General features: G+C 41.3%; 1 protein-coding gene across 1 annotated transcript; it reads right to left on the bottom strand.

Moving 5' to 3' along the window:
- Nucleotides 1-29,196: 29,196 nt before the first annotated feature.
- Nucleotides 29,197-131,594, bottom strand: arid3a (AT-rich interactive domain 3A). The gene is made up of 7 exons (XM_078198092.1): nucleotides 130,676-131,594; nucleotides 82,963-83,035; nucleotides 66,666-66,849; nucleotides 64,502-64,746; nucleotides 53,616-53,897; nucleotides 41,872-41,961; nucleotides 29,197-33,427 (listed from the first exon to the last, which is right to left on the bottom strand). Exons 1-7 carry the CDS (start codon nucleotides 131,399-131,401, stop codon nucleotides 33,273-33,275), a joined length of 1,755 nt encoding a protein of 584 aa, XP_078054218.1. The 5' UTR covers nucleotides 131,402-131,594; the 3' UTR covers nucleotides 29,197-33,272.
- Between the last annotated feature and the right edge of the window lie 12,585 nt (nucleotides 131,595-144,179).

Raw genomic sequence — 144,179 nt, 5'->3', positions numbered from 1 at the left:
CTTACCAAAGATCAGAGGCCGAATGCCCGTGACCACTGAAGTGTTCCCCCACAGGAAGAGAACACTCTTGCCTGGTGATTGTCGAGCGGTGTTCATTCATCCGTTGTCATAGCGTCTGCATGGTCTCCCCAATGTACCATGCCTCGGTACCAACTTCTCACTCGAATCTCCGCACTCTGTGCACTGCAGAGGTCACAATTGTGAATCTCATTAAAGACCCAGGGGGGGCGGGGCCTATTCGCGCCAGAGTCTGACAGTTCTGGAACTCTGCGGATGCGCAGTAGCTCCGATCTGTCAGTCTCCCCGTTTGCTGGTCAGCTCGATCGCTGGCCAGCCCGGGACCCCCACAGTGCTGCCCCTCCAGCACCCCCACGGCCCGATCGCGGCCCCCACAACAATTCCCTGACCCCCCCCCCAGCAGATCAGAAGATTGGCATGTGGAGCATCATTGATGACAAATTTTGTATCTTCTGAATTAGCTAAGGTTGGAAACCTGAGTATGTATTTCTCTAAATTTAATTTCTTTAATGTTTTATTTGTTCTCAGAATTTCAGCTGTAGCATGTTTCATTATTTCTCTCCACTTGCCTGGATGAGTGCAACTCCAAGAAAGATTCAAAAAGCTTGGCACCATCAGGACAAAGCAGCCCGCTTGACAACGACCAGCATTCACTCCCACCACCACCGATGAACTGTAGCAGCTGTGTGTACCATCTCCAAGATGCACTGCAGGAACTCATCAAGGTTCCTTGGAAAGCACCTTCTAAACTCATGACTGCTCCATCTAGCAGGACAGGGCAACACTGGTTAGCACTGCTGCCTCACAGCTCCAGGGTCCAAGGTTCAATTCTGGCCTTGGGTCACTGTCTGTGTGGAATTTGCACATTCTCCCCGTGCCTGCGTGGGTTTCCTCTGGGTACTCCAGTTTCCTCCCACAGTCCAAAGATTTGCGGATTAGGTTGATTGGCCATGCCAAATTAACCCTAGTGTCAGGAGGATTAGCAGGGTAAATGCGTGGGGTTACGGGAATAGGGCCTGAATGGGATTTTGGTCGGTAGAGGTTCAATGGGCTGAGTGGCCTCCTCTGTACTGTAGGATTCTATGATTCTATACCTGGCAACATCACCCCTACCACCTAGAAGTTTTTCTCTAAGTCACTCACCATCCCAACTTGCAAATATATCACCGTTCATTCAATGTTGCTGGGTCAAAATCTTGGAACTCCCTCTCTAACAGCACTGAGGATGTACCTATACCACATGGACTGCAGTGGTTCAAAAAGGCAGCTCCCTACCACCTTCGAGGGCAATTAAGGATCGGTAATAAATGCCAGCCAAGCCAGCGACACCCACATCCCGTAAATAAATTTTGAAAAGTACTCAATTCCAAGACGTCAAAGCGAGCATTAGGTCTCGTCTAAGCGCATAACCAGTTCAAATGTCCAATCAAACTTCTTAATCGGCCTATTTCTTCCCTGGAAGCACGATTCTCTTTTTGTGAGGACCTGGCCTGATTTACTGGGATGTGATTGACATTTTCTGAATAAGACTGTTGATTCAAGGTTAGTCCTGACTTATTCTGCTTAATGCCTAACCTTATATATTTAAAAGCTCCCAAAGATTGAATTCCAATCATAAACTTCTTTCATTTATCTATCACCTGTGGCTCAAATTCTGTAGAACCTTCCCACAGAAAACCAACAATTTCTGTCATCTGTTAGAGCTACCAAAAGGATCTCATCTTCATTTCTTTTATATCTAAACGGTGTCAAAATGCTGCCAACATTGAATCCTCCATCCTTTGTGTTACTGCTTCATGTTCCATTGGTGCCATGAAAATGAATGTTTCCCCCAATTTTTTTTTAAAAGCATCAGACATCTGATCTCTTTCTGAGAATCTAACTCCGGTCAAGACCAGGAGCCAATCCATGTTTGACTCTTTAGAACAAGCTTGGAAGCAAGTACCAAATCAGGGATCTCCAAAGAGAATTTCTGCAATCTGCTAAATAACCTGTCAAAGTCCATGATATATTCTTATCTGGAATAACCATCCATCCTGTGAAATTTATCAAAGTCTGACCATGCATCACACATGTTTAACAGGTAATCTCTCTCATAACTTTCATCCATAAATTTTAAGGGATTATCCAAACCTTCTTCAGTGTCCAAATGATGAGCCTCTAGCTCTGAAAATACTTTGTGCCTAATCCTGCTTCTGGTGGGAAACAAAAATGTTTAGGCCATACCTTGTTTTCCCTTTGATATAGATGTAACCCATGTCCAGTTTAGGCCTATACCCTCTGGAATTTAGAAGAATGAGGGGAGATCAAATTGAGGTATATAAGATGACGAAAGGCATGGATAAAGTAGACGTGGAGTGGATGCTTCCTCTTGTGGGGCATTCTAGGACGAGAGGTTATGGTCTTAGTATAAGGGGTAGCAAATTTAAAACACAATTGAGGAGAAACTACTTCTCCCAAACTACTTCTCCCAAAGGGTTGTGAATCTGTGGAATTCGCTACCCCAAAGTGTGGTGGATGCTGAGACAGTGAGCAAGTTTAAGGAGGAGTTAGACAGATTTTTAATTGGTAATAGGTTGAAGGGTTATAGGGAGAAGGCAGGAAAATGGGAATGAGGAGCATATCGGCCATGATCGAATGGCGAAGCAGATTTGATGGGCCAAATGGCCTAATTCTACTCTTATATCTTAAGAACTTATATATCCACTTCATTTTTATTGGTCATAAAGTTCAGCTTCACAGAGCAATAGTGGAAAATCTAGCCTATTTTAGACTTGGTCTTTCTTCTCCAAATTAACTCCAGTTACAGCCTTCTGTCTGAAAATGAGCCTTAGTTTTCAATCTTCAATCTGGGGCGAATGGGATTAAAGGTTATGGGGAGAAAGCAGGATTAAGCTACTGAGTTGGATGATCAGCCATTATCATAATGAATGGCGGAGCAGGCTCGAAGGGCCAAATGGCCTCCTCCTGCTCCTATCTTCTATGTTTCTACGTAATCTTTATTTTTGGCCAACCATTCTCTACTGCCAAGACATGCAGTTTTTCTTTGCTGAGTGCATTTATTGACTTTGTTCAGTCTCATACCCCTCCTTCCAATGCCTAGTGTCCTAGCTGCCCCCTATTTATGTGATTGAAATATTTAACTAAACAAGGCCCTTCATCTCTGCATTTTAGCAAACCCTGTGCTCCACTGATTAAGCAACATGTTGACATTAAAATTCTGATCTTCGAAGCCCATCACCTTCCCTCACAACCCTGAGTTTTCTGCAGGTGGGCAGCTGCCAAAATCGACAGCCCACCTGTACCATTTTTAAATAAACAATTAATAGTTAATGGAACTTGTTACCAGGCTAATTGTCCTGAATAATATATTGCCAATGCCATAAAATGGTTGGTATGGGCAGGAACGGGCAGGCCGTTATTTTAAGCAAATTAGGGACATCCCCCCAACCAAGGATAATAAATGTTTATTTCTTATTAGTGTCACAAGTAGGCTTACATTAACACTGCAATGAAGTTACTGTGAAAATTCCCTAGTTGCCACACTCAGGTGCCTGTTCGGGTACACTGAGAGAGAATTTAGCATGGCCAATGCACCTAACCAGCACATCTTTCAGACTGTGGGAGGAAACTGGAGCACCCGGAGGAAACCCATGCAGACATGGGGAGAACGTGCAGACTCCACACAGTGACCCAAGCTGGGAATTAAACCCAGGTCGCTGGCGCTGTGAGGCAGCAGTGTTAACCACTGTGCCGCCTATAATACTCCTCCTTTCTCTGCCTCCCCCGTTTTGTCTTCCCTGCCCGTCCCCCAAAACCCATCCCTACCTCCCTGCCACACTTTGTTGGCTCCCTGATCCTTCCCCATCCAAAACCCAGGACTTGTTGTGGTCCGAAGGACATGGCTGTCTTCATTCATGGGTTTGCTTGCAATCCCAGCAGTGCCAAGTACTGAGTTATTGTGCTGCTAGGAATATTAGAATTGCTGATCAGATTGGTAGTATTTTCTCCCACAGAGGGCCAGAAGTCCCACTCTCACCTTGTTCGTGCCACTGCAGCAAGTTATTGCTGCGTAGCAGTCTTGTTTAATGTGGGTCCACTGGCATCTGACATTCCTTCTAGGGAGCGGCAAGCAAAACATCACCCCACCCTCTTAAAATTCAGCCCATGGTGATGAATGTCTTGAGTATTGTTGGAGCTAGACTCATCCCAGCATTTTGTTATGATGAATAACCTGAAAGGAAAGGAATCCCTAAACAATTCTGTCTAAAGGAATTGATGGACAAGATTTCACTTAAAAGTTTTACCATAACAGTCAAACCCAAAATCTACCTAAAATTACACATGTATTAAGAAAAAAATAGTATTCACTCACAGTTGAATTTCACGAGAATTGTCAATACCGCAGATATTCTTCACAAAATTACCAGCATTTGCATCACTCCTCATAAATAACGTGGCAGCACATGTAATCTCGCACTGTTTCCAACGCAGTTTCTGGTATGTAGGATCCCTCACCTTTTCCACTCAAATTCCACCCACTAAACAGCCAGGAGTCCCCAACTGCAAATCTGTCTAATGATCTTGATTTGTAATAATGACACTCACCTGGTAACTAAATTATATCCTAAAGAAAGTTATTTTAAAAAAGTTATTAATTAATAATAACCTTCCTTTTCAGGTCTCGTGTCGGACTCGATTGCCTTTGCACACTTTGGATGCTCCCAAATTGATTCCTTTATAAATCATACTGGTGAATATATCACTATAGATGTCAAACTAAAATACCCAGAATCATGCCTTTATTTTCACAGCAGCTTAACAATGGCATCATTCTCTAGAAAGCTCCTAAGCCAGATTCTATCACACAATGCTACAGTTGAAACTCCTTTGTTTTCTTTTATATTCAGTAGTTAAATTAACCCCTTCTGACCTTTTGACTCAGTAATCTCCCCAGTCTCCTCCTTTAGTTGTAAACATAACCTGCAGCTGACAGCAGGTTTAATGTGTAGTCAATAATCCGTCACCATAATTTACTTTTAGTCGCAATTAAACAATTGTTGGCGATCAGAGCACATTTATATGACACATATAATTAATCTTAATGGCTGTTACGAATTAAATATCTTTTATAAGGAGATGCAGCTCTTATACACTGACCTAGAAATGTACTTAGGAGTAGAATAATATGAAGCCATGATGGAATTCAGTCAGTATTTTTTATGCAAAGGTTTAACTATTACAAAGGGTTCAGTCACTGACAGCAAGGACTGACAATTGTTTAACCATTTCATGGTCCTAAAAAAATACTTCCAATACAATTGCATTGCTGGCTACCAAAGAATTAAAGAAATACTACACCAGTATAATATTTAACAAGCTTGCACTGGCAAAGAATAAAAAGCTGGGCACTGTTTTTGCTCCCTTGATTACACAGGCCTCACCATCACAAACATTTCAATCAATCTGTTTCTGTCAGCAGGACTGTTTCTTGGATTCTCACCTTTCCTGTTTCAAGGGTCATGAGTCAGCCACCTTAACCTTTGGGTATTAATAATATAATGGATTCAGGCCTTTGCATCTGAGGAATGAAGGCAGACTAGTCTTTTAAAAGGACCCACCCCTCTGTAAGCAAGTATTTGTTCAGAGGTAGACAGCAGCTGAATATTCACAGCTATTTCCTATCTGACTGAAGTGTTGTGGGGAAGCTATATGTCACAGGAAAGTGTTTCATATTCTCTAACGCCCTCAATTTTGTGTTGCTAAAGCACAATGCTGTGTTGTGATTTTATTTCCCCATATTAAACCTATTCTTCCTCTGAATTTCAGACCCATTTCTTCAGCTTTTCCTCTACTTCCAGCCTTGTGCCATTCCCAGTGCAAGCATGTACCTGACCTGAACTGATTTAAGTGAAAACTATTTGCCTTACCCCTCCCCCGATGCTGAAGGAAGGCATAAGAGGTTCGCTGTGCAATATTAGAAGGAGCACTATATTTGTTCCCAGAGTTGGGTGGGGAGAGGGGTTGCAGGAGCATATAATGATGCACTTTCAGAGACTTCATTAGTGAACAAAAAGGGATTTATTTAGCGATCTTCAAGAGCTGCATATTTGCAGCTAATTCTCAACTACCTCTGCCGAGGAGAATTCCTCTCCCTAGGGTGATTCCTCACATTGAGTCCCAAGTGGTCACTCAGGCCAGGTGACCCTTACTCTGCTGTGTTGCCCTTAAAGGGCCAATCACCACAAAGAGGAAATCAGACAAAGTTTCGGCTCCATCATTATCCAGTAACACATGCTGTAAAATGCTTAACTGTAGACATAAGGCACTCAGCTGTGTGCTCTGCAGTCAAATAGTCTGCTCTTGCTTCTGATTCCAATGAGCTACCAATTTGCCAAAGTTCCGGAAAGCTTTTGGAACAGTAGTCCTGGAGGAGGCTGAGCTTTCACGAGGACAAAAAATAATTGGTAACATAAATGAATCTGACATATTGAATCATTGGATAGCCATTTCTTAGTGACAGAGGTTTGGGAAAGTGGTTTAGAGGAGTGGAGGAGGAAGAGATATTGCAATGTTTAATGAGTTTTAATTAGATAACGGTAACATTGCTTGAGGATTGAACTGAAAGAGGAACTCAAGCTATTTTCCCTTGTGCTAATGGTCATGCAGAAAGCACCTGTACTTTTTTGTACATGAGAATAAACTTGATCTCTATTTATAGGGAGTTTATTATTATGGTGCAAGATTGCACAAAACAAAGCGCATCTCTGGATGGAGTACTCATGGTTGCAGCACTGAAGAATGTGAATTATCATTTGTTCAAAGCTCCGTTTTAAGCCACTCTTCATGCGTCTGCAAGACAGTCAATTCCGTGAAGGGAAAAAAAACTCTAATTCAACACCCAACTGGTCGACCAGGGATACTTGGCTTGCTTATGTTATTTACAATCAAAGCCTGGAGAACACATGCCCACATAATATCATCCATTTTAACATGACCACCATAATTTACGTTTGAACTCCAAATCTTTGGGAGATAGCAAATGTCCAATCCACTTCCAGCTGCATTAAACAAACTGTAGGTCTAAATTCTCACATTCTATTAATACCCCAAAATTTTTCGTACTTCATATATAAACTTTGGAACAAAAATTCAGTTTTGAAACCTCCCACTGGGTTAATTGCACCTGTAAGTTTATGCATTACATTTCTTCAAACAGTGCACTTAAGTGGGCAGCTGCAAGTACCACAGTTATGGTGAAATAAAGTATAAATGAGCTAATAGATCCATCAAAACTGAATGCCTTATTTTACTGAGTCATGCATGATTCTACCCTTGGACTTTTCTTTGTAATAAATTTAAGCTAATACAAGTATTCTGACCATTTTACATTATTTATAACAATATGTGCATACACCAATGTATATAATCATATTCCCTGACTCCAATGACAAGCTAACTGCCTGCATTTCACTCTGCTAATGATGCTGAGGCCATCACAATTCAATGTCATTGCATCAGCAAGAGGTCATACAACTCCTGGAGTTCACACTTCCTTCCTGTCCTTTCAGCCTTTCCCATGTTACAATGCTCTCTTATCACGACTAGTTTTGTGGGCAGCACAGTGTCAGGGACCCAGTTTGGATGACTGTCTGTGTGGAGTTTGCACATTCTCCCATGTCTGTGGGTTTTGTCCCGGTCCATGTCAGGTGGACTGGCCATGCTAAATTGCCCCTTAGTTTCCAAAGATGTGCAGGTTAGGTAGATTCGCCATGGTAAATGTGTGGGATAATGGGGGTAGGGCGGGAGAGTTGGGCCTGGGTAAGATGCTCTTTCAGAGAGTTGATGCAAACTCAAGGACCCAAATGGCCTCCTTCTGCACTGTAGGAATTCTGTGGTATAGATTCTATGTGGCAAGTGGTTTTCCACCCGGATGCCCTGGGTGAGGGCGGCTGGATGAGGATGAGAATTTCCCTTGTAAGAAGAGCCTTAGCCATCAAAGTATGTCATCTGTAGATGGCTTACTGGGTAACTGCAATGAGGGGTATCAAATTATAAGGGATATAATATTACAAGTTCTTATTGGCAAGAAAATGCTTTACCTAACAACAGCATACAAAGAATTCAGGCATATGTTAACCATGATATTTTAATTAAAAGGTAAGGAAAACATGGGCATGTGCCTACATTTTCGAATCTGTGCTGCTGACCTTTGAGCCCCTCCCCTCCCCAAACCATCCAGCAGCCACTGGCAGCGTGGTTTCAACTACCTTGGCCAGTGAAAGATCAAGCAATGCTGGATGAGGAGGGGTTTGCAGAGTACGGTGCCATGACATGACATTGTAGTGAATCTTTATGGGTGAACCAACTGATTTTTAATACATTCACTATTACAATGGTGACTTATCTGTATGAGTGCCTAGGGTCACCCGTGCCCATGAAGTGCCTATTGTTCCTTACACGTCCTCACCCCCCCCCCCCCCCCCCCCACTATGTCTAGGTGTACCCCCAGGATCCACAACTGAAGTTGAGGTGGCCTGCTGACTTTCTTGCCCTGTGCCTGAGATGACCTTGGTGGCCGTCCCGTCCCTTGGGGGGAACGATCTGGACCTTGAGGGTCCAGACCTACTTTTGGGTTGCACAGGTGTTGCAGTGCTACCCTTCACTGTGTGCAGGACTGGAGGTGTGTCACTCACAGGGAGGTGGAGGGGGGGGGGATGTCATTTGGACCAGACACCTGCCAGGGTTTTGGGTGGAAGGCCCGGGGCTGTGTTGCTGCCTGTCCTCTTCCCTTCGGGTGCCCGCGGGCCCTGAATCCTCAATGGGTTAGAGGGGCAGCTGGAGTAAGATCCAGAAGCCCTGCCATCCTCTGGCCCACCAGTGCCTGCACCATGCAGTTGAAGGCCTGCAGCATGGAGCTCTTGCCCTCAGCCACGGATGTCATGAGCTGATCCATGGAGTGCACATACCCCGGCAGGGAGTGCACATCCCCCGGCAGGGAGTGCACATTCCCCAGCAGGGAGTGCACATCCTGCACCAAGATCTCCTCTGTGGACGCCACTCTCACAGTGTTGGCCTCATTGCACCGGAGTGACGGCACCATTGCCTCGGACAGAAGGCAATGGGACTCCTCCAGTCGGCCTTGCGGTCCGAGGAGGGATGCTGTCATTCCTTCCTGATGCTGTCAACTCTGCCACTGCAGCTCTGGGATGACCGGACCATGGGGCACACCATTGGCCTGAGGATCAGCACAGTCCTGGGCTCCGGCATCCCACCAAGTGCCGAATCCCTGGGTGTTCCTTCCTCCACCTGCTGTGGTTCATCAGGTTGAGGTGTTCACCAGTGAGTGACCCAGAATCCTGTCTCGTTAATCCCACTGAGGTGTAAGTATCTGCGCTGCTGGAGGGTGCGGGATGCTCATTTCCGAGTTGTCTTCCTCGGTGCTGCTCAGGTCTGTGGTCTCCAGAGGCGCGAGGATGGGTCCAGGCTTGTCGACTGATTGACCAGCAGGGAAGCACGATGGCATTAGGGAATCACAAGGACAGAGTAATGGAAGAAAGTTAACCCACATGAGGCTTTCACCATGGCTGCTTGCATTGAGGATTCCCACTTTTGTCTGGTGATCTCTGCACAGGGTGAAGTCCTATTCCTCACAGGCCAGTTCAAGGGCTGTCTCCTCAAAGGACGTTAGGGTTCTCAGCTTGGGTATGACTCCGATAGACTGTGCCCGCACACGCTGGTTGTGCTCGAATTTGTCCTGCAATGAGCCAGATGGGGAGAATGTCAGCAGGTGGCACGGTGGCACAGCGGTTAGCACTGCTGCCTCACAGCGCCAGGGACCTGGGTTCGATTCCCGGCTTGGGTCAGTGCCTGTGCGGAGTTTGCACGTTCTCCTCGTGTCTGCATGGGTTTCTTCCAGTTGCTCTGGTTTCCTCCCACAGTCCGAAGGATGTCTGGTTAGGTGTATTGGCCATGCTAAATTCTCCCTCAGTGCAGCTGAACAGGTGCCGGTGTGTGGCGACTACGGGAATTTCACAGTAACTTCATTGCAGTGTTAATGTAAGCCTTACTTTTGACAAATAAATAAAGGAGTCATGCCAGGTCAAGTGGGATGCAATCTGGCACGCGTGGGAGGTGGATGGGAGCAGGGATATGAGGAGAACAATATCTATTGGGACCATGGAGAGTGGGAGGAGGGGGCAATGACAATTGTTGGGAGGTGACTGGGGGAGAGATCACTGTGGGGGTGTGAGAAGGCGTGCAGCGGGAGACATGAGGAGGCAGACTTACCCTGGCTGCACAAAGAAGGTCTTTCGGCGCCGTAGCCCCATCCTCTCATGGAGCGAGCTGACACTCACTATTGCAGCCACAGCCTGCGAGGCGGGGCTGGTGACCTTGCTCGCTGAACACCCAGCCGATCACAATGCCTCTGCTCAACACCATCCAGACATTTGCTGAGGTCTCCTTCCATGAAACGTGATGCTGTTTTCCTGGCAGGCATCCCCTCAATTGGACTTGGGACAAGTGCTGGGGCGGTGTTCGAAAGGTGTGCCCCACTGATTACAGAGATTATGTTTTCCTGGGACGAGTGAATCAAAGGCAAGCAGCCACAAGCGGGGCATGAATCACGTGGAAAACAATGTGAAAGAGACTGAATATACGGTGAGTTTACCTGCGTTTCTCACCAGGACCGAGGCTGAAAAAATGTGGGAAAATTCTACCCTTTGTCTTTCTCCACGTTTGAAGAACTTGCCTTGGAATTCTCTTCAAACATCGTTCCCACTTCGACAGCTTCAACAAGAACCAGCCTGCGGGGTTTTCGTTTCACCTTCTAAGATTCCTTTTCCCTGGATCTCAGAGTACACTCAAGTTTCATCTTCCAAGCACAATTTCAGATCCTTGGCTGTGCCAAGCAGAACACCGCTGCTCCAAAGGGCCCACAGCAAGGCATCACCAACGTTTAGCTGCCTCTTCAGGATCTTCAGAGCTTCTCTCAAGCCTGTTCCATGCAGCTCTGTCTTTAATTTGGACCTATTTCTCTTCTTTCAACCTTATTTATCAGGACCTTTTTCTGGTCCCTGTCTCTGTCCTTTACCTGTGACCTCTTTCGGGGACCTCTTTGTAATTCCTGCCTTTATCCCTGGTTGGGACCTCTCCCTGCTCCCATCCCCATGTCCTGCTCTCTGAGACACCTTCCTCGATAATGGCACTCCCAGTTTCACACCATTTCACTTCTCTACTTCTGCGCAAGGCCGGTTACCAGCCTAAAGATGATGAAAGACAATTGTGCTTGTGAGGCTAATTTCCAGCCGGTGTATATATGAGTTCCAGAACTACGACTCCCAATTTAAACCGTAACAATGTGCTGTTTGATATGATCTACCAGATGATGGGACATACAGCCTACATACCTGGTGTTGCCCATGAAATATTTTATACAGACACTTCGACCACTTTATTACACTTACTCAAGTGCCTTTATTTTATGAGACAAAGGACAATGATTCAAACTTAGCTTTATGAATACACTCACAGATAAAGAATCCTTTAAAAGTTAACTTTAAAGAAACAATTCTTACACAATAGATTAAGTTAACTTAGGGCAGCACGGTGGCACAGTGGTTAGCACTGTTGCTTCACAGCACCAGGGACCCAGGTTCAATTCCAGCCTTGGGTCACTTTCTGTGTGGAATTTGCATTTTCATCCCGTGTCTGCGCGTGTTCCCTCCGGGTGCTCTGGTTTCCTCCCACAGTCCTAAGATGTGCGAGTTAGGTTGATTGGCCATGCTAAATTGCCCCTTAGTGTCAGGGAGATTAGGAGAGTAATTTTGTGGAGTAACGGGAATAGGGCTTGGGTGGGATTGTGGTCGGTACAGATTCGATGGGCCGAATGACCTCCTTCTGTACTGTAGGGATTCTATGATTCCCCAAACTAGGCTAATTTGCCTGAGAAATAGATATTACCTGATCTGGTGAAATCGATTGGGCTGTTGGATTTAATTCACGGAGCTCACAGCAACAGATGACCTCAGGGTCCCCTTAGCATGATGGTGGATCTCACATGTTGTCTTGCAATTGTCCCAGGTCACAGCAGGTTTGGTTGAGTCTTTGCTGGAGTTCGTCTTCAAAATGGCTGCTTTTATCCCCCTCCTCTTCCTTCTTCAAATATTCACTGGTTTTTGGCCAATGGGGTGACAGGATGGTGGGGGTCACAATACCCAATGAGATTAGGCCAGGTCATCCTAAATACGTATTTGTACATATCTCTTTAAAAGCAGGGAGTCTGGCTGAATACACAATCATAATGTCTTCTGGCTGAGCACCTCCTGCTGGGTTTCTCCCATAATAACTCTTTCTTTATAAAGTTGGAGCCTCTCTATTCAATATGTGAAAGATCTGGTTTCTAGTTTCAGGCAATGATGACTTCCCTATTGTTAAGGTGAAGCACCCCTGTTCAATATGCGAGACAATTCTGATATGTGTCCCTGTTGGCTTTTGACCTGTGGTAACCTCATAGAAGCAGTATTTAGCTGTATTAATTTAAAATGTTTTATGTTGGGCCTAATTTCTCAAACCTTGTCCATTTGACCATAGTCCCTCCTCTTGATCCAATGAGCCTCAGCGAATAGGATCACACAAATCAAATTTCCTTCACAGTGTCAGTCTGCCCATATCCCTAACCCATTTCAGAGATTAAGTTTTCCTGGGGCGAGTGAATTAGAGGCAAGCAGCCACAAGCGGGGCATGAATCACGTGGAAAACAATGTTAAAGAATCTGAATATACAGTGGGTTTACCTGCGTTTCTCACCAGGACCGAGGCTGAAAAAATGTGGGAAAATTCTGCCCTTTGTCTTTCTCCACGTTTGAAGAACTTGCAAACATTCTTGACACAGAAAACCTAAATGTTGCAAGTCAGGACAAAATGGAAACCCAAATCTCAAACATAGTAAAATTAAAAATAAAACGGGTTCACAAACTCGTATAAAACAAATATTTACAAATACGTATAAAAGAGTCTTTAATATGTGTGTAGAGACCGTTAGTTGAGCATCGTCTCCATACTTAGTCTTTGTAGGAGCTCTTTCTTCCATCGGGCAAATTTTACTGTGAAGATGATGAGGTACATTACAGTGACGTTTATTGGGGTGTACCCACAGCAAACCATTCTCACATTCGCCTGCGTTCAGTGGGGCGAACCACATGTACCCATAAATCCTTGTCTTCAGTGACTTGATCCCAGTGATGAATCCATGAGGTAGATCTTTAGAATCTCTTCTAAGTTCATGATTATCCTGAGGGGAAATCAAGGTACAGAATCACTACAGTGCAGAATGAGGCCATTTGGCCCATCAAGCCTGCACCGACAACAATCCCACCCTATCCCCATAACCCCACATATTTACCCTGCTAGGGTCAATTTATCATGGCCAATCAACCTAACCCGCACATCTTTGAGCTGTGGGAGGAAACCGGAGCACCCTGAGGAAACCCACACAGACATGGGGAGAACATGCAAATCCCACACGGCAGTGACCCAACCTGGGAGCATCTGTTATTATCCTTCGATAATATCTGTATGGTTTTAAATACATTCCTATAACTCTCCTCCACTGGTGGAGACCTCTGTTGGCCATATTTTAGTGCTGTCTGCACTTGTCTTGCTGAATTTTCTTCAAAACTACTTTTTAACCTTTGTTTTTGAATTTCCCTTTTTTAGTGTGTCAATTGTGTCAGGCATAAACACTGGCCTGAGGTTTTGAGGAATGATCCCAACATTTAGAACTAAAAGTGTGCTTGTGGCCATGCATCTGCATTTGGTCTGTGGTGCCTCTTAAATAGAAGCATATATTGCTAGGAGTAGGACTACTCTGCCCAGTCCTTCTTTCATTCTGTGTAAATGGAGAGGAGAAAAATGTGTGACTGCTTTCAGTCAGTCATTTTATACTTCAGCATTTAGCAAGCTGAGTGTCTGGGCATGTGAGGGCGTTTTGGAATAGGAGGCCTCCTCATTGAGATGTTTGATTAAACCTTTCCATGGGCCTTGGAGCCATGACAACTCCTCAAAGCTCCGTGAGTGGACCATAGTTTTCCTGGTTTAGTTTCGTGGCAGTAATTGGGGTGGCAAAAGCATTGCCTCCCTGTTCCGTGGGATCTGGATTAGGGACACGGGGATCAGGACTTGGGGCTGGCGTCTCACATCCCCTCTAAGGATTTGTGAAACTGATGGTTGCTTTAGAAGCCGCATGCCTTCATCTGGTTTATGTGGTACCATCCGGTCTTTCCAGATTCCACGAAGATCTTGTACACCGATGGGCTTGCCTCATCCACAACAGAATGGGGTTCAGAGTATTTGGGAGACAGGAATGTGCCTGGTTGGAAAGCCTGGAGCATTACCTTTTGTCCTACCTCATACTGCATCTGGTTTACTCGACTGTTGAAGTAGACCTTGCTTTGTATCCTTTCCTGCCCTGATTTAACAGCGGCTGCCGTCTGTACGTTCTCGAGCAGCAGCTTTACTGCCTGCTCATGGCTGAGGGCTGCGACTTGGTGCTCGGACAAATCTAGTCCTAAAAGTGGTTCAATTCTTTTCCTGGGGCGTCCGGTCATCAGGGTATGGGGGCTGAATCCAGTAGAATGTGCTACCGCATCAGAATAAAGGGTAACACAATGTTCCAAGTGGAATTGTTTTGCTGGACGCTCTCTCTAATCATATCTTTTAGGGTACATCCTTTCCACTATCCCACTTGATTGGGGGTAGTATGCAATGTAGAACATTTGGTTTATTCCAAATAGGGACGTGACTTTTTGCATTACTCGGGCAGTGAAATAGGTCCCCTGATCTGATTCTATGCTATGCGGGAGCCCCCATCTAGTGAATACCTTTAACACTAGAATATCTGCTGTGATTTTGGCTGTGTTGGTACGGGTAGGGAATATCACTACCCATTGTGTCAGTTATGACCAGGATGTACTTATATCCCCTTTGCAAGGTAAAGGGCCGATGTAATCAAACTGCAAGCTCGTCCAAGGACCCTCTACTGGCTAAGTGTGTCTTAACTCTCCCTTATGTGCATTCCTGTCTGGGTTGTTTTGTGCACAGATGATAGAATTTTCGACATAATGTTTTATGTCTACACCCATTTCTGGCCACCAACACAGTCCCTTAATTTTCTCTGTAGTGGATTCTATTTCCTGATAGCCGTGGACATTGTAATATTGATAAATTATCTGATTACGGTCCCGTGTTGGCACAATGTCCCTCCTTAAGGACAAGCCCATCTTTTCACTTGTAATTTGCCCTTCCACCTATTGTAAGAGATGGGGTGTTAGGGGCTGTTACAATGGTTTACTTGTTGTATTTAAAAACTATCGTTCCCCTCAAGTAGCCAAACAAAGTAACAAAGTGGTTTCAAGATGAGCTTTACTATAGCCAGCTACAGGACCCTGAATGCTCATTCTTTTTTTTAATTCATTCATGGGATATGGGCGTCGCTGGCTGGCCAGCATTTATTGCCTAGCCCTAGTTGCCCTTGAGAAGGTGGTGGTGAGCTGCCTTCTTCAATCGCTGCAGTCCATGTTCTGTGGGTTGATCCACAATGCCGTTAGGGATGGAATTCCAGGAGTTTGACCCAGCGACTGTGAAGGAACGGCGATATATTTCCAAGTCAGGACGGTGAGTGGCTTGGAGGGGAACTTGCAGGTGGTGGTGTTCCCATTTATTTGCTGCCCTTGCCCTTCTAGATGGAAGTGGTCGTGGGTTTGAAGGGTCTTCGGTGAATTGTTGCAGTGCATCTTGTAGATAGTACACACTGCTGCTACTGAGTGGTTCAGGGCATGCAGAATATAAAATTCAGAAACACAAAGGCAATTAAAGTTTCAGCTTTGATGAAAAGTAATTTGCATATACCAATAACAGTATAGGAATAATCTCTGTCCAATCATGGTTATGGTTACATCATGCATATATAAAGGTTTAATGTCCAATTAAAACTTGTGCATGTTATATCGTCAAAAAATGATAGCTATATCTCTGACCAATGGTATCTCAACCTTCCTTTCCATTGTTCCTTGTTCTAATGGGCAGACATGAACTGCAGATGCACATCATTCAATTAAATAGTCCTTGAGCCTTATCTAGGTTTACTTTAATCCAAACCTGTCATTTGCACATAGCTTTCCCTGTGTGACTGCGGTTCAGCTTGCAGCTTATGTGATTTTTAAACTTGTGATTTTTATCCCTTTCATGGGTTTGTTCCCTCTAGTATTAGTTTTAATTGCCCATCGATGCTCTGTGCTTCCACAAGATCTTCGATCTTGGCCGGACTGACAGTGTTGGCGTCTACCTGTTCTGGGATGGGGGGTTGCCATGGATCTCCTTCTTGGGCGCCTTGCTTGGCCAATTTGTCTGCCCTTATATTTCCAGCTGGTGAAGCTCTATGGTGGGCCCTAACTTTAACATGCTGTACTCATGGTCATGGGCAGTCTGAAAAATATGTTTTAAGTAGAGATTTTCCATCTGCCGAGACAAATCTTCTCGCTTCCCACAGTGACAGAGAGTCTATCAGGCTGTTACATGTCTGTGGATGGGAGGGGGGAGCTCATTGGGATAACTAACTACATAGGCTACTGCTGCTAACTCAGCAGCCTAGGTGTTCATTTTCCTTAGCAGCTTTAAAGCCAGCTCCACTAGGGGTCTACCTTTTTGGTCTTCTACTTAAATCCTGCACCGTCTTTCTATTTCCCTCTTCTACTGTAGAGGATCCATCTACAAAAATGTTTATTGTTCCTTCTTTGGGTCCTCCCCCCTTTGTTTTGGCACATATGGACCCTTGGGATCATTTGTTGCCACAGTTTGGCAGTCATGGGACTCTCCACCATAATTCAGGTTGCCTGCTAAGAAGGTGGGCAACTTGCTTCATTTTACTTTAATGTCACGGCCCTGAAGCATCAGGGTCCACTGTGCTATGCTGTTCTGGCTAACTGTGCTATCTTTAATTTGTCCGTCCTGTAACAGTTGTACGAGGGTGTGTTCTGTTAATACAGTGAGGGGATTTAGTCCAATGATGTAGGCAAAGTGCTGTACTGCCCAGAAAACTGCCAGGTGTCTCTCGCACATCGAGAAACCCTGTTCCACTGGGGATAGGAGCCGTGAGGCATAGGGCACCGGTCCGAGTCTCCTGTGATGTTCTTGGAGAGTGCTGCGTCCGTGGTGGCAACTTCTAATGCATAGGGGAGTTGTGGGTCTGGCACCTGTAGTGCTGGAGCTTTTGCCAGAGCTTGTTTTAATTCAGAGACAGCTTTTGTGTGCTGCTCTGTCCAATTCCATGGAGCATTCTTTTTTTTTTAAGGAGTTCCGATAGTGGGGAGGCTTTGGTGGCAAAACCGTCAATATGGTTCCTACAATATCCCACCAATCCTAGAAAGGATCGTAGTGAGCTCACACCTTTGGGCAGGGGCAATTGGGCTATTGTCTGTATTCACTTCTTTTCAATCTCGTATTTGCTGTGGGTCACTACAGTCCCAATGTGGCATGGGGCTTCATGATCTGGGCCTTTTTGGGATTGATTTTTAATCAAAGTGTTTTAAGGAGGGTCGGTAACTCATATAGTATTTTTAAATGTTCCTCTTGGGTGTCTGTCTGTCTAATATTGAATCAGGCATTCCGGTTGTGAAAAGCATTCTAGCTCTTTGGCTAACCTTTGGTGAAAAATGGGCGGGGAGTTGTGAAATCCTTGGGGCAAGCAAGTCCATGTGTACTGTTGCCCTTGGAATGTAAAGGCAAGTTTGTATTGGCACTGCTAGCTTAAAGGGATGGACCAAAATCCATTACTGATATCTAGAACGGTGGAATATTTTGTCTGTAGGCTCGCCTTATTTTAGTCGCAGGTCTGGTTTCTACTGTTGGTGCTGGTAGTTTTTTAAAAACAGGCCAAATCGGTGAATTGTTTGTTGAAGCTACCGGGCGTAAAACTCCCTGTTGTAATAGGCTGGTGATTACTTTTGCAACCTCGCTCTCGGCTTGTTTTGGAAAGCTGTACTGTTTATAGAGTTTTGGATTAAGGCCTTCTACGACTACCTCCCGTCACGTGACCACAGTCACGTTTGTGCCCTGCGAATGTAAGTGTGCACTCTGCAATAATCTCGTGCTCCCAAGTCATCAGTCATATCTGTAGAGTTTTATCCATAATTCCCCAACTGTACAAATCTTATCTGTATATCTCCCTGTAACTAGCTCAATCAGTGCTTCATATGTTTGGGGCATCAGCCAGACACAAGAGTTTGTTGGATTAAATTACAAATTACATTTATGCATGAAATCAGAGCAAAGGATATGCTCTGCCTCTGGGTGCAGGTCACTAGTATGGCTGGGTGATAGTGTGTTATCACCTCTGCCCTAAATTCTAATGGGTCCGTCTCAGATCCCTCCTGTAAAGGTCCAGTGAACACACTTAACATGATGATTCTCCTGATGTGCCATGATGCACCTATTTCTGCGGATGTATTCAGGGTGGGTGAGAGCTCCCTGTTGCCCACAGGAATTTAACAGGGTGCCCCCCTGGTCCACAAGGGGGTCTTCCTACACTGTCCCATCTTGCTTTACATACCCAGATCGGTGCTGACTGGCACCATCATGCCCTTTGTTCTGCGTTCAGCTGAGGATACAGGGGCTCTCATTTTCCTCCACCATGACTACCAGGGCTTGTGGCAGCAGTCCTTCTCATGGCATGGTCCAATATCCTTGCTCTGGGTGTTGGTAGGGTGCCCTGCATTCTCAGGCATAATGGCCAGTTAAGCCACAATTGTAGCACCACCTGCACTGTTGCCTTGGGTCCCCCTAGGGCTGCTCTCTGCTTCTCCCTGCACAAGAAGCATATGGGGGTGGGTGATCTCCTCCTCCTCCCCCCCCCCCCCACTCCATTCCTCCATACAATGCAGGAGTTTGGGCCTTTTACTGGGAAGATCTTTCCACTCTTATTTGCCTTAGCCATAGCTATTTCCAGAAACTCTTTCTCCCAAGCTTGGGCTATGCCTCTGTGTGGGTATTATCTGTGGAATCAAAAATTTACCATGCCTTTCTACTTTCTTCAGCAGTATGTGTTACTAAACTCCTGGTCCAATTTGAGAGATTTTGTCCCTCTAATCTTTCTCTGGTCATATCCCCAAAGAATCCAATGAAATGAGTCCACAGGCGATCAGCGAATGCTTTTGGGTGTGCCCCTTTGTTTTACCTGCATTTGTTTAAACCCACCACAGGATCTCCTCTATTGTAGCCGATTGCTGCTAAAATTGCTGCTTCTCCCCCTCACACCCCACCCATGTTCTGGGGATCAGGTAAGGCAGAACAGACAGCAGGGCTTCGGCAAATTTTATTTTCTCAGCACCCAATGCAGTTAGGCCAGGTCATTCTAGTTGTACATATCTCTAATAGCAAAGATTCGTGCTGAACACACAATAACATCTTCTGGCCGAACACATGCTGGGTTTCGGCCCATAATGACCCTTCCAATCTAAAGTTTGAACCCCTCTATTCAGTATATAAAAGGTCTGAGCTCTGGTTTCAGGTCATGATGACGTTCCTATTGTTAAGGTGAAGCACCCCTGTTCAACATGCAAGACAGTTTTAGTATGTGTCCCTGTTGACTTTTGACCTGTGGTAACCTCATAGAAGCAGCATTTAGCTGTATTAATTTAAAATGTCCAGTTTTATGTTGGGCCTAATTTCTCAGGGCTTGCCCTTTTGACCACACTGGCATCACATTAGCATGGACATTCATATGCCACATTGCTCACTTGTGTGGTAAGCAGAACCTCTTTATCTTGACACATTGTGGTTGAGAATGCCACTCACATTGCTACAAAGTTGGAGCAAAATGAAACAGCTGCCTTCAACTAATGCTCAAATTTTTGAGACACCTTAGCCTTCAAGGGTAATACGAGATAGACGGGGCACTTTTCAGATCAGACTTGGTGACATTCGGCCCACTCAGTTTGCTTGATAGACAGCAAGCAAAAGCCAATGTCTCTTTTTTCAGCAATACTGAAATTATAGAAAAAAGTTATAATGGACAACTTTAAATTATCCAAATATAGACCAGGTTGGCAATTATGTAAAGGACAGAGAGCGGAATGAGTTCCTGGAGTGGGTTGAGGAGAATTTATTTTTTTTACAGTAACATGATTCCAGTCCAAGCAAGCTAGGAGGCATTACTGGACATTCTTGGGAACAGCACCTGGTTAAAGTCCAACAGGTTTATTTGGTATCACGAGCCTTCAGAGTGCCGCTCCTTCATGAGGTGACTCACCTGATGAAGGAACAGTGCTCAGAAAACTTGTGATACCAAATAAACCTGTTGGACTTTAACCTGGTAGTGAGAGTCTTCTTACTGTGCCCACCCCAGTCCAACGCTGGCATCTCCACATCATGGCTACCACCAACATTCTTGGGAATGAAATGGGCAAGTAGATCAAATGTCAGCAGGGGAACGTTTAGGGGACCGTGACCATTGTATCATAAGGTTTAGATTATTCATTAACTGGGGGAAAAACAACTTCAATGGGTTGAGATGGATCAGGTCCAGATAATTTGAATTAATTAGCATACAAAACTGTAACTGAACATTGGGCTGTATTTGGAGGATGGGGCATGACTGAAGTATTAAATTAATACTCAACATCCATCTTAACCAAGAAAGATGCTGTCCAGGTCATGGTGAAAGAGGACATAATTCAGACACATGAAGAATTTAAAATTGATGAGGTGGTGGTATTAGATAGACTGTCCGTACTTTGACAAGGCACAAGAATTGTATGAGATGCATCCCAGGATACTGAAGGATGTGAAAGTGGAAATTACAGAAGCATAATTATCCAATCTACGGACTCTGGGGTGGTGCCAGAGGACTGGGTAATTGCAAATGTTACACCCTGGTTCAAAAAGGTATGAAGATTAGGCCAGCAACTACAGGCCAGTAAGTTTAACACAGGTGGTGGGGAAGACTTTAGAATCAAGAATTTGGGTCAAAATGAATAGTCACTTGGGAAAATGAAGGTTAATTAAGGAAAGCCAGCATCGGCCTGTTAGGCAATTGTGTTTAATTAACCTGCTGAGGTAACAGGGTTGATGAGGGTGATACTGTATACATGGATTTTGAAAAGGCATTTGACAAAATGCTAAATACTGACTTCTGAGCGAAGTTAGAGCTCATGAATAAAAGGGACAGTGGTAACATGGATGCAAAATTGGCTGAGTGATCGGAAACAGTCATAGCTGTTTTTGGGACTGGGTGGGTGGGGGCAGGGGGCTGAAGAGGTATATCGTGGGACTCCTCTAGGGATGTTAGGATACCCCTCTTCCTCATATATTAATGACCTAGACCTTAGTGTACAGGCAGTGCCGGATTTAGGCATAAGCTAAACAAGCTACAGCTTAGGGCCTCACAATCCGCAGGGGCCTCACAAAATTTCAGAAGGTTTACAATGAAGAGAACACTTAAGAGCAGATACCAGAAAAGAAAAAGAAAGCACCAGCTTGAAAAGCAACTCAAAAAATTACCAAAATCTATGAGATCAAGCCAGCCAAATGATAAATATGTAATCAGTAAATGCATTCATTTGAAAATAAGTTGTATTTTTCACTTTAAATACCTTGCTATTAAATAATTAAAAGGCATAATTATGTTTTCAATTTTTTTGTGGCGACCCAAGGTCCTGTTTTGGTACGCACCTTTGAGAGACCTTTTGGTGTAACTTTTTAACAAGGGGCCTCCAAGCTTTATATAGCTTAGGGCCTCACCAAGTCTAAATCCGGCACTGTGTACAGGGCATAATTTCAAAATTTGTGCATGATACAAAACTTGGAAGTTTCTGTGAACCATGAAAAGAATAGTGTAGATCTTCAAAGGGACCTGTATAAGTTGTGGAATAGGCAGAGAAGTGGCAGATTAAATTTAATGCAGAGAAGGGAGATTCATTTTTGTAGAAAGAACATGGAAAGGCAATATAAAATAAAGGTTTCAATTCTAAATGGGTTGCAGGAGTAGCAGGACCTGGGGTGTATATATGCATTAAATTATTGAAGGTGGCAGGACAAGTTGAGAGCGTGGGTCACAAAGCATACAGCATCCTAGGCTTTATCAATAGTGGCATGGAGTGCAAAAGCAAGGAAATTATGGTAAAACATTAATTTTGCCTCAATTGCAGTAATGCATTCAGTTTTGGGCACGACACTTCAAGAAAAATGAAAGGTATTAGAGAGGGTTCCACCAGTTGCATAGAAATAATGGAAAAGTTGAGACTGTTCTCCTTGAAGAGAAGGTTGGGAGATTTTATAGAGGTATACAAAATCATGAGAGGTATGGATAAATAGAAACTGGTCCCACTGATGGAAGACTCAAAAAACAGAGCACAGATTTAAGGTAAATGGCAAAAGATGCATGGTGAGTGGTTGGAATGCAGAGTGAGTAGTAGTGCAGGCAGGGTCAACTGAAGCTTTCAAAAAGGAACTCAGTCATAATTTGAAAAGGAAAAACATTGCATGGCTACAAAGAAAAGGCAGGAGAGTGGACTAGATAAATTGTTTCTCCAGAAGGCTAGCACATGATGAGCTGAATGACCTCCTGTGCTCTTAACCATTCTGTGATTCTAGAACGAAACCTGTAAATGAGAAAAGGGAAATAAATATTTCACTTCATTTTTAGGTGCTGGTGTGCATCTGTTAAAGTATTTTTGCCCATGTTTAATCAGGAGGTTTCACTGGAGAAAAGCAATAGTAAGATACACACATGATGGTTATCACATGACTTTGATGAATTCACCATCATAAAAACAAAAAAAGTAGCTGTGGTAAAATTCAAATGGGTGTATGGTCTCGAACACATTTAGTTACCATTAACAATTTAATGCTGAGACCAGCTACTTCAGATTGTCAATATTTCTGACTATATTTCACTATGCTACACCAGAACACATTTGCACAAGTAGTCAAAAGGTGAAATCAAGAAAAGTCAGAACTTTTAGTTTATTATCAATATTGTCAAATCTTACGTTCTCATTTTTATTCTTTTAAATGTACAGAGGGTTAAATACAAGTTGTTATAAAATGTAAACCACTAGTGATCAGTCACATACACCGGTACAATTGAGAAAAGTGAACGCAAAACAAGGCGGTGAAGGTAACATATAAATCACATTTTTATAATTGAAGCTTTGCATAAGTTGAAGAGGCTTTCCTGAGTTGAGACATAGATTTCCTGTTCTAACCCGTTAGAATAAGTGACATTTTAAAACAGATACATGATAGTATATCAACATTTAAAATAGAAGCCAAAGAAACTATCCCAGAACGAAGAAAACCTGAAAGCTATATTTGTGGGAGCTTATTAATTTCTTTCTTTACGTCTTCATCACAGAGAATAAAAGATCTACATTAATATGTCCCCTTTATTGTACTGTTATTTTTCATCATTCCTTAGTTTGTAAGATGGTACAGACCCTTTTACGAATTATCTATCAAGTCTGGCAGCATCTGTGGAAAGAGCAACAGTGTTCCTGGTTGATGACCTTTCATCAGAGCTTGCACACTTGTATCACATCAACTGGAGATGTTTACTCCAATTCTTTTCCATACCAGTTTAAAGGCTGTCAGTCAATTTAACTATTGAATTTCTCATTTTCCTAGACAACTATTCACATAAAACTCCCACAAATAGGGCACAACATGAAACAAAAACAGGAAAAAAGAGCACGAGGTAAGATAGGTCTTCACAATAGTTACAAGTTAGAGTAAATATTTGATTTCTACAATCACTGGAAGATATACAGCAGTTAATGTTTTCAAAACCCCTGAGAATCACAATCTAGTCTCTAATAGACAGTACTAGATTGTAAACAGCACATCAAGACAAAGTACATATTTATTAGTCATTCATTCTAATTCTATCAGCAAAGCATAATTATTAGCCTGTACACAGAAGTACAAGTTGACAATATCAAAGCAGTACGTTCCATAGTGCTTTTGCTTTCTTTAAAGTGTGTTTTCATTTACGTCTTTGGTATACAGCAATCCTTATCCTTAAAGAAATTCATAGCAGATGATGAAAATACTACAAATGGAGAAATTATGGAAATCAAAAGCTACAATTTCAAAACTTGAATCTAATGATTAAAACAATAAAAACTTCTAAGAAACCATTAAAATCGGAGTAATGACATTCCTACACGGAGTGCAAGAAGCCATTCAAACAACTGACTTGTTTTGATTGCAATTAAAATAATTCACTCATGATTCAACTACACTATAGTTCAGAGATGTAAAACTGCGTAATACAGTACAGGTAAATATTTCAAGCATAGTTTGATGGCAGTCCCACCAGAGCAGGTTTAGGTGTATACAGATCCACAAAAAGCCTATAAGAACCAACTCTGGGGATTGGCTAAAGGGAACCTTTATGCATTTCTGGACAAATGGGCTTTTTTATTAATTTTAGGATTGAATATAGTAACTGTATATGGACTCATATCAAATTATACACAGCCCTCACTGTACATTGAAGGCTTACATATCCAACCTAGCTAAATGGTCGGAAAGAGAATCACTGACGGATAGCATATACTGAACACATTAGCCTCTTTTTGATAGACCTTTGTATTTGATGGATTAATTTCAGATTCATAGCACTTGCAGTTTTGTTTGCATCTTTCTAATTCTTATTAATGGGTAGTAGCTAATGCCAAAGGGTTTAAAATTAAAAGCATTTCCAAAAAAGTTAAAACTTGGATTTTAAACATGTGTTTAAAGTCACTTATAAGAATGGATACTATTACTCTAAATTAGTTTACAATACTAATTTTGCTTCAGATTAATTTGAAGTCAAAAGTTTGATGCAGCAAATGTACTTGTAACTACATCTTCTATAATTAATTCCTGTCTTTAGGTACTTTCTAACGCCAACTGAAACCGCTGCTGTCCATTTAATACCTCTACTAAAACCCCTAAGTTTTCCACAACTCATTGCCAATATCTCAAGTCCTGGGAATCACCACTATATTCCCAATAAGTGAATCTGAAGAATTTGTAAGCAAAGATGTTATAGCCATTCACATAAAAGACAAGTATATAAAGGAAAGTAACTGCAACTGTTTGGCAAGACCATGTTGATCACTACATCAGTGAGGTATGTTAAACAGTACCTGTAACTCAATATTAAAATACATTTCATACAAAAACAGATTAGGATTCATATATATTCAGAGTTTTGTAACAACATTCAATAAAGCATCATAAATAAAGCAAGAAAAAAAAGTTAGGCTACCTGGCCCAGTGAATTGGACTTTAAGAGGCCCCAACATATTTTGCAATTCTCCATGTGTACTGCCTGTGTAATTCAGGCTACAATTAGCCTAAATGACAACATATTTTATTGGTACCTGCTTCACACCACTACAGTAGTCATGCATTACACAGTTATAAAGCAATCTGCCTTCAGATTGTAGGTACCAAATTTATTTATATAAACAAATTGACTACCAATCTGAATCTTTTGATCCATAGCTGATCAGTTGATTATAGACGACCAATTTTCGAGAAACAAATGTTACGGTCAGAGCATAATTTCACTATCAAATGCTCGTAAAAGACTGGAAGTGCAAATTCATGTTTAAGTTGTCCCAGTCAAACATTCCTTTAAAAGCCAAAATAGATACCCAGGATCATCCCCTTTAAGGTTGTAATGATCTGCAAATAAAATAAACTTTTAATTCACCCATTATTGTGCAAAGTTCAAATGGAAAAAAATCAATAGCAAATTTAAATCTGTAAGGCTGATATTCATATTTCCATTCACATAATTGTGGATTACAAAACTGCTGTGTCATTAAAAATGTCAATTTTAAAACTGCTTATGTCCATAGAATATAATGTGCTAATGGTAAAAGGAACTCTGATACATTAATCTCTATTACTTTCTGTGTTCAACAGTTAATGTTCCATTGCCACTGAAGTCAAGAATGTGCAAGATTCAGGATTTCAACTGGGCTTTAAGGTCACTTAAATAAAAATACATAAATAAATAAGCTGTTCCTGTTGCCAACTTCTGGGAGTAGAGTTTACCAACTACTGGTGCACAAATGTGCACAGATAATTGTCTTGTAAAACCATATACAAGACAATTACACACTTAAACCCTGAGCACTTTTTTAAAATTGTAAATTACTTGCCATATGGTCTTGAGAATTTGCTGAGACTGGTGGCTTTGCCCAATTTTATCAATTATAAAAAGGAACTTAATTTTATGGTTTATAAATCAAAAAAGTTAACAAATATATGGTACATATTTTGAAAGCAGAAAAGGACGTGTAATAAAAGCTCATTCAGTAAAAATGTTCAAATATATTATGCAAGCTGTACTTAATTAGATTATGATTCCTCCTGTGCCAAAATGCCTTTGAACTCCAAAAGAGTAAACTAAAAACGTGGTTGGAGAAGCCTGAAATCAATCACTTGAAAGTATGGAATGCAGGTCATCTGTAATATTTATTAGTTTACTGAAATGACCAATGCTCATTCCTTCTGACAGATCTTTACATAAGCAATTTTATGCTTAGGTGTATTTCAATAAGGAATGGCTTGTGAATCATAGGGTTTATAAGATGCATAATAGAGGTAAATCATCATCATGCCTAAAGCAATGTTAACAAATAAAAATACAAAAATATGAAAACATGCAATAGTTTAAAAAAAATCTTCTTCCCACCCTCTCTGAGATATGTCTCTCTCGCAGGCATGCCAACCCTTTAACGAATGTAAAAATATATGCCTTTCCAAAGGAAATCAAGCACATCAGAAGCAGAAATCTGCCATTGTTTTCTTCTCTACCTATACTCATGTAATACCCCCACTCTGAACCAACTGAGATCAGGCAACTTAACACAAACATGGACCTACTGGTCTTTATGGCCTAGTGCAACATCTAGGTGGTGCCCTTAACTACTTGATTAATTCCTCAAAAGGCATTTCTAACAATATCTCAAAAAATCTAAGATATTTACTGAAACCTTTCTGGTCTGAACTTCCCTGGTAAATACCATTTACATTACTCAACTAAACTGACCAAGTTACCTGAAGTTCAGATTTGAATACTATATATATTTTAACTGGGTAGCTCTAGAACTGGTAGGATTTTGCTTACAGGAAATGCTTCTATTTCTAAAGTCTAAAAGGATTTTAATTTCTAAGGTTTATGTTGATTACTGGGTCCATACAACAGAGTAATTTAAGTGGTACAGCAATTAACAATTTCCTTTAGTTTATTCGAGAGAGTATATATGCTAAGAGTTTCTAAAAATCATTTCCCTCCCTCGTGCCCATTTCAGCAGTAACATTTTCTGAGTTTCTCCCATCCCCGGTCCAGGGGTTGCAAGACCAAATAGTCATGCCCCAAATGTCATCTTGGCAGAACTAACCTCCTGGTGTCTATAGCTTGGTACCACAACACATGCTACATATCCTCATCAAGGAATCTGAGTAACATAGTTCTAATACCATATTATATTCCTGAATGTTTCAACACAATATAGATTCTGTCCTGTGAACATGCAGTGCAGGGCACATTTGAACAAAGAGAAATATCAAAAACAAAAGGGTACAGGTGAAAGTGCTTATAGTATGCTGTTTGTTGTTATTAAAATGGTTGTAATCTTTTGTAGTTACTACATTTTCACCAAAAGGGCCAATTTGAAATCTAGGCTTTTATTATTCAAAAGTTAATGCTTCATTTTTTTTGGCAGTATATGTATTTCCATTGTTATTGAGCTCAATTTGCCTAACTTGCACATTTGTTACTTTCTTTGTATTACTTAAACACAGCTTTCACAATACAGCTTACTATTTAATCCACTGTAATGTTTAAAGCTCTTGACGAAATAACAGCTTTTGGTTTTGGGTTTGAGACTGACAGCTGTCAGCTGCAACCATATTTAAAGGCTAATTTTGAACCTATCATCAAATCCAAAATCTGAAGCCTACTGCTGTTTATTAGTATCTCAATACTTAAATGGTAATATTCTTGTAGAAGAAGCGGAGGTATATTTTGTGTAAGGCACAGAGTCCCTTATTTCTCTCTCATTCTTTTTAGTTATCAATTACACGGTATTCAAACAGCGAGTTTCTGATAGCAAAGGAAAGATTTTGTCTAATCACTGTCAACAGTATAAACAGAAGTAAAATTCTTTCTAACTACTTTTTCTAGCAAAATCAAATGAGAAACTTAATTAGACATAGCAATCAGAAAATTTTCATTACATTTACATTGTCACACAGGAACCACACCAAATCTTCGAGATATGCAGTTGAAGATTTTTTTAAAATTCTAGCATTGGAAGAAATAAACATCCCAAAGAGATCAGAAAGGTTGTCTTATTAAAACAAGGTTGGGGCGAAAATTGGCCACCAACAAGCAAGCAGACATTGAATCAAGTTCTGTTCCTTGAAATGGCAGAACTAAACCAGCATAAATCTATTAAAGCCAAAAGCAGAATCATGTCTAAAAATGTTAAAACTACAGCTCACTACTGAAACTAACTAGGGAAAGGTAGAGATGCAATTTGTGCTGTATATTCTTTTAATTCTATGTAATTTATTAAACCCAGTAGAGAATCGGGCCCAAAAATGTCAAAAGTGCAGCTCACTACAAACATCAACTAGGCAAAGATTGAGATACGATTCAGTTACTAATTTATCGCTATTTCTGAGTGCTGTACAAGCAATAGATTACAAAAAGAAATCAATCTAGCACAGCTTGTCGCCACACAAAAGCAAGAACCACATTTGCCAGCAACAACTGAGTATCCATCCCATCCCCAAAAGGCTTAGGTCACTGGGTCAACTACAACAACATATCGATTTTTTAAAAAAGCCAATATAACCTCCCTGCACTATTATCTCTGAACATAAATTATCATTCATCACAGCAATAAAAGCCGAGTGTAGCAAAGCTTTATTATGTGGGACAGGAAATTGCATATTTAATAGATTATTTCCTACTGCTATCTTGTTGCAATGTAAAAAGGTCAAGATCCCAAGGGCAAATAGATTCTGGTCTCATTGCAATACCTTCCTTGCCCCTCACCCTCCCCTCTTACCCTCCCACCTCCCTCACCCCAATAAACCCAAAGCAGCTCCACTGGGGCAAAACAATTGCTCAGGCCCATCCTTCCTGGCAAGCTGATAATGCGTTCAGTGAATTCTTCTTACTCCCAAATAGAACCTGATAATCATAGAAGGATGATGAGGTAGTTATCTACAACTGTTAGTGCCAGAGTAAAAAGACAGAATTTGTGAAGATACATATCTTTACATCTCAGAATCAACAGTATTTTTAATAAATTTAACTGCATTATTAGTTTAATTATGTAAACCTGAAAAAAATTACATGAAATAAAATATTCTAATACTTTTAATGCATATTCACTGCTTTAAGTGTGCATACAGAATGCTGAAAACATATGATAAATGAAAATTTTACAACTACCTTAAGAACACCAACTTAACCACTGTGCCCAGTGATCAAAATCTCCTTTCATAAACATCTGATATTCAGCTGCAAAACTAGTACCTAGAAACAAGCAAGTTTTAACTAAAATACTGAATAGTTGAACAACTAGAAGGATATGGTTCAAACCCTATTTTAGTACTTGATCAAACAATTTAACTGACATTTCTGTGCAGTTCCGAAGAGGTGCTGCATTGTTGGAGATTGTTATCGGCCCTGTCCACTTGTTCAAAAGAGGATTTAAAAAAGTGTAGCATTATTGTAACAGAGTTCTCCCAGTGTCCCAGCCAACATTCTTTAACTAACACCACTAAAAAGAGATTAACTCATCATTCATCGCAAGGGTACGGTAGCATAGTTATTCAATTAGTGGTCTAATAATCTAGAGACCAGTACACTGATCCCCAAATGTGGAATTTAAATAGTTAATTAAATAAATCTATGGAAAAATGCTGATATCATTAATAATTACTATAAAACTACTGGATTGTTGTAAAAACACATCTGATTCAATAATCGCTGAAAACCTTCGACCTCATCCATGGCTGGGATTCTCTGGTGCCGCTGCAATGAATGGAGTTCTGGCTGAATGCCAAATTCTACATTCTCACTGGCATCGGGGTGGCCACAGATGAAATCAGAGAGTCCTGCCCAATGTGCTTAAGGGAAGGAAATCTGTTCTCATAAATCAGTCTGGCGTGTATGTGACTCCAGACCCATGACAATGTGGTTGACTCTTAACTGCTCTCCTAAATAGCCTAGCAATCCACTCAGTTGTTGTCAAGGTGGTAGCTTTCCATTCATCACCAAAGGTAATTAGGGCTGGGCAATAAATGCTGGCCTCATGCCGTTTTTCTGTTCACAAGAAATTAGCTGTTACATTAGTTATGGTTCCATAGTTACTTAAAAAAAATGACAATCAAGTGCTCTGGACAACCTTAGGAGGTGAAATGTGCTATATAAATGCACAATCTTTCTTTACTTAGCAGGTCCCAGTCCTGCAGACAAAAATATTCCAAAGTAAAAATCCAAGGAAATCTGTTACAATCTGCTCAATTACAAATGGCTTTGATGCTCTCAGTTAGGGTTGACCACTGATTACTAGCTAACAACTCCTGGAAGCCCAAGTGCACAGATTGATTGGGTCAGGTTTCATTATGATGCTCACTACAGTCAAACAGCCTGCCAACACTGACTATATATTGGTTACCTATTGAATCATATCCAACAAGAGAGAAGGCCTTTAGAAGGGGAAGAGAAAAATTGGCAGAAAGGGAGAAATTTGGCAGAAGGTAACATAAAAAAAACACTCCATGTGTAAGGTTAGTTATACTTGTAGCTTAAAAATGCCTCAGGTAATGTGACTTGTCTAAGTATTTCTACATTATGCAGCAACATCAGACTTATTGAAAAGCCATTGTACATTATTTTTCACTAATCTTTTAAATTGATTTAAACCCAATTGATTTAAAGTATTTGCACAATATAACCATCACCAATGACTGCAAAAAAATCTCACTTCTATCATACTTTAGAAAAGTAAATTATATTTGACTTCTAATAATCAGAGATAGGACAACATAATGAAATACTACCTCTAATACTACCTGTAGGAAACCAGATGAGTAAAGAAAGCACATTTTACTACAGTATGCTATCAGCATTGCAATATGTTAAAACTAATTATTCTTCTATTTTAATGGGAATAGTTTCTTCAAGAAGCTGATACCAGCTTTCAATAATTCCAGATTATGAATTCACCCCATCACTCCCAACCTACTGAGTACATCCAGTAAAACCCAGTAACATGTATCAGAAGTAAACATTTGTCTCCAGCAACATTTGCTTTACATTAACTTCAATGCAATGGTACGAAATTAATTTCAGCATGTTGCCATGCTATGTTTAGCACAGTAAAGATGAAGGCAGTACATCATCACATTTGGCTACTGATAGGAATAAACCGTAGTGTAAGTGTAAATAAATGGAAAAGGAAAATTTGTTGTTCAACAAACAATTGCTTTGACAGCGCGGGATAAAAGCACTTGGTTGAAAATCTACAAATAAAATACTGGACTTGTTAACTGCATCCTCTCAAAGAACATAACACTTGCATAAGGCAGGTTTTCACTCATCGCAACAATAACTTCAGAATCCTAGGACAGATGTAGATATATATCTATAGATATATATTTTATACAACTTCAGACAGAATAGTTTTTCCATACAATATCTGCTTCAATCGTGATGTACTGGCTTACACTCTAAAAATGTGTATTTTCACAGTATGAACACAAAGCTGATTTCTGTATAAAATGTTTTACTTCAAATGCCACATTAAATACTATAGTAAATGCAGTGGAGCTCACTAAAGATCAATGACTAGCAAATCCAATACCATTCATGAACACTTAAGATCCAACTTTTAAAATCAATGTCTGCACAAAGCTTTTGTGACTACAAGTCTGTGTACGTTTCTAATGTTGTTTATTGCTCTGCTAATGCTTTAGCTGAGGTATGTTTTGCAATCAATAGTGATTTAATAACTAGCAGTACCTTTTGTTAGATGTCCTTAGCATATTTTGAAAATAGTCTACTCTACAACATTGCATTTACAAAATAAAATCACATATATATTTAGTGGTAGACAGTAAATCTGAATTAGTTTTTCCCTTCATTGTCATAGCAAAACTTTAGGGAAATTAGCTAGCAGAATTCCATTCTGCCTTCATCAAAATGCAATTTTAAAAACTGACACTAATATCCCTGAAGGATGACAAGCCAAAATTTAGATCAGTTGTCATTTCAAGAAAATGTAATGAATGACGCTCCAGCTCATAGCACATAACCTGAATCAATTTGCAGTTCCAGCACTGCTAAATTAACACTCAAAATGGTGCATTCAAGAGAGAAATGTAAGCACATTGGAGATTTGTGCAAACATATACCATCAGAACTAAAGGAGACACCACGAGAGCAGCACTGTTTAAAATTTACCATCCCCCATCAATTGCTATTTACAATGGTCCAGACTTTGATTAGAATGGAATGCTCCTTTAAGATCTTAATTATATTTGCCAGAAAAAATGACCTCAAGATTGCTCCACTGTATTAGAGTCCTGTGATGTGAAATTAAGTAAAATATATTAAAAAGTACTGTATATAATAAATATGCTGAACAGCTGTAAAAGTCTGTGTATTGCTACATGTATAAGAATGATCTATATAAATGGATAAACATTGAAACAGCTTATCCCTTTTTTGTTCGGCAGTAACTGAACATACCAAAAGTAATAAGAATATCGTAGATGTAAGTGAAATTTTCTTTTCCTTCAAAAAAATATCAATATTCACTTATAAATTTCAATTAAAATAGCATCATGGAAATACATATATATTCTTTAAATGCTGAATTTGGCCAAAAAGTAAAATGTAACCAATGTAAAATCTTGATTAAAGATTAAGTAGATATTTGAGGTATTAGTAGTACATTAGCTGCTCCTGGATCTCATTCAGTAACCCAAGAAAGTTTATAAGCAGAGTTGGATTATGCTTAACTGCTGGCCCTCAGTTTTGGCCGTTCTATTGAAACCTCTTGTTATCAAAAAAGTTATTTTCCTTGAGAATTAAAAGCCTGAGAACTCCTTTTAAAGTGTTTGGCGGTGATGCACTGTGCTCAAGAAGTTGGCATTGTTACAGCTGCAGTCTCACGGTGAAGAGTTATTCGAAGTATGTGATGATGAGGAGGTAGGTGTACGAGGTACAGACAGACCGGGTGTGCCTTGGGAACTGTTACTTTTGCTGCAATTTCCTTTGGTGCTGGATACACCAGATACGCCAGGTCCTTGACCAAACAGAACACCTATTTAAAAATGGTAAAATACACGTTTAATTTAAAATCCTGGAAACTGTCATCAATTTGTAACTCGATTGCAATGAACATTTCAGTCAGGTAGAATAATTATGCCAGAGAAATAATGATCACCAGAACAGCCGTTATACATTCTAGTGGAGTCCCAACACCATGGAAGAAAAACTGGAGACATTAACTTGTTTGGTAGCACTTAATTCTAGTGCAATAAGTTCAAGAAAACATTTTGGGAAACAAAGCTGCAGCTACAGATAACTTTATAGAAAATTTTGCTTAAAAAACATGTTTGGAACATAAAAAATCAAGTGGCAAATATGTAATTTATTTGGCAGTTATGGAACAAATATCTAGAAGAAATTGTAGAGAAGGATGTAATATAAACAAACGTTCAAAAAGCCTTTGATGAGGCATACCCGTGACAATGGTCAGGGGACTATGTGGAATCATCAAGAGACATCAATAGAAAAATGGATTGCTGACTGGCTAATAAACAGAAAAAAGTAGAGGTTAAAAGGTAGATACTTATAGAACATAGAACATAGAAAGCCACAGCACAAACAGGCCCTTCGGCCCACAAGTTGCGCCGATCACATCCCCACCTCTAGGCCTATCTATAGCCCTCAATCCCATTAAATCCCATGTACTCATCCAGAAGTCTCTTAAAAGACCCCAACGAGTTTGGTAAAAGGTGCAAAGTAGTACTCCACAGGGATCGATGCTGAGACCACTATTGTTCATCATTAACATAAATGATTTGGACTATGTAATCCAGGACATAATATTAGCATTTCTGGATAACCCCAAATTGGGGTAAATGAAACTTGACAAAATACAAGACAACTTGAACAAACTTGCAGAAGTGACATGTAAATAGCAAATTAATTTCCATATAGACAAACGTGAGGCAGTGAATTTTGGTAAGAAGCATAAGGAGGCTATCTATTTCATGGAAAATGGATTGCCAATGGGATAGAAACTCAAAGGGATCTGGGGTACAGATGCACAAATCATTAAAAGTAGCAGTGCTGGCTAAACAAAGCTATACAATTTGCAAACAAAACACTGGATTTATGATAAACTTGTATAGAACCATGGTTAGACAATACTTATGTACAGAGTTCCGGTCTTATAAGAAGGATATACAAGAACTGGACAATGAACGAAAATAATAAAAAGCAAAATATTGCGGATGCTGGAATTTGAAACCAAAAAAGAGAAAATGCTGGAAAATCTCAACAAGTCTGGCAGCATTCGCAAGGATAGAAAAGAGCTGACGTTTCGAGACCAGATGACTCTTTGTCAAAGCTAAAAGGCATAAAAAGTGGCAGATATTTATACTGTAGGGTGAGGGAATGAACAAAGAACAAAACAGCACAGGAACAGGCCCTTCGGCCCTCCAAGCCCATGACGCTCCCCGGTCCAGGATTGAATCCTGAATCCAGGATCCCCGCCCAATTTTCCAGCCTATCTACATCCTAATATCCTATCCACCGAGCTGTCCCTCACAGCTACGATGCTTTGTTCATCACAACCTATTAACTCACCCCCACCCCCCCATTCCAGACCATGTGATCTCCAGGGAGAGGCGAAAACCCAGAGTGAAAACCCCAGGGCCAATATGGGGAAAAAAAAATCTGGGAAATTCCTCTCCGACCCCCTGAGGCGATCGAAACGAGTCCAGGAGATCACACTGGCCCTGATCAGAAAATGCTTCCCAACCCTATTCATTTCCACTTCTGCTTTACGAACACCATCTGAATTCCCTGCCCCCGAGACAGGTTCCCAACTATCCGCAGTCTCGCTCTGTACTGGCACCAGCAAGATGATCATAGAATGAAGCCTGCTACGCTCCTTGCAATGAAGTATAAGCACTCCAGACCTCCAGGCCCAGTGAGGTCGTCCTCCCCCAGAGTGCTCTTCTTCTTTGCCAGCCTTGTCCCAGCCCCAAGCTCGTCCCCAGCCTCCACACTTGTAGACCTAATATTTTGATCCCCACCCCCCTGCCATACTAGTTTAAACCCCCCCGAACTGCACTAGCAAAGCTCCCAGCCAGGATATTTGTGCCCTTCCAACTTAGTTGTGACCCCTCCCTCTTGTACAGGTGCCATCCTCTCCTGAAAACTTCCCATTGATCTATAAAAATGAAGCCCTCCCTCCTGGACCAGTCCTTTAGCCAGGCATTCATTTGTACCAACTCCCTATTCTTAGCCTCACTGGCACGAGGCATTGGGAGCAGCCCAGAGATGGCCACCCTAGTGACCCTACTTTTTAACCTATTTCCCAACTCCCTGAATTGCTCTCTTAGGATCCCCCTACTCTTCCTATCTACGTCATTTCCACCAATGTGTATAATGACATCCGTTTCTTTATCTTCCCCTTTTAATATGCCTCCTATCCGCTCGGAGACATCCGTGACCCCAGCACCAGGTAGGCAGACTACCATCCTGGAGTCCCGTTCGCACCCACAGAATCGCCTGTCTGTGCCTCTAACTGATGCATCCCCCACCACTATCGCTCTCCTAACCCCCCTCTTCCCTTTCCGGGCCACAGAGCCTGACTGTGTGCCAGTGACCTGGTCACTGTGTCTTACCACTGGAGAGGCACACTCCTCCACACTATCCAAAACAATATACCTGTTTTGGAGTGGGACAACCACAGGTGACCCCTCTTCTAACTGTTCACTCCCCTCCCCCCTCACACCTGTCACCAAGCCCTTCCTATTTTGAGAGACCGCCACTGGAGTACTCCCTGGTACTTTACCCTTCTGCCCTTTACTCCTCCTAACTGTGACCCACGTGTCTTCCTCCCGATGCCCCGGTGTAACTAGTTGCCTATAACTCCTGTCAATTTTTCTCCCATTTTCCCTGACTAGACTAAGGTCAGCGATCTGCAACTCCAGTTCCATGACACGGTCCCTCAAGAGCTGCAGTTCCACGCACCTGGCACATATGTGAACCTCTGGGAAGCTAGGTGTTTGCAGGAACTCCCACATCGGAAGCACTGAACTGGCCGATCACTCATACCTGCCCTTATCCTTTATAGGGTTGGATAAAAAATAACTAGCCTTGCCTCGCCCTTTCAGCCTAAGCCCTGTGAGCCAAAGCCCTTATAGTTCACACTCTGCTTCCCACTCAAGCCCTGTGAGCCAAAGCCCTTATAGTTCACACTCTGCTTCCCACTCAAGCCCTGTGAGCCAAAGCCCTTATAGTTCACACTCTGCTACCCACTCACTCCACTGCCCGCTCCCGACGCTGCCCGCTGTATAGTGCAGCCGGCTTTTTATGCTCCCGGCGAACGCCCCAGGTAACTGCCTTTTCCTTTTATACTAAGACTCAACCTCCCAGATTCCCCTTCAGCTGACCTCACTTCCTCAATTCATGAAAGATGAGTCATAGCCACAGAAACAAGGGGAAAGGCTGCTAATGGCAGTCCATAGAGAGAATAAAAGGTGTGAATGGCCAAACGGCAGAGAAGCTGAAATCAGAGGGTAAACTGTGACAGATGAAGATATGGGGGGGGGGGGGGGGGGGGGGGGGAGCGAGCGGAGATGGGGGGAGCGGAGATGGGTGGGAGAGGTAAAATTGAGAAGGGAAGAAAAGGAAAGAGGGATAAAATAGGGGGAAGAGTGGGAGGGGGGGGAAGAAAAATAAAAGACAATAAAGGAAATAAAAGGTAGAGAACAGTTAAAAATTAAATAAAATGAAAACAAAGGGGTTGAGGTGGGGTCGAGCTGATCATCTGAAGTTGTTGAATTTGATGTTAAAACCGGAGAGCTGTAATGTGCCTGGCCAGAAGATGAGATGCTGTTCCTCCAGTTTGTGTTGAGCTTCACAAAAACATTGCAGCATGCCAAGTACAGACATGTGGCCATGGGAGCAGGATTGTGTGTTAAAATGGCAGGCAACGGGAAGGTCAGGGTACTGATTGGGCAGACTGAAGATGCTCAGCAAAGCGATTACCCAGTCTGCGTTTGGTCTCTCCGAGAGGGGAGACCACATTGGGAGCAGCAAATGCAATTCACACCTTTTATTCTCTCTGTGGACAGCCATTAGCAGTCTTTCCCCTTGTTTCTGTGGCTATGACTCATCTTTCATTCCCCCACCCTACAGTACAAAAATGCTAGAACGAAGAAGTTAATGATCAAGAGGAGAGGCTGAATAGGTTGGCACTCTTTTTCTCCAGAAAAAAGATGGAGAGGAGATTGTTAAGAGGTCTTTAAAATTATCAAGGGGTTTGATGGAGTAGATGCAGAGATGAAGGTGTCCAAACCTAGGACACATAAATACAAGAAAGTAATATAAATTCAATGAGAAATTTTGAAGAAACTTTACTCAGCACCTAGAATGTGGAACTAGAATATGCAGTGATTCTGACGTGAACGACATAAATGCATTTAGAGGAAGCCTCAGAAGTACATGAGAGGAAATAGAATAACATGCCCAACAATGTGATGAAGTAAATAGAGTAGTATGTGCCTCATGTGGGGCACAAACACTGCCATAGATGGTGGGTCAAATGCTGCACTATGAACTCAATATAATTTGATATCACAGCCTTCACAATAAAGAGCAGAGCAACTTATCTTGAGCAGATGAAATTGCAGCATTTTTTTGACCTTCAATAGCTAACATTAATTCCTATGCTATGAACTGTTCGTGAACTCAATACTTTGAGCCAGGAGACAAAACTCTTCCAAATAATACAAGAATGTTCAGTATCAAAAAAAAATCAGAGGAATTATTTTGACAACTGATAATTGCAAAAATTACGTATCACACTAGGACACATGGTAGTTCTGAGGGGAATTGCAGCATTCCCTGTTATCAGGCCCCAGAACTCTGCCCTCGAGTGTCAGGAAATGTGCAGGAAACTGGTTGACTTGGATTTTCAATCTTCATTCCCTGAGATGATACTTTGCATCAAGGTTATGGAGAACGAAAAGGAGGTGGAGGAAGAAATATGCGAATAACTTAGGAATAAAGTAAAAAAAAGCACAGAATAATGGAGTATTTTAACTACCGGTACCTTGATATTAATTGTAAAGTTGGTTAAGGGGATAAGGGAATGGAGCTGATACAATGTGTACAGAATGCCTTTCTAACCCATTGTGAAAAATCCAACTGAGGGAAAGCCTATGACTAGGTCTAGTAATGGGGAATGAACCAGAGCAGATAGAGAAGTAAAGGTAGGGCAACATTCTGGCAATAGTGACCAGTGAGACCCAATGGATGAAATCAGGCAACAGTTGAGAGTTCGTAAAGAGGCACACAGATTCAGCAGAGGAGTGCAGGATAAGACAGAATGCAAAGGGATTAGGAGAGAAGACAAAAGAAAGTAAGGCAAGGAGGAAGTATGAAATTAAATCATTATGTAATATAAAACAAATTAGCAAAACATTTTACGGGCACAGCAATGAAAAAAGGCTGGAGTTCAAATATGACCATTAAGGGCCAGACAGGATAATACCACAAGGTTACGATAGAGAGATGGCAGAAATGTTAAATTGAGATAAAACATATGGACATAACATTGAATGTTCAGATAAGTAGTGCGAAGTACATTAAAATTTTAAAAAGGATGTATTGAACAAACTCAAAAGTGGACAAAGCTCCTGGTTCAGATGGATTGTATCCAGATATTTTTAAATAATCTAGGGGAGATAGTAGAGGCATTACTACTCATATTTAATAATATGTTAGAAAAAGATGTTGTGTCAGAAGACTGGCAGATAACCAATGTAATTGCTACATTTAAAAAGAGTTGGCAGAACACGTCAAGGAAATTGTAGGCCAGTCAGCTTAACATAAGTGATAGAAAAAAAGAATGAAATCGCTATTAAAAAGGAGAGAATAGAAAAATATCCAGAAGTGAGAAATACAATAATGAATAGTCAGCATAGATTTCTAAAGGGACAATCTTGCTTGACCAACATTATTGATTTTTTTTTTGTGGTGGTAGCAGAGAGAGTAGACAATGGGAATGCAGTAGGTGGAAGACTGGGGGTCATCTGACTTCTTTTGTGGATTGAAACCATTTGTCTCCAGAGAGAAAAGGAACTTTCAAGACTGATGTGAATCAATACTCTTTCCTGAAACCAATCCAAAAGAATACTGTCAAAGTGAATGGGTTGGAAACAAAGATACTGACTGCCCCAAATCCTCAAGGTTTAAACCATGGCATAGGATATTGGAATCAACATGAACACCATTCTTATGTGGAAAATGACTTGGAACTGCAAACGTCACATGATAAGATGGCCATGTTTTCAGTCTGCATTTTAAAAAAAAATCAGCAAAAGCTGTTTGCAGACAGTTCCACCACAAATGAAACTAGCTACAAGTAATTGAAGTAGCCAAGGTACTAAACAGCAATACCTTGTAAGGGAGAGATCCAAACAGAGGGAACAGTCCCCAACCTGTTTCAACTTCATCTGAGAATCAACTGTGTAGAAATTCAACTACAAAAGAGACCTCTCAGCCTGTTCAGAATACTTTGCTTCACAAGAACCATGTTTCAACTTTAAAGCATCAAAACTATCCAAGAAATTACAGGCCTGCCACATGGGAAGATCGATTGGAAATCAGAAACTAGGATTATAAACTGTAACAGTACATTACCATAATAGTGAGTGCGTGCGTGAATGAGAGCGTGAGCGTGCGTGCCCTAGTGAGTGCATGCACATGTATGTGAGAGTGGGAGCGTGAACAAGCATGTGTGTGAGCGACACATGAGTGTGAGCGAGTGTATGTGTGAGCAACTATCCAAGAAATTACAGGGCTGCCACATGGGAAGAGATTGGAAACTAGAGACTAGGATTATAAACTGTAACAGTACATTAACACAAGAGCGTGCCTGCGGCACATGCGAGCGAGCGTGACAGTATATCTAATTCAGAGTTAGTGAGAGAGAATAAATAACCTTCTTCTTTTCACAAAAGCTTGCTACTGAAATTACTGAACTGAGACCCACACTCCTAGGCTAAGAGAACACTTCTTTCATCACAAAATACTCTGATCCTGGACATTAAGAGAACACAAACAAACATTCTGTCCGTGGCAATTGGAAGATGCTAGTCTAGGCGGAGGTAGAGGAACAGTGGGACCTCAGAATACAAACACAATCACAAATTAGCAAGGCTATTAAAAAAAGACAAACTATATGTTTTATTTCTAGAGGGACAGAATTAGGTGAAGACGTTTTTAAAGTTAAAGTTTATTTATGAGTCACAAGTAGGCTTATATTAACACTGCATTGAAGTCACTGAGAAATCCCCTAGTCGCTACACTCCGGCACCTGTTCAGGTACACTGAGGGAGAATTTAGCATGGTCAATGCACCTAACCAACACATCTTTCGGACTGTGGGAGGAAACCGGAGCACCCAGAGGAAACACACGCAAACACAGAGAGAATATGCAGACTCCGCAAAGACAGTGACCCAAAATGGGTCCCTGGTGCTGTGAGGCAGCAGTGTTAACTACTGTGTTGCCCTGATGCTACACTTGTAATAGACCTTGATTAGAAGACTGTTAGAGTGCAGTTCTTGTTTATTTATTTTTTATTCATTCATGGGACATGGGTATTGCTGGCTGGCCAGCATTTATTGCCCATCCCAAGTTGCTCTTGAAAAGGTTCTTGAATTGTTGCAGTCCATGTGCTGTGGGCTGACCTACAATGCCATTAGGGAAGGAATTCCAGGGTTTTGACCCAGCGACTGCAAAGGAACGGTGATATATTTCCAAGTCAGGATAGTGAATGGCTTGGAGGGGAACTTGCAGGTGGTGGTGCTCCCATGTATCTGCTGCCCTTGTCCTTTTAGATGGAAGTGGTCATGGGTTTGGAAGGTGCTGTCTGAGGATCTTGGGTGGATTGCTGCAGTGCACCTTGTAGATGGTACACACTGCTGCTACTGAGCTTTGATATTATATACTATAAATAGAACATAGAAGCACTGGAGAGGATGCAGAGATGTACAAGAATGCCTATGAAGAAAGGATTGACATGCTAGGTTTCTTAGGAATGTTGAGTGGACATCTAATAGAAATCTTTAAAATTATGAAAGATTTTGATAGTGTGGACACAGAGAAAGTTCCCTCTTTTGGGGAAGAGCACAACTAGAGGGCATCAATATAAGATAGCAAGAAATCAAATAGGGAATTCAAAAGAAACTTCTTCAGCCATAGCTAGAATCTGGAACTTGCTACAATAGGGAGTGAAGTGAAGTTAATAGACGATAGATTAATGCTTATGGAAGTAGGGAAGAAAAGATTACGATATGGGAAAAGATGGGAGGAGACTTAAGTGGTACATAAACACCATCATGGACTGGTCGAAATAGAAAAGAAATCCAGCATCACATTTAACAGTGACAGATCAAAAAGGTGGTTTTTCTACACAATTTTCACAAATTGTGTTTGACATGAAACTTCAAATTCACCTGTGTAAACAACCCCATTGATCTCCACGGACATACTGATACTGCTCATGCCATTTGTTGTAAGGTTCAATGCTGATTCCTGGCGGTCTGCTGGAAAATAAACAGAGTAATGTTAATTCACGATGAATAATGGATACAGAAAAATAACCTGAAATTTCTGAAGACGGTCCTGGATCAAAATACATTCATGCCCCACCCAAAATCTAAGTGAACACTTTCAGTGCGGTACAAGGAGTTAGTTTTATATCAATCAATTGGGTGGTTAACTGTATTCTAGTGATGCGTTTTATTGGACACTCACCTTTGCTCTTAAATATAGGAAAACGTTGAGTGGGATCATTGGTTGAAGCTGCATGCATCCCTGTAAAGAAAAGCTTTAAGTGTATAAAGACCAGTTTTGTCCTTCACTGCCTGGCTATCTGAGTTGTGACACGAGTGCTAGATTGTTAGACATGCTGTCATCCAGATTAAACATTAAACAGAAAATGCTGGAAAACCTCAGCAGGTCTGACAGCATCTGTGGAGAGAGAATTCTATTCTCACTATTCTCTCTCCGCAGATGCTGTCAGACCTGCTGAGTTTTTCCAGCATTTTCTGTTTTTGTTTCAGATTCCAGCATCTGCAGTATTTTGCCTTTATAAACATTAAACAGAACGTCTACTTGTTCAAGTGAATGTAAAAGAGAAGAAAAATCACCTCTGCACAGTTTACCTCAATAAATCATCATTATCCAAGCATATTTCCAACCGAAAATCTTCAGGTCTGTCCCAATGCAAGCTCACATTCAAGACACTTGGCTAAAGCAGAAGATGATCAGTCATATGCAGACCACACGGGTTGGAAGAGGTTCTATGATGCTGAAATCTGTCTACAGGCCCAGTTCATTAGTTCATCAACTCTGCTCAGAGAAAATTCTAGAAAGATGGACAGAGAACTACATCCTCAATTGGCCTTCATCCATCAATTAAGAAGCAATAAACAGGTTGCCATTAACTGCTTTCTTGAAGAGCTTCCAAAACTATTAGAAACAAGAAATACAATTAAACTTCTGTCCAGTAGCATAATTCCAGGAGCTGATGCTATCCCTGTGGAGGTCTACAAGGTTAAAAGTCAATATTTGGTTACTGAAACATGAGAGCGCAAGGAATCATCCTACAAGAATATAAAGATGCCTTCACTGTACATCTGTACAAGCAGAAGGGAGCTCGCCAATCTTGCAACAATCAGAGTAATCTCACTCCTCTCCTTCCGGCGGCACGGTAGCACAGTGGTTAGCACTGCTGCTTCACAGCTCGAGGGACCTCAGTTCGATTCCCGGCTTGGGTCACTGTCTGTGTGGAGTTTGCACATTCTCCTCGTGTCTGCGTGGGTTTCCTCCGGGTGCTCCGGTTTCCTCCCACAGTCCAAAGATGTGCGGGTTAGGTTGATTGGCCATGCTAAAAATTGCCCCTTAGAGTCCTGAGATGCGTAGGTTAGAGGGATTAGTGTGTAAATATGTAGGGAAACTGGGGTAGGGCCTGGGTGGGATTGTGGTCGGTGCAGACTCGATGGGCCGAATGGCCTCCTTCTGCACTGTAGGGTTTCTATGATTCTATGATTTCTATGATTTCACCAGTGAAATCCTCAACAGAATCCTTCTGAACTGCCTATTGCAACTGAGACCAGGATCTGTTACCAGAAAATCAGTGCAGTTTCAGAGAAGGTCAAGGAATCACTGATATGCTGTTTGAGGTTGAGGCAACTTAAGAGAAATGCCAACAGAACAAAACATGGATCTCTTCACCAAGGTTTGTTGACCTAACCAAGGCCTTTAGAAGGTAATGGAGAAACTCAGTTGCCTTAAGAAACTCATCACAATGGTTCAACAACTCCATGACAGCGTGTTTGATGTGTCCTGGATGATGGCGAGTCCTTTCACCCATCCATAGTTAATAGTGGAGTTAAACAAGGCGATATATTAGTGTTAACCCTCTTCAGCATGTTTTTCCCTGCCATGCCTCCTTGTTGCCTCTGATCCAGGCATCAAAATCGCATATTGCATGGATGAGAAGCTGCTCAATTGGAAAAGACTCCAAGAAAGACCAAGGTTTCCAGTGACATACTTTCCAATTTCCTGTTTGCCAATGACTTTGCACTAGCTACTGGTTCAGAGCTGGACATGCGATGTAGCATGAACTTGTTGCATGAATTGGAGAACAACTTTGATCTTGCAATCAGCATGAAGAAAACTGAAGTAAAGTACCACTCTTCCCCAGGAAAGCTCAAGCCCAGAGTTTCAGTTCATGACCTGAATCGGTTAGTAGTGGATAAATTCATTTCTCTCAGCAGCACATTTCCTCTTGAGCTGTCCACATTGATGATGAGACACATGCAAGAGCTGCCAAAGCAAGTGTAACCTTCGGCAGACTTCGAATATAATCTTGGAAAGAAGAGCAAGTCTGCCTATCAAACAAAGTCTATAGAACAATAGTTCTGCTCAAGCATATGTAACTTAGACTGTGTACCATAGCCATGCCACTTTCCCTCGAGTTGCCTTCAGAAACTTCTGATCACATGGCAGGGCAAAATGCCAGACACTGAGGTGGTTACCCAAGCTGGCATGCCAAGCATCTACACCATAGTTAGACAGCATCCAGAGAAACCCCACGCAGACATGGGAAGAACGTGCAAACTCCACAGTCACCTAAGGCTGGAATTGAGTCTGGGTCCCTGCTGCTGTGAGACAGTAGTGCTAACCACTGTGCTGCCCTAGGAATTCCAATCAACTTTTAACAATAAGGCCGACTGCAGTGATTTCTCACAGTCTCATCCAGACAAATCTTTTGGTGTCCTTGAATCACTGGAGAGTTCCTTCTCTTTGGCCAGTGGACAAGCTTCCCTAGAATTCAGTCTAGTAGCTAACAAAAGAAACAGCCTGTTCTCTCTGCAGAATGAAGCATATGCTGTTCATGTCTTGGTGATTGCATGTCCAGGGTTTTTTTTCAATCCAACTGCCTGAAATCTGTACGTCAACACAAGGCGAAACTGCTGCCTCTGCGTGTTCAAGTGTGAAATATGGATTCAGTAAGTCTTAACCTGGGCCTCCTATCCCAGTGGTAACCACTGTCTGATGCCAGGTAAAAACCAATACAATGTCAACTCCCTTTTCCAAGGCACTCTGTTTTTCTTCAAATTGAGAGATAATTTAAACATAACCATTTAATAACGTCACAACTGCAACACCAACTCTCAATAGACAAAAAAAATTGCTTTAATAGTTTTTCTACAACACTATCAAAATATAACATTGTAAATATTAACAAACTTACTACATAGAGTATACGTTTCGCCATTAAACAATCCATCTTGGCAGAGATAAGGTTCAACTCACCACATCCAATCTCATGTGACAATTACAATTTCAGATTTCTGATGGTCCCTCGAGCTCTCTGGTACCAGCAGGTGTGAATCATAAATTCAGAGGAAATGTCACAATGTTTCTTACCCGTTGGATTCAATAATTCCTTCGGTGCTTCTTAAAAGTAGACACTACACTCATCAGGGTACTGACCCTTTAATAGTTTTTGAACTACTGTCTTCAGGTTTTAACTCTGGATCTACATTCTCCTTCATGGCTGCAGAGATTTTAATATTTAAGTCTATAAAGGACACACCAAACCACACAGTTGAATTGTCCTCTTCCTGAATAAATGCAGGATTACTTTTAACTTTAAGCTCATCATAATGATTTAAACTTGCAGTATTTTTACTTAAAGAGATGCAGGTTTAACACTGCAGCCGTAGTATTTTAAGAACTTCAAGATTTTGTCAACGATCAGCTAAACAAAATTGACATTACTTTTCACAAATTCTTTTAAATTCTTTTCTCGCAAGAGTGACCTCCTCGCTTGAAGTTTTAATTTACTTTCAAGAACACAAGTCCTTCCTGTTATTAGCTACAGAACAGTTACTTGGTTTTAAAGGAATGCTTTCCTTTATTCCGTAAGAAGTCTCACAACACCAGGTTAAAGTCCAACAGGTTTATTTGGTAGCAAATACCATATTCCACCTTTATTCCACCATCAGCTTTCAGTGCACCTGCTGTTCGACAATTCTTGCTTTGGGTCTGCTTGTAGATTTAATTCAGAAAGCATTCATTTCCATAGAACAGAACATAGAACAGTACAGCACAGTACAGGCCCTTCGGCCCTCAATATTGTGTCGAGCTTTGTCTGAAACCAAGATCAAGCTATCCCACTCCCTATCATTCTGGTGTGCTCCATGTGCCTATCCAATAACCGCTTGAAAGTTCCTAACGTGTCCAACTCCACTATCACAGCAGGCAGTCCATTCCACACCCCAACCACTCTGAGTAAAGAACCTACCTCGGACATCCCTCCTATATAAACGCTAACACACTATAGGCCTTCTTCACGGCTCTATCCACTTGAGTGGCAACCTTCAGAGATCTGTGGATATGAACCCCAAGATCTCTCTGTTCCTCCACATTCCTCAGAACCCTGCCGTTGACCCTGTAATCCGCATTCAAATTTGTCCTACCAAAATGAATCACCTCGCACTTATCAGGGTTAAACTCCATTTGCCATTTTTCAGCCCAGCTTTGCATCCTATCAATGTCTCTTTGCAGCCTACAACAGCCCTCCACCTCATCCACTACTCCACCAATCTTGGTGTTATCAGCAAATTTACTGACCCACCCTTCGGCCCCCTCCTCCAAGTCATTGATAAAAATCACAAACAGCAGAGGACCCGGCACTGATCCCTATGGTACACCGCTGGTAACTGATCTCCAGTCTGAAAATTTTCCATCCACCACCACCCTGTCTTCTATGAGATAGCCAGTTACTTATCCAATTGGCCAAATTTCCCTCTATCCCACACCTCCTTACTTCTTTCAAAAATTTCCAACTGCTATTAATTCTATCAATTTGATGCTCTGACGTTCCTTTAACCTCCATAGTCTGAGCTTTTGATTTTTTGTACACACCTTTAGTTGAAACAGCAGTTTTCACAGCAGGCTAAGAGATTCATGGATTTGTGTACGTCAGTGGCCTCTAAAACATTGATGCAGTCAACAGGTCTATCCTGGAGTCTCAAAAAGTCAATTGTCATTTGAACCTCTGTCAAAAATGCACGTGGCGGGACTCAGGCTTCTCATGATGAGCGAAACAGCTCACTGGCTGTCAAACCACTGCCAAAAATGTATGGGACTCTGGTTTCTTTTGATGAGGAGTAAATCAGTTCATTGACCGTGAAACTGTGCATAACTCGGTCTTCTCGTGAAGATGAGTGAATTAACTCATTGACTGCCAAAACGCAGGCACCAAAATGTGGACTAAGCTGGGTGAGGACAAAATTATGAGTTAGGAGCCAGCGACCTTTAAGGTGGCAAAGGCCTACCATTTCCACCAGGAATGGAAAAATGAATTTCTTCTTACGAATGTCAAAGACAACACCATTTGTCAATAAGAGTGTAGCCTTGAGTAAAAGAGGTAATCTGGAATGGCATCACAGGACAATGCATGCAAAATTTCAAGAAAATTTTCCTTTAGACAATGCAATTTGGACAAAGAAAGTTGGGGACTTAAAGGGAAGTTGCAAACTCAACAGTCAAACTTTTCAAAACCTGTTGCTAAAGGCAAGGCTAGCAAAAAGACATCTTTTCACATTAGCCATCAGCTCGCAAAACATAAGGAACTGTTCACCAAGTTATCAAAGAGGCTGTGATGGCTACAGCCTACACCTTCATTAAAGACTTGAAACAAAAATGAAATTATATCAGCCATCAAGAGTATGCCATTTGGTGCTTTAACAGTAACCAGAAATGTGGAATTTTTGTCTGAGGATGTCTCTCAGCAAATCCACCAAGACTTATCAGGCTGTGAATGTTTCTCACTGCAGTTTGATAAGTGAGTAGACATGATGGATACAGCCTAGCTGATTATTTTCGCTCGCATGATATTAAACAGAGAAGGACTTCCTCATTCTTTTGCCACTGGAAGAAATGACATGAGGTGAGGACGTCTACGATGAATTTGATAGGCATGTGAATGAGAAAAATATTACAATCAAGAAACTGGTTTCAATCACAACTGATGTTGTGCCGTCAATCTTGGGTGGCAATGCAGGCTTTGTTACACTTTGCAGAAATGATCCCGAATTCCCTTCCTTTGTCTATTACCAGTGTGTTATCCACCAACAAGCACTAGTAAGAAAGGTTATTGAGTTTTTTATGTAATGACAGTTGTTGTCACGAGCGTCAACTCAATTTGTGCCAGGGCTCTGCAACATTGCTTGTTCCAATCGCTACTCGATTAGCTTGATGCCACCTACGGTGAGCTAATCCTTCATGCAAATGTCAGATGCTTAAGTCAAGGAAAGGTCGTCCAGAGATTTTTAGATCTGCTCATTGAAGTGATCACCTTTCTTAAATCAAGAAATGAGGCGAACAGCGAGCTGTCAGATAACGCATAGATTTCACATTTCTCATGGACACAAGCGCAAAATTTAATGAGCTGAACCATGAACTGCAGACTTGCCACACATGGTCAATGCAGTGAATGTGGTCAAGTTGAAACTGGGCCTGTGGTCCACCCAATTAAAGAATAAAATTACTAACCTCTTTTTAGGGCAAACCAAATAAACAAACTCAGATTAAGTCAGGACAAAGCAAAAGTGACAGCTCCGCAAAAGGAGGGGGGAAACAGCCCGAACAAAAATCAAAGTACAAAGGAAACTTAAAAACATCAAATTAAAATGTGATTGTCAGGGTCAATAACGCACCCCAACCCCTGCGGTGCCCAACGGGCGCGGAAGGCGTCAACCGTGCCCGTGGACAGCGCATGCCACATCACAAATCTGGAGAAAACCCAACAACAGGTCAAACAGAAAGAGTTCCACCCAAACAAATTGGAAAAGGAATGTAACAAACTATTTCAGGAGTTAGACAAGGTGGAACAAATCATTATGTTTGTCTCAAATCCTTTTATTCAAGTGCACATTGGAGAACTGACAGCAAAATTTCAGCAGGTGTTCAAACAAAGCGATGGAAATAATCATTATGCAAAATGACAGAGAACAGAAAGAAACAGAAAGAAGTACCCACTTCTGACATCATGTGCACTCAAGGTGAAGGCCTACTTTGGTTCCACATACTTCTGTGGGGTGTTTTTTTCCCCCAGATGAAAATCAAGTTCAAGTATCACACTCTTCTCTCAGATGTCTATCTGATGGGATGTATGAGACTGGCCATTCAAACTATGATCCACACTTCACAGCAGCACTCAGAGATAGTATGACATCTGTGCTTGCACACTAAGAATAGGTGAGTGTTATGCACAAACACATTTTGGTGGATTATAAGTCAAATTTTTAAGAAACATCTCGTGTTGCATTTTGATGCTAAAAGTGATTTTGTGTTGAAAAAAGGTTGGAGACAACTGTTGTATATCATTTGATTATCTTATATATTTTCAATTTCAGTGGCTTCACTGGACTTTTCTAACATCATTGGAGATGGCAGGACTTTATCTCCAGTGAGGTAATTTGATATAAAATTTACACCATTAATAGACAACTTGTATATAATCTTACAGCTAACATACTGGAAATTAAACCACACTTTAAATTAACTTTATGCAACAGAATGGTTAAACAACTTCCATTAATATCCTTAATGAATACATTTTTAAATTGTGTACCTCAGAGAGAGCTTCCCCTCACCTATGACCATGATCAATTGAGATGGTCATGGTGGCCAGTGGTTAACACCGCTGCCTCAGTGTCAGGGAACTGGGTTCAATTCAGGCCTTGGATGACTGTGTGGAGTTTGCATGTTCTCCCTGTGCCTGCATGAGTTTTCCCCGGGTGTTCTGGTTTCCTTCCACAGTCTAAAGATGTGCAGACTAGGTGCATTAGCCATGGCAAATGTGTGGGGTTATGGGGATAAGGCAGAGGGAATGGCCTGGGTGGGATGCTCTTTAGGAGAATTGGTGCACACTCAATGGGTCAAATGGCCTCTTTCTGCAGTGTAGGGATTCTATGACTCTGTATCTCTAAAAACATTATTTGTCTGCTTTACAGGATAAAAATTTATTATTGGAAAAGACAAGAACATAAAGGATAATAAAGAATTGTGTGTTCAAGGTTGCAGACTTTACAAATGACACAAAATACAATTTGAACTCCTTCCTCTCTGAATTTAGGCATCAGGTAACATTTCTTGCCAAGTCAAAACCCGGAGTTAAATCTGATTTGTGAAGTTTGCCAGGAATTTAAACATTTCTTTCGGGATCAAATTTCCTCGTTTTCTTTCTCTCTGGAAGTCAAGGTTTTCCCTTTCTCGTGCTCATTACAATTCTAACTCAAATTTTTATATTTCTTCTTCAATTCGCAGATAGATCCTCCTTTTCTAGAGATGCTTGAGCAACAGATGCATCTCACTAGAGATAAAGTGCTGCCATCTCCAATGATGATGTGGAGATGCCGGCGTTGGACTGGGGTAAACACAGTAAGAGTTTTAACAACACCAGGTTAAAGTCCAACAGGCTTATTTGGTAGCAAATGCCATTAGCTTTCGGAGCGCTGACCCTTTGTCAGATGGAGTGGATATCTGCTCTCAAACAGGGCATACAGAGACACAAAATCAAGTTACAGAATACTGATTCCTCAGAAGACAAACACAGGACACGGTGGACAGAGTACCCTTCGTCGTCCAGTACTTCCCCGGAGCGGAGAAGCTACGGCATCTCCTCCAGAGCCTTCAACATGTCATTGATGAAGACGAACATCTCGCCAAAGCCATCCCCACACCCCCACTTCTTGCCTTCAAACAACCGCACAACCTCGAACAGACCATTGTCCGCAGCAAACTACCCAGCCTTCAGGAGAACAGTGACCACGACACCACACAACCCTGCCACAGCAACCTCTGCAAGATGTGCCGGATCGACACGGATGCCATCATCTCACGTGAGAACACCATCTACCAGGTAAATGGTACCTACTCCTGCAACTCGGCCAACGTTGTCTACCTGATATGCTGCAGGAAAGGATGTCCCGAGGCATGGTACATTGGGGAAACCATGCAGACGCTATGACAACGGATGAATGAACACCATTCGACAATCGCCAGGCAAGACTGTTCTCTTCCTGTGGGGGAGCACTTCAGCGGTCACGGGCATTTGGCCTCTGATCTTTGGGTAAGCGTTCTCCAAGGTGGCCTTCACGACACACGACAGCGCAGAGTCGCTGAGCAGAAACTGATAGCCAAGTTCCGCACACGAGGACGGCCTAAACCGGGATGTTGGCTTTATGTCACACTATCAGTAACCCCCACAGCTTGCCTCCTGGACTTGCAGAATCTCACTGGCTGTCCTATCTGGAGACAATACACTACACATCTCTTTAACCTGTGCTTAATGCTCCCTCCACTCACATTGTCTGTATCTTTAAGACCTGGTTGGCTGTAGAAATTCGCATTCTAATCAGTATTCTGTAACTTGACCCTGCATCTGTATGCCCTGTTTGAGAGCAGACATCCACCCCACCCGATGAAGGGGCAGCGCCCCGAAAGCCAACGGCATCCACCACCAAACAAACATGTTGGACCCCAACCTGGCGCCGTCAAAACTCCCACTGTATCTCCATTGATGTCAGAAAAGTCCAGAGTAGCCATGTTAACTGTTCAATGAATACAGTAAAAAGAACTGAAATCTTGTTCATTTAAACTTTGGCGAATTCAATCTACTCAATCCCAGGCTCTAGATTCATATCCCATAAGAGCCGCTAATTTGTTACAATCCCCTTGGAGACCCATTACTATTAGAAAGAAATTTGAATTCCCAGTGACCAATGTAAAGGAATCACATGACAAGATTTCAAGTTTAAAGATTTTTACTGTAACAAACTAAAATGGACATTAAATACAAGTAGGCTTGCATTAACACAGCAACAAAGTCACCGAGAAAATCCCTCCGTCGCCACTATCCGGTGCCTGCTCGGGCACACCGAGGGAAAATCCAGCGCGGCCAATGCGCCTAACCAGCACGTCTCTCGGACTGTGGGAGGAAATCTCTGGAGCACCCAGAGGAAAGCCACACAGACACAGGAAGAACATGCAGACTCCGCACAGGCAGCGACCCAAGCCGGGAACTTGCACCCAAGTCCCTGGCGCTGTGAGGCATCAATACTAACCACCGTGTCAGCCAAAGAAACTAGGGGGGAAAACACTCCACGATCAGAGTACTCTTATTTCATTGCCTACTGAGTAGGCAACTAAACTACAGAAAAGATAATGCTTAATAATGTCTTAATGCAACCCATAACCCCATGCCACATGTATACTTTTTAGTATGCTCGCCACAGAATTGCAGTCTATTTAGGAAATGGCTAAAGTTACTCTCAACTTCCAATGGATTCACGCCCATTTCGCAGAGTCATAATGTTGAACAACTGAAAGTTCTCTTCCTCAACCCTCTAAGAGTTCACAACCAACAAAAGTAAAATCTACTCTGGTATTTTTCCCCCCACCCTTGTCAGTCAAAATTTTCAGTGCTTTTAAATCGCTGTGGATCCCTTCTCTTCGGACAGTGGACAAGTTTTCCCCAGGATTCTGTCTGGTAGCTAACAGAAAACACAGCCCTTTTCCTCTTTGCAGTCTGTTCCTGCCTTGCTTGCTCTATGTCCAGGGCATTTTCAATCAGACTGCCTGAGAGAAGTCAATAAAAGGCAAGGCAGCTGCCTCTCTCTGTGTTCAGTTGTGAAATAATGCATGCTGGTTCAATAAGTATTAACCTGGGCTCTCTGTCCCTATGATAACCGTTTTTAGTCCAGAAAAGTTTAATACAAGTTCACACCATCTCCACTTTCCAGGGCATTCTGTTTGCCTTTAAATTAAACAAAGAAACAAATTAAATATACCCATCTTATAACCTTGCATTCGTAACACGTGCAACTGAAGGATTGGAGTTTAACAAAATACAACACCTCTGACAATTGACCATTCTTTCTGTGCCCATATTCTCGAATGAAGTTTGGATCCCACTCTTTTGACTCAGATGAGAGTGTGATCAGTGTTACAAAAAAGCATTAAAACTTATACTTTTTCAGATAACAAAGGCAAGTTATGACAAAAATAATAACTGCTGTCACCATCACACACACAAAAAAAATCACAATCTTCTCATTTATTAGAGAAAGAAAGTCTAAATGAAATTAGTAGTTGTTCAAGGCAATCCACTGTTGGAGAAAAAAAATTTGCTTACAAGAATTTTGAAAACGTCCAAATTCTGAGTTTTGAGAAATATACCAGTCAAGTCTCTACCCCACTAGGCTTCTCAGCAACTGGCATGGTGGCACACAGCACCAGGGACTCGGGTTCGATTCCCAACTTGGGTCACTGTCTGTGCGGAGTCTGCACGTTCTCCCAGTGTCTATGGGGGTTTCCTCCGGGTGCTCTGGTTTCCTCCCACAGTCCGAGAGACATGCTGGTTAAGTGCACTGGCATGCTAAATTCTCCCTTAGTGTACCCGAACAGGCGCCAGAGTGTAGCGACTAGGGGCTTTTCTCAATAACTTTGTCGCAGTGTTAATGCAAGCCTACTTATGACAATAATAAATAAACTTAAACTTTCCCTTGAAGCTTAGCTCTACACTTGAGTTTTCCAATGATTGAAACAGATAGCATCTTTAATACTGTGCATTCTCTGACTTGGCAATAAGAATACCTCATGCAACTCAATATACCTTGACTGTTGATTCTGATGTTCATTGGTATCTGGGCTGTCATGGCAAGTAGATTCTGCTGAATAGCACGCTGCATCAGCCGCTGCTGCTCATCCATCCCAATTACCATCTTCTTCTCTGGAGGCTCTCCAGACTCCAGTTTCTCTCTCAGCTGATCTAATGCTGTAACTTGTGCAGCTACTGCAGCCTGAGCTGCAGCAGCCTGTGCTGCCACTACCTGGTGACCAGTTAGTGAGATCGGAAGCCTACCTCCCAAAGGTAGTGGAATAACCGAATCCTCCTCTGCAAAACAAAATGAGACCACAGCATTTACAAATGTTGATAAAACTGAAAATCTTAAAATGCAAGAAGAACTAGAACATAAGAACTATGAGCAGGATGCGGCCATTTGGCCCCTCAAGTCTGCTCCGCCATTCAATAAGATCATGGCTGAACTTTTTGCGGACTCAGCTCCACTTACCTGCCCGCTCACCATAACCCTTAATTCCTTTACTGTTCAACAATCTACCTTTGCCTTAAAAACATTCAATGAGGTAGCCTCAACTGCTTCACTGGACAGGGAATTCCATAGATTCACAACCCTTTGGGTGAAGAAGTTCCTCCTCAACTCAGTCCTAAATCTGCTCCCCCATTTTTTGAGGCTATGCCCCTAGTTCTGGTTTAACCCGCCAGTGGAAACAACCTGCCTGCTTCTATTTTATAGAAACATATAAAATAATGAAGGGAGTAGAAAAGATCCCCGCTCATTCTTCTACACCCCAGTGAGTACAATCCCAGTCTACCCAGTCTCTCATGAGCCAACCCTCTCAACTCCGGAATCAACCTAATGAATCTCCTCTGCAACCCCTCCAGTGCCAGTATATCCTTACTTAAGGAGACCAAAACTGTACACAGTACTCCAGGTGTGGCCTCACCAGCACCTTATATAACTGCAACATAACCTCCTTGTTTTTCAACTCCATCCCTCCAGCAATGAAGGACAAAATTCCATTTGCCTTCTTAATCACCTGCTGCACCTGTAAACCAACATTTGTGATTCATGCACAAGGACACCCAGGTCCCTCTGCACAGCAGCATGCTGCAATTTTTTGCCATTTAAATAAGAGTCCATTTTGCTGTTATTCCTATCAAAATGGATGACCTCACATTTACTAAAATTGTACTCCATCTGCCAGACCCTTGCCTACTCAAACTATCTATATCCCTTATAAAAGCAAATTACTGCGGATGCTGGAATCTGAAACCAAAGGAGAAAATGCTGGAAAATCTCAGCAGGTCTGGCAGCATCTGTAAGGAATCTGTTGTTTGGTTTTAATCTCAGTTGTTTGGGTTTAATCTCAGTTGTTTGGGTTTAATCTCAGTTGTTTGGGTTTAATCTCAGTTGTTTGGGTTTAATCTCAGTTGTTTGGGTTTAATCTCAGTTGTTTGGGTTTAATCTCAGTTGTTTGGGTTTAATCTCAGTTGTTTGGGTTTAATCTCAGTTGTTTGGGTTTAATCTCAGTTGTTTGGGTTTAATCTCAGTTGTTTGGGTTTAATCTCAGTTGTTTGGGTTTAATCTCAGTTGTTTGGGTTTAATCTCAGTTGTTTGGGTTTAATCTCAGTTGTTTGGGTTTAATCTCAGTTGTTTGGGTTTAATCTCAGTTGTTTGGGTTTAATCTCAGTTGTTTGGGTTTAATCTCAGTTGTTTGGGTTTAATCTCAGTTGTTTGGGTTTAATCTCAGTTGTTTGGGTTTAATCTCAGTTGTTTGGGTTTAATCTCAGTTGTTTGGGTTTAATCTCAGTTGTTTGGGTTTAATCTCAGTTGTTTGGATTTAATCTCAGTTGTTTGGATTTAATCTCAGTTGTTTGGGTTTAATATCAGTTGTTTGGGTTTAATCTCAGTTGTTTGGGTTTAATATCAGTTGTTTAGGTTTAATCTCAGTTGTTTTGGGTTTAATCTCAGTTGTTTGGGTTTAATCTCAGTTGTTCTGGGTTTAATCTCAGTTGTTTGGGTTTAATATCAGTTGTTTGGGTTTAATCCCAGTTGTTTGGGTTTAATCTCAGTTGTTTGGGTTTAATATCAGTTGTTAATATCAGGGATTTGTTCCCAGGAGCAGGCTGAGGGTAAGAGAGTGGGTTTTCTGACTTTAATTATTTATTTATTTTTTCAGTTAATTTTGGGTTTAAAATCGGAGGTTTTTTTCAAAACCGGAAGTCGGGCCAGGAGAGGCCTGGGGAAGTTTTTGGAGGGTTTAAAAGCGCACCAAAGTATACAGCGGGCAGCATCGTAGCGGGCAGCAGAGTGAGTGGGAAGTTGAGTGAGCTGTCAGGGCTTTGGCTCACAGGGCTTGGACGAGCAGGGGTGAGTTTTTGTTTCCTTACACTCTTATTAACTTTTCACTGTCTTACTTGACATAAAGTGTCCAGTATGAGTGTGAAACCAGTGTGTTGTTCCCAGTGTAGGATGTGGGAGGTCCTGGAGGCATCTGGCCTCCCGGACATCCACATCTGTGAGGGGTGTGTCGAGCTGCGGTTCCTGAGGGACCGTGTTAGGGAGCTGGAACTGCAGCTCGAGGATCTTAGGCTGATGAGGGAGAATGAGGAGGTGATAGACAAGAGCTATCATCAGGTGGTCACACCAGGGCAACGGGAGGAGGCCAAGTGGGTGATGGCCAGGAAGGGTAAGGCTAGGGTGGTTGAGAGCACCCCAGTGGATTTGCCCCTGCACAACAAGTACTCCTGCTTGAGTACTGCTGGGGGGGACAGCCCGCCTGGGGGAAGCAGCAGTGGCCGTGTCTCCGCAGTGGAGTCCAGCCCTGTAACTCAGAGGGCTAAGGAAAAGAGGAGGAAGGCGGTATTAATCGGGGACTCGATGGTGAAGGGGACAGACAGGCGTTTCTGCGGAGGTAGGCGGGATTCTCGCATGGTGGTCTGCCTCCCTGGGGCCGGGATCCAGGATGTCGCTAGTCGCGTCCCGGAAATCCTGAGGTGGGAGGGAGAGGAGCCTGAGGTAGCGGTACATATTGGTACCGCTGATGTGGGTAGGAAGGGAGAAGGGGTCATGAAAAGCGAGTACAGGGAATTAGGGAGACAGCTGAGAAAGAGGAAAGCAAAGGTAGTAATCTCAGGATTACTGCCTGTGCCACGGGAAGGTGAGGGCAGGAATGGAGTGAGGTGGAAGATGAATGTGTGGCTGAGGGACTGGTGCAGGGGGCAGGGATTCAGGTTCCTGGACCATTGGGACCTCTTTAGGGGCAGGGGTGATCTGTATACAAAAAACAGGTGGAACTTGAATCACACGGGGACCAATATCCTGGCCGGTAGGTTGGCTAAGGTTACTGGGGAGAATTTAAACTAGATAGGTTGGGGGGAGGGGAGCTAGAAGAGTTGACTAGGATCAAGGAACTAATTGATGGGGTGGAGGATGCAGGGGTAAGGGGAATTACAAAATTAATGGTAGAGGAGAGGGTGCAAGTGAATGAAGGCGGTAATTTAGATAAGGGAGTAGAGGGAGAGGGTGTTCGCGACTCATCAAAGCGGGTCCAGATAAAAGCTGGAATAAGGACACTTTGCCTGAATGCACGAAGCATTCGGAACAAGGTAAATGAGTTGATGGTGCAAATCAGCACGAGTGGGTACGATCTAGTGGCCATTACAGAAACGTGGCTGAAAGGTGACCAGGACTGGGAGATGAATATCCAGGGGTATCAGGCGTTTAGGAAGAATAGACAGGAAGGAAAAGGTGGTGGGGTCGCGCTATTAAGAAGAGATAATATCAGGGATGACATAGGCTCTGAGGAACAAAACGTGGAATCATTATGGGTAGAGATGAGGAATAGTAGAGGGAGAAAGACACTAGTAGGTGTGGTATATAGGCCCCCAAATAATAATGTTGAGGTAGGGAGGGCTATAAACAAGCAGATAAGGGATGCGTGTAAAAACGGAACGGCAATAATCATGGGGGACTTCAACATGCACATTGACTGGCAGACTCAAGTCGGTAAGGGTGGAATGGAGGAAGAGTTCTTAGAATGCTGTCGGGATAGTTTCCTTGAACAGCATGTTACGGAACCGACGAGGGAACGAGCTATTTTGGATCTGGTATTGTGTAACGAGGTAGGTAGAATTAAGGATCTTATTGTGAAGGACCCTCTTGGGTCTAGTGACCACAATATGGTCGAATTTCTGATTCAGATGGAAGAGGAGAAAGTTTGGTCCCAAACCAGTGTCCTCTGTTTGAACAGAGGGAAATATGATAGGATGAGGGATGAATTGGCTAAGGTAGACTGGGAGAGCAGGCTGGCAGGTAGGATAGCTGAGGAACAGTGGAGGATTTTTAAGGAGATCCTTTTCAGTTCTCAGCAAAAATATATTCCAGCAAAAAACAAGGATTGTAAGAAAAGGGAGAACCAGCCGTGGATAACGAAGGAAATAAAGGAGAGTATTAAAATAAAAACAGCTGCGTACAGAGTGGCCAAAAATAGTGGAGAAACAAGTGATTGGGAAAAATTTAAGAAACAACAAAGAGAGACTAAGAAAGCGATAAAGAAAGGAAGGATAGACTATGAAGCTCGGCTAGCAATTAATATAAAAAATGATAGTAAAAGTTTTTATAAATATATAAAAAGGAATAGAGTGGCTAGAGTGAATGTTGGACCCTTGGAGGACGAGAGGGGGGAGTTAATAGTGGGAAATGAGGATATGGCTGAGTCTTTAAATAAGTTTTTTGTGTCGGTCTTCACGGTGGAGGACACAAATAGTTTGCCAAATATTAACGATAGAGGGTTGGCAGCAGGAGAAATACTTAATACAATTAATGTTACCAGAGAGGCAGTGCTGGGTAGACTAATGGGACTGAAGGTGGATAAGTCCCCGGGTCCGGATGGAATGCATCCCAGGGTATTGAAAGAAATGTCAGAGGTAATAGTGGATGCGTTAGTGATTATTTATCAAAACTCGTTGCATTCTGGGGTAGTGCCGGTTGATTGGAAAACGGCTAATGTTACGCCGCTGTTTAAAAAAGGAAGGAGACAAAAGGCGGGTAACTATAGGCCGGTCAGCTTAACGTCTGTAGTAGGGAAAATGCTGGAATCCATTATTAAAGAGGAGATAGCAGGGCATCTGGATAGAAATGGTTCGATCAATCAGACGCAGCATGGATTCATGAGGGGAAAGTCGTGCTTGACGAACATGTTGGATTTTTATGAAGATGTGACTAGGGCGGTTGATGGAGGAGAACCGGTGGATGCGGTGTTTTTGGATTTCCAAAAGGCGTTTGATAAGGTGCCCCATAAAAGGCTGCTGAAGAAGATTAGGGCACACGGAGTTGGGGGTAGTGTGTTAAAGTGGATTGGGGACTGGCTATCCGACAGGAAGCAAAGAGTCGGAATAAATGGGTGTTTTTCCGGTTGGAGGAAGGTAACTAGTGGCGTGCCGCAGGGATCGGTACTCGGGCCGCAACTATTTACCATTTATATAGATGATCTGGAGGAGGGGACGGAGTGTAGGGTAACGAAGTTTGCAGACGACACAAAGATAAGTGGAAAAGTGAATCGTGTGGAGGACGGAGAAGATCTGCAGAGAGATTTGGACAGGCTGAGTGAGTGGGCGAGGATATGGCAAATGGAGTATAACGTTGAGAAATGCGAGGTTATACACTTTGGAGGAAATAATAACAAATGGGATTACTATCTCAATGGAAACAAATTAAAACATGCTACCGTGCAAAGGGACCTGGGGGTCCTTGTGCATGAGACGCAAAAGCCCAGTCTGCAGGTACAACAGGTGATCAAGAAGGCAAATGGGATGTTGGCCTATATTGCGAAGGGGATAGAATATAAAAGCAGGGATGTCTTGATGCACCTGTACAGGGCATTGGTGAGGCCGCAGCTGGAATACTGTGTGCAGTATTGGTCCCCTTATATGAGGAAGGATATATTGGCATTGGAGGGAGTGCAGAGAAGGTTCACCAGGTTGATACCGGAGATGAGGGGTTTGGATTATGAGGAGAGGCTGAGGAGATTGGGTTTGTACTCGTTGGAGTTTAGAAGGATGAGGGGGGATCTTATGGAGACTTATAAGATAATGCGGGGGCTGGATAGGGTGGAGGCGGAGAGATTCTTTCCACTTAGTAAGGAAGTTAAAACTAGAGGACACAGCCTCAAAATAAAGGGGGGTCGGTTTAAGACAGAGTTGAGGAGGAACTTCTTCTCCCAGAGGGTGGTGAATCTCTGGAATTCTCTGCCCACTGAGGTGGTGGAGGCTACCTCGCTGAATATGTTTAAAGCGCGGATGGATGGATTCCTGATCTGTAAGGGAATTAAGGGTTATGGGGATCAGGCGGGTAAGTGGTACTGATCCACGTCAGATCAGCCATGATCTTATTGAATGGCGGGACAGGCTCGAGGGGCTAGATGGCCTACTCCTGCTCCTATTTCTTATGTTCTTATGAATCTCTCCTCACAGATGCTGCTAGACCTGCTGAGATTTTCCAGCGTCTTCTCTTTTAGTTATCTCTATCCCTTTGCAGACGTTCAGTGTCCTCAGCACATTTTGCTCTTCCACTCATCTTAGGGCCATCTGTGAATTTTGACACACTATACTTGGCCCCCAACTCCAAATCATCTATGTAAATTGTAAACAATTGCAGTCCCAACACCGATCCCTGAGGCACATCACCAGTCAGTGATCGCCAACCAGAAAAACACCCATTTATCACCACTCTTTGCTTTGTTAGTTAACCAATCCTCTATCTATGCTAATACATTACGTAACGCCATGCACCTTTATCTTATGCAGCAGCCTTTGGTGCGGCACCTTGTTGAATGCCTTCTGGAAATCCAGATACACCACATCCACCGGTTCCCCATTGTCCATGTGCTCGTAATGTCCTCAAAGAATTCCACTAAGTTAGTTAAACATGGCCTGCCTTTCATAAACCCATGCTGTATCTCCCCAATGGGACAATTTCTCTCCAGATGTCTTACTATTTCTTCCTTGATGATAGATTCAAGCATTTTCCCCACTAAAGAAGTTAAGCTAACCGGCCTATAGTTACCCCTCTTTGTCTACCTGCTTTTTAAAATCTGTTTTCCAATCTGCTGGAACCTTCCCAGAGTCCAGCGAATTTTGGTAAATTACTACTAGCGCATTTGCTATTTCCCCCCGCCATCTCTTTTAATACCCTGGGATGCTTTCCATCAGACTTGTCTACTTTTAGCCCCATTAGCTTAACTAACACTGCTTCTTTAGTGATAATGATCGTTTTTAGGTCCTCACCTGCCATAATCTTCTTGTCAACAAATTTTGGCATGTTTATTGTGTTTTCCACTGTGAAGACCGACACAAAATACCTGCTGAATGCCTTGGCCATTTCCTTATTTCCCATTACTAAATCCCCCTTCTCATTCCCTAAAGGACCAATGTTTATCTTTTGTTTTATATATCTCTAGAAACTTTTGCTATCTTTATATTGAGTTAGTTTATTTTCATAATCTATCTTACTTTTCTTTACAGCTTTTTTCGTGGCTTTCTGTTGACCTTTTGAGATTTCCCAACCCTCTAGTTTCCCATTAATCTTTGCCACTTTGTATGCATTTTCTTTCAATTGATACCTTCCTTTATTTCCTTAGATATCCATGGCTGATTATCCCTTTTTCTACAGTCCTTCCTTTTCACTGGTATATAAGTTTGCTGAGCACTATGAAAAATCGTTCTGAAAGTCCTCCACTGTTCCTCAATTGTCCCACCATAAAGTTTTTGTTCCCTGTCTACCTTGGCCAACTCCTCCTTCATCCCATTGTAGTCTCCTTTGTGTAAGTACTAGACACTCGTATTGGATATTACCTTCTCACCCTCCATCTGTATTTTAAATTCAACCATACTGTGATTGCTCCTTCCGAGAGGATCCCTAACTGAGATCATTAATTATTCCGGTCTCATTACACAGGATCAGATCTAGGATAGCTTGCTCCCTCGTAGGTGCCATTACATACTGTTCAAGGAAACTATTGTAAATACATTCTATGAACTCATTCTCAAGGCTGCCTTTACCGACCTGGTTTGATCAATCGACATGTCCCCCATGATAACTGCCATACCATTTTACATGCATCAATTATTTCCTTGTTTATTGCTTGCCCCACCGTGATGTTATTATTTTGTGGCCTATAGACTATCAGTGAATTTTTCTCCTTACTATTTCTGATTTCCACCCAAATTTTCTCCACAGAACCTACACCATCTCTCACGATTGCCCTGATGCCATCCTTAAATATCAGAACCACACCACCTCCCTTACCTTCCTGTCTGTCCTTCCGAATAGTCTGATATCCCTGGATATTTAACTCCCAGTTGTGACCATCCTGTAACCATGTCTCTGTAATGGCCACTAAATCATACTCATTCGCGATGACTTGTGCTGTCAACTCATTTACCTTGTTTCGAATGCTATGAGCGTTTTGGTAAAGTACCGTTATGCTAGTTTTTATACCTTCTTTTTGAATTCTAACGCCTCCATTAACAACATCTGAGTTTTAACTTCTTGTAATTTTCCATATAGTTGAAACTTTCTCCTCACATGCTAACCTGCTGCATTGCTTCCTATTAACCATTAGACTTCCCGTAGTTTTACCCTTCCCTTCCTCCCAACTTGCTAGTTTAAAGTCCTTGTGACCACCCTATTTATCCTTTCTGCTGGAACACTGGTCCCAGATTGGTTCATGAGAAGACTGTCCCAATGGTACAGATCCCTCCAGTTCCAATACTGATGCCAATACCCCATGAAATGGAACCCCTCTTTCAGCCACATGTTCACTTCCTCAATTTTCTCATTTCTACGCCAATTCGCACGTGGTTCGGGTAGTAATTCAGAGATTATAACCCTTGAGGACCTATTCTTTAAATTTAGCACCTAATGCCTGATAATCCCTAAACAGGTCCTCTTTCATAGTCTTGCTTATGTTGTTTATCCCAGCGTGGACCACAACAACTGGACCCTCCCCTTCTAATATCCTTTCAAGCTGGTCAAAGACGTCCCTCACCCTGGCACTGGGCAGGCAACATACCATGCGGGACTCACGATCCGGCTTACAAAGGATGCTATCAATTCCCCTAATTATAGAGACCCCTATAACTACCACTTGTCTTTTTGCTCTCCCCTCTTGAATGGCCTCCTATACCACGGTGCAGTTGTTGGCTAGCTCATCCTCCCTACAGCCCTCTTCCTCATCCACACAGGTAGCAAGTACATCATACCAGTATTAGAAGTGTTTAATGGGCTTTTATCAGAAGAAAAAGCAATTTCAAATAATGCCTTTTTGCTGTATCTTTTTTTTTGCAGTGCTAATACCCCACCATTTTTACCACTGTGCAAATTTTGTACAATTTGGAAAAGAAACAATAAAAATCCAATGTTCAATGATCAAAAGTTACATTGTTTCATCAAGGATTGGAATTTGACTAAACTGTGGGCTTATGAGTCCTCAAGCTTTTAGTTGTGTATCCCTATTCAGATCCACCAACTTTTATGTACCCGACAGGCAAGACTGTTTCTTCTTTAACTGCCCCTTTAATTAAATTGAAAATTAAGTGTATGGGATTGGGGGTAGTATATTGAGATGGATAGAAAACTGGTTGGCAGCCAGGAAACAAAGAGTAGGAATAAACATGCCTTTTTCCAAGTGGCAAGCAGTGACTAGTGGGGTACTGAAGGGATCAGTGCTAGGACCCCAATTATTCACAATGTATATTAATGATTTAGATGAGGGAACCAAATGCAATATCTCTAAATTTGCTCATTATACAAAGCTGGGTGGGAGGGTGAGCAATGAGGAGGATGCAGAGATGCTTCAGTGTGATCTGGACAAGTTGAGTGTGTGGGCAGATGCAGTATAATGCGGACAATTGTGAGGTTATCCACTTTGGTAGCAAAAACAGGAAGGCAGATTATCTGAATGGATATAGGTTGGGAGGGGAGAATGTTGGCCTTCATAGTGAGAGGATTTGAGACTTGCTGCAGTTATACAGGGGCTTGGTGAGACCACACATGGAATAGTGTGCAGAGTTTTGGTCTCCTTATCTGAGGAAGGTATTCTTGCTATGGAGGGAGTGCAGTGAACGTTTACCAGACTGATTCCTGGGATGGCAAACTGATGTTGGAGGAGAGATTGAGTCAGTTAGAACTTTATTCACTGGAGTTTAACAGATGAGGGGGGGAATCTCAGAGAAACCTATAAAATTCTAACATGACTATGCAGGGTAGATGCAAGGAGGATGTTCCCGACAGCACTGGAGTCCAGAACCAGGGGTCACAGTCTAAGAATACGGGGTAAACTGTTTAGGACTGAAGAAAAATTTCTCCTCCAGAGAGTGGTGAGCCTTTGTAATTCTCTACCTCAGAAAGCAGTTGAGGCCAAAACATTGTAGGCAGGATCTTCCCCGGCAAGATTCACATTACGGCCTCTGTATTGCAGAGTGCCATGAATTATCATGACTTACCTCGCTGAACAAATGGGCAAGAAAACTTCCTGTTTTCTCACCCGTTTCATACCCAATTAAGGACCCCACAGTTGAGGAGCTAAGGAATAACTATGAAAAGTGGCAGTAAGTGGAAGAAAAATGCAATTAAACTGCATATATTGAAAGGAAACTATAAATTCAATTTATGACTGAAGGGTGGAACATTTCCCATTTGTCAAACCAGAGTTTACTGAGCATAAACTTGTGGTAGCAGAGACATTGTCCCAACAGATCTGTACCATTCAGTATAATTCTCTGTTTGCAATAATTAAGCTGCAGTGCATCAGAACAACCGTATCTTTCAAAAACTAATTTAAAGACAGATTTGCAATGGTCCCAGTCTTACAAGTGCTAATTCTTGTAAAACAAGCATAAATGTAATTAAATACCTTTCTTTATTTTTACCAGCTGGCTTATAGGACTGCCATTAGTTGTTGCTAGACTTAGTGTAGGCACTTGCAATTTGGGAGGGGATAGCACTGAAGACGTCCCACTAGAAGAGTAGCTATAAAGAGTTGATCCAAAGCCATGTCTTCGGCCCTCTCGTCGATTGCTATCAATAGCAACCTGCAGTTCATTAGGAGAGCTGAGACCTCTCTTCTCACATTCATATGGGTAGAGGTATTTCATATATCTGCAAAAACAGACACACTAGTTATGTTATATCTGAACATTACATTCAAAATTCTAGGATGGTTAACAATACGAGTACAGTTGTCAACATTAGGTAAATCTTCGAAGTAACAATTCTAATCAGCAGCAGCTATACCAATTACAAACATATTTAAGCATGGAACTAGGCCTATTTTCATAAAGTGATTGACATTAAAACAGTTTATTGTAGATTGAACCAAAATTCTCACATGGGCAACTTCGGGAAAATTTTACATATTTTAAATTTTCATCCATTGCATCTGCATTCTGGAAAATGTTAAAACAAATGATCATGAGAATAAAGCTGTGTGAAAGTAACCAGCTTTACAGTATATTTAAATTTTAAAATGTGACTTGTCACTCCAAATGAGGGGTATTTGGCTTGCCTGGTTGAGAGAAGGAAAGGACTAAATGACTGAATATTTTGACTGAATACAAAAGCATGCATAAAATGCTCAATATCCCATTCATACTGGACTATCAAGTTCATTTTTACCAATGCAACAGGCAGCTATAATTATATCACCTATGGATGTCATTTTGCCTGAGGAAATCCAGAGAGATGTCCTCAAATGCATGTACAGTAGAAATGTGATCTCTGGAGTCATAGAAAATCTAGCAAGTATGTATGGTTTCCCTGAGTCGAACAGTTTCATAATCAGCTCTTGTACCAGTATATACAAGATGAATTGGCTTTCGACAGCATGGAACTTAGTTGCAAACAGTGCTTATTTGGGCATCATAAACATAACTAGGAGGAACAAAAATATTTTTGCTTTATTGAGTTTCGGAGCCAGGAGGTCATGTTGCAACTGTACAAAACTCTGGTGCTCCGCACTTGGAGTATTGCGTACAGTTCTGGTCGCCGCATTATAGGAAGGATGTGGAAGTGTTGGAAAGGGTGCAGAGGAGATTTACCAGGATGTTGCCTGGTATGGTGGGAAAATCGTGAGGTGTTTGAGGTTGTTTTCGTTAGAGAGAAGGTTAAGAGGTGACTTAATAGAGGCATACAAGATGATAAGAGGATTAGATAGGGTGGATAGTGAGAGCCATTTTTCTTGGATGGTGATGGCTAACACGAGGGGACACAGCTTTAAATTGAGGGGTGAGAGATATAGCACAGATGTTAGAGGTAGGTTCTTTACTCAGAGAGTAATAAGGGCGTGGAATGCCCTGCCTACAGTGGTAGTGGACTCGTCAACATTAAGAGCATTCAAATGGTTATTGGATAAGCATATGGATGATATTGGAATAGTGTAGGTTAGATGGGCTTTAGATTGGTTCCACTGGTCGGCGCAACATCGAGGGCCGAAGGGCCTGTACTGCGCTGTAATGTTCTATGTTCTATTCTAGTTCATCATAATAGTATCCATGAATTTGAAACAAGATCAAATAAGTACAACAATATTAACAGACAAAATATTGGGTTAGATGTTTTAAAAATACAAATTTATAAAGAACAAACTTGCTTTTATATAATGCCTTTCACAACTTGAGAACAATCCCAAGTAATTCATAGCAAATTAAGTCGCTTTTTAAAAAGTATGGTCACTTTTGTAATATAGAGAAATGTTGTAGTCAAGCTGTGCACAGAAAGGTCCCACAAACAGCAATGAGAACAACAACCAGGGTAATCCCTGTTCTTCAAATAACCTAATAGAATTTTTACATTTTCCCTGTCAGCTCAACAGATTATGCAGAAGGCAGTGGAACACTGCAGCCAAGTTTGCCGCTGTCACTGGAGAGCTGGTCATTGGTAAAGATGATTCATTATTTGAGAACACTGATGAAACAATACATGCCATTTGTATTTTCAAATGGACATTAACCAATAGTATGCCAAGTTTTAAAACTACACTAAATGTTCCAGCAAATTTTAAGCCATCATTTTTAACTCACTGAGTTCTGAGTGTAAAGGCAGCACTTGTGATAGAGGTGGGTAGGTTGAGGCCTTTAGTAATTTCTCTCCAAAGCTTCTTATTAATGACCTCCACTAGGCCCCCTTTCTCAGTGACCAACGCATACAGCATATAGAGGTCCAGAACCTGCTTAGCCATTATGGGAATCCGATTGACCGGAGTACCTAAAAATAAGAAGCAGATTTAATAAAAGCTCAATGCAATAAAAATCACATGATCCAGTGTTATCTTCCTAATTTATCAAGTATATTTATTTTACATTATTAAACTGTGCCATCCCAACTTGTATACATCAGGTATTCTAATCTGAATGTGTTATTACCAATCTACTACTGATTGGATTACCATAATATGCATTTTGCCCTATTATCTCAAATGTTAATAATGAAGTGAATTGCATTTTCAGTTTATTTTTCACTCACATTAATTCTAATTTGCTGCCCAACTTTCAATGCCTTTTTAAAAGTTAACTCAAGAAATCAGTGTCGTTGGCAAAGCCAGCATCTGTTTCCTATTCTTAACTGCCCTTGAGAAGGTGAAGAGAAGCTACCTTCTTGAACCATTACACTTCATTTGGTGTAGGTACATTTACAGTATCGTTAAGGATGGGAGTTCCAGGTTTGTAACCCAACAACATGGAAGGTATGGAAAAATAGTCAAGATATTGTGCGACTTGGAGAGGAACCTCTAGGTGGTTGCTGTCTCCATGTGCCTGCTGCCCTCTGTCATGATGGTGGAGGTCACAGGTTCAGCAAGTTCTGCAGTGCATCTTTTTACAACTGTGCACTGGTGCTGCAGGAAGTGAATGTTTCAGGTGATGGCAGAAATATGAATCAAGCGGGCTACTTTGTCCTGGTTGGTTTCCAGCTTGAATGTTATAGAATCATAGAAACACTACAGTGCAGAAGGAGGGAGGCCATTTGGCCCATCGAGCCGGCACTCAGAAATCTTTGACAGAAAGAAGCCGCCAGAGGCAGCCAAGTGGAGTGAAGCCCTCAACATGGCAATTTGGTCAGTGAGCGAGTTCTCAACCCAGCGATGTCGAAGGCATTGTAGATGATGACTGCCAATATGGTTAAGGTTACAGGCGACAAACTCTGTCGACTCTCTGACAGAGCATCTTATCCAGGTCCTATCCCTGTAACCACATGTATTTACCCCACTAATATTTCTAACTTACCCATCTTTGGACAGCAAGGGGCAATTTAGCATGGCTAATCCACCTAGTCTGTACATCTTTGGACACAGACACGGGAAGTATGTGCAAACTTCACAAAGACGGTCACCCAAAGCTGGAGTTGAACCTGGGTCCCTGGCCCTGTGAGGCCAGTGCTAACCACTGTGCCACCCCGGAGCAGCACTCATCCAGGAGGGTATTCCACCACACTCCTGACTTATGCCTTGCAGATGGTGGAAAAACCTTTGGTGGGGGAGAGAGTTACAATCAAGAGGTGGGTCATCACTGCAGAATTCCCAGCACCTGACCTGCTCTTATAATCAGTATTTATGTGGCTGGTCCAGTTATGATTCTGGTTAATGGTGACACCCAGGATGTTGATGGTGAAGGATTCAACAATGATAATGTATTTTAGTGTTAAGGAGAGATAGATAGATGCTCTCTCATGAAAGATGACAATTGCCCAGCTGTTGCGTAGCACACATGTTACTTGCCACTTATTAGCCCAAGCCCGAATGCTGTCTTGGTCTTGTCTGAATGTTGTCCAGATCTTGCTGCATGCAAAAAAGGGCAGCTTCAATATGAGGAGTGACGAATGGGACTGATCATGGTAAACATTGGCAAACTTCCCTACTTCTGACCTTATGATGAAAGAAAGGTCATTGTTGAAGAGCTGTAAATGTTTGGGCTTGGGTTATTAAGCTGAGGAACTCCTGCAGCAATGTCCAGGGGCTGAGATTGTAGGCCTCCAACAGCCACTATTATCTTCCTTTGTGCTAGGTATGACTCCACCCAGCGGAGTGTTTCCCCCTCATTACTGTCCAGGCTACACGTCTCAATACAGATGTGTGTCAAAATAATTTAAAATATCAACAAGGGAAGTTATATGAATTTAAAAATCCATTTCGAGAGGTGATGTGATGTGAATGTGGGAAGAGCTGTGTTTCTGTGAGCTGTGAGCTCTGGCACTATTCATCTTTTAATCTTTTCCTTTATCCTGATGAATAGCCCTAGTTACATACCTAATCTCAGAATGAAGAGTCCATACTATTTCCCAGGAAGATTTCTGGTTCAGTTTTGGGTCAAAGTAAAGTCATGAAAATCCATGACAGAAAGAAGCAGTCAGAAGCAGCTGGGTGGAGTGGAGCCCTCAACATGGCGATTTGGTCAGTGAGCAGGTTCTCTACCCAGCAACGTCTAAGGCACTGTAGATGACGACTGCCAATATGATGAAGGTTATAGGCAACAAACTCTGTTTTGGCACTGAATTTCAGCATTCATTTTGCTGAAATGCAGAGTACCGATAAGAATCTTGACAAAGTGGAGAAAATAATCCTCATCAAGAATGCAGTTTCCTCAGTTGATGCCCACTTTCAATCCTTGAAAAAAATCAACTAAACGGTACGTCAGATATCCTGATCAATCTGTGGAGCCAGGGCCAGAGGAGGAGTGTCCATGTGACCGGATTTTCAGAACGAGACAAAGACGAGCTCCTAACCAAAACAATTGAGAACTGGCTACCACATTTTCTTAATCTCGACGTGGAAGCTGTGCGTATTTAATCTTGAAGGGGCAAGTGGATCCTGCTTTAGAGGCCTGACCACTGGCTGGTAATCATGTGTATTCATAGCTTTGGTCGCAGAGGTTTTGATGAGGCTGGAAAGTGTCTGAAAACTATCGGAATGCAGTTTGCCCTGCTTTATCCTTCTATCCGGAGTGTGGCATCTGATGGATGCTTAAGGCTGTTCGACAAACCTACTAAGGTTTTGGTGCCTCTAAACTCTGCAGGTGGCAATAATTTGGAGTCATAATCTGCAATTCATTACTAACCATGGACTTTACCCCTTGTCATTACACTTTTTTTCATTTTGTGATATTATATATCATGTTGACAGGTGTGATCTAGTATATCAAAACCGAGGCAAATTTTGCCTTTTATCCTTTGAAAACCAAAGACATCCACTTCTTTATAATGAAATGTATCCCTCAGCGTGTTCCTTTAATTATTTCAATCTTAAAGGCCCAGATTTGATCCAACTACATCATTGTTATACCAGGGTTGCGCGATGGCAAGGTTGAAATTGAATAGAGGCGTATGGGCTAATGGGTATGGGCTAACCCAAGGTTCAAATACTTGCATTGCTTCCGGTTCAGTGTCAAAATTGAATCCTAGTGGATTAATGAGGGGGTTGGGGAGCACAGGGTGGTCATGACCAGGAGTTAAATATCCAGAGGTATCAGACTATTCGGAAGGACAGACAGGAAGGTAAGGGAGGTGGGGTAGCTCAATATTTAAGGATGACATCAAGGCAGTAGTGAGATGACAAAGGCTCTAAGAAAAAAGAAGTCGAATCCATTTGGGTAGAAATTAGAACTAGCAAGGAGAAAAAGGTCACTGATAGGTGTAGTCTATAGCCCACCAAATAATATCATGGTAGGGTAGGCAATAAACAAGGAATTAACTGATGCACGTACAAATGGTACAGCAATTATCATAGGGGATTTTAACCTACATGTCGATTGGTCAAACCAGGTCAGTAAAGGCAGTCCTGAGGAGGAGTTCATAGAATGTATCCACAATAGTTTCCACGAACGGTATGTAATGGAACCTACGAGGGAGCAAGCTATCCTAGATCTGGTCCTGTGTAATGAGACAGGAATAATTAATGATCTCACAGTTAGGGATCCTCTCGGAAGGAGCGATCACAGTATGGTTGAATTTAAAATACAGATGGAGGGCGAGAAGGTAATATATCTCATACCAGTGTCTAGTGCTCAAACAAAGGAGACTACAATGGGATGAGGGAGGAGTTGACCAAGGTTGACTGGGAGCAATGACTTTATGGTGGGACAATTGAGGAACAATGGAGGACTTTCAAAGCAATTTTTCACAGTGCTCAGCAAAAGTATATACCAGTGAAAAGGACGGACTGTAGAAAGAGGCATAATCAGCCCTGGAAATCTAAGGAAATAAGAGAGTGGCAAAGACTGGTGGGAAATTAGAGAATTGGTAAATCTTTAAAGGTCAACACGAAAAAAGCTATAAAGGAAAGATTGATTATGCTGCACAAGATAAAGGTGCATGGCCTTACAGGTAATGCATTAGCATGGATAGAGGATTGGTTAACTAATAGAAAGCAAAGAGTGGGGATAAATGGGTGTTTTTCTGGTTGGCGATCAGTGAGTAGTGGTGTACCTCAGGGATCAATGTTGGGACCACAATTGTTTACAATTTACAGAGATGATTTGGAGTTGGGGACCAAGTGTAGTGTGTCAAAGTTCACAGATGACACTAAGATGAGCGGCAGAGCAAAATCTGCAGAGGACACAAAGTCTGCAGAGGGATGTAGATAATTTGAGTGGGAAAGGGTCTAGCAGATGAAGTACAATGTTGGTAAATGTGAGGTTATCCATTTTTGATAGGAACAACAGCAAAATGGACTATTATTTAAATGGTAAAATGTTGCAGCATGCTGCTGTGCAGAGGGTGTCCTTGTGCACGATGCAAAAAAAGTTAGTTTGCAGGTAATTATAGAGTCATAGAGGTTTGCAGAATGGAAACAGACCCTTTGGCCAACTTGTCCATGCCTCCCAGTTTTTACCATTAAGCTAGTCCCAATTGCCTGCGTGTGGCCCATATCCCTCTATTCCCAGCTTACCCATGTAACTGCCTAAATGCTTTTTAAAAGACAAAATTGTACCCGCCTCTATCATCTTTGGCAGCTCATTCCAAATATTCACTGTGAAAAAATTGCCCCTCTAGACACTTTTGTATCTCTGCCTTCTCACCTTAAACCTATGCCCTCTAGTTTTAGACTCCCCTATCTTTGGGAAAAGATGTTGACTATCTGCCTATCTATGTCCCTCATTATTTTATAGACCTCTATAAGATCACCCCCTCAGCCTCCTACGCCCTGGGGAAAAAAATCCAAGTCAATCTAGCCTCCCCTGTAACTCAAACCATCAAGTCCCTGTAGCATCCTAGTAAATCTTTCCTGCGCCCTTTCTAGTTTAATATATCCTTTCTATAATAGGATGGCCAGAACTATACACAATATTCCAAGTCCCAACAAGACATCCCAACTCCTGTATTCAATGTTCTGACCAATGAAACCAAGCATGCTGAATGCCTTCTTCACCAACCTGTCCACCTGTGACTCCACTTTCAAGGAGCTATGAGCCTGTACCCCAGATCGCTTAGGGTCATAGAGGTTTACAGCATGGAAACAGGCCCTTCGGCCCAACTTGTCCATATCGCCCTTTTTTTAAAAAAAACCTAAGCTCGTCCCAATTGCCTGCATTTGGCCCACATCCCTCTATACCCATGTAACTGTGAATGCTTTTTAAAAGACAAAATTGTACCCGCCTCTACTACTACCTCTGGCAGCTTGTTCCGGACACTCACCACCCTCTGTGAAAAAATTGCTCCTCTGGACACTATTGTATCTTTCCCCCTCACCTTAAACCTATGCCCTCTAGTTTTAGACTCCCCTATCTTTGGGAAAAGATGTTGACTATCTAGCTGATCTATGCCCCTCATTATTTTATAGACCTTTATAAGATCACCCCTCAGCCTCCGACGCTCCAGAGAAAAAAGTCCCAGTTTATCCAACCGCTCCTTATAACTCAAACCATCAAATACCGGTAGCAGCCTAGTAAATCTTTTCTGCACTCTTTCTAGTTTAATAATATCCTTTCTATAATAGAATACTGCGTGCAGTTCTGGTCACCCCAAGTGTGGCCTTACCAATGTCTTGTACAACTTCAACAAGATGTCTCAACTCCTGTATTCAATGTTCTGACCAATGAAACCAAGCATGCTGAATGCCTTTTTCACCACTCTGTCCACCTGTGACTCCACTTTCAAGGAGCTATGAACCTGTACCCCGAGATCTCTTTGCTCTGTAACTCTCCCCAATGCCTGATCATTAACTGATTAAGTCCTGCCCTGGTTCGATCTACCAAATGCATCACCTCGCATTTATCTAAATTAAACTCCATCTGCCATTCGTCAGCCCACTGACCCAATCCGAGATAACCTTCTTCACTGTCCACTATGCCACCAATCTTGGTGTCATCTGCAAACTTAATGTCTCCTGTATTCTCATCCAAATCATTAATAGAATGACAAATAACCGTGGGCCCAGCACTGATCTCCGAGGCACACCGCTAGCCATAGGTCTCCAGTTTGAAAAACAACCATCTACAACCTTCCTCTGTCTGCTGTCATCAAGATGTGGAGATGCTGGCGTTGGACTGGGGTAAACACAGTAAGAAGTCTCACAACACCAGGTTAAAGTCCAACAGGTTTATTTGGTAGCAAAATTCACTAGCTTTTGGAGTGCTTGCTGCTCCTTTGTCAGGTGAGTGGGAGTTCTATTCACAAACAGGGCATATAAAGACACAAACTCAATTTACAAAATAATGGTTGGAATGCGAGTCTTAACAGGTAACCAAGTCTCAAAGGTACAGACAATGTGAGTGGAGAGAGCGTTAAGCACAGGTTAAAAGAGATGTGTATTGTCTCCAGACAGGACAGCTAGTGAGATTTTGCAAGCCCAGACCAGTCATGGGGGTTACAGATAGTGTGACATGAACCCAAGATCCCGGTTGAGGCCATCCTCATGTGTGCGAAACTTGCCTATCAGTCTCTGCTCTGCGACTCTGCGTTGTCGTGTGTCGTGAAGACCGCCTTGGAGAACGCTTACCTGAAGAAGATCAGAGGCCGAATGCCCGTGACCGCTGAAGTGTTCCCCAACAGGAAGAGAACACTCTTGCCTGGTGATTGTCGAGCAGTGTTCATTCATCTGCTGTCGTAGCATCTGCATGGTCTCCCAAATGTACCATGCCTCAGGACATCCTTTCCTGCAGCATATCAGCTAGACAACGTTGGCCGAGTTGCAAGAGTATGTACCGTGTACCTGGTGGATGGTGTTCTCATGTGAGACGATGGCATCTGTGTCGATGATCCGGCACGTCTTGCAGAGGTTGCTGTGGCAGGGTTGTGGGTGTCGTGGTCACTGTTCTCCTGAAGGCTGGGTAGTTTGCTGCGGACAATAGGACAATAGTCTGTTTGAGGTTGTGCAGTTGTTTGATGGCAAGAAGTGGGGGTATGGGGATGGCCTTGGCGAGATGTTCGTCCTCATCAATGACATGTTGAAGGCTCCAGAGAAGATGTCGTAGCTTCTCCGCTCTAGGGTAGTACTGGACGGCGAAGCATACTCTGGCCGCCGTCTCCTGTGTTTGTCTTCCGAGGAGGTCGGTGCGGTTTTTCGCTGTGGCGTGTCGGAACTATCGATTGATGAGTCGAGCGCCATATCCTGTTCTTATGAGGGCATCTTTCAGCGTCTGGAGGTGTCTGTTTCGATCCTCCTCACCTGAGCAGATCCTGTGTATACGGAGGGTTTGTCCGGAGGGGATGGCTTCTTTAACGTGCTTAGGGTGGAAGCTGGAGAAGTGGAGCATTGTGAGGTTATCCATGGGCTTGCGGTACAGTGAAGTGCTGAGGTGACCGTCCTTGATGGAGATGCGTGTCCAAGAATGCAACCGATTCTGGAGAGTAGCCCATGGTGAGTCTGGTGGTGGGATGGAACTTGTGGATGTCATCATATAGTTGTTTCAATGATAGTTCACCATGAGTCCAAAGGAAGAAAATGTCATCGATGTATCTAGTGTATAGCATCGGTTGAAGGTCCTGTGTGATGAAGAGGTCTTGTTCGAATCTGTGCATGAAGATGTTGGCATATTGAGGTGCGAAATTGGTCCCCATGGCTGTTCCGTGTGTCTGGATGAAGAACTGGTTGTTGAAGGTGAAGACATTGTGGTCCAGGATGAAGCGGATGAGTTGTAAAATTGCATCTGGAGACTGGCAGTTGTCGGCGTTGAGTACTGAGGCAGTTGCAGCAATGCCATCGTCGTGGGGGATGCTGGTGTAGAGTGCCGAGACATCCATTGTGACCAGGAGTGCTCCTGGTTCAACTGCTCCATGTGTGCTGAGTTTCTATAAGATGTCCGTAGTGTCGTGACAAAAGCTGGGGGTTCTTTGTACAATGAGTTTCAGGATGCCTTTGACGTAGCCGGAGAGGTTCTCGCACAGGGTCCCATTGTCCGATATACGATGCGACAGCCGGGTGTGTTTGCCCTGTCTCTTCAGGAGGCAGTAGAGATCTCCAACACAGGGAGTACGTGGGATGAGAGCACGGAGGGTGCTCTGAAGGTCCGGATCAAAGGTCTTGATCAGTCTGTTGAGTTGATGGGTGTGTTCTTTGGTCGGATCGGCGGGTAATTGTCTGCAGTGTTCCTTGTTGTTCAGTTGTTGGTACGCTTCTTTGCAGTAATCTGTTCTGTTTAGTATGACGATGGCCCCTCCTTTGTCTGCTGGTTTGATGACAGTGTTGCGGTTGGTCTTGAGAACGCGGATGGCGTTGCGTTGTGATTGGGTGATGTTCGGGGCTGTCTTGAGTGCAGTTGATGAATCTGGTGTTGACGCACCAATGAGACAGCCAATGAACCGGAACAGCCAACAGAGAGATCCGCAGTGCAGCAACCGAAGAGGAGAGTTGAATTGGACTCCTCCGGAAGGCCGCTGCCCTCGACTTGACATGTATGCCCAAGCCGTCAGCAGGTGCGTCAACACCAGATTCATCAACCACACTCAAGACAGCCCCAAACATCACCCAATCACAACGCAACGCCATCCACGCTCTCAAGACCAACCGCAACACTGTCATCAAACCAGCAGACAAAGGAGGGGCCATCGTCATACTAAACAGAATGGATTACTGCAAAGAAGCGTACCGACAACTGAACAACAAGGAACACTACAGACAATTACCCACATCTCCGACCAAAGAACACACCCGTCAACTCAACAGACTGATCAAGACCTTTGATCCGGAACTTCAGAGCACCCTCCGTGCTCTCATCCCACGTACTCCCCGTGTTGGAGATCTCCACTGCCTCCTGAAGAGACACAAGACAAACACACCTGGTCGTCCCATCATATCGGACAATGGGACCCTGTGCAAGAACCTCTCCGGCTACGTCGAGGGCATCCTGAAACCCATTGTACAAAGAACCCCCAGCTTTTGTCGCGACACTACGGACTTCCTACAGAAACTCAGCACACATGGAGCAGTTGAACCAGGAGCACTCCTGGTCACAATGGATGTCTCGGCACTCTACACCAGCATCCCCCACGACGATGGCATTGCTGCAACTACCTCAGTACTCAACGCCGACGACTGCCAGTCTCCAGATGCAATTTTACAACTCATCCGCTTCATCCTGGACCACAATGTCTTCACCTTCAACAACCAGTTCTTCATCCAGACACACGGAACAGCCATGGGGACCAATTTCGCACCTCAATATGCCAACATCTTCATGCAGATTTGAACAAGACATCTTCATCGCACAGGACCATCAACCGATGCTATACACTAGATACGTCGATGACATTTTCTTCCTTTGGACTCATGGTGAACTATCATTGAAACAACTATATGATGATATCAACAAGTTCCATCCCACCATCAGACTCACCATGGACTACTCTCTGGAATCGGTTGCATTCTTGGACACACGCATCTCCATCAAGGACGGTCACCTCAGCACTTCACTGTACCGCAAGCCCACGGATAACCTCACAATGCTCCACTTCTCCAGCTTCCACCCTAAACACGTTAAAGAAGCCATCCCCTACAGACAAGCCCTCCGTATACACAGAATCTGCTCAGAGGAGGAGGATCGCAACAGACACCTCCAGACGCTGAAAGATGCCCTCATAAGAACAGGATATGGCGCTCGACTCATCGATCGACAGTTCCGATGCGCCACAGCAAAAAACCACACTGACCTCCTCAGAAGACAAACACGGGAGACGGCGGACAGAGTATCCTTCGCCATCCAGTACTTCCCCGGAGCGGAGAAGCTCCGACATCTTCTCCGGAGCCTTCAACATGTCATTGATGAGGACGAACATCTCGCCAAGGCCACCCCCACACCCCACTTCTTGCCATCAAACAACTGCACAACCTCAAACAGACTATTGTCTGCAAACTACGCAGCCTTCAGGAGAATAGTGACCATGACACCATACAACCCTGCCACAGCAACTTCTGCAAGTCGCGCCGGATCATCGACACGGATGCCATCATCTCACATGAGAACACCATCCACCAGGTACACGGTACATACTCTTGCAACTCGACCAACGTTGTCTACCTGATACGCTGCAGGAAAGGATGTCCCGAGGCATGGTACATTGGGGAGACCATGCAGACGCTACGACAGCGGATGAATGAACACCGCTCGACAATCACCAGTTCTTTTCCTGTTGGGAACACTTCAGCGGTCACGGGCATTCGGCCTCTGATCTTCAGGTAAGCGTTCTCCAAGGCGGCCTTCACGACACACGACAGCACAGAGTCGCAGAGCAGAGACTGATAGCCAAGTTCCGCACACACGAGGACGGCCTCAACCGGGATCTTGGGTTCATGTCACACTATCTGTAACCCCCATGGCCTGCCTGGGCTTGTAAAATCTCACTAGTTGTCCTGTCTGGAGACAATACACATCTCTTCAACCTGTGCTTAACGCTCTCTCCACTCACATTGTCTGTACCTTTGAGACTTGATTACCTGTAAAAACTCACATTCCAACTATAATTTTGTAAATTGAGTTTGTGTCTTTATATGCCCTGTTTGTGAGTAGAACTCCCACTCACCTGACGAAGGAGCAGCGCTCCGAAAGCTAGTGGCTTTTGCTACCAAATAAACCTGTTGGACTTTAACCTGGTGTTGTGAGACTTCTTACTGCTGTCATCAAGCCAATTTTGTATCCAACTGGCTACCTCACCCTGGAATTTTGTCCTTCACCGCTAGAGGGATGGAGTTGAAAAACAGGGAGGTTATGTTGCAGCTGTATAAGGTGCTGGCGAGGCCACACCTGGAGTAGTGTGTACAGTTTTGGTTTACTTACTTGAGAAAGGATGTACTGGCACTGGAGGGGGTGCAGAGGAGATTCACTAGGCTGGCTTATGAGGAGAGACTGAGTAGGCTGGGACTATGCTCACTGGAATTTAGAAGAACGAGGGGGGGGATTTTATAGAAACATAAAATTATGAAGGGAATAAATAAGATAGAAGCAACAAAGTTGTTTCTACTGGCAGGTGAATCTAGGACTAGGGGCATAACCTCAAAATAAGGGGGAGCAGATTTAAGACTGAGTTGAGGAACTTCTTCACCCAAAGGATTGTGAATCTGTGGAATTCCCTGCCCAGTGAAGCAGTTGAAGCTACATCATTGAATGTTTTTAAGGCAAAGATAGATTTTTGAACAGTAAAGGAATTAAGGGTTATGGTGAGTGGGCAGATATGTGGAGCTGAGTCCACGAAAAGTTCAGTCCGGATCTTATTAAATGATGGATCAGGCTTGAGGGGCCAGATGGCCTACTCCTGCTCCTAGTTCTTATGTCCTTACACTGGATAGCTCGTATGGCACTGGACTGTGTGGTATTTATCCATTTTCTCTTCTTATGACCCTTGTATTTATAATGGTGGTATATGTTAGTTGGTATCCTTTACTTGTCATAACTAGTAATGTCACTGCAAGGAGATAGGTGGATGGTTTAGTTTAGAGGTTGCAAGTATGGTCCAACAAGTCCTCACAGTTGGTGAGGAAAACTCCCTTAGAACTATTGGTGTTGTGTAGTTTGTTTCTGTATTTTTGTTATATTGGGGTCAAAGAATCTCTGACGGATTCCTGTAAAGGTGTAAATAGAGCACATATCCTGGAAAAGGACATTATGAATGGCACCTCTGATATAGCGGGAGATGGAGAAACTATGATTTGCCCAAGTGTGGTGTGAGAATCTTTGGCTGATCAGCATTTTCTATACCTATAATCAATATTCTATATTCTCCTTGGCTGGATATGCAATGGCAGTAGCTACTTTGAAAATCTTGGAATGTAAGTTATGAATATCCTGTAAGCAAGGATGCGCACTGTTATGCCATGTACACATGGCTTCAGCTTTTTATCCTGTTTTCCTTCAATCTCTGAAATATCTTTTCATTGTTTGCATCTGTGGAGACACGGTTTGTAATGAATAATCCGAATCAACTGCTCCCTTGAGACTTGCTGTACGTGTAAAAATGATTATGCTGTACTGTATCAATTCTTGTTTGTACAAATGTGAACAATCTTCACTAAAAGGATTTATAAAAATGTTTTGAAAAATCCACTTATCTAAATGTTAACAAAGCAGATAAGAGATGATCATCCACTTTTCCTCCTTTTCTATTCTGAAAATGTTAAATCTTGCTGGACTGTGGGTACAGTCATACCTGTCCTGCCTCAACCAAGAGAACATTTTCATGCTTAAGCCTAGAAAATTAGTGTTGACATGCTATTTGAACATCCAAAATAAATCCCCTATCAGACAAAGGCTCACTAATTCATAATTCCAAAAAGGGCACTGATCAAGAGTAGATACTTTTGCAAATGTTAAATAGCCATGGATTATAATAAATGGCAATCTGCATATTATGCTGCACCTTATTGAAAAAAAAAGATTCTTCATTAACATTTCAGTCTTCAGCTTCAATGGAACGCACATACCCAAAGCATCAGAAATTGTCATCAATACATTTTCAGGTACGTTTCAGATTTTAAAAATTTTTTTCCTATCATTGGTGTGTCGGGTGGGGGTTAGTTTATAATTGATGTATTAAAAACTTAAAATGTGGGAAACAATAAAATCCAGAAAGTAATTACCAAGGACACCAACAATCACTATGGTTTGACTCTATCCACACATCAAAAAAATTAAAACTATAAGGCAACTATGGGTCATTATGGCTAAAAAGGTTCAATTCATTTGCAGGCCGAATACAAGTTATTAAGCTTTAAACATGCTAGTTCCATTAGTTCAGGTAAGTTCCACTGCTCATTTTGGGATTAACAATTAGAGACTGTTAACCAGATTTTCTAATGGCTGTAGGCTGGTGTAGACTATACAAATGGTAATTTTAAACTGAGGAAAACAAGATTAGATATTTTACAAATAAGATGCTAACAAAGAAGTTCGGACAACATTAATTACTGTAAAAACAAATTGTCACAAATCAGAATGTTATAAATACTACAAATTCACTACTGGCACAAAATCTTAATATCAATTAAATTTTGATTGGGAATTTTCCCATCAGAGACATTTCTGTAACCAAAACAGGAAGATTTCTAATCTCCAGAGTACATGGCAATAAATGTGCTAGGTCAAGTCCCGAATCTGGAAGCATGGTGCATTGGGTAACATGACAACAGTAGAAAGATTCAATTTGCTAGGCTCTTACAACAGAAATTTGAAATTGCAGCGTTTTGTCTTTTTAATATTTTGCCAGACTTGGTCTGACTTTTTTTTAAAAATACAACAGATTCTAACTACTATGTTATTCTTCTAACTTGAATTCCAAGATTTCAATGTCTGTGAATTTTGTTGGTATCTATGTTACTTAATCTGCTGCTGTGTACAACTTCATGCAAACACTCAAGTAAAACTGAGTTTAATGAATTTATCGCCAGACTATAAAAAGCAGATTTAATAGGTGTACCAGGAATTGGCACAGATATACTAGGGCTCTCTAAATCCAAATTAAAAGATGAAAAACAGCTCTTCCCAAGATGCTGAGTCCTGAAAAGGACAGAGTGCAAGCACAACGTGACTTTATCAAAAGATGGTTTTTGGCACTTTCATAACAACCCAAGTATGGATTTATTTTTCAAAAAAAATGTTCTAGTACAATTATGTTATGTAATACAAATTATCTGCAATAAAGATAGTTATTACAACCACCAGTATCACCTCAAATATCTTGTTGGGGACGGCATGGTGGTACAGTGGTTAGCACTGCTGCCTTACAGCACCAGGGACCCAAGTTCGATTCCCAGTTTGGCTCACTGTCTGTGCGGAATCTGCACGTTCTCCCCATGTCTGCGTGGGTTTCCTCCGAGTGCTCCAGTTTCCTCCCACAGTCCGAAAGACGTGCTGGTTAGGTGCATTGGCCATGCTAAATTCTCCCTCAGTGTACCCAAACAGGCGCTGGAGTGTGGTGATTAGGAGATTTTCACAGTGACTTCATTGCAATGTTAATATAAGCCTACTCGTGACACCAATAAATACACTTTAAACTTTATTTACAAAGAAAAAATGTTGATAAGAAAACAGTAATATTTTGGAATTTTAATCATTTAAGATTTGATTTGTCACAGGTATTAGTATACAGTGAAAAGTATTGTTTCTTGCTCGCTATACAGACAAAGCATACCATTTAGAGAGAAGGAAACAAGGGAGTGCAGAATGTAGTGTAATAGTCACAGCTAGGGTGTAGAGAAAGATCAACTTAATGCGAGGTAGGTCCATTCAAAGGTCTGATGGCAGCAGGGAAGATGATGTTCTTGAGTCGGTTGGTACGTGACCTCAGACTTTTGTATATTTTTCCCGATGGAAGAAAGTGGAAGAGAGAATGTCCGGGGCGCGTGGGGTCCTTAATTATGCTGGCTGCTTTGCCGAGGCAGTGGGAAGTGTAGACAGAGTCAATGGATGGGAGGCTGGTTTGCAAGCTGGATTGGGCTACATTCACAACCTTTTGTAGTTTCTTGCAGTCGCGGGCAGAGCATGAGCCATACCAAGCTGTGATACAACCAGAAAGAATGCTTTCTATTGTGCACCTGTAAAAGTTGGAGAGAGTCGTAGCTGACATGCCAAGTTTCCTTAATCTTCTGAGAACGTAGAGACGTTGGCGGGCTTTCTTAACTATAATGTTGGCATGGGGGGGGGGGGGGGGGGGAAGACCAGGACAGGTTGTTGGTGATCTGGACACTTAAAAACTTGAAGCTCTCGACCATTTCCACTTCATCCCCGTTGATGTAGACAGTCCTGAAGTCGCTGACTATCTCCTTTGTTTTGTTGCCATTGAGGGAGAGATTATTGTCGTCGCACCAGTTCACCAGATTTTCTATCTCATTCCTGTACTCTGTCTCGTCATTGTTTGAGATCCGACCCACTATGGTGGTGTCGTCAAACAAATCGAGTTGGAGGAGATTTTAGCCACCCAGTCATAGGTGTATGAACAGTATAGGAGGAGGCTGAGAAGACAGCCTTGTGGGGCGCTGGTGTTGAGGATGATAGTGGAAGAGATGTTGTTGCCTATCCTTACTGATTGTGGTCTGTGGGTTAGGAAGTTCAGGATCCAGACGGAGATGGAGGAGCCGAGGCCCAGGTTACAGAGTTTGGAGATGAGTTTCGTAGGACTAATGGTGTTGAAGAATACACAATGAGGCATTTTATGCAGTTGAAGTTAAATATTTCAGATATCAATAGCTTTCAAGATGTCAACTAACTATAATCAGAAAACTGCTCAAAATTGACACCTTGGTTCAATCCCTAGTTTGGGTGTGATTCAATTTTAGCTACAACCATTGCAGTGACAGCTACAGTTGGCCAGAGCTTCGATAAGGATAATAAAGACAAAGAAAATTAATCATTCTTCCTGGATGCAGAGGTTCATGTTGAAATGTCATCAGTGTATATCACTGAGGACACAATCTGTGTAACTGCCAGCCCCCAACTTGTGGGGAAGCAGTGGCATAGTGGTAGTCACTGGACAAGCCCTGGAGACTGTGGCACTGTGAAATTTAAATTCAATAAAAATCTGGAATTTAAAAAAGTCTAATGATGGCCACACATTTGTTAAATGTCATAAAACTCCATCTGGTTCACTAATGTCTTACAGGGAAGGAAATCTGCCAGCCTTATCTGGTCTGGTCTACAGGTGACCCCTGAACCACAGCAATGTGAGTGACGCTTAAACACCCTCTGAAATGGTCTAGCAAGAGCAATTAGAGGTGGGCAATAAATGTTCGTTCAGCCAGCATCGCCCTCATAAATGAATAAAAAATACAGTTGAATAGCCTGCCAGCCAGTACTTACTGGATTGGCTCTCACATGAAGTAATAATACAGCTTATTAGCAGGTTACCAACCAGGAGGAGTTAGAGGGAGAGGGAGAGAGAAAACAGGGAAAAAATGAACATCTTTACCTCTCTTCTGCATGAAACTGAAAAGGTCGTCCAAAAATTCTTTCCTTCTTGGATCACTGTCTAGCTCATAGAGCTGTAAAAGAGCACAACATAATTCTTGAAATTGGCAAACAGACAAGTTACCACATGCAAATGATCCAAATCCAAGTGGGTTGAATAAAGATAGTCTCTAGTACGCATTTGGATACTTAACACAAATACATTAATTGTTCTCTAGCCATCTCTTAAAAGGACTTGTCATTAAGCAAATAGAAAGTAATATGCACATACACTGAATAAATAAATAACGGAATTATTTCACATATACCATGGAAATTGATCTTTAAGTGCAATCATTTCCACTTGCTGTGGTCAGCAAAATAGAATCTGACATTTACAAGTCAGAAGGGTGTTTCACCACTGTACCTTGTACAGGTTTTTAGCACAACTACAATTATTTAATCTAATCTTTTGCTCACATTTATTCTTCCTTTTCAAACGCTTATCCAATTTTATTTTAAATGTTATAGTGCCTTTACCCATAGCCACTGAATAAAGTATTGAGTATCCATGTAACTCTTTGAAGACAATTTATTCTAATCTCTTATTTCACTTTTCTACTGGTTATCCTGAATCTATGGCCACCATGCTCTCTCTCTTCCCACCCCCCCAACCATGCTTTTCCCAACCCCTCCCCACCATACCCACCTGGACCGGCAAGGGCTCAGTTAGGGGCTAAAATACCATCACCAACACGCCAATTTTCAATTGTCACAATCTTAAATGGAGGTAGTCTAGCCATCAGGAATTCTCCTGCTAAAAAGTGGGAACTACAAAAGTCAAGGTCTCTAGGCAAAAGTTGTAGTTTGATGACATCAGTGATGTCACAACATAATGTTCATTTGAAGACAATGGAAATTCTTGTACTCTCAGATGTGCTGACTGGCCAAAAGGCCAAGCTAAATATACAAGAATGAATCCTCTTAGAGCACCTTGTGGGCTTGAAGAAGCAGATATGTCCTCCCCCGTAGGCCTTACAAGCAGTCAGAGCTTCACCATTCACCCTAATCCACAGTCCTGGCGTTCCACTGGTCGCATGGGAACACAACCCTGCACTGCAATTGCCCTGTAACTCCATCTTCTTCTTTATTGGTTGGTTCCAGCTGCGGATCCCCACTGCCAAATTCCACCTCTGTTCCTCCCACTCGGGTACTGAACCGGAACCCCAAGAAGCAAGACTAGACCCCAACAAATTTATTATTTGGCTTCGCTCTACGAGTAATTGCACTGACAAATTAGAGATTTTTAATAGCAAAACAAAAGCAGCTTAACTATTAACAGTTAAACAATATTTTAAAATGAAAGGAAACAGCTTTAATTTAACTTACCACTGAAATAAGCAACACTCTTCTTAGTCTTATAATGCCACTTTAAATATAATTATCGCCTAGAAATATACTTGCTATAATGAGCACAGACAGTTTAGAAATTTTCAGAGAAATGAGTTTCAGAGCAGCTTGTAGTACTGTCTTCAAACAAACCTAGCCAGAACTGAAAAGCTGTTTCTCTGCTATAGACCTACCTCCTTCCATTAACCACAATCATGTGACCCTGCCTACCTAAACCCACATTTCATTCCCTTAATCAAAAATCCCAGGGAATCTTTTTTGTGAACAAAAGTTCATTTGCTCCATCCTAATTAACATAACATGTAAAATGAGTAATTATGAGTAGAGTAATTAATGGTACATTCTTTCACAAAATGTGTCACCTCACATTTCTCCATGTTGTGCAATTTACTAACCCGCGTCTTCTCTTTAAATCACTCAGTCCTCTTCATGGTTAACCAAATCTCCATTTTGGAGTCATCTATAAATTTTAATATCACGCCTCCTAGACCCAATATGTAATTTGCCCACAGTCCGGGAGAAGCAGGCCCAGAAGAAGAATGGAGTTGCAATTAAAAATAAAGATGGAAAATGGAAGGACAAAAATGTAGGTATTATATCAAAAGTCAAAAAAAGCAGAATAATTGGTCCCAAAAATTAAGTTTCAGCAGCTATTCATAGATGTTGATACTAAAACTGAAACTGCTGACAGACGGACAGAGGAGTTCCCATTCACTGAATGGAGGTTGGAATCATGACAATCCACATAAAGTACGTTGACGGCATTCTGACAACGGGAAGTTAGGCTTCTTAAACCAAAAGTGTACAAAATTTATACTTAATCAAAAAAAAGAGAGTTATGGACACCTCTGTTTGCATACCACTTGTCTTGAAAATATCCATCAACTGCTAGCTACTTTGATCCTGTCGTATATATATTTATCAGATTCCCGATCACCATCCGTCTAAAGTTTAATCAGAAACTTCCTACAAGCCCCCAGCAAATATGTTTTTGAAAATCCATACCTTAAAATATCTACAACATTTCTTTATTAATAAACTCCATTATTTTCTCAGAGTTCTGTTGTGTCAAGTATGACTTGCCTTTTAACATCTGTGCTGGTAGTTCATAATTAATACATTTGTTTCATCAGTCAGATGCAGAGAGAATGGAAGGGTACATCACAAATCTAATTTTGCCAACTGTGTTGTTTCTTTCCAGGGATGCGGAGAAAAGAGCCACAATCACCTTGGATTTTGTGGTCAGCATCAAAGCAAGTGCACACACCATTGATCTCAATGAAAGCTGTGCTGAGAGATCTAGCAAGATCTGTGGCAAGAACTTTATCATTCTCAATTTTTTTATTCTTTTGCGGAATGTGGGCATTGCTGGTCCAGCCACCATTAGTTGCCCATTCCTAACTGCCTCTGAGAAGTTGGTGGTGAGCCACCTTCTTAAACCGCTGCAGTCCATGTGGTGAAAGTACATCCACAGTGCTTTTGGGAAACAGGTTCCAGCATCATGATCTGACAACAATGAAGCAATGGCGACATAGTTCCAATTCAGGATAGTGTGGGGGTTTAGGTTTGGGGGGGGGGGGGGTTGGAGACCTTATGGTTGTAGTGTTCCCATGCATCTGCTGTTCTTGTCCTTCCAGGTGGTAGGTAGGGTCTGCAGTTTTGAAGGTGCTGGTGAAGGAGGCTTATTGAGTTGCTGCAGTGGATGGTACACACTGCTTTCACTGCACACGCGGTGGAGAGAGTAAACGCTTAAAGTGATGGATGGGGTGTCAAAGGGGCTGCTTTGACCTGGACGTGTCAAGCTTCTTGAGTATTGGGACTACACTCATCCAGGCAAGTGAAGGGCATTTCATCATTCTCCTGACTGGAGCCTTGAAGATGGTGAACAGGCAACTAATTATAGCTTAGTGAATGTGCATCACCAGCATCAACCTTGTTGTACCTGTTAATTCTCAGATACTTTCGACAAGTTTACTTACTACAAGGTTTTACCCCGGTGCCCTTATTTGCAAGATGGACAAAGGACAAACACAAGTAAAGGTTCAACAAGTTTATTAATAACACTATTAACCCTTAAATTACCCACATAAAACAAGAGGATACCCCATATTCAAGTATACTACCCGCAAGATGGTTTGGTTAAACTGCAGGCTTGATTCTCTGAGTCCCTCTGGTCCGTCGTCACGAAGGTGAGTCTCGATGGCAGCTTCTTCTTTCCTTCCTTCTCTGGTCAGTCTTCCGAATAGTCGAGGCTGCCTCCCTCGCCAAGTCTTCGCTGCTCGTCTGTCTGAAAAATGTGTCCCTTTATCCCCCTGCCTGCTTGCCTTTCCAGAAACTTCTCTGGCTTCCGGCCAATGAGGTCCCAGGAGGGGGTTCCAATACCCAGTGGGTTTCTTGATGTCTGCCTGACAGGACACCAGGGTCCGCCCCCAGGTGTCCCATCTCCATGCTGTTGCTTACATGTAACTGCAGGAACTCTCGGTGACAGAAAGTCTGGCCCGATCTGGGCTTCTAACAATAGGCCGGTGCATTTCAATGAGGTGCAATGGTCTCCTGAGAGTGCAACGACCTTTGATGGGTGGTTGATGGGTCAGGCCCAGACATGTTGGTATATTTGTACAATTGACCTGCCTGAGGTTTGACTCTGTTTGATTTTAATATGCCCAATTCTTTAATTTAGGATATCCAATTTTATCGGCCTTAAAACTAGGCCCTGTTTATATCACCACAACCTGGAGCAATGTTATTATATTGTCCAATCAGCCAATCACATTAAAGAATTCCCACAGACAGCTGTCCAGAAAATGAGAAGCACTAATAATTGGTTCAGTTTTGTAAAACTTTGCACAGAATGAAATTAAGACTGAGACATATATGTGCAATTAAGATAGAAGCTAGAATATTATGAAGATTAACTTAAAATTATTTCAAAGATCTTTTTAAAAAGAATCTAGTAATTACTCATGAAAGAGACATTTAACAACAGTCCACAAATATAACATTTCAGGGTTAAATCGGATGTTCAGGAAGCAGCATCATTTCTCGTATTGCCATTAAAAGCTCATTTTACAGCTCACCGAGCAAGGCTTAACTTTGTAAAATTGAGCTTCTACAAGTGCGAAAAAGGGCAAGTTCTTGCCAGACAATTGTATTTCATGTTTTTTGGAGAGCCCACAGCGCAGCAATGAATGGCAGACTGCAACTTCAGTGTTTCCACATCAAATCAATGCTTCCTGGAAATCCTGCAGTTGGTAGTCAGAATCAGAGGGGTACGGTCAATGTTTGCCATTAAAGTACCACAAATTCAGGGCCAGTCGAATTCATAGTTGACATGGATATTTCAAATAACAATTTTGCAAAATGTACTTGATGCGACATGGTTACAGAAGCTTTGAAAATAGTACTGATTGTTACTTTTCAAAGTACCCAAGTGACAAAACTCTGCTAACTGGAAATCAATTTTTGGATTAAAAATCTATTTTTTAAATGCTCACCCCTTTTTATTTGTAGTAGATTATTCAAAGTTCTAGCAATCATGTTGCATTTGCTGTAGATAAAGTCTTGTGGAATGCTATATTGCATGAGCAATTTATTACATTCAGTGCATGCATGCTGCTGTCTTCACTGGTAAGAAACCATCAGGTTTCAGGGCCCAGAGGCTTAAAAGAGCATGAGAAGAAACGAGACAGAACGGCCTGGTGGTGCTTATGGTGGGGCTCAGTCTGTGGACTGCCTGCATTCGTAAAAATCAACTGTAACATCACAGGGAACCAGGTAAGTGACTAATTGGTGAGTATTTTGCTGGTTTATCTTTTAAGAACTGGTACAAATTATTGGCAACTGTGAGGTTGTATTAGTCGTGAAGTTTTATACTAGTGGTGGTAAAGCTTATTGGGAGTAATAGGGTTTATTAATTAATTGAAGTAATAAACTAACATAATAAAAATGGCAGGACAGGTGACGTGCTGTGACTTTAGAATGAGTGTATTCCTGGACACCAGTGTGATCCAGAATAAACCCGTCTGCAGCAAGTGTCAACAGTCTGAGGAGCTTTGTTCAAGAGTTATGAGCTGGAGGTTGAGCTAGACACTGATGTGATGCACCAGGGAGGAGGAAAGTTAACGAGACACTTGGTACCAGGAAGCAGTCACACCCCTTAGACTGCGCAGCTCTTTAGATTTGCTCACTAGTCAGGGACCGCAGAGTGTGATAGCAAGTCAGGTAGGTAAGGGGATTCAGCAGGTAGTGTTAGAGATGGGGAGGTGGAGGATCTGTTTGTCATGGTCCACCTGGGAACCAATGACATAGGTAGAATTAGGAATGATGTTCTGCTGAGAGAATTTGAGGAGCTTGGGTCCAAAATGAAACGCAAAACTTCAAAGGTAATAACTTCTGGATTGTTACCCGAGCAGCATGCTAATTGGCATAGGGTCAAGCAGATTAGAGAGATAAACATGTGATTCAATGAATAATGTGGGAAGGAGGTGTTTTGATTCATGGGGCTCTGGCATCAGTACTGAGGGAAGAGTGAGCTATTCCATTGGGATGGGCTACACCTGAACTGGACTGGGACCAATGTCCTGTCCAATCATTTAACTAGGTTTGTGGACAGAGCCTTAAGCTAACAAAGGTGGGGGTTAGTAATCCAAAGTGTCGAGGTATTGGTGAAGTCCAGCAATATGGGTAAAGACAAGTAGAATGGGAAAGAACAGGGAGTCGAACAAAAATGGTACATCAACAAAATAGATCATTGCAGAGAATAGAAGTAAAAAAATAATGAACATACAAAATAGGAGCAAGTAGGCCACTCGGTCTTTTAAGCCTGCATCACTTGTCAATAAGATCATGGCTGATCAGTTTGTGATTTGAATTCCACATTCCCATCTACCCCCCCCCCCACCAATACCCTGTGATTCCCTTGCCTAAAAATAATATATCTGCCTCTGTCTTAAAATATTCAGTGATGATCCTCGAGACCTAGGGCCAATGAACGTCCATAGCCTATTGTCATACACTTCCATAGCTTCGGGGATTGCCAGAAAATTTGAGGCTTTCAGGTGTGGTGGGAGTCGACTATGATAGGGCCAAAGTCTCATTATTCTAGGACTGGTCGGTAGCAGTGCAGCAAAATGCAAAGGCTTTGTTGTGGTCAGAAAGCATTTGAAGACTTTTGCAATTCAGTATGCCCTGCACTATCCTGCTGTCCTGAATGTCACCCATGAAGGTAATCAGTTTGGAAATTCAACAATCCGGTTAAGGCTTCAGTTTTTTTAGAATCCGTGAAAGGTAATGATTTAGATTCGCTTCCTGCAGTTCCTCGTTAATCCTGGACTAAACCCAGTGTAATTATTTCCTCATGTTTATCGTGCACTGTGCTTTTTCATATTGGCGGGGACAATCCTGTTACTGAGCCATGAGGCAAATTTCGCTGATTATCCTGTTTAGAATTATATGCTGCATTTTGTTGTTATTAATCCTTGAATGTATCCCCTGGAATTGTAACTCTTAATTGAGCCTGTGCCGCGAGCTATCACATCCATTGAGGTAATCCTGAGAGATGCTGAGGCAAATTTTGCTGACCATCTTGTTTAGTCATATTTTGCAGTTCTTTGTTAATCCTCGTCAATCATTGAATATGTCCCCTGTAATTCCATCGCTTAATTGATCCTGTTACACGATATGACATTGATCAAGGCAATCCTGCGAGCGTACATGATAGTGAATTTTCACTTGTTATCCTGATATACTCAGGATCATTCATTTATCCTTAATAGAGCTGTGCAATTTTTAAATCCGTATTCTCATCTTATAATCCTGATATTGATGGTTTATATAGCTCTGGACCTTTTCACCAGATACCCTTTATTACAATTACGATTAAAATGAGTAGTGCCATTTTGGGAGGTGGGCAAGTGGTTTAATATGCAGTGGGTAGGGCCCAACAAGCTCTCACAGCAGGTGAGGAAAACCCCTATAGAATTTATGAACTCTCATATTTTTTGTATTTCAGTTGTTTTGGGGTGATATTTTAACACCTATTATGGTACAGACAGGCTATATATCCTGAGAAGAGACTTTTTAAAAAATTGTATCATTGGCTTCTGACTATGGCCAGGGATGAGAGAAGATTCCTTTGGTGTGCGCCCAAATGTGATGCGAAAATAATGCATCACTGAACCAATTGTGGCTGTAATCTGTTATCCTGATAAACCCCCCACCCTTCAACGTATCCTTTTGTTACATGCATGATGGGAGGCACTGGATACAATGAATAATCCAAACCAAGTGTGATCAAAAATGTTCTCTCTCTCTCTTCCTCCTTTGAAAATGATCCTGCTGTACAGTACCAACCATTAAGAATTTGTTGCATCTTTTGTATAAAACCTTCAATAAAATATACCAGTGGAGCCCCGTTGTAACGCGGTGGTTGGAGTCCATAAAATGTTATCGCAAATGTTATCGGGGTCAGGCTAAATCACTAAACCGGAAGGAGCAAAAAAAAAGTCCAATGATTCACCGCGTCATATCCGATTTCGCGCTAAATCGGGGCGTGTTACAACGGGGCTCGAAGAACTTCAGCTCAATGTCACTGAGCTGGAGGCTAAGCCTTGGACTTCGTGACACATCAGGGAGGGCAAGTTACTTGGATGCTTTGTTAGAGGAGACAGTCATGCCACTTAGGGTAGGATTTTCTAAATTAGTCAGTGGTCAGGGACAGGAGGATGTGACTGCGATTGAGATAAGGGGAACCAGAGGGTAGGAGTGTCAGCCTCTACAATTGTCCAATAGTTTTTGTGTTCTCAACTTGTTTGGATGAGCAAACTGACTAAGGCACTGTGGTACAGGGAGCCATTCAAATGGGGGGGGGGGGGGAACAAAACTTGTAGGAATAGGGAACAGTATAAGAAGGGGATTGACACTACTCCCTGTAGCAAAGAGAGTCCAGACTGCGTTGCCTGCCAGGTGCCAGGTTTGGAACATCTGCTAAGGGCTGGAGCAGAACTTGCAGTTGGAGAGGTAGGATCCAGTTGTAGTTCTACATGAGTATGAGGAGCTAGGCAACAAATTAAATTAAAAAGCAGAACCACAAAGGTAATTTCTGGATTATTACCTGAGCCACATGCAAATTGACCGAGGTACATATGATTAAAGATGAATGTGTGTCTCGACTAATGTGGGAGTAGTAGGTTCTGATTTGTGGGGCACTGGCACCAATTCAGGGAAAGTGGAGGCTGTATCATTGGGCGGATCGGCACCTGAATCATGCAGAGACCAGTGTTCTTACGAGCCATATAACTAATGAAGTAGAGGGGTTTTAAATTAAGTGGGGCAAGGGATCAAATATGGAAAGATGTGCAATATTAAAGAGAGACAAGATGGGAGAGAAAAATATTAATGTGGGAAATGAGGGTCAGAGAATGGCAGGGACAGAGGAGGAAAAAAACCTATCTGCGCGTAGCATTCATTCAAATAGACAAGTAGATAGCACACATTGAAGTAAATGATTATGACCTGAAGGCCATTACAGAAACTTAGCTGACAATGATTGGGTCCTGAATATTGATGGATATATGACATTCAAGAAGAATATGAAACAAAATAAAGGCAGTGAGGTACCACAGTTAATCATGAATGGTATTTGTGCCGTGGTTAGAGAATGCCCTTGGTTTAGAAGATCAGGATGTGAAATCGGTTTAGGTGGAGATCAGGAATCATAGGGGAAAGAAACCACTCCTTGGAGTGGTCTTCAGGCCCCCCAGCAGTAACCACGATGTAGGACAAAGTATACAAGAAGAAATATTGGGTGCTTGTGATGAAGGGATGGCATTAATCATGAGTGAATTTAATCTACATAGAAAGATTGACAGTAGTAGCCCGAATGGGAAGTACATAGGATGCTTTTGAGACACTTTCTTAGGGTCACACATTTTCTTGCACGCCATACAGACAAAACCGTTGTCTGTATGGCGTTGACATCCATTCATAGAGTACATAGGGCAGAAGGAAAGGAGAGGGTGCAGAATATAGTGTTGTAGTTACAGATAGGGTGAAGAGAAAGAACAGCTTTATGCATGATAAGTCCATTCAAAAGTCTGATGGCAGCAGGGAAGAAGCTGTTCTTGATTCGGTTGGTACATGTTCTCAGACTTGTTGCATTTTTTTTTTCAATGGAAGAAAGTATGTCTGCGTTGCATGGGTCCATGATCATGCTGGTTGCTTTTTTGAGGCAGCAGTAAGTGTAGCCAGAATCAATGGATGGGAGGCTGGTTTGCATGATGGACTGGGCTACGTTCACAACCCTTTGTAGTTTCTTGAGGTCTTGGTCAGAGCAGGAGCCATTCCAAGCTGTGATATATCCAGAAAGGGTACTTTCCACAGTGCATCTGTAAAGGTTGATGAGAGTTGTAGACATACCAAATTTCCTTAGCCTTCTGAGGCGTTGGTGGGCTTTCTTAACTATAGCGCCAGCGTGGAGAGACCAGGACAGATTATTGATGTTCTGAGCACTTACAAACTTGAAGTTCGACGGTTTCTACTTCTTCACCTTTGATGGAGATAGGGGCATGTCTTCCACTGTGTTTCCTGAAGTCGATCACTAGCTTCTTTGTTTTACTGACTTGGAGGGAGAGATTGTCATCGCATAATTTCATCAGATTGTCTATCTCTTTTCTGTCCTCCATCTCGTCATTGTTTGAGATGTGACCCACTACCGTGGTGTCATCAGCAAATTTGAAAGTGTAGTTAGAGCAGAATTTGGCCCCACAGTCATTAGTGTACAAGGAGTATAGTAAGGGGCTGAGGACACAGCCTTGCAGGGCACCAGTGTTGAGGATAATCATGGAGGTGGTGTTGTTGCCTATCCTTACTGATTGCAATCTTAGGCAGTCAAGGATCCAGTCACGAGGGAGAAGCCGAGCCTTAGGTCACAAAAGTTTGGAGATGAGTTTTGTTGGGACAATGGTGTTGAAGGTTCAGCTATAGTCAATAAATAGGAATCCGACATGTTTCCTTGTTATTCATGTGTTCCAGGGTTGAGTGTAGAGCCAAGGAGATGGCATCTGCTGTGGATCCAGGCAATCTGGGAGACCAGAGTTGATGCCTGCCATGGCTAACCATTCAAAGCACTTCATAATGATGCTTGCCCTGGATCACAATGGCATCCAGGAGCTCTGCATGCTTCAACTTTGTCACATCATCTGTCATGCCATCCTTAATGTGTTTTGATTAATTACCTAATTATATTATTCACTTATGTAGCTTTTCTTTTTTATTTTATTAACTTTACCATCAATTTGTACATTATTTTAAACCATAGAAAAAGAAGAGACCGTAGCCATGTACCAAATACTCAGAGCAAGCTCTTTTCCCTGTAGTAGAGCAAGAACAATTCCTACATGGTGAGAAAGGCGGAAAAAGCAAAAAGGAAACAAACACTTAGAACACAGAACATTGAACAGTACAGCACAGAACAGGCCCTTCGGCCCACGATGTTGTGCCGAGCTTTATCTGAAACCAAGATCAAGCTATCCCACTCCCTATCATCCTGGTGCGCTCCATGTGCCTATCCAATAACCGCTTAAGTGTTCCTAAAGTGTCTGACTCCACTATCACTGCAGGCAGTCCATTCCACACCCCAACCACTCTCTGCGTAAAGAACCTACCTCTGATATCCTTCCTATATCTCCCACCACAAACCCTATAGTTATGCCCCCTTGAAATAGCTCCATCCACCCGAGGAAATAGTCTTTGAACGTTCACTCTATCTATCCCCTTCATCCCCTTCCGTCTGTTTGTAATATATATATGATTTGGAGGAAAATATAACTGGTTTGATTAGTAAGTTTGCGGATGACACAAAGGTTGGAGGATTTGCGGACAGTGATGAGAACCATCAGAGGATACAGATCGGTTGGAGACTTGGGCGGAGATATGGCAGATGGAGTTTAATCTGGACAAATGTGAGGTAATGCATTTTGGAAGTTCTAATACAAATAGGAAATATACAGTAAATGGCAGAATCCTTAAGAGTATTGATAGACAAAGGGATCTGGGTGTACATGTATACAGGTCACTGAAAGTGGCAATGCAGGTAGAGAAGGTAGTCAAGGCGGCATACGGCATGCTTGCCTTCTTCGGCTGGGGCATTGAGTTTAAAAATTGGCAAGTCATGTTGCAGCTTTATAGAACCTTAGTTATGCCGCACTTGGAATATAGTGTTCAATTCTGGTCGCAACACTACCAGAAGAATGTGGAGACTTTGGAGAGGGTACAGAAAAGATATACTAGGATGTTGCCTGGTATGGAGGGCATTAGCTAAGAGGAGAGGTTGGAGAAACTTGGTTTGTTGTCACTGAACAGACCGTGGTTGAGGGGTGACCTGATAGAAGTCTACAAGATTATGAGGGGCATGGACAGAATAGATAGTCAGAAACATTTTCCCAGAGTAGAAGAGTCAATTACTAGGGGGCACAGGTTTAAGGTGCGAGGGGCAAGATTTAAAGGAGATGTACGAGGCAGATTTTTTTTTTTTACACAGAGGGTGGTGGTGCCTGGAACTCGTTGCCGGGGGAGGTAGTGGAAGCGGATACGGTAGTGACTTTTAAGGGGTGTCTGGACAAATACATGCATAGAATGGGAATAGAGGGATATGGTTCCCGGAAGGGTAGAGGGTTTTAGTTAAGTCGGGCAGCATGGTCGGTGCAGGCTTGGAGGGCTGAAGGGCCTGTTCCTGTGCTGTAATTTTCTTTGTTCTTTGTCTCCGTCCCCCCACTCATGAAAGTATGCACTCAGTTTCCTCACTGCACCTTTTTGCCGAAAGGAAATTAAAAATTCTTTACCCGAATGCATGAAGCATCACTAATGATGGATGAACTAATGATACAAAGGAGGTAAATGATTTAGATCTAATCATGGTTACAAAGGTGATCAACGTTGGGAAATAAGTATGCCAGGATACATAACATTTCAGAAAAAAAACAAAATTTGATCTTTGTGTCGTCATTGTCTATAGGAGCAGTGCCAGAAGACTGAAGGATAGCAAATGTTGTCCCCTTGTTCAAGAAGGGGAGTAGAGACAACCCTGGTAATTATAAACCGGTGAGCCTTACTTCTGTTGTGGGCAAAGTATTGGAAAGGATTATAAGAGATAGGATTTATAATCACCTAGAAAGGAATAATTTGATTAGGGATAGTCAGCACGGTTTTGTGAAGGGTAGGTCGTGCCTCACAAACCTTATTGAGTTCTTTGAGAAGGTGACCAAAGAGGTGGATGAGGGTAAAGCGGTTGATGTGGTGTATATGGATTTCAGCAAAGCGTTTGATAAGGTTCCCCATGGTAAGCTTTTGCAGAAAATACGGACACATGGGATTGAGGGTGATTTAGTGGTTTGGATCAGGAATTGGCTAGCTGTAAGAAAACAAAGGGTAGTGGTTGATGGGAAATACTCATCCTGGAGTTCAGTTGCTAGTGGTGTACCGCAAGGATCTGTTTTGGGGCCACTGCTGTTTGTCATTTTTATTAATGACTTGGATGAGGGCGTGGAAGGATGGATTAGTAAATTTGCGGATGACACTAAAGTTGGTGGAGTTGTAGACAGTGCGGAGGAAGTGGCAGGTTACAGAAGGACATAGATAAGCTGCAGAGCTGGGCTGAGAGGTGGCAAATGGAGTTTAATGCGGAAAAGTGAGAGGTGATTCACTTTGGAAGGAGTAACAGGAATACAGAGTACTGGGCTAATGGTAAGATACTTGGTGGTGTGGATGAACAGAGGGATCTGGGTGTCCATGTGCATAGATCCCTGAAAGTTGGCACCCAGGTTGATAGGGTTGTTAAGAAGGCGTACGGTGTGTTAGCTTTTATTGGTAGAGGGATTGAGTTTCGGAGCCAGGAGGTCATACTGCAACTGTACAAAAAACTCTGGTGCGGCCGCATTTGGAGTATTGCGTACAGTTCTGGTCGCCGCATTATAGGAAAGATGTGGAAGTGTTGGAAAGGGTGCAGAGGAGATTTACCAGGATGTTGCCTGGTATGGTGGGAAAATCGTATGAGGAAAGGCTGAGGGGCTTGAGGTTGTTTTCGTTAGAGAGAAGAAGGTTAGTAAGGGCGTGGAATGCCCTGCCTGCAGCAGTGGTGGACTCGTCAACGTTGAGAGCGTTCAAGTGGTTATTGGATAAACATATGGATGATATTGGAATAGTGTAGATTAGAGGGGCTTTAGATTGGTACCACTGGTCGGCGCAACATTGAGGGCCGAAGGGCCTGTACTGCGCTGTAATGTTCTGTGTTCTATGTTCTAAAATGACAAAGGAAGAGGGATAGCCCAGGTAGCAAAGGATGGCTTAAGGACTTTAGAGAGAAGGGATCTGGCCTCAGAAGATCATTAAGAGTCAGTATGGGTCAGAAACTAGAAATAGCAAGAGTCAGGAAGCACAAGCGGGAATAGTTTATAGGTCTCCTAACAGTAGTTAATAAACTACTGTTAGGGGACAGTAGTATAAACAGTAACCGCTGAACAGAGCATTAAACAAGAAATCTTTGGCGCTTTTAACAAAGGTAATGTAATAATTGTGGGGACTTATTCATCTCATAGATTGGGCTAAATCAAGTCAACAGTGTGGTCCAGAATATGAGTTTGTAGAATATTTTTGTGACAGTTTCTTGGACCAATATGTTTTGGAACCAACTAGGGATGAAGCTGTCTTCGATTAAGTATTGTGCAATGAAGCAGGGATAATTAATGTTGTTATAAAAGATCCACTGGGAAATAGTGATCACAATATCATTGAATTCCAGCTTAAATTTGAAAGTGACATACTTCAATCATAAACAAAGCCAATTACATAGTTTTGAGGGGAGAACTGACCAAGATAAATTGGGTAAATAGACAAAAGGGTAGGATTGTAAATGAACAGAGAAGCATTTAAAGAAACAATTCAAAATGTCCAATAAAAATGCATTTTATGAGAAACAAAAACTCAGCAAGAAAGGGCTATCTAGGGCTTACTCAGCAAGTTGGGAATAGTATTAGATCAAAAGAGGCATTACATTACAAAAAGATTACAAAAAGCAGTAACAAATCTTGTAGAAGCCAGCAAAGGCAACCAAAAATTTGATAAAGGGAAAAAAATGTAGAATGAGAGTAAACTTGCCATGAACTGAGAGAGAAATACAAATAGCAACATGGGACCATATACATCAGGCATTTTATTCAAAGATTAAAGTTATGCTTTACAAAAGAATTAAAACATCTTCCTATAAAATCTGATTTTTTATTTATACTGATTGTGGAAGAAGGCTCATTAATTACATTCAACTTTTAGAAGTTAATTACATCCAGAGACAAGCATAAAAGCTGAAAACAAAATCACAAATTACTCAGTTCACACTCCAGTGACTATCTTCAGTATGATACTCAGTTTGTAAAAAACAAATAATCTTAAAATCAGTATTTTCTGCTATTTATGTATTGCCTAAAACCCCCTGACCAGATAATAGGATCACAACGCAAAAGATGAAAATTTTAGTTCTAAAAATACCCAACAGATGTCGCCTGCTAATAGTATTTACACCAAAAATGAAATGATTAGCATATAAATTCTAATAGACACAAAACTAAAGAACTCAAATTGATCTCTTGTTTTCTCTCATAAGGCATGATTTTTCCCTTTACCTATAATACTACATGAGTGTGCAATGTGCAGCCTACTCTGTGTCTCCACTAATAATTCTCTAATTAGCATCACTAAAGGTATTCATGAACAGCTGGAGTAACCTCATTTTATTTAAGATAAAAGCAAAATATGCAGATGTTGGAATCCAAAACAAAAACAGAAAAACAGCACCTGTCAGACCTGCTGAGATTTTCCAGCATTTTCGGTTTTTGATTCATTTTATTTAATTTAGTATTTTTTCACTGTCTCAGTTGCTGAGCATAAGGGGAAAAAATTGCAGGACTGCCAGCCATGGTAAAACTCCACGAGAACTATTGCATTTTCTCTTATTCACCTCAGCTGTGCAACATAACAGGGCATATTAATTACAGTAGAATTGGTCATGCTTGCAAAATGCTGTAGAAACACTTAATTCTGTAGGTAAGAATTTCAAAGTAGTAAACATGCATTTCTATGTGCTAACAATACTGTTCCTATTGTAATAAAATTTTACATTTGATTGAAGCAACCTTTTATCTCTATATGTAACACAGTAAAACCATTTTTGGTTGCTTCATCAATAACCGTCCCTTCATAAAGTCAGAAGTGGGGACATTCACTGATGATTGCAAGTGTTCATTGTTATGACCACAGCAGATGTTAATCGCTGAGCAAACCAAATCCTAGAGGGAAACTTGGCTTATGAAATACCCTTTATTTTCATACTTTGAAAATGAGAAAAGTACTGGTCACAGCAGAAAGAAGCCCAGTAACATTTTTGGGATTTTAAAAGTTAAAAAGGTTTATTAACGTGAAAAGAAAACTTTAGCACACAAGATTAGAGTTTTACAAAACATTCTTCCAAAAGACTCCCTACTTGATCAAACTCACTTTCCCCTTCCAGGCAACATTCCCTCATAGATGTGCAACTATAAAAATCCAGTAATATTACTCAAGGCAAAGCTGCTGTTGCTTTATTAAGGTATATCACATGACCTCAAACTCTCTTTCACTCTGTGGAAGTCCAATAAATCTTCAGAAACAGTCCAAGACCTTTCTGGCTTGACTGGATGGATGATTCAAACTGCACCTTCTCCCAGCCCAGAGCTTTTTATGGAATATTAATTCATGGGATGTAAGCATTGCTGGCTTTGCCAGCATTTATTGCACGTCCCTAGCTGCCCTTCAGGTGAGCTGCCTTCTTGAACTGCTGCAGTCCCCGAGGTGTAGATACACAGTAAGAAGTCTCACAACACCAGTCCAAAAGTGCTGCTAGGGAGGAAATTCCAGGATTTTAACCCAATGATAGTAAAGGAATGGTGGTATATTTCCAAGTCAGGATGTTGAGTGACTTCAAGGGGAACCTCCAGATTATGGTGTCCCCAAATATCTGCTGTTCTTGTCCTTCAAGATGGTAGTGGTCATGGATTCGAAGGTGCGGTCTAAGGAATCTTGGCAAGTTCCTGCAGTGCATCTTCTGGATGGTACACACAGCTGCCACTGTTCGTCAGTGGTGGAGGAGTTGAATGCACGAGGTAGGGGTAGTAATCATAGAATTATAGAAACCCTACAGTACAGAAAGAGGCCATTCGGCCCATCGAGTCTGCACTGACCACAATCCCACCCAGGCCCTACCCCCATATCCCTACATATTTACCCACTAATCCCCCTACCCTACACATCTCAGGACACTAAGGGCAATTTTTTTTTTAGCATGGCCAATCAACCTAACCCGCACATCTTTGGACTGTGGGAGGAAATCAGAGCACCCGGAGGAAACCCACGCAGACACGAGGAGAATGTGCAAACTCCACACAGACAGTGACCCAAGCCGGGAATCGAACCCAGGTCCCTGGAGCTGTGAAGCAGCAGTGCTAACCACTGTGCTACCTTTGTCCTGGATGGTGTCAAGCTTCTCGAGTGTTGTTGGAGCTGCAACACATGAGTCAGGAATGTGATGGAATATTTTCACTAGCCTTGATGAGTGTAGTTCCAACAATATACAAGAAGCCTGACACTAGTCAGGACAAACCAGTTTGATCAGCACCCTGAACATGACCTTAAACGTTCACTCCCTCCATCAGCAGTATAATAGGTCTGCCGAGTGTACTGTCTATAAAGTATACTGCAACAACCTGCCAAGACTTCTTTGACAGCATTGCCAAATTCATGACCTCTGATCACCTAGAAGGGCAAACACAGTAGGCACATTGGACTGCCATCACCTCCAAGTTGCCCTCCAAATTACAAATCATAATGACCTAGAACCATATCGCCATTCCTGGCTCAAAATCCTCAAACTCCCTCCCTAACAGCACTGTGGGTATAATTACACCACACAGACTGCAGTGGTTCAAGAAGGCAGCTCACAACCACCTCAAGGGCAATTAGAGATGGGCAATAAATGCTGGCCTAGTCGGCAATGCCCACATCCTGATGATAGAATAAAAACTCAACCTTACTTGGAAATATATTACCATTCCTTCATAGCCATTGGTTCAAAATCCTGAAACCCTCTGCCTAACAGAACTATAAGAGCACCGTCAAAAAGTCTGCAGTAATTCATGGACAAATGCTAGCTTTGGCAGCAATGCCTGCATCCTGTGAATGTGAGGCAAATAAACAAAGTGGAAAAAATGTATTGATGATCGTATGTTGGGATAGTTTCACCACATATTGCCTTTATCTACAGCTCAGCTAATAGTGTTAACAAGCAATTCTCCAATTAGGCAACACAGCGTGTCTAAACCTCTCATATAAATGTATGTGCAAAAGACCATCAGATCTATCAAGTACATTCCATCCAGGCACATTTTTAGCCTCAGAAACTATGAGCACCTTTGTCTTAGTAATGCAATACAACTGGGATTGGCAAAAAGGTTTGCATAAAATGATATTACAATTTCCAGCCAGAATGGTATGGTTGGTTAATTCCCCTATTGATCACAATTAGTGATTGCACTGCTGTAAATGTCTTGGAGTAATTTTACACATAATTTGTATATAACCAACCTCCACTTGCTCTATTTTGCAGGAAAAATAACCTTGCTTTTGAAGAGACTTCACTGCAGTTTGTCATATGATTTGCATGCTGTATTTTGTGAAGACCCTTTTTAGATAGGCTGTGTAGGCAGTTTGTTGCAGTATGCTGTTTAAATAGTCTTTGTTTGCTGAGTAAATAGACTTTGTTTGCTATAAACTAGACTGTTGTTATGAATCTTCTTGTCATGAGTCCCACCCTCCAACTTTTTGGCTAATATAGTGCAACTCACTGGTTGGCTAACAGTAGTGTCAATAGACACTGCAAAAAAGAGAGAAAGCACACACTAGCCAATAAGAAAACCCTGGGAAAATTCCTCTATGATCGCGAAAAGCAAATTAAGAAGCTTCAGGAAGTGTAATAACCCCATAAATGACTTTTTAATAAATCATACTTCTGTCAGGAACTTTAAGGATTGCTGAGAACCTGCAAGCTACGTTAAATTTAGAGGACAATGTCCTTGTGAAAAGAAAGATCTCCTTTATATGTAACCCAACTCTGCTTATAAATTTAGTTACGTTTTGAATATCAGGGCATTACTACTCACTATTTTTGTTGGAATCATCTTCACTGGTCTACTCGGTAGTTCTAGTCAAAGGTTTTCTTTGACCCTTCCATCAAACAGACCATAGAAAGACCCAAACCAGTCATTTCCTAGAATAATTTGTCTCCCCTGCCTCCCTGGAAACGATCACGTCATTTTTCAAAAATGTGTCTATCACCTTCTTGAAACATCATAAAACTAAAGGGGGAAGCCAGTTAGGATAGAGGTGAAGAGAAATCTTTTTACTCAGAGGTTTGTGAATCTTTAGAATTCTCTATCCTAGAGGGCTGTGGAAGCTGAGTCATTGAACACCAATGATGTAAAGGGATATGGGAGTATGTGGGGGAAAAGATATTAGATGATCATATTGAATGGCAGAGCAGCTTAATCCTGCTCCTATGTTCCTAAAGATTCAGTCCTCATTACCAGCTCCTAAATCCTGTTACATTCACAGTTGTAACATATACACCTATGACTGTGTGGCCAAATTCCCCTCCAACTCAATTTTCAAGTTTGCTGACGACACCATCGTAGTGAGTCGGGTCTCAAACAATGACGAAACAGAGAATGAGATAGAGAATCTGGTGAACTGGTGCGGCAACAACAATCTCTCCCTCAATGTCAACAAAACAAACGAGATTGTCATCGACTTCAGGAAGTGTAGAGGAGAACATGCCCTTGTCTACATCAACGGGGACGAAGTAGAAAAGGTCGAGAGCTTCAGGTTTTTAGGTGTCCAGATCACCAACAACCTGTCCTGGGTCCCCCCCAAACTGACACTAGTTAAGAAAGCTCACCAACGCCTCTACTTTCTCAGAAGACTAAAGAAATTTGGCATGTCAGCTACGACCCTCACCAACTTTTACAGATGCACCACAGAAAACATTATTTCTGGTTGTATCACAGCTTGGTATGGTTCCTGCTCTGCCCAAGACTGCAAGAAACTACAAAAGGTCATGAATGTAGCCCAATCCATCATGCAAACCAGCCTCCCATCCATTGACTCTGTCTACACTTCCCACTGCCTCGGCAAAGCAGTCAGCATAATTAAGGACCCCACACATTCCAGACATTCTCTCTTCCACCTTCTTCCGTTAGGAGAAAGTCGGAGTTCACGTACCAACTGACTCAACAGCTTTTTCCCTGCTGCCACCAGACTTTTGAATGGACCCATCTTGCATTAAATTGAACTTTCTCTACACCATAGCTATGACTGTAACACTACATTTTGCACTCTCGTTTCTTTGTTTATGAACGGAATGCTCTGTCTCTATAGCGCACAAGAAACAATACTTTTCACTGTATGCTAATACGTGACAATAATAAATCAAATCAAGCAGTTTAACCCAAGTAAAATTTCTTAACACAGCCCTATTCCTTGCTTTCTCAGTTTAAATGGTTGACCCCAGTCCCATCACCTTAAAACATTCTATTTACATATTATCGATGCCTTCAAAAATGCTTAAATTGCTATTCAATTAACCATTACACTAATTAGCGTAAAATCAACCTACAACCTCTTCTGATCTATATTCCCAATTCATGCATATTTTTGCATTATTTGCAAACTTGTGAATGGTTTCATTAATCCACTTTAATTATTTTTCATAAATAGAGCAATGGTGTTGAAATGAAGCCTTGCAAGACTATTTATAATTTTTTCCATGGAGATCTATTCCTATTAATGCCAACCTTCTCTGCCCATCAGATAGTGAACAATTGCCAACCCAGGATACCATAATTTTCCAAATATAATAGTCTTTCAGGGACGAAAAGTCAAAATTGCCTTATAGCCATGTCTAATATGTAATATTGCAATGTTCTGGTTAAAGTAACCTTTATTGACAAAAGCAAACGAGCAAACGTGACTATGGAACGGATCTCAAATTAGCCCAGAATGCATTTGCGTCAATATAGAAACAATTTAAAAAATGTAAAATGCTGTGTAATTATTAAAGTTGTCCTCCCGTCTGCCTTTTGCTTTCTTTATTTGCTTTTTTAAAATTCCTGGCAGAATGTGCTTCATCGTAAAAGCCAATCCATGCCCATGTCTATACCAGAAACGAGTACATTAAAGTTTTTTCATGTGCACGCTCTGCAATCAAATACAGCGAAAAGGGAATATAAATTATTCTAAATTGAAATATGACTACGCAATATGTAGAATTACAGCCATAACAGAAGGGTCCATTCCACTCTGGTTTACTGAGCAGCTGGTTCCCAGTTGCTTATCGATAGGGCTGGATTCTTCGTACTAACCTTTAATATGTAGAGAAAAGAGCAAGTTACACTATGGCCTTTAAACTTTAGTGGTAAACTTTGTTGAGAATCATGTTGACAGAGCAGAGCAGTGGCATATGAAATCAATGTTAAGATTTTCACGAAAGTCAAAAGGCAAGGTTAAGACCCAAGACAAACAAACTAAAGTCTCGCAACACAATCAAAGGTTCAACAACCAGAAGCTTTGGATGTCAAGAATATCTTCGAAGCATCTTCAAAATGGCAATTCCTCTTGACATACATGTCGGTGCACTTCATTCACACTACACATGATTTTGACGGCAAGCTGCGAGTACACCAGCTATCAGAAGGCTGCAAAAGCAATACCACCCAGAGCAGGCCAGACCACATTCGGCATTCCATTCAGTTAAACTTTGGCTATTAAAGAACAAAGACTGATCACCTAAAGATCAATGAGCAAAAAATGTTTTACCATCATGTTCAGACCATATGGATATGGGCTAAAGATGCTGCTGTATATTATCTTCAAACTTAAAACCTCTCCCAAAGAATATCATATGACTAAAAGTTGTGATCGCCCATGAAAATGAAAAGGGTTGGATGGATGAAGGTTTAACCAAAAACTGGAAGCACAGCATATGGTGCAAAAGGCCCTCTTGGATTTGGCATATGCTGATCTTGACACTTTTTGGTCAAATGAAATGTCATACATCAAGAAAATATTTGATGATAATCGCACAGATCATTATTCCCAAGGAATATGACAAGCCAGTTGCAAGTGACAGGTATCAGCTGCAACCATTCAAACAGATGTAGAAAAAGTGAAATGAATGCCTCCCCTCTGGATCACAAAAGGAAACCAGACCTTTTGCTCATTGCCCAATGGATCAAAGAAGCCTAGGATTCAAGTGGTCCAACTCTGATTCAGCATGGCGCCAAGTGTTGTTTCACAAAAGCCACGGCTGGTTCAGAAGTTGACATACTCCGGAATGATGACACTGCTGAGGTGGGTAGTGAAGATGTATAGTAAAACCTTTCTGGAAATCTAGGTGCTAGACATCTACAGGCAGTTGCCTCCCCACTAATTTAGGTACTTCTTTAAAGAATTCAATCAGATTGGTAAAGCAAGGTCTCCAGTTTCTACGCCAAGCCCCTCCAGAGGACTATAAATCTAATACCTTAAAATGTCTCAGAGTATCTTCCTTAAGTCAACATTAAACTAACAGGCCTATAATTCTCCACTTCCCCTTTTCTTAAATCGTTCACTCACTTGAACTTCCCTTCAGTCTACTGGAACTAATCCAGACCTCAAAGAGCCATTAAACATTTGAGCCTTATGACTTGTACAATACAGCTCCCACTTCCTTCAATTCAAGGGAAATTGCATAATGTTTAACAGACTCAATAAAGATTAGAGTCCCATAATCCTAGCTAAAATAATTTATTTTGATAGAATCAATTTGAGTACTTAAGAATCATCTTTAAATTTGAAAACAGATAGCAAATCAGCCATACTATGGCCCTCAAAACTAATCCTCTCTTAAATCTCTCAAAAGGCCTACTCCAGTCCTTAATCTATTTCTGGCTTTTAGTCCATTTCTGGCTTTCTGAATATTATTGGAAAAAAGATGTGGCATTAAATCACTGATGTTGCAATAATTTTTCCAGCCTTCATATAATTTCTAACAGTGAAGTTAGGCATCCTAAGTGCACCTTATATTGTCACAAGTCTCTATAGTTATTTTGTAATACCTGATGAAATGTTTCTCAACTTCACTTCTAACATCCCTCTTAAGTCACTTCAATTTACCATGCAACTTCCTTTTCTTTGGTGGAATACAAACAATTTCTATGCATACATATTAAAATATTCTCTATTTCATTCCCCTTGTACTCCAATACATTCACCTAACACCACATCCCAAAATACCTTCCCCAAATCTTCCCTTACATTTGAAAAGTTGAGTCTTCCTGAAATCTGGTACTAACATTCTTCAGTACTAATTTAACTAACCAACTGAATTCTGACGGCACAATGATCACTGATGCCCAGATCAGAAGCCAATCATCTCAGGGTTACAAAGAACTAAGAAAAAACTAAATCCAATAATACGTTTTCTGGTATTTTCCCCAGCATGTTTAGTCAGAAAGCAATCCTTGACAGTTCCAAATATTTTTATCTCACCTCTTTATGACTTGGTCATACATTTAAGTGTGGACATGGTGGTTTGGTTCTTTCCTTCTTAACCCTGGGACACAGAACTATTGCAGGAGCCCAAATGCTGCACTGAGGTTAGTTAACTGAGTGTAGATTGAGAATCGAATCAGAAAGCTTCTGGGCTGTAAGGTTCAATATCATTCTACATCAACTTAAATTAATTGAAGTTAAAACAGACCAATGAAAAGATGAAAACAGGCTAATACATGGAAGAACTCAATCACAGGCTTCACTTAAAATCAAAAACAACTGCATTAAACTGAGCAAATACAACTGAACTGTTTAAAAAAAGGTGAAAAGTATTACACACAGGAGAAAGATAGTTCAAACTGCCCTAATTTCCTCTTATCATCTGTTCATAAGCAAAAGGTGTTTTGAGTTAGTTTTAAAAGAATAGGCAGTGTTGTTTTCCCAATCCCTCATTTTTTGTGATCCAACTTTACTAATAATCTGCAGCAAAGTCAAATTAGGATTAATTCAGGTTAGTTTATTTTATACATTCAAAAAGCCCAGAAAAAAAAGGAGTGTCACCATTTCCCACTACACACAGAGTACTTAGTAGGCATTAATCAGAAACTTTTAGAATCAAGCAAGCTCTCTGGAGTTGAGACTGCTTATCTAGTCTGGATGAAACCTTTCTCACATTCTGAGTAAATTATGCAATGGCTTCAATAATGTAGCTAAGTTAGAAACAAATTTGCCATAATAATTTACTAATCTTAGAAAGGACCTCAATTGCATCACATTCGTCTGACGTGGTGTTTCTAAAATAGCATCCATCTTTTTAGATGCTTTCTATCGGCCTTTACTATCAATAACATGAACCAAATACTGGACCGACATCTGGAAAAAGTCACACTTTTCTTTCTTGATAAGCAGATCATGTGCTTGAAGACATTCCAATATTGCTTCAAAATTATTCAAGTGTTATATCATCCAGGTAACAATGCACACGAGAGACTGCTTAAAATCTGATCCATCAACCTTTGGAATACGGCTGATGCAGATGCTGTTCCAAAAGGCAATCTTTTATAATGAAAATGACCTTTATGAGTGATAACGGCAAGGAATAATTGAGATTCAGCAGCTACATTCATCTGTAAATATGCTAATGAAAGATCAATCTTGCTGAATTTCTGCCCACTGGTAACAGCAAAAAATCTTCAACTGAAGGAAACATATCGAACAGCACGCAACACTGGATTTATGGTCGTTTCAAAAATCACCACAAGTATAAATCGAATCATCTGGTTTCATGAGAGGTATGATGGCGGTAGTCAAGTCACTGATTGTAACCAGTTCCAACACACCAGTGTTAACAAGTTGTAATAATTCTTCTTCAGCCTAGGAATGAATTTCACATGGCACCACTCTTGCTTTGAGACTTCTATGTCGACTATTAGGCTTTATTTTGAGTTTCGCTTGAACTCTCTTCATTGAGCAAGTGTCTCTTTGAATACACTCTTGTATTTATCCAGAAAGTGTGCAGATGTGTTTTGACATCAACCAATCTGTTGACAACACTCCAGTCAAGTTTTATCTTCTCCAATATGATCTCCCCAATAGAGTTAGAAAACTACCATGGGCTACATGGGGAAGCAACTCCGTTGTCTGTCCATTCAACTCTACGTTAACCATGATGTAACTGTTCAAGAGCACAACCTCTTCAATGGTTTTAAAAGATGATGCTTCAGCTTTTGTTGGTATAGGAATTAAAGAAACAGCAGCATCATTATCAACTGCCATCCTAATACGTTGTTCACTTAACTTCAGAATCACCCAGAATCTACGTGATCTACCCTGTGTGGATAAGATCAGTCTGAGATCATCATATTTCTGGACATTCTCTTCTTCAGTTGTAATTCTTTTTTCCAATGTTGCAAATTACTTTTGTCGAGTGCAACTTGGTCTTCCTGAAGTATCCAGATTCTTCTCAATATTCTTCTCAGAGGAAGTTGATCTAGCCAAACAAACTTTTGCAATGTGACCCATTCTGCCACTTCTTGCATTGACTATCTTGCTCCAGCATTGATTTGCTGCATGGCCCACTTTGGCACATCTGTGACATGCATGTTGCTGTTTTGACTTCAAATAATTTGGATGAGGGAATAAAATGTAACATCTCAAAGTTTGCAAATGATACCAAGTTAGGTGGGAGGCTGAACTGTGACGAGGATGCAGAGGTCTTTCAGCATGATCTGGACAGGTTGGGCGAGTGGGCAAATCAATGGCAGATGCAGTATAATTTGGATAAATGTGAGGTTATTCATTTTGGAAGCAAAATGAAGGAGGCAGATAACTACCTGATTGGCTGTAAATTGAGAGAGGGGAGTGTGCAGCAGAACCTGGGTGTCGCTGAAGGTAAGCATGCGGGTGCAGCAGGCGGTAAAGGCAGCAAATGATATGTTGGCCTTCATAGCAAAAAGGTTTTGAGTACAGGAGCAGGGATGTGTTGTTGCAATTAGACAGGGTCTTGGTGAGGCCACATCTAGAATAGTGCGCGCAGTTTTGGTCTCCTTTTCTGAGGAAGGATGTTCTTTCTCTCAAGGGAGTGCAGTGAAGATTTACCAGGCTGATTTCAGGGATGGCGGGACTGATGTATGAGGAAAGATTGACTAGGTTAGGATTGTTTTCGCAGCAGTTCAGACGAATGAGGGGGGACAAGACTTGACAGGATAGATGCAGGGAGGATGTTCCCGATGGTGGGGGAGTCCAGAACCAGGGGTCACAGTCTGAGGATTTGGGTAGACCATTTAGGAGAGAGATGAGGAGACACTTCTTTACCCAAAGAGTGGTGAGCCTGTGGAATTCATTACCACAGGAAGTAGTTGATGCCAAAACATTGAAATGTATTCAAGAGGCGGCTAGATATAGCACTTGCGGTGAATGGGATCAAAGATAATGGAGAGAAAACAGGATTAGGCTATTGAGTTGATCATGATGAATGGCGGAGCAGGCTCGAAGGCCCAAATAGCCTCTTCCTGCTCCTATCTTCTATGTTTCTAGGTTATGTTTCTAAATGGGAAGTTTCCAACATGCAGATGTTCATTCCTGTACCCAATTGTGAAACCTGTTTAGCAGCCAGTTACATCGACACTGAGATTTCTACTGCTGTCAAAGCATGTTCAGTAAGCAATGTTCTTTGGATAGTCTCATTTTGGAGACCACAAACTTTTGTCTCAAAGAGTATTGCCTAATGACCCAAACTCTTAATGTTATGCCAGCCTTTTTAAGGTTGTCACAAACTGAGCAAAGCTTTCATCTTCTATTTGATGCCTTTGGTAGAACCAGAACTGTTCCACGATTATCAATGGCTTTAGAGACCAATGCTCTGCAAGGACCTTCGTCAAGTCATCACAAGTTTGGGTTTCTGGCTTTGCTAGATGAACCAAGCTCGGAGCAAACTGAAGGTTTCACTTCCTATTGTACTGAGAAACGCTGGTACAAGCAACTTCTTTGCAATTTTATTCACTTGTGCAAAATAGTGAAAATGCTCTGCATTGGAATTTTCTTAATTGAAAGATCCCATGGATCCTAATTGACCCATAATTTCTCTTGCAAGCACTAGTGATTAAAGACTGCTCAGTATATATATATATTTTAAACTTTACTGTCTTGTCAGTACTCCCCTTCTTACCCTGGAGATTGTTGAATTGATATATTCTCTTTTATCCCAAATGGCTTCAGCCGTACTGCAGATCATCCCTCTTTTCAAAAATGCCAGATACTGCCTAGAATCACACCTTTCTCAGATTGGAAAAAAACTCATCTTTTAAAATCACACAGAGAGCTTTTTTCTTACTTGGTCTTCACTTTAATCCTGTTGTTGACTTTCCCCCCAGCTTTCTAATTATGAGGACCCACAATTTTTCTTTCTAACTTAGAATCTTTTCTCAGTGAAACAAAATCTTGATTCATTGCCAATTTTCTTTTTGTAAAGTCGTAAATATGTTAGGAGTTGTGGGTTTTAAATAAAAAGAAAAGAATGTGGTTTGCTCACATAGACCCTAACGACAACAAGGTTTATTGTGAGGGCTGTTGCCTATACAGACGACAAACTGAAAATAAAACAAGAGCCTGTGCAAAATCCTAATGACATCAACACCAAATCACATGATCAGCTCTTAAAGTAACCTGCAATCATAGGGAAAAGATGACTGATTAGAGAGCAAACATAGATTTGTATCAGGTAGATCATGTTTAACAAACTTCATTGAATTTGAGGAAGTAACTAAAGTAAAAGACACGGGAATAGCTATGGATATAGTTTATATCCACATGGATCCCATGGATCTTTGATAAGGTTCTAAATAAAAGACAGTTAAAATTAAAGTTCATGAAATTGAAGGCAAATCAGTGACTTGGGTTTGGTGCGAGAAGGCAAGATAGAGATAATAGGTATGCACTGAAATTGGAACGAAGCCGCTAATAGTGTCACACATGCACCTGTGATGGGGCCTCAACTATTAACTAAATGTATTAATGGCTTAATTAACACAACAGGAAGTAATTTATCCAAGTTTACCAATGGCACAAAGATTGGTGTTGTAGTGTGGCAAGGTTAGATGTTGAAGTAGTGTAGATGGGAGCATAAAATTACTAAGGGACATTGATAAGATTAAATGAGTAGGCAAAACTATAGCAGATGGATTTCAACTCCGGTACCATAAGGTAATCTATTTTCTTCTGTACTGTACAGATTCTACAATTCTATTTCTTCAGCGTTGGGTGATAGAAGTATGAAACTAAAAAAACAGCAGACGTTAGCTGAATTAATTTTAAATTAGAGATAGATCGATTTTGCTAGACAAGGATGTAAAAATTACATGGAGCAAAGTTGAGTGGATGGAGTTCAGATGAGTGGATAGTTAAGATACATAGCAGCAATAGTCTCACTGAATGGAGAAGGAAAAGGGTTTAAAAAAAGACATTTTAAAAAATGAAATAAGAAAACAATGATCATATAACAAAACTCACCAAAATTACACCCTCTTGGAAGTAAAGCACTCTGAGCAGTGAGCAGCCACAGATAATTTTTACTCAGACATCATTCAGTCCTCCCAAGGGGAGGATTCATGAGATGAAAACATAATTAGAAAGTATACCAAAACAAAAAAAAAATGACATCATTACTTCCTGATATACTCGCAAAGGGATTCGAGGCCTAAATCACAAAGAAGAAATCAGACACCAACAAATTATAATATCAGTCTTCCTAGATTAGATTTTTCTTTAAAAATTCGGAAGCTGTTCAATATCACATTTCAGTTTCGATAAAATTAATCTAAATCCAAAAACAGAATCTTCGCTTTTACAAGATACCAGTACCCAATTAAAACCACCTGCAGGGAGGTTCATTTTGTCCTGATCTAGTCGCACCACTTCATCAAGTTTCAGTTTGAAAGGCTGGAAGCCATTTATAGGGTTTACCAACTCGTCAGTTAAGGACACAGCTGCATTTCAGAACCTATATTCTACACCTGCCCTCCCCCCCCACCAAAGAAATCCCATTCCTTTGATACCTTTAGAATTTTAAATGTGTAGAAGATGCATTTAGCACGCAAGTAACCTCAACCTGATAGCATTTTGAATACAAAACAATGAGTAGCAATTTAATGGCTATTCTCTTCAGTTTTATGAAACAATAAGTGTATAGTACAGTTGGGGAAAATCTTATACAACAATTTAAAAAGTTGTACAAGATTAAAACATGGCTGCCCTCGAAAGTCATTATACACAGTATGATTTAAATGTTCTAAGACTAGAACTATACTCTCAACACATGAAATTCGAGTCAACTCCAAACAATTCTACATGCAATTATGTGCTTACATAAGGCAATGTTTGCCCTACTTATTTCTAATTGATTGCCTTCAATAGTGATTGATATTAAGCTTACTTAAGCAGTGTTAATGTTTATAGGGAAAGTGATGGTTACACAAACAAGGGTTAAATGGAATATTTACTTTTGTGATTTTCCATGTTAGATGAATTTCAACTTACATTTTGTATTACATTAGAATTTAAAGGTATTATTTGAAACTATATTTGGCATTGTATATTGAAGCATCAATTACAGTTCAGGTAATCAGAAGATAATTTGTCTCTAATTGCCCTCATGTATATCCTAGAAACTAGCTGTGAAAATTACCGACAGAAAACTCCCAGTTGATGTGTGGTCTGCCAAAGCTACAGCAATGGTCAACATTTTAATATATTCTACTTACTGGTCAGTTGTTTGGGGGTAAATCTTACCGGTGGAAATGCAAGGCAGTCAAACTTAAACCAAAGAATTTTTTTTTTTCTGTATTATAAACACAACTTCAACATCTATGCTGCAATGATGATGCTAATGCACTTTACAAGAGAAAAATCAATGGAAGAATTAATTTGCATTTAATCTATCCTGACCCACAATTGTCCTCTATCAGCTGCCCTCCCTTTACTATCAACAAGATTGCGAAGGAACTAAAATACAAAAATAGGTAATAGAGCCCATAGTAGGAGCCCAATAGCCAATCTACAAGTTAATGCTTACGCACAACTGTACTCGTCACAAGGTGCGTTGCTTTTCTTCATTGGTTTAAACACATTTATTCTTATAGCAGAGGGCACTCTCAAATATCATGCAGTTTAGGATGATTTACCTCATTCCTTAGAGAAAACCAGGATTATTAGATTTACCCACATATGAAAAATTTCATTTTAACTTTAAATTTTATTGCTTATGCAGTTACTATTAAAAGACAAACAGTGAAATTTTGCTTCAAGTGAGAGAGTTTATAGTGAAATAAAAGGTCCAGCCTATATGATTTCAGTTGCATACCAAACCATACATGGTTTACTCCTAATCCCCCATAAACAGTCTAACAAACTATTGTCATATTAAGCAACTATAAAAAAAATCAAAAATGTTTTGCAAGGGAAGAGCATCAGTATCACCATAAAAATGTAATTAGTAACAAACATGGATCTAATTGTTTTATTTTAGTGAATTCATTAGGTGACTAGAATTAGCTTTAAACACACCGTGTAAGAGTAATTTTCAAAACAGCTTGCTGGACCTTCAAACTCTTGCTACCTCCTTCAATGCAAAACTCATTTCAGTGTAATATGATCTGACTAATCTGAATAACCCTCAACTCAACATAATAATACTTGTTCTGCTACGTCAATTCCCTACTGTGTTTCTCAATAACTGCAAGATTATTGACATTAACCTGACCAGGCCCTTTAAGCTACCAATTCCCTATCTTCCTATGTATACGCCTGCAGCATGAAAAAAACATAAGACCATAAGACTTAGGAGCAAAATTAGCCATCGGCCCATCAAGTCTGCTCCACCATTCAATCATGGCTGATGTTTTCCTCATCCCCATTCTCCTGCCTTTTCCCCATAACCCCGATCCCCTTATTAATCAAAAACCTATCTGTCTTAAAGACACTCAATGATCTGATCTCCACAGCCTTCTGCCGCAAAGAGTTCCACAGATTCACTACTCTGGCTGAAGAAATTCCTCCTCATCTCCGTTTTAAAGGATCATCCTTTCAGCCTGAGGTTGTGTCCCCCTACTAATGGAAACATCCTCTCCACATCCACTCTATCCAGGCCTCGCAGTATCCTATAAGTTTCAATAAGATTCCCCCCTCATCCTTCTAAGCTCCAACGAGTACAGACCCAGAGTCCGCAACCGTTCTTCATATGACAAGCTCTTCATTCCAGGGATCATTCTTGTGAACCTCCTCTGGACTCTTTCCAAGGTCAGCGCATTCTTCCTTAGATATGGGGCCCAAAACTGCTCACAATACTCCAAATGGAGTCTGACCAGAGCCTTAAACAGCCTCAGAAGTACAGCCCTGATGTTGTATTCTAGCCCTTTCGACATGAATGCTAACATTGCATTTGCCTTCCTAATTGCAGACTGAACCTGCACGTTAAGAAATATTTCCATTCAGTATATTAGAGATTTGCATAAATTAGCCAGCCACGTATCTAATGTAGTATCTCTAATTTTGCAATTTCCATGCAACATTCTCTGCTATGCTTGTTCCTTTTTTCAAATTGATCATCTGAAATACTAATGGAGGCAGGGAAGCAAACTAATCTATATCACATGATCTTTACTGTAATATTATGAACTAAATACTTCTTACTAATAAGTGGCTAACAATAATACCGCTATTGTTCAAATAACTCCCTATGAGCCCTGGAAAAGTTTTAAAATTAAAGAGATTTTATTGTATACTAGCCAACAGTCAATTTCCACTCAATTAATTTTGCTCAATATAAGGAAGTCCATCATTCTTCACAGCTAACCCATCATTACAAGTCTTTGAAGAGAGGAACTTAATCATATTCGCACATTGATAGAGAACAAAGGCAGATTTTCTCCAAATGTCTCACAAACAAGTACTGTGAACTCTGGAAATATAATCCCCTTGCTTTAACATGCTTCTAAATGCACTAAATTATACATGTCAACTTTTTCTGCTGGCTTCCACCGTAGATGGTACCAGCTGTTTTCTTGCTCAACCATTCCAATCATAAAAATAGACACTCACAGCTTGCAGCATTTTCTCAAGCGTCCCAATCATAATATTTATTAGGTCACAAATATAAAAGTTTGAATGAAGGTTGATCGCTATCCATACTGTTGGTATGAAAATGAAGGGGAAAAACAACTGCTTGTCTTCATTTTAATCACAAAACCAGAATCTCTCAATACACAAAGCCCACGTTCCCGTCAATCTTTTATTGATCAGGATTGTCACCAGGCTCATTCACGACTACCAGCCGAATAGAAAACAAAACTTAAACCAAGTATTTTGGCATTTTGCCAATATATTTGTAAAACCACTTTAGGAACTGTTTTAGCTCTGAAAATGGAAGAAACACATCTATGGGCCTTTATGCTGGCAAGTCCTTATCCTATCAGTGGACTTTTACATCCATGATCGTTTGGACAGATGTGTAGATGCTGCCTCGTTTAAATCATTTAACATCTCCAATAGGGTTAAGTAGGTCTGTGTTCTTGCACCAAGTATTTCAGTAGTAATAAATGTTGTTACAATAGATCAGAATGTGAAGGTTCCCATCGGATTTGGTACATCTGGGAAGCTCTTCAAATTGAGCAGGCAGCACAGTTCAACCATGGTCTACAAGATTTGCAGATTTCTAGCAAACCCAAACTATCCAAAATTAAATCGTAAGCTTTTCTACAGCCCTTTCTTCTTTTGACAATCTTAAAGCTTTTAAAATCCAAATACAACATCACCTAATCATAGTTTTCTGACTTATGTTTTACTGATGTCCTCTGTTGTGTGACTTGGCCTTGTATCTTACAACTGTTTGACAGTACAGTCATTGATTTGCAGTCACCAATACACTTAAAAAAACACTGCAAGCTGTGTAAGCATGTGTATAAATACATGCCATGTGCCATTCATGGCCTCAAGCTCAGTTTTTGAAATGGCACATAGGAGATTTACCAGAATGTTTTCAAACCTGTGGACTTTAGCTACAAGATTAGGCTGGTGAAGTTGGGAATGTTCTCCTTGCAGCAAAATAAATTTGATAGATGTGTACAAGACTATGACAGATTTAGATACAAGAGACAAAGAAAAGGATAGACAATATTGATTTATGCTTCTAGGAAGGATGTGAAGATCTTTCCTTACACAACAAGCAACAATGACTTGAAACTCATTGCCTACAAAGGTGATGTAAGTGGAGATAATCAATAATTTAAAACAGGGCTTGCAGGGCTACAGGGTAGAATAGGTGAATAGGAATTACAGGATTGCTCTAATGCATGGCTGTCCAACCTTTTTGCGTGGGAAGCCATATTTCAACTTTTTTCTCACTTAAGGGGCTGATGCAAGATAAGGTTTGGCACACCATTAAACATGAATATCAAGATAAAAACAAGTCAAAGCAACAATTTTGATTTAGAAGAGTAATTAATAATAATGACCAGTAAAAAGTGCCAAGCAGCAAAGATAACCAATAAAACCATTTTTGTTTATGAGGCAGAGCAAGAGAGACCAAATTGCCCCAAATCCTGGTCAGCAGAAAAGGGGTGGGGAATGAGGCCAAGCTAAGGAGTTTGATTTAACTAACTCTGACTTTGTGTTCGCCTCTAGTGGCACACACACTATGCTGGCCTTGACGGAAATCATATGAAAGTGGGGTTTGGAAGTGGGTTGCCTTTCAGCCTGGGTTTTCCTCCTCAATGGCCTTTGTAAATAGGAAGCTATGGAGAGACGCAATTTCTCACTTGGCTCTGTCAGAGACTCCAGCTTCACCAGGTAGGTGCTGTTGCTATGACTCTGCTGTTCCTCATGGCTTCCAACCGCTCTGCCATCTCAACCTCTGTACCTCTTTTGGGGGCCAGCACCTGTGTAGGAGAGCAAGAGAGAGAGCATGGCCAAAGGTAGAGACAGCACACTCTGCGGCACAGTGTTAGCACTACTGCCTCAGTTCCAGGGATTTGGGCTCAATTCCCGTCTTGGGTGATTGTGCAAACTCCACACATTCTTCTCATGTCTGCGTGGATTTCCTCCGGGTGTTCTAGTTTCCTCCCACACTCCAAAGATGTGGTTAGGTGGATGGGCCAAGCTAAATTGCCCCTTAGGTGTCCCAAGATATGCAAGTTAGATCGATTGGCCATGGTAAATGTGTGGGGTTACAGGGATAGGGTGGGGGAGGGGGCCTGGGAAAGATACTCAGAGTCAGTGCAGACTTGATGGGCCAAGTGGCCTCTTCTACACTGTGGGGACTCTATGATTCGCTATATTCACTGCTTGCTGCTCCTCTTGTCAGAGGCTGTTTCCCTCAATTTCTTGCTGATCAGCTCGCCAGTGAGCTAATCAGCAGCAAACACAGGAAACAAATGGTGAGAGATTCGAGGAGTAGATTCTCGCAGATCTTTCAATTAACTTACCCAAACTTTGAACAGCGAGGCCATGGGTCAGATTGTGGCCCACAGGCAGTATACTGGGAAAGCCTACTCTACAGTGAGCGGACAGAGTTGATGGTCTAAATGGCCTGTTTATGTATCCGAATGACTATGATATGGCAAGCAGTTCAGTTGAACTTATATTTATCCACTGGTCTGTTATGTTTTACTTTCACAAGCCTGAAGGTTTAAAAGCTAGTGTTCCTACTTCTATTGCCTCATTTCTGAATTAATCCTACTCAAGTACATAGTTATATATCATTTAGTAGATACCAATGAAACTTAAAATAAAATTAATGGGGTCATTCATTTAAACTTAGTATATGTGATGTTCTAGCTTCCATGGCCAGGTGCCCCAGAAAGACAAGGAAAGTTCAACAACTGCATCCACCTGGGTCAGGATTTTTCAGCTTCAATTGGTATTGATTTATGCTCACTCTGCATCATGAAAGCTTGCTTGAAGTATCCAGCGAATGGGTCAACTCTTTAAACAAATGCATGTGTTGTATAGGTACATGAAGAGAGTTCATTTCTTTTTATTTTCTCTATTTGACTGGGAACAACAAATGATTAGCGATTATGGCAATACCTTTAACTGTTTCAATGTAGAAAGCCATATTAACCTCATTCACAATATGCAAATAGGGCAGTGAACATTTCATGTTATTACACAAATGTTAGCTTTAACAAATGCTCTGGACATGGTACAACGCTGACAGAAAGCCAGATATTGGACACTTTATTGCAATAGCCAGCAGAAAACTATTTTAAAAATAAGTATAAGAGCTATACCATTTACTCCTAGAACACATCACATTTTTACAACTACTAGATTGTAAACAATAGCATGTTTGATAAATTTCTTTGGATTTAGTAATTTTTGATGCTGGTATTTAATTTGAATATCATAATTACCTGGACATTCTGAAGTCTTTTTTGTTCAATTCTAATTGATATTGTTCCTCAGTTGTTTAATTTCAACAGGCATAAGATATTGCCCCACTTAATTGGAGGAAAGCAGTTTAAAAAAAACCTTTTCTTTCAATGATTTTATATTCCCTGAAATTATGTGGTTCTCCCTCATTGCACCAAAAGGCACGATGTAAATGCAAGTTTTTCTTTTAACCAGGCCATTCAGATGTAATTTTTTCCATTTCATAGTAAAATTATTATAATTACAACTGTGTAACTTAAGAATTTATCAGTAAAACGAAGGAAATAGTCGATTTCAGGGAGCGAAGTGGAGGACATGCCCCTGTCTACATCAACAGGGATGAATTGGAAATGGTCGCGAACTTCAAGTTTCTAGGTGTCCAGATCACCAACAACCTGTCCTGGTCCCTCCATGCCGGTGCTGTAGTTAAGAAAGCCCACCAATATCTCTACTTTCTCAGGAGACTATGGAAGTTTAGCATGTCCGCTACGATTCTCACTAACTTCTACAGATGCACCACAGAAAGCATCCTTTCTGGTTGTATCACAGCTTGGTGTGGCTCCTGCTCTGGCCAAGGCCACAAGAAACTACAAAGGATCATAAACGAAGCCCAGTCCATCACTCAAACCAGCCTCTCATCCACTGTCTACATTTCCCATTGCCTCGAAAAAACAGCCAACACAATTAAGCACCCTGGACATTCTCTCTTCCACTTTCTTGTGTCGGGAAAATTATCCAATAGTTTGAGGTCACATACCAACCGACTCAAGAACAGCTTCTTCCCTGCTGCCATCAGACTTTTGAATGGACCTATTAAGGTCCATATTAAGTTATCTTTCTCTACACCATAGCTATGACTGTAACACTATATTCTGCACCCTCTCCTGTCCTTCTTTATGAACAGTATGCTTTGTCTGTATGGCACGCAAGAAACAATACTTTTCACTGTATAGTAATACATGACAATAAAAAATCAAATGCTTTTTAAACATGCTTGTCCTGATACATAATCAATTCCATTAAACAGACAATTTACATTTAATCAGGATTCAACACAAGTGTTTTTTCACCTTTTTGTTCAGTGATGAGGGAAAAGAATCACTTTCTTCTGATGTAGATCAATTGGTATTACTATCCACGTAACAAAGTTGTACGGTCAAGTCTCACTAGACTTCAGTGCAAAAGTCTATCCTGGCCAATGTGTATTCCACTGTTTGGAGGTTTCTTTGCAATAACTGGCTGCCGCATTTCTTGCATTACAACAGCTATTATATTTTTAAAATGCTTAATTGGCTTTAAAACACTTTGGGATGTCCAGAGATCACGAAAAGTGCTATATAAATGCAGTCTTTTTAATTAAGGATCACCTATATAATTCTGAAGTGTGTTCATATTTATCTAGAAGAAAGTGACTGAGAAAATGCCCAGAAGCAGCACTGAAGATTTCTGGTATAGTCCTGAAAATATTTTAAATAACTTTTTAGTTAATGTGATGGTTCAATCAAAGCAGCAATCGGTTCTGTGAAGTCTTTGAGCAAGGGCAGTTGTCCATGAAATCATCACTGATGCTCAACAGTTATTAACAATCTCAGTGGAAGATGGAAATAATAAGCAGAGTAAAGAATCAACAAAGATTAAGAAAATTAAATATGCTCTTGAATTTGCAAGGGGTTATGCAATGAAGAGGATATAAAACAGAAATTTCAAGCTCAGAACAAAACTTGTGAAAATTTCAATAGTAACAATGGGGTTACAGATTTTTTTAAAAACCCAGATAAAGCTACAATTATTGTAAACATGATTTTTCATGGATTTCCTTACCCATCACACTTCTGTGTCACACAAAGAATATTGTAAAGAAATAAAGGAACTCTACAGAATTCCAAAATGCCCAAGCCAGCACAGGATGTCTATATTCTTATTAGGTTACTGAGGGTTTACATAACAAACTTTACAGGCTAACACTTTAGCAACAGAATAATATATTGTGCTTTTGATACATGCCTTACCATGACCAGTACCACTGGAAATTCATTATCACATAAATGGTACACATGCACAATTTTTATTAAGTATAAACTATGGATGGCACTCATACTTCCCCCATTTAATTTGGCTCCCTTAATCAAGCACTACCAATCAGAAAATTCCTACAAATGATCTTCCCCAGTGGGATGTAAGAATTTACTTCTTTTACAAATGGAGTTCAAGCTTCCTTCAACAAATGAGTATATTTTCCACATTTTAATTAAAAATGAAACTTATAATAGTTTATATAGACTCCAAATCCAAGCATGTCATTGACAATTCATAAACTATTGTCATTTTTCTGGTATTATGTCTTAGAAATGTATTTTCGAACCAGGAATGGATTTTATATTTCATTTTCCTATGCTTTTTAAAATATGTTACAGAGTGTGACACGACTTTGAAATTATAAATTTATAATAGGTTGCATTTTAAATTAGGAAAGTTACTTGGTACTCAAACTCATGTAAAAGGTCATACTATTCGGGCTGTACTTCCCATAGAATATGCTAAAGGACTATTAACTCCTACTTAGTTCCGTTTGAAGGACTGTTCCTATCCAATAATAGGTTCATTGAAATTAAGTGAGGACAAGGATTTCTACTTGTCAGGGCCCCCAGCTAAAGACAAACGGTGCTGGAAAAAATGAAAGGACAGGGCTTAAAATTCTTTACCAAAAATCAGAGTTGCAGCTGCCTGGTGATGAGTGGAATTTTGTGTGGACTCAAAATCGGTTTGGTTGCCATTCTATTTGCTCAATCTCATGTATTTGGACACTTGAAGGTAGGCTGACAACTCTCTCTCTCTCTCTTAAAGGTGCAGCCTGAAAATATAGATAGATGACAGGATGTCCTTTAAAACTCAGATGCTTTAAAATAAAACAGCAGGGAATGTTGATAAAGGTTGAAATGGTTAAAAGATAAACTGAAGTTTTGATGAATTTGATAGAATTTTGGATAGTTTTTCTTGTATGTGCAGCAATTAGAATTTTCTTTTTTGGAATTTTGCTTCTAGGGCCTCAGCTGCACCACAAATCTTAAGGTGGTAAGAGAGGTTAAAGGCTTTATAAATAGAGACACAGAATATAAAAGCCATGAGGTTATGATAAAGTTATATAAGGCACTTATTCAGCCCAGTTGAAATAGGGCATCCATGAAATGAGGAAATACTTTTAAGAACAAGTGGTTAGGATTTTGAAAGGACAGTCTGATAATGTGGTGAATATAGATTCAAAGGAGCCTTCACAAGGCTTTGAAGAATGGGAAAAATAGCAGGGGACTGAACTGGATTGTTCTTCAACAGAGCTGGTGCAGACTCAATGGGCCCCTTTCTGTGTGGTAACCATTCTATTATTAATATTTTCGGTGATACAGGCACATTTGTTTCACACTTTGTTGGGACAACCAAAACTCTTGACAACTTCCCTAGCAGCTGACAAGACTAATAACAGGGTCAAAATATCTGCAGCTTTAACAAATCTTCACAGGAGGTCTTGTGGTACAGTGGTGGATCCCTACCTCTGGACCAGAAGCCCTGGGTTCAAGTTTAATGGCAGGACTTGTTGATCATGGAAGGAGCATTCATATTGCAGTTCAACAGGCTGATAATCAGCTCATGAATTCTTCCACCACTTCCCCACCATCCTCAAAAGGGAAAGTGTGTGAACATACACTAATAATAATTTTTAAAAACATACCTAGGTTCTGACAACCTTGCTCATTCCTTTGACGGCACTTTCCAAACCTACAACCTGAAGCATCTGGAAGGACAAGGGCAACAGATTGGAATTGCACCACCTGCAAATTCCCTCCAAGCCACACACCATCCTGACTTGGAAGAAAAATTGCCATTCCTTCACTGTACCAATATTCTGGAACTCCCCTCCTAACAGCATTGTGGGTGTACCTTTACCACATGAATTACAGCAGTTCAAAAGGGTGATTCACTACCACCTTCAAGGGCAATTAGGGATGAGCAACAAATGCCTGGATGATGCCCAAATTGCATGAAAGAGAAAAAAGATTGCGATCAAAGGGAGACAGTTTCTCTCTGAATGCACAATGTAGTGTTCAGTTACTATAATGCCCTAACCTTATAGAAACAGATCATCCAACACCACTATCAAAACCATAAAATGGATATATAAAAGGGGTGTTTATCAATTTTTAAAAAACTTATCCTGACCAGAAATATAGTAGATCAGTTTCGATATTTAAATGCTGGACAGACTTTGGATTTAAAGAGATTTAAGAGTTGTTAAAATAACAAACCAATATAACTGGCAACAGCTGTAGCTACATGGTTCAAGGAGTTCAATGTGTCAGAGAGATAGTGGGACCATAAATATTGGCAGAAGAAGAGAGTCAACAGTGCTATCAAGCTGCATTTATTCAGCAAAAACTGCTCACTGATGCTCATCCTTCCATGATCAACAAGTCCTGCCACTGGCCACAAACGTTACAGTTTTGATACAACCATGGCCAAAGAGCTGAATTCTAGAACTGAAATGAGACTGACTACCTTTGTCTACAAAACAGCTTTTGTAGAAGCGTGGCATTGAAGTGTCATTGTAAAACTGAAGTCAATGGGAAGGTGTCCACTGGTTGTAGTCATAAATTGCACAAAATATGATGGTTGTATATCACTAAGGACCAACCACCTTCAGCTGCTTCAAGAGTTTCCCTCCATCATAAGAGGGGATGTTCATTAATGATTGCAGTGTTCAGTACCATTCACAACTCCTGAGATATTGAAGCAGTCCATGTCCACATGCATCAAGAGTTGGACAACATTCAGGCTTGTGCAAGTAATATCTGTGCTGATTCTCAAAGGCTGCCCACCAACTATAAAGACACAGCTCAGGGATGTGATAGTCTTCACTTGTCTGGATGAGTGTAGCTCCAACAACACTCAAGCAGCTCAAATCCAACCAGGACAAAGCAACCAGCTTAATTAGCATCCCATACACTACCTTCAACATTCACCCCACCACCAATGCAGTGTACTATCTACAACTTGCAAAACACGAAGGCTCCTTCCAGACCAGCGACTCTACCACTTAGAAGGACAAGGACAGCACTCATGGGAACACCATCACCTGCAAGCTCCCCTCCAATTCACACACCATCCAAGCTTCTCCTTCACTGTCACTGGGTCAAAATCTTGGAATTCCCTTCCTAATAGCACACTTGGAGGGACTGCAGCAGTTCAAGGTGGTAGATCACCACCACCTTCTCAAGAACAAGTAGGGATAGGCAATAAAGATTGGCCTTGCCAACTTCGCATCCCATGAACAAAGCTGAAAAACAAAGAGTAGAATCAAAGACAAGCTCAACGGTAGCTTTTTGTCATATTTATAAAAGGCATGAAGAAACTGTATCTTTGAGCAAGTGAGAAAACAGGATTTTCAAAGGCCCATTGAAAGCCACAAAGAGGTTCAAAAGGTAAAGGTTCAGCCACTGCACTTTGAAAGGACTGGACAATTTGGCAGAGGAGCAATCTGGAGAAAGTTAATACCAAAAGAAAAAGTGGGCAGCATTGGATGATTAGTGGAGGAAGTCATTGATCTGTAAAAGATAGAGTGAGAAAAATCTATTTTGAAGTGAATGGAATGAGTTAAAGGGTTTATTGCAATACAAAGAGCAATTGAGAGGTATAAAACTCTGAATATAGCTTCAGGACGATGACATGGGTGAGGAGTGTTAAAATGTTGAATGCTGACTCAAATAGAATAAACAGCAGACAAATGTAGACAGAAGATTGAATTATCTCCCTAATCATCAATAGCGAAATGCAAATTTCACCTTATTTTCTGAACTCCGAAAACATCCACATATGGTACATGTTTCTAACTTCATTAAAATGCAAATAAAGAATGATTTGGCGACCTCAAAAGAAAAAGAACTTCTGACTTCACAAGTTCAAAAGTGTATAGAGTTGGATGGCTGAAGGTTGAGTCAGCTTCATTCATTTGAATAGGAACATTGTATCGTATACACTATAGCTAAAAAAATGTAAAGTTGCATATGTGCACTAGGCACATCAGGTTATGCTGGATATGCCATAAAAGGGCATTTTCATAACAGACTTAAGAATGCAATGATAAGCATACAGTCATTTGGCATCAACCCAAGAATTATAACAAGGGACATTGTTTCCCCAACTAGGCTTGCTTGGTTGAAAGTACTTTACATCGCTTCAGGTATACTTTGAATAAATGGACATTTGCTTGTAAAACATACACGGGGGAATTTTTCCATCCCGCCTGCCACAGGATTCACAATGGGCAGGGGGCGGACCATGCAAAAGGTCTATTGAGCTCGTTCAGGATTTTCCAGTTTTGGGGCGAGCGCAGCCAGAAAATCCTGCCATTTCAAGTTCACTAGTTAACAATGGCAATTTGTTTAGATATATACATCATCCTACATTGTCAGAGAATTTTAAAAATATCCACAATGATCGCAGATAATTCAATAAAATATACAGAGTAACAGAAGTAACAAGATCATCAATGGAATTACTATATCCAAACCATAACTGGCAATCATTTGTTAAGCCATAACTTTCAAAGCAATGGATAATTTGAGTGTTTCATTTTCACATCTTTCGGACATCGTGGTGAAATTCTAATCAGACTACAGTTGGTAGTGTAAGACGGACTGGGGCGGCATGCTGGCGCAGTGGTTAGCACTGCTGCTGGGTTCAGTTCCCGGCTTGGGTCACTGTCTGTGTGGAGTTTGCATGTTCTCCCTGTGTCTGCGTGGGTTTTCTCCGGGTGTTCCCGTTTCCTTCCACAGTCCGAAAGCTGTGCAGGTTAGGTGGATTGGCCATGCTAAATTGCCCCTTCGTGTTAGGGGGACTAGCTAGGGTAAATGCATGGGGCTATGGAGGTAGAGTGGAATTGTGGTCGGTGCAGACTCAATGGGCCGAATGGCCTCTTGCTGCACTGTAGGGATTCTATGACTATTTTCTCTAAGAATTGGGATTCACAATAAATTTGCAAAGGGAAGGAATGGTGGACTAGGAGTAAGATGTCAATCTTAATACTTGAACAAAATGGAACAATGCAGAGAATATTCTTTAAACCAGTATCAATCTTAAAGTACGAAAGGAAAGTGAACCAAAAATTAATCTTTCTCTGAGAGACCTAGAAAGTATGCAGTCACGAAAGAAGAGGGTAGAAAGGAAGATTCACAGAAGGTGATGGAGATAGTTCAAGCTCTAAATACTGGAAGAGCACCAACCAGAAGCCTTTGTTTCTTATTGATAACGTTACTTTTAGCAAATCTAATTGTGGATTAATAGAAGTTTCAAGTAGAGATAAAAATTATGCTTCAAACTGATCAAACCCTCAGTCTTATAGCAGTTTTTTGAGGGACTGCAGAAAGATAGACATGATTGAACCGGGATGCAATTCCAATCTGACTGAAAAAGAGAACAGTCCGGCATGATTCATTTTTTCTTTGATTTGGAAAGTATGATGACTTGCATTTATTTCACGTCTTTTACTAACTTAGGACACACCAAAGCCATGCAAGTACTTTTTAAGTGTAGACACTATTATATTGTAGAAAATGCACAGCTAGTTTGTACAGGCACGCTGTCCAAAGATGAATAATCTACAGGAAATGAAAATTGTAGTAACTCTTGGGACAGCAACCACAATGTTAAAATATAACATTGTCACAATGGACAAAGATCGCAAGTCAGAAAAGTTGTTTAAAAAGGCTAAATTTAAAATAAAATTAGAGAATACCTAAAGCAAATGGATTGGAGGGGGATGCTCACTAATTCGTCAATAAAAGGACAAATGGAACAATGCTGAGCATGTTGGAATAATACATTGCTATGATCACTAAACTTGATCCTAACAATGGAATAAGCAGTAAATTAAAAATTAAAGGCAAAATGGCCTTTCCAAATCTTGCAGGAAAAATGAGTTCACTGTGATATATAAAGAAACATGCAGAAACGTGCAACAACATTGATCAGAGGAGTATGGAAACCGTGAAAAAAAAAGCATAGCTACAGAGCCAAAACATAACTTCAGAATTACAATAAGATAAAGGGCTATTAGCGAAGAGGGCAATAAAAGATGTAACAGACCTGAAACTTAATGCTGAGCATGAAACACTAAAAATATTCTGAATTGATTCTTCAAAGTATTCAGAAGGGAACACAGGAACAATATGTCCATCTCCAAAAATACTACCAAGGCAAGATTCATAACTTCAACACAGATGAGATAAACATCCAAGAGCTGAAAGAGCTTAAAATAAATAATTACCAGGTTTTGATAGCATTTATTCAGCGTGCTGGGGGACAGAGTCACTAAATTTTGAGGGAGTCAACACTGGGGAGCCATTAATAAACTGGAAGCAGGCTAGCTATGGTGCCCATATTCAGAAATTGTAAAATACACACTCCCTCTCATTTTAACTTTGCAAAATTAACTAAACATCAGGTAGAGAAAACTATTCCTATCTTACCACCTCAATTTCTTTAAAAAGATAATGCGAGTAGACTTCTAAAATGCCTTTGATTAAGTTCCACATGAAAGGTTACTATTTATGTACCAAATTGTGGGGTTTGAGAATAAAATCTGGAAGTGGATAAGAAACTGACTGTAGGACCATATGGTATAGCTACAGAACTGAGTAGGATGTACCAAGACTCAGTGTGGGGATCAATATTTTACTTTCATCATTGACTTGGACTCTCACATAAAGTAAACTAGTCAAACTTGCAAAGGACAATCAATGAAATAGGTTTAACAAAATGTGCGAATCGGTAAAACAATACAAAATTAACAGAAAGTACCTTACATAGCGAGGAGAAATAGCAACTCACAAATAGTGTTGAAATAGAGAATCTGGTGAACTGGTGAAGTGTGATGGAGAACATGCCCCTGTCTACATCAATGGGGACAAAGTAGAAATGGTCGAAAGCTTCAAGTTTTTGGGTCTCTAGATCCCCTCATGCCGACACTATAGTTAAGAAAGCCCATCAACACCTCTACTTTCTCAGAAGACTAAGGAAATTTGGCATGGCAGCGACGACTCTCACCAACATTTACAGATGCACCATAGAAAGTATTCTTTCTGGTTGTATCACAGCTTGATATGGCTCCTACTCTGTCCAAGACCGCAAGAAACTACAAAAGATGCTGAATGTAGCCCAATCCATTATGTGATTTTGATTTATTATCATATGTATTGTTTCTTGCGTGCTATACAGACAAAGCATACCGCTCATAGAGAAAGGAATGAGAGTGCGCAGAAGGTAGTGTTACGGTCATAGTTAGGGTGTAGTGAAAGGTAAGTCCATTCAAAAGTCTGACAGCAGTAGGGAAGAAGCTGTTCTTGAGTTGGTTGGTACGTGACCTCAGACTTTTGTACCTTTTTCCTGACAGAAGAGAGAATGCTCGGGGTCCTTAATTATGCTGGCTGCTTTTCCAAGGCAACAGGAAGTGTAGACAGAGTCAATAGATGGGAGGCTGGTTTACGAGATGAACTGGGCTTCGTTCACGACCTCTTGTAGTTTATTGCGGTCTTGGATAGAGCAGGAGCCATACCTAGCTGTGATACAACCAGAAAGGATGTTTTCTATGGTGCATCTGTAAAAGTTGGTGGGAGTCGTAGCTGACATACCAAATTTCCTTAATCTTCTGAGAAAGCAGAGGCGTTGGTGGGCTTTCTTAACTATAGTGTCGGCAGTGGGTACCAGGACAGGTTGTTGGTGACCTGGACACCTAAAATCTTGAAGCTCTCGACCTAGCAAAACTAACAGAATCTGAACTATAGTTAAAATAACAAAATACAAGTCAGAGGAAATTATGTTCAAACTATACAGCACTCTGGTCAGACCACACCTCAACTATAGTGTGCAGCTCTGGTCACTAAGAAACAGGGGAAACACTCAAGCAAGGGGTTCAGCTAGACACCCAAGCTTAACAGGCTAGAAAATGGGCACCCAAGTGGTAACTTTTAAAGACAGTTAAAGGAATGAAAAAGATAAACTGGAATACTACAAATTCAACTGAGATTAGGACAAGAGGACACGAGTGCAGACTAGCTAAAGGCATGACTAATGTCAAAACATCTTTCACACAAAGCATGATCAACATGTGGAACAGTGGCAAAAGCACAAGAAACAATTTTAAAAGTTTGATAAGAGAACTGTAACTTCTTCCCATGTGAATTAATTAAGATCGGCTAAATAGCCAACCTCACTCAAATTCCTTGTGATACTGAACAATAGCCACAGAGCATCAACAACATCCCACACTGCCATTGCACCATATATAACTTCAAAAATAAAAAACTGAACACCTCCATGAGATTACCTACCCTTCAATCATCTAAACTCAAGGAAATGCAACTCTTATGAAGCCTGTTCTCATTATTTAACTTTAGAAAAAATTTCATGCTGCACCCCCCTCAAGTGCCAACATATCTTGAGATGCAGTGTTCTAAACTAATCACAATACTCCAGATATTGATTGACCAAAGATCTTTACAACTGAAGTGTCACTTCCTCCTCTTTGCATTCCAAATCTTGAGATTAAGGCCAACATTTTATTAGTCTTTTTGATTAAAAAAAAATATACTTGCGTCAAACCTTCAATTCAATTTGCTCTTCAATAATTTCTAGTCTCTCATTAGAAGCTAATCTTAGTTCCAAGATTACCATCAGTTCCATGCACATTTATTTTCGTAATACTTTCTAGTATGGAATCCACACCAAATGTCTTCTGGAAGTCCTTAATGGCAACACCAACAGACTGGTCAGAGTTTGTTAGTGACCTCCTCAAGAAAATCAACATGAACTGTTACAAATCCATGACACCTCTCTTTGATCAGTTCATACTTGTTCAAATACTAGTTACTCTGGCCCCAATGATAAATTCAAATAATCCCTCACAACTGGTATTGAACAGACCAAGAAATGTAGTTTCTTGATTTCTTCCTCTCTCCTGTCTTAGATTATGGAGTGATAGGGAACAAATTCAAAGCCAGTCTGGAAATTAGTCAAGTGAAAAAAACATTCCTCAATATTGTCATACAATTTAACTGTATGCTCCTGTTTTCATTTATACTCCATCTGACGAAGGGGCAGCGCTCCGAAAGCTAATGGCATTTGCTACCAAATAAACCTGTTGGACTTTAACCTGGTGTTGTTAAAACTCTTAGTTCATTTATACACTACAGTCCTGACATTTAACTAAAATAACAAAGCTAATGAGTGAATTCAAATGTTCAAATTTCTGGTAAGATTTCAAGTGAGTTTGACAATAATTCAATTGATTTTACGTATTAAATGACAATTCAATTCTCTCTTTAAAATCTCAATTTATCAGCAGTTGTACAATTGCTTGTGATCAACATTCAAATCTCCATTTGGAATCATTACGATGTGAAAAAGTATACATCACAAAACACATTACAGTCTCAATTCATAGACTGCCTAGGTTCACAGTGTTTACCCAGAATTACAGATGCAAATATAATAATTTAACTTAAAGTCCACTGGACACTCTTGAAATCATAACAGAATCAGTCATACTTTTGCTAAAGCTTTTACAACTTGGAGCTAGAAAACAGTGCAAACTGTATTGAATATTTGGCAAGGGTCCACCCTGTATTTACATTCTTGCTGCAGCCATTAAAATAATCTCCTAAACCTTAAATTTATTCCGTAACATTTGCTTAAATGCTGCCAAACATACAAACCACTAAATGGTTTGGACAGTTTCCAAAAAAACCTGGCAAACTCAACTTTTGATCTTTTGCCAAAAACCAACTACTTTTGAAATTTTCTACAGTATGCAGAAACTAAAATTACACAATGCTTCAATATAATTAATAACCCAAGTGGTACAATATTCCCCACTTTCTGCATATAAATATGAAAAATAAATGGATTTTAACAGCATTAATCAAGACAAAACTGACTAATATATAGCACTTACCAAATACACTTCAGCAAAAGGTTTGTTTTGGTTTAAAGGATAAATCAACAACAGGTTTCACAAATAAAGTGGAATGCATTAATCAAATTACCCTAATTACACAACCTAATAGAATTTACGAATAAATCTTCAGCTTGCAAAATTGGAGAAAAAATTATTATTTTAAAAAGATAGTAATTAGCCATACATCTAATTATTTTCACAAAATATTTTTCTCATGATTACCTGCATGACAAGCATTAAAAACCGTTCTTAGTAAATATATCAACTTGTCACCTCAGCAATTATCACGCGCCTAAATATTTTATCTCATAAGTTTCGGCAAACCAAATCATTTGCGCTCATCTTGTGTCCTAAATATTTCATCCAAACAAGGGAAAGAAAGCAGTTGCCATCCAGCATATTACTAAATGCCATCCAGGGATTACATACTGGATGTGGTCGTGTATGCATTTATTGCACAGGCTTAACATTCACCGTCTGGGGCCAAACATAAATTGCCAACTCCTCCTTCTCATTTCCCTTCCCCCGCTTTCAACATTTAAAGATCCATAGCATGCTTATATGGTTAAATTCAAATTAAACACAGCTTTGGATCATTTTATTAATGCAAGAATCTAATTTTGATAATCAAAGTGATTGCTTTTTAAAAAAAAATACACATGTGGAACTAAGACTATAATCGTATGTTGTAATCGAACAAAACACAATTTTTTAAAAAATACATTAATCTTGTAAATACCTGCTTAAACTGTTCCTCATACGTCCACTCGGCCTGATCCTGGATTTGCTGCATCTGCGGGTGTGGCTGATAAGGGAGCCCGGTTACAGGGCGCCGCTGCCCGGGCAGACGATGCACCTCACTGCAGTGGTGTACCCCCGGCTCCTCTTTGATTCCGCTACCCCCTTCCTCGGCCATTTCGTCCTCGAACTCTTCCTCTTCTTCCTCGGCAGCCATGTCTTCCTCGGACCCTAGAGGATCGGGATAGCGCTGCTCCGAAGCCTCCTCCTCTTCCTCGCCCCGCTCCATCTCCTCTCCCCCAGACAAGGCCTCGCTGCTCTCGGAAAGCCTCGGGCTCTCGCCTCGTTCCATCCCCAGTTCCTCTTCGTCGTCTTCTTCTTCTTCCTCCTCCTCCTCGTCGTGGCCGCGTTGGGCCGAAGCGTCAGCCCCCGCGGCGGCCGCCGCTGCTCTCATGGCGGCCAGCGCTGCGGTTTGCTGTGCAGCGATTTGCTGCTGCGCATTTGCCAGGGTCTTGTTGTCGTTGGAAGCCTCGACCGTTGGTCTGCGGGGCTCGCGCTGCTCCATTTGAATTTGCTGCTGCTGTTGCCGGGCCTGGAGCCGCGCGCGCGGAGACTGCTGCTGGTGGTAGTGATGCTGCTCGTGCTGCTGCTGCTGTTGCCGGGCCTCGAGCTCGAGCCGCGCACGCTGCTGCCTCTGCAGGTTTTCCATCACCGCCTGCAACTTCATGGCGCCCCCCTCTCTCTCTCCCTCTGACCGCTGGTAAGTATCCTTTGCTTTCGCTCTGTCAAACTGTTTGCGAGGGGGTGATGTTGATATGGAGTAATAATCAACGAGCGGGTTGACTGACTCAGTCACTACTTAAGAGTCTCTACAACTGGAAGGGGGAGGGGTGTTGGGTCAGAGAGATTCCGCAACTTTTCATATAGATTGGCATTCAGGTGTTCGACTGTCCCTGAGGCGGAAAAAGCCGTTAGAAATAATATTGTAAGACATTTCACATCCGTGGTAGAGATAAATGTTAACCGATTTTTTTTTTTAAATGGCTGGGTGGCAAGGAATTCAACGTCTCTTGGGAAAAGGTACATAATTATATTATGCATCTTGAGATGATTGCCTGTACCACATAACCTTGAAAGCAGTAAACAACACAAATTATAGATGACAGCAAATGTAATAGGGGGAAAAAAACTGCAACTGGTGAAAAATAAAATTAAAATTGAGTAGGAAATAACATCGCATGTATGTCAACATAAAAGATAAATTATCTTATCAGAACAGGGAAAAGAAAGCAAAGGATATTTAACCTATCTTCCCTTTAAGGATTTCCAAGTATTACATATTTTTAGCATTTCCTTATTTTGCTCTATACCTTGAGTTCTTTATTTTGGTCATTTTCCCTTCTACTAATTTTTGCCTGAACAATGAACGGTTCTACTGTCAACCTCTGATACTTTGCCCAAAACCTCTGATACTTTGCCCAAATGATCATTCTTGTATGGAGCAAGATAGGCCTTCACTAGTAGCATGGAAGCGGGTGGTAACAAATCTGCAGCCTATTTTCCAATATGCTTGATTCTGTTTTCCTTTAACTGAAGAAAAAAATGGTCATAGTGTAAAATGGGTTGTCAATTTGCTATTGTCTGATTTCGTGCTACAAGCAAAGACCAGTTTCTATCATAAATAAAAACAAAAGATCACCTTGACCTGAAACATTATTTCTCTTCGCAGATGTTTTTATTTCAGATTTCCGGCATCCGCAGTAGTTTGGCACATTTTCACAGAAAGGGGGTGATTCAAGAGCCTTCAGGATCAGACACAGTAGAGGTTTGCCCAGGAATAGTAAACCCAATTTTGTGCCTCCAGATTCGTCAGCCATGGTTCAGTGAGTACCACTGTCACCTGAGTCAGATGGTTGTGAGTTCATGTCCCACTCCAGTCTTGAACATAAAAATCTCCAGTTACACTTTGGTTGGAGGTACCTTTTTTCAAATGAGATGTTAAACTAAGGCCTGCTTTGCTCTCTCAGGTGCATGTAAAAGTTCCCATCACACTATTTGAAAGAAGGGCAGGGGAGTTATTCCCAGTGTCCTAGCCAATATCTATCCCTCATTCACATCATCAAATAAAACAGTTTATCTGGTCACTATCACATTGCTGTTTGTGGGAAGTTTCTGTGCACAAATCTGCTGCTGTATTTCCTATTTTGCAATAGTAAATACAATTCGAAACTATTAATTTGTTGTAAAATGCTTTGGAATGTCCTAAAGTTTCAAAAGACACTGGCTGGAATTCTCAGACCTCTCCCGTGGCTAGGATTCTCCAGTCCCACTGCAGTGAATGGAGGTTTGGCTGAGTACCACGTTCTCCGTTCTCACTGGCAGTGGCGGTGGGGTTATGACGTTGGAGAATTCTGGCCACTATGTAAATGCCAGTCTTGTTTTTAAAATGAACTAATGTTTAGGGCAATTAAGTAAAGCCAAATACTTTCTTCCTTAGTGTAGTTTGGTTGTGCTATCTCACCTAAAAGCAATGATCAATCTAAAGTGTCAAAAATCATCTGTTCCTCTGAGCAGTTAGTTGATCATTTTTGGCCCATGCACATGAAATATGAATGAACCTAATGGTTTATAAATAAGCCAGTCATTGAAAATTGTTTATAGAAAATCAACTACTTAGGAACACTAAATGTATAACTCATGAAATATGAACCAACGTGAGAATTTTTTTCACAGACATTACAATCCCAATTTTTCTCAACATTCATTGTATGTACCATGGGAAGATAATGTAATAAAAGAGTGAGATTGTCTCATTTTAAATAAAGGCAACATACTTATAGGTTTGTTGGTTCTCTTTGTAATTATATCAGCAAGTGCAAAGTGACACCACAATCCCCCATCACATGAAGTTAATTAAGATATTTTAATGTTTTGTTGACAAAAAGCACAGCAGATAAAAGTCTTCCATTACAGCAAATAGAATAAACTTTCCAACAGACATTATGGCCTTAAAAATTGCGTATAATGTTTTGGCTATTCTAACTTTTTCAAAGAGTAGAGCCTTCCTATTTTTCGTGTCCACCTGAGAGGACAGATGGGGCTTGATTTAACATTGCATCCAAAAGATGTCACTTCTGACAGTACAACGCTCATCAGCAGTTCACTGTAAGTGGCAGAATGAGTGTAAGGCTCAAATCTCTGGAGTGACACTGGACATGTAACTCATAAGTTGTTTATTTTCCATTGACCTTGCATTGCTGACTTGCAAGTCACTTTACATCTTTTCCCATATTGGCTAGGAATCTTTCCACGATCAAATATTGTGCTAAAACACTCTGTCAGGTTTCATATGGAAAAAGGGCACTTTCATAAAGTTAAGGGCAATCAGTATCAATAGAACAATACTGCAGCATCAGTCAGAACCTTCAGTAAAAGTAGGGAAAGATATTGATGGGGGAAATCTGAAATGCTGCCTTGTGTTCTGTAAGTAACATGTTCATATTGTGCCAGACATATTATGGCACAATAAAACTGACAATTTCATTGGTACTGTAAAATTAAGAATTAACTGAAAGAGCTCTCAGTAATGATCAGATCCTTACTTTCTCCCTTCCCCTTTCCTGAAGCAATGTAGTTCTCAACAGAAAGTTAATACCTTGGACAATTAAACTAAATGTTGAACCATCATCAATAAATAATAATTTAGGTTAATTCTTTCTATGACAATGTTTAAGATGACAATACTGGTATGAATTTCTGTCTCACACCAATCACCCAGTCCTCGAAAGGTAAATAGCAACAATTCTTAATTAAATCACTAGGTGGCATCCTGCACACAGCAGCAGACCACTATGATCACGAGGTGAAAGATCTGCATTCTGGTGAGATGGATGGATCAACAGAATTATTGAGTGACAAAGATGGTTCTCTCTTCCCAGATAAAAATGTAAGACAACAGTGAAGGAAATAAATAAAGGAGGAAAATAAGGTAATATCCACTCTATTCACCCAAGCAATGACTAAATGATCATTAACATTTGTTTTTGTTAAGAGCTTTTGTACTGTTTTCACATTCCTTCTTTAGGTCTCAACACAACAGGCTGTGTCAGACTGCTCCCAGACTTCAAACGTTCCTATAGAATGACTGGGTAGAAGTTATATGAAAGTGACCTCCCTGAACTGTTTGTTCCTTGCTGAAAATAGGAACTCACTATTCACGAATCACAGGCATCCATTTACCCCAATCCTGGACTGTGATAAACTAAGTTTGCTCCTGATAATGCAAAATCATTTTTGCACTAAAGAGTGAATTATGCAACAAATCATTTAAGCAATGTAAATTATACAGCGAGTGGGCATTAAATGCTTAAAGCATGGAATTATTAGAATATTTGAATTAAACGATTTTGATTTGATGAGCAGAATCACAGAATCTTTCCAGTGTTGAAGGAGGTCATTTGACTCATCAAGTCTGCACTGGCTCTCAAAGAACACTTTGCGTAATTTCACTCCCCTGCCTTATCCCCATAACCTTGCACATTCTTTTTTTTAGATCGCAATCCAATTCCCTTTTGAATACCTCGATTGAACCTACCTCCACCCTATCAGGAAGGTGAATAAAATTTCCTTGCATCGCTTTTACTTCTTTTGCCAGTTATTTTGAATCTGTGCCCTCTCGTTCTTGATGCTGTATTTAATGGGAACGGTTTCTCACTATTTACCCTGTCCCATACCCCTCAGTATCTTGAATACTTCAATCAAGTCTCCTTTCAATTGTCTTATCTCCAAGGAAAACAGCCTAAACCTTGCTAATCTGACCTCATAGCTATAGTTCCTTATCTCTGGAATCAATTTTGTAAATCTCCTCTGTACACTCTCCAATGCCTTTTTTTTTGTTCAATCGTGGGACATGGGCTTCACTGCCTGGCCAGCATTTATTGCCCATCCCTAGATGCCCTTGAGAAGATGGTGTTGAGCTGCTTTCTTGAAACTCTGTAGTCCATGTGGGTTGACCCACAGTGCTGTTAGGGAGGGAATTCCAGGATTTTGACCCAGCGACTGTGAAGGAACGGCTATATGAGTCAGGAGGTGAGTTACTCGCTGCAGTATTCCTACCCTCTGGCCTGCTCTTGTAGCCACTGTATTTGTGGCAAGTCCAGTTAAGTTTCTGGTCAATGGGAACCCCTAGGATATTGACAGTAGGGGATTCAGTGATGGTAACGCCATTGAATGTCAAGGGGCAGTGGTTAAATTGTCTCTTATTGGTGATGGTCATTGCCTGGCATTTGTGTGGCGCAAATGTTACTTGCCATTTGTCAGCCCAAGCCTGGATATTGTCCAGATCTTGTTGCATTTGAACTTGAACTGCTTCAATATCTGAGGAGTCCTGAATAGTGCTGAACATTGTGCAATCATCGGCAAACATCCCCACTTCTGACCTTATGGCGGAGGGAAGGTCACTGATGAAGCAACTGAAGATGGTTGGGCCTCAGACACTATCCTGAGGGACTCCTGCAGAGATGTCCTGGAGTTGAGGTAAATGGCCTCCAATACCACAACCATCCTCCAATGTACCAGCTATGACTCCAACCACCGAAGAGTTTGCTCCCTGATACCCATTGATCCCGGTTTTGCTCGGGTTCCTTAATGCCTTACTTGGTTGAATGCGGCCTTGATGTCAAGGGCAGTCATTCTCCTTCACATCAGGGAGAAGGCATTCAGAACTAGACATAGTCATCCAGCTGAGGTGTAGGAGGCCTCCAGATGAGGATTGTATTTAATCTCAGTGGAAGCAGCAACTGAGAAACCACAAATTACATCAGTGAACATGTTTTCTTTAAATTCCTTCATGGGGTGTAAGCATTGCTGGCAAGGCTAGCATTGTTGCTCACCCTTGATTGCCCTTGAGAAGATGGTGGTGGGCCACCCCCTCAAACTGCTGTAGCTTGTGTGGGTACCCAATCAACCCTGCTGTTAGGAAGAGAGTTCCAGGATTTTGACCCAGCAACATTGACAGACTGACAATGTCATTCCAAGTTGAGATATTGTGTGACTTGGAAGGAGAACTTGCAGTTGGTGGTGTTCACTTGGCCTTCTAAGTGGTGTTGAATAGCTGCTGTATATGATACACACCTGCCACCATGCATCAGTGGTTGGGGAATTAATGTTTAAGATGGCAAATGGGGTGCTCATCAAGCAGGCTAATTTATCATAGATTGTGTCAAGTTTCTTGAGTGTTGTTGGAGCCATACTCAATATATGCAGAGTATTTTGACACACTCCTGATTTGTACCTTGTAGATGATGGGTCATGGGCAGAGCTCTAACCTCTGAGGAAGAGACAGATGAGGAGGAGAGGAAAACGATGTCCTTTCAGAAGATTCCAAAATGGATGAGAATGAGGAGGCTGCTCATGACAGAGCAGCTGGGAGGTACGGACAGGGCTGACAGTGCAGGAGGGGATCATCGCCAAATGGTCCTTGTGCAAAATTGATTCTCATAAGATCTGACGATATCACAATTGCCTTCAGCCAGTCTCTGGTGACATATTTCCATCTAAAGAGCCTTCACTTTCCCTCCTGGTCTTCTGCCCTCCCTCTGGCCTCTGTGGCCTCAATGTGTGAGGGTACCATGCCTATCGCCTATGTTCCTTCGCACAAAGTGTTGATTTTTGATTTTTTTTTTTGGTTTTTGATTTGATTTATTGTCACCTGTATTGATATACAGTGAAAAGTATTGTTTCTTGTGCGCTATACTGTCAAAGCATACCGTTCATAGAGTACATAGGGGAGAGGGTGCAGAATGTAGTGTTATAGTCAAAGCTAGGGTGCAGAGAAAGATCAACTTAATATAAGGTAGGTCCATTTAAAAGTCTGATGGTTGCAGGGAAGAAGCTGTTCTTGAGTCAGTTGGTACGTGATCTCAGACTTTTAAATCTTTTTCCCGACAGAAGAGAGTATGTGCGGGGTGATGGGGTTCTTGATTATATGCTGGCTGCAATTCCAAGGCAGCGGGAAGTGTAGGTGGAGTCAGTGGATGGGATGCTGGTTTGCGTGATGGACTGGGCTATGTTCATGATCCTTTGTAGTTTCTTGCGGTCTTGGACAGAGCAGGAGCCGTACCAAGCTATGATACATCCAGAAAGGATGTTTTCTTTGGTAAAAGTTGGAGAGAGTCGTAGCGGACATGCCAAACTTCCTTGGCCTCCTGAGAAAGTAGAGGCTTTGGTGGGCTCTCTTAACTATTGCACCAGCGTGGAGGGACCAGGACAGGTTGTTGGTGATCTGGACACCTAAAAACCTGAAGCTGTTGACCACTTCCACCTCATCCCCATTGACGTAGACAGGGGCATGTCCTCCTCTACGCTCCTGAAGTTGATGACCATCTCCTTTGTTTTACTGACATTGAGGGAGAGATTATTGTCGTCGCACCAATTCACCAAATTCTCTATCTCTTTCTGGTACTCCGTCTCATCATTGTTTGAGATCCGACCCACTACGGTGGTGTCAGCAGCAAACTTGAAACTTGGAGCTAAATTTGGCCACAAAGTCATAATTGTATAAGGAGTATAGTAAAGAGCTGAGGAAACAGCCTTGTGGGACACTGGTGTTGAGGATAATTGTGGAGGAGGTATTGTTGCCTATCCTTACTGATTGCAGTCTGTGGGTTAGGAAGTCTAGGATCCAGTCACAGAGGGAGGAGTTGAGCCCTAGGCCACGGAGTTTGGAGATGGGTTTGTAGAAATAATGGTATTGAAGGCTGAGCTGTAGTCAATAAATAGGAGTCTGACATAAGTGTCTTTGTTATCCAGGTGTTCCAGGGTTGAATGTAGGGCCAGGGAGATGGCATTGCTGTGGACCTGTTGCAGCGAAGGGGAGGCAGAGATAGGTGAGAATCCTCAACACATATGCTTGCTGTCATTCCTCAATTCTCAAGGGGTTGAATGTAGGGCTAGGGAGTTGGCATCTGCTATGGACCTGTTGTGGCGATAGGGAGGCCAGAATTGATTGTGCCATGACTAATATTTCTAAGCACTTCATAATGATGGATGTCAGCGCCACCGGGTGAGAATCGTTAAGGCACGCTGCTCGGCTTTTCTTTGATACAGGAATGATGGTCGTCGTCTTCTTCCAGTGTTATGTACCCTTCCCTAGCACAAATTTCTTTCTGGCACCTGGGTGCACAAGTACAACCTTGTACATTGACTCCTCAATATCACAAGGGGCTACCCATCTCCCAGAAGGGAGAAAATTAACGTCAATGACTTGGATGCAGTCACACTCACATGACTGAAACCCTCACCATCATAATCATGTGCCTTATCATAGTGCAAACAAATATTGTGCAAAGTCGCTCACAACCTGACTTCTTCAGAAGGCCAGTGACTATAAATGAGGAGCCCATGCCACCAAACTGTTCGTAAAAAAATGATTCTCACCATGCTGAGAGTGACACGGTATCAGAATTCAAACCCTATACGTGGTGATAGGATTTCATATTGCAGCATACACACAGATAAGGCATATTGTATATGAGAGCCCATGGGCAAAATCTTACCAAAAAGACAGTAGAGTATTAGTTCTGGCATGGAAAAGAGGGTGTAATTTTCCCATCCTGCCCGCCACGGGTATTGTAGTGGGAGAAACATAAAATTCAGCGGACCGAACAAAAGTCCATTGACCTCAGGCAGGAAGGAAGTCCTGGTCTTGGGGCAAGCGTGACCGGAAAATCCCGCCCAGGGTGTTTCTTGCCAATAGTAACAGCGTGTTTTCAGGCTGAACCTTATACCTCACTATTGATCATTTTTATGCCCTCGAGTTTCATGCTGCTACAACGATGTGTTCCCTCTGATTCACCTGCCCTGCAATGACTTGACTGCCGCAAGCACTAGGGCAGCAGTGTCAAAAGAAGATGAATGATCTTCGCTCAGGCAGGGTAAGTGAACCACCCCTGTCTCCCACTACCCCTTCACACTTCCAACCCTTTCTCTCACTCAGCCACCATGGCCTTTGCCAACAACAGGCACCAGGTTCCCCCCTCCCTCCCATAATCATCATGTTCCCCAGTAGCTGTTATGCTCCTCACACTCCAGCTTCCACACAAGCCCCACGCTGCCACACCTCATCATCATCTTAAATGTCAACACTCCCACTTATACTCTTCCTCTGTGTCGTTGCAGGACAAACAACTACAACAGGCATCAGCGTGTGCAGCCAGCTGGAATCATGCCTGAGCTGAGAACCCTCACACGTTTGAAGAATGAGTCCTCGACGTAGCCAGGGAGGAGGAAAAGCTTGCCTGTGCTGCTGGTGAAGTGGGGGCAGCAGAGACAATCCTCAACACATGCTGTCATTCTTCAAGTCTCAAGTGAGTAATCTATGTTCCCTCCGCATCCCCTGTAACGCACTGGTCCATGCCCCTTCTCTTGCAGGCCGGCCAGCAGAACAGGCCATACCATCCTTGTCCCTCCTGGACTCCCAACAGTTCAGAGGGAATTTCTTCAATCCCACTGTTGAAGAGGCATCACAGCTGTCACCTGCACCAGCGCGCATTCTCATACTTCGGTGGGTCCAATACAGTGTAGAAGAAGGCCATTCAGCCGACCGAGACTGCCTTGTCAACAATCCCACCCAGGTCCTATCCCATATATTACCCTCCTTGTCCCCCTACACTAAGGGACAATTTAACATGGCCAATCCTGCTAACCTGCACATCTTTGTAGTGTGGAGGAAACTAGAGCACCCAGAGGAAACCCAGGCAGACACGGGGAAAACGTGCAAACTCCACACAGACAGTTACCTGAGCCGGAATTAAACCCTGGTCCCTGGCGCTGTGAGGCAGCAGTGCTAACCACTGTGCAGTCCACAGGCAAGAGAGTTACCAAGTGAGCCACTTGGGCTCCAGATTGTTCATACCTTTTGAGTAGGTAAAGAACAAATGAACAAATAATCAAATGAGCAAATTAAAAAGGGTATTGTATCGTAAACAAAACTGCAAAGGAAATTTATCAAAATTAAATTAAAATGTTGGTTCTGGAAAGCCTGTTTATATCTGTACAATTAATGTCCCCCATCTGTAGACACTTAACCATTTTTATACAATTAATGGGAGTGCATGTACATTGACCTTTGAAGGTAAGGACACATGAGAGTGTATGGGATCTTGGTCTTCATAAATAGAGACATTGGGAATGGTCTTACCTGCCATTCACACTACTCTCCCGCTGCAGTGAGTTCGAAGAATTTGGTGGCCAGTTGGTGTGAATGAATGGTGGTGAGATTCCGGTCTCAGAATACAAAAGCAGACAAGTTACATTGAACATTTTGAAAACTCTGTTTCGGCCCCAACTAGAGTATTGCACCCAGTTCAGGTCACCACACTTTAGGAAAAATATGAATATCTTGAGGGAGTGCAAAGGAGATTTACCAGAATGGTTCCAAGGATGGTGGATTTTAGTTACAAGGGTAGGTTGGATTGGCTGTTTGTTCTTGTTGGGAGTCAAGGGGACCGAGAAGAGATTTGATGGAGGTGTCCATTATTATGACAGGCTTATAAAAGGTAGACAAGAAAGAAAAACTCTTCCCAATAGCTAATTGTGCAAGGACTAGGGGACACGGATTTAAAATTTTGGGCAAAAGATGCAGGGGTAGTGTGAGGAAACTCCCCCTGTTTACTACTGTTTATGCAGCGAGTGGTAATGACCTAGAATTCATTGCTGACAGGGGTGGTGGAAGCAGAAACAATGAATGATTTCAAAAAGAAATTGAATGGCATTTGAAGGAATAAACTTGGAAAACTATAAGGATTTTGTGGGGAAGCGGAACTGACTGGATTTCTCCGCAGGGAACTGGCATGGGCACATTGGGCTGAATGTTCTCATTCTATGCCGTTCATGACTCTCGGGCCCTAATTACATACAATTTTCAAATTACTGAGTTCTTGCAATTTTCTTTTGCTAAGGTTTGTGACTGTAAATGTAGATATGGGATCGGTTGATGAGTTTAATATGATATGACAAAAATATTATTTATTATTGAAACGCAAGGTGATTCTTAAGAGCAGGTTATGTAATAAATATTTTTAAAAAGACAAAAACTGTTGCAAATGCAATAAACTTGATACTCAAACTAAAATGTAAGACTAATTAATACATTAATCTTAGGAATTCATTTTATTATTTACAAAGAATTTACATGGAACTGGTAAACATTAGACAAGGTCTACCAAGGATGATGACATAGTTCCTGGTGTTTGGATCAAAAGATATCAGTGATATTTCATAAATTTTATCATTGGATGTGCAAAATGTTTGGTGGTTAGATAAGAAATAACTGCTTATAAATTCTGATAAAGGTCTGGGCACTGTGGTTAGCTATAATAGAGTTTCACATTAGCAAATGTAGATATAATCGTTATAAAAGTTACCAAGTCATTTTGATAATCATGATATTGCTGAATTGCCCTCAATATAACTTTTTGACAAATGATTAAGGCAAGTTTTAAATCCTTTCCTTTTTATCAATCGTGATTTTTATTGCAGTTCACAATTAATCAAGGGAAAAAAAACTTTAGATAACATAATCTCCTGATGCTTTATCGCTGTTTATCAATTGACATTTATCTGCTGCACTATATTTATAGAAGATGCATGTAAATTAATGGTGCATGACAATTGAACATTATTTGCAGGTTGATCATATTACCTGTCAAAGCCTGTATTTTGTATCAAGTAAAAACTATTCAGAGATCATCTGCGACCATCAGTAAAATGCTGGGCTCCTCATACTTTGACACAAAATTAACTTTAAAAATTTGTTAGTAAGTTTTATTGTTGATATCTTTGGAACCCTGTAATTCATAACATCTACTTGTTAAGAATGAACCATAGTGACGGGATAACAATAAAAGCTGAAAAAATGTATATGTATATTGGAAGAGATCAGATAACGTAGACAAAAAATGTCATTAAATTAAAGAAGGAGGCAAATCTGAATAAATAGCATCACTGATAAGCATTTAGTCGTTTGTTCCTTTGATAATTTAATTAGTTCAATTTGTATAGTATGAAACAGGATAACATTATTTGAAGTCTCCAAATGGACTTGTTGTTTACCAACTGTCAACCAGATAATTTCTCTTGCCTGATATTGCAATATGCAATAACATTACACAAGCACTCTGGATGTAATGCAGATGAAATGCTGTTATCATCCCAGTATTTCCTTCTACGGGCTAACTGCTGCACTCAACTCGTAAATTATTGCTTGTTCAAGAAAATTGTGACAGGAACCTTCATAAGCTTGGGCTAAGACAACCCAATTGCAGGCAGAACTTAGCACTATGCATTTTCTGCAATGTGTAGTCATTTCCTTCTACTCAAAATTCTCTGTTTTGAACATCTAGAAAAGAGTTGGAATTTGAGGGTCCTCCTGTTCAGTTTATCTGCCTCTAGAACTAGAGGGCACAGCCTCAAAATAAAGAGGGGTCAGTTTAGGACAGAGTTGAGGAGGAACTTATTTTCTCAGAGGGTGGAATTCTCTGCCCACTGAAGTGGTGGAAGCTACCTTGTTGGATATGTTTAAATCACGGATAGATGGATTCCTGATCAGTAAGGGAATTAGGGGTTATAAGAATCAGGCGGGTAAGTGGAACAGATCCACTTCAGATCAGCCATGATCTTAATGAATGGCGGGGCAGGCTCGAGGGGCTAGATGACCTACTCCTGCTCCTATTTCTTATGTTATTATGTTCTCTTATAAGCAGTCTTCTCCTGCAATAAGTTCAATTATTGACATTGGTGAGGAGATGTTTAATCATAACCACGTGTTTTGTTGCCCATAGATTATACAATTATAGGAATAAGTTACATGCTGTTCCAGTTTTCTCTTGCCTTTCATCAGTCTTCATTCTGATGGTTGGCTGCACTGTGAACAAATTTTCTCCACTGCTTTCTATTCTCTGCTGTCCTCACCCATAGAGAGGCCAGTCCACGTTTTGATGTTATCCAACCATGCCATCTTTGTTCTTCCTTATGCATATTTCCCCAGATGTTATTTTCCAAATACCCCATTCCTATTTGTATCACATATTCAAAATATGTAAGCTTCCTTGATATTACTTCCTCAAACAAGTTCCACTTAACACTAGCTTTTTTGAATACCCAACCATTTGTTTGATGGTTTGGCCATCCATGACACATGTAATACCGGTTTGAGTGCTTTAATTTCAATTGCTCTTATTTAAGCCTCATCTCGCTGCCTGGTGGGCCAGCTTTCATAACCATACATTGCCACCGGCCACACAAAGACTTTCAGAAGACAAAGTTTTTGTTTTAATTGTGCAGCTTTTGACTGCGTTCACCATGCCATGCCCTTGTGAAGTCTAGCCCAAACTTCTTTGGTAATCTTTGCACCTTGCGTGATGAGTGACCCAAGATAGCAGTTCAAACTGAGCACCGTTAATCAGAATCTTGTAGATCTTTTCGCTTATCTACATCACCTTTTGTCT

The sequence above is a fragment of the Mustelus asterias genome, chromosome 26 (genome assembly GCF_964213995.1).
Source record: "Mustelus asterias chromosome 26, sMusAst1.hap1.1, whole genome shotgun sequence".
NCBI lineage: Eukaryota > Metazoa > Chordata > Chondrichthyes > Carcharhiniformes > Triakidae > Mustelus > Mustelus asterias.
Note: the sequence above shows the minus strand (reverse complement) of the source record. Positions and strands in the feature narration are given on the sequence as shown.

Coding starts and splice junctions, on each gene's coding strand:
- arid3a (XM_078198092.1), bottom strand. CDS start 131,401: ATGAAGTTGCAGGCGGTGATGGAAAACCTGCAGAGGCAGCAGCGTGCG. Junction 66,850..82,962: donor CAGTTTCATGCAGAAGAGAG/GTAAAGATGTTC, acceptor TCTTATTTTTAG/GTACTCCGGTCAATCGGATT. Junction 33,428..41,871: donor CAATGGGGTTGTTTACACAG/GTGAATTTGAAG, acceptor ATTTTTAAATAG/GTGTTCTGTTTGGTCAAGGA.